This window comes from Artemia sp. Qi Xiang Cuo, chromosome 3 (assembly GCF_049724085.1).
Source record: "Artemia sp. Qi Xiang Cuo chromosome 3, ASM4972408v1, whole genome shotgun sequence".
Lineage (NCBI taxonomy): Eukaryota > Metazoa > Arthropoda > Branchiopoda > Anostraca > Artemiidae > Artemia > Artemia sp. Qi Xiang Cuo.
This window is the reverse complement of record NC_142796.1, coordinates 91349145-91490512: the sequence shown is the minus strand read 5'-3', so window position 1 is coordinate 91490512 and position 141368 is coordinate 91349145. Positions and strand designations below refer to the sequence as shown.

The 141368-nt window shown below is 35.2% G+C and overlaps 1 protein-coding gene across 1 annotated transcript; it reads right to left on the bottom strand.

Annotated features, from left to right (window-relative positions):
• Nucleotides 1–65044: 65044 nt before the first annotated feature.
• On the bottom strand, nucleotides 65045–111781 carry LOC148954741 (glucose dehydrogenase [FAD, quinone]-like). Its single transcript, XM_089087230.1, has 9 exons — nucleotides 111762–111781; nucleotides 95645–95856; nucleotides 91398–91558; nucleotides 86305–86517; nucleotides 83907–84145; nucleotides 77847–78062; nucleotides 75757–76038; nucleotides 69753–69959; nucleotides 65045–65419 (listed from the first exon to the last, which is right to left on the bottom strand). Exons 2-9 carry the CDS (start codon nucleotides 95854–95856, stop codon nucleotides 65045–65047), a joined length of 1905 nt encoding a protein of 634 aa, XP_088943356.1. The 5' UTR covers nucleotides 111762–111781.
• Between the last annotated feature and the right edge of the window lie 29587 nt (nucleotides 111782–141368).

Here is a 141368-nt window from a genome sequence, read left to right as displayed (position 1 = left end):
GGGGATGGCCTTTGGGGGTCTGGGGGGCCGGGTGGGAGCCACTCAAAACCTCTTCTAAAACCCTTTCTAAAATCATCTTTTAAAATGTCTCTAACTGTTTCGCCAAAATAATTCCATAACCTGTCTAAAACCGTTTCGCCCAAATAATCCCCTAAAAGTAATTTCTGTGTGTTCCTTTTGTTTTTTGGCATCTCTGTGCTTTCACATTTCAAATTTCTAGGAAACCCTTTCCTACGTTAATCTCTTCATCTCATAAATGTTGCTAGCTAAACTATTAAGGTTTCGTTAGAATATCAATTTATCTCTCTAACTTAAAGCTCAGTGAAGCCGTATTTAAAAATAGAATTTCTATCTCCTTAGACTCCCACATAATTCCAAGATAACAAGTGATGTCATTTATGATTGCTGACACTAAGGATCAATGAATCCCTATTTAAAAATAGAATTTTAAATTTTCTCTCTGACCTAAAGAACGTTTATCCCTCAGACCTAAGATTAAAGAAGCCATAATGTTTCTTAATTCCCCCTTTCGTAAATCAATACATTCTCCCCCGCCGATTATGTAAATCAAGTTCTCAGGTTAGGTTCGCCTAAAGATTAAAGAAACCATAATGTTTCTTAATTCCCCCTTCGTGAATCAATAATTCCCCCGCCGATTATGTAAATCAAGTTCTCCGGTTAGGTTCGCCTCAAGATCAAAGAAACCATAATGTTTCTTAATTCCCCCTTCGTGAACCAATAATTTCCCCGCCGATTATGTAAATCAAGTTCTCAGGTTAGGTTAGCCAAACAATCTCACGACATTCGCGTCGAGCATGTCCATTCTCACTGACAACGAACAGACATAAAACAGGAACATAAATTTCTGTTGACATCCATAAATGTGAGAAAGTTCCTGTTTTTCCATTCTCACTGACAAAAACCATAAAAACAGACATAGATGTGAGAAAGTTCCTGTTATTCAAATTCTCACTGACAAAAACCATAAATCATCCATAACCATCCATTAAAAACATCAAATAAATCGACCAACACACATAACCATCCATGAAAACAGACATAAATGTGAGAAAATTCCTGTTTTTCCAAGTGAGAAAATTCCTGTTTTTTCATTCTCAGTGAGAAAACCATAAACCACGTGGTGATCGTTGGAGTAGCACCCCCCTTTCTACTCACCCTATTGGATTTATGTTCAAACAAAAAGTTGCAGATATTTACAGTTTCAATTAACATCAGAATGACAGATTTAAGGCGCTTTTATTTATTTTTCTCTAAAATAGGATATTTAATTAAATTCATTTTATCAGGGCAGTGATAATTTCGAGAAGTACTACCGTTGTAGTAACAGTAATAGGCCTATATACACAATGTCTTCCTCCTAAGAACCACAAGACTAAATTCTTTTGCGTAGCTTCTATGATTAATTCATAAGCTAAAAAGTATTGCAATATTTAAAGAAGATGTCCTTATGGGGTATACTTTTGGAAAGTAGTACTCTTAATTCTACTTACTGATGACGATCCAGCTTCATCAAATTATCACTTATGTGACAAAAGTAATACAAGTAAACTTCCGGCAACCATATTTTTCAAGGAATTATGACTTGAATAATACTTATGGTTTACTAAAGGGGTGGCCCAATCTCCACCACAAGGTGTATATTCCAAATTACCACTTTTTACAACACGTATAGTTATATTTTATCATGCCACCCCTCTTCGTACCACAGTTGGTATACTTTCCATCAGGTTTGGCACACCTCTTCCAGGATTTTCGCATGTCCTCTGGTTAAATAGTTTTTAAAAGTTAGCAACAGTGGCGTCAATATGGGGGACTACCTTCTTCTAGATTTTAAAAGAGATGTGCCGCTAAGGTGGAGGCCCCCCCCCCAGGAACATTGCTTATATTTTAGCTTTTGTTTTAGTTAAATTTAGCTTATGTGTCTGCATTTGTCGGCACCCTGGAAGATTTTATTTGCATATTCTTATATCCCCCTCCAAACTCAAAACCCCAGCTGCGCCACTACCCTTTGGTCTATTCATAATCTCTGTCCAAATCAGAGAATCAAGAGGTAAGGTTTTAATCGGGTTTTAAAAAAGGAATAAAATAAACCTAAAATACGCTATTCTATGATAAAAATAAAACATTCTTCACTGGTATGCAGTACGATTCTCATTTCCCTGTTGAGCACAAGCAAGGGCCCCTAAAACAAAATATTATCCTTGACAATAGGGCCCCTCCCTTCCTCATCAGACGTAAAACCACATTACTTATTTGAACTAAATACATTAATAAAAATACAACCAAATTATATTCAAAGAATATAAGAAAATAATAGATACCTTGATACCCTCCTCAATACCTTTCTCTTTACGCTGAAGTTTTACCATTTGTCTCAATTTTTGAACAACGACTCTTGAAACACAAGAGCTGTTTACTTAGAATAGGAAGCTTTTTTTAAAAGAGCTGAAAACTCTAGCGTAAAGCGCAAGGTGTTCAAGAAGGGGTGCAACTGCTTGATATACGAAATAATGCGTGTTCGTTTTGAGTTTTAATATTGCTCCTTACTTTCAGTTGAAAAAACTTTTTTTTTATTTAAATTAAAAAGAAATAGCACTAGTAGGCAATAGCTATATCATAGGCAGCACGCTAGCGCTGCCTAAGTAAAGAACGATGTGGGCACAATGTGTTTTTTTTTTTGTTTTTTTTTTTCTCCATACCCGGGCACTTCGTATCGAAGGAGTCGTCGCATAAACTTCGAAAAGGGCTCATTCGATTGAAAATTGGAGTGGCTAGTGTCTTTTTAATAGTCGAAAGTGATTGGAGGGCAACTAGCCCCCCCCCACGCCCATCATTCCGCCAAAAACATCCAATCAACATTTTTAGATAGCTAGTTCGTTCAGCATAGTTGATTTCCAGATAGAAAATATGTTTTTGAGGAGGACACTCCCCCACAACCCTCAGGGCAAGGGTTTTAAGTTATGCCCTGGGGGCAGATGAGGTTTTTATAGAAGGCGTTGTCGTAGAAACTTCAAAACAGGCTCATTCGATTGGAAATTCAAAGCACTAGTACCCTTTTTAATAGTCGAAAGTGATTGGAGGGCAACTAGCCCCGGCCCCCATAACCAGCATTCCCCCAAACACATCCAATCAAAATTTTGAGATAGCCATTTTGTTCAGCGTAGTTGATTTCCAGATAGAAAATATGTTTTTGAGGAGGAGATCCCCCACAACCCTCAGGGCAAGGGTTTTAAGTTATGCCCTGGAGGCATATGAGGTTTTTATAAAAGGTGTTGTCGTAGTCACTTCACAACAGGCTCATTCGATTGGAAATTCAAAGCGCTAGTAACCTTTTTAATAGTCGAAAGTGATTGGAGGGCAACTATCCCCCTCCCCCATAACCATCATTCCCCCAAACACATCCAATCAAAAGTTTGAGATAGCCATTTTGTTCAGCGTAGTTGATTTCCAGATAGAAAATATTTTTTTGAGGAGGACACCCCCACAACCCTCAGGGCAAGGGTTTTAAGTTATGCCCTGGGGGCATATGAGGTTTTTATAGAAGGTGTTGTCGTAGAAACTTCACAACAGGCTCATTCGATTGGAAATTCAAAGCGCTAGTACCCTTTTTAATAGTCGAAAGTGATTGGAGGGCAACTAGCCCCTCCCCCATAACCATCATTCCCCCAAACACATCCAATCAAAATTTTGAGATAGCCATTTTGTTCAGCGTAGTTGATTTCCAAATAGAAAATATGTTTTTGAGGAGGACACTCCTCCACAACCCTCAGGGCAAGGGTTTTAAGTTATGCCCTGGGGGCATATAAGGTTTTTATAGAAGGCGTTGTCGTATAAACTTCAATAAAAGCTCATTCGACTAGAAATTCAAAGGGCTAGTGCCCTTTTTAAGAGTCGAAAGTGATTGGAGGGCAACTAGACCCCCCCCTCCCACACCCATCATTCCCCCAAACACATCCAATAAAAAATTTGAGCTAGCCATTTGTTCAGGGTAGTTGATTTCCAGATAGAAAACATATTTTTAAGGAGGCACTCACCCACAACCCTCAGGGCAAGGATTAAAAGTTATGCCCTGGGGGCATATGAGGTTTTTATTGAAATCTTTGTCGTAGAAACTTGAAAAGGGCTCATTCGATTTGAAATTCAAAGGACTAGTACCATTTTTAATAGTCAAAAGTGATTTGATGGCAACTAACCCCCCTCTCTCGCCCACCTTTTCCCAAAACACGTCCAATCAAAATTTTTAGATAGCCATTTTATTCAACGTAGTTAAAAGTTTTGAAAATTAGGTCTTTAAGGATGACAACCCCTCCCCCCCACAGCCTTCAGGGCAGGGGTTGTAAGTTATGCCCTGGGTACATATAAAGTTTTTATTGAAAGCGTTGTCGTAGAAACTTCATAAGGGCTCATTCAATTGGAAATTGAAAAGGCTAGTGCATTTGCTAATGGTCTAATGTGAATCGAGAGTGACTAACGCCCCAATCGCACACATCATTTTCCAAAACATGTCCAATCAAAATTTTGAGACATCCATTTTGTTCAACGTAGTTGAAAGTTCTGGAAATTAGGTCCTTTAGGATGATAACCCCCTCAGAGCCCTCAATGCAAGGGTTATAAGGGTTATAAGGTTTATATAAAAAGTTGTTGTATATGATTTATAGAATAGATTTTAGTCTTCCTTAGATCCAATTTTTATATGTCTTAAAACTAAATGTTGACTTAAGGTTAAATCAAACTGCACTGTCATAATGCTAATTTCCAATAAGGCATCTCAGCAGTATCCCAAGAACGACTGAGGGTATTATGTTCAAACGTTCGGGGCTACTTCTGCTCTTAAAATTTAACCAAATCCAAATAGCGTAAGTGTATCCAAGCTATCAAAGAAAGTAAACAGATTGTTTTGCGAATGGTATCACGGTTTTCCATTACAGGTCAACTAGAGGAGTTATGAAACTAAATTAAACACTACTAATTGTGTCCAGATTTTTAAAAGGGTGTATGCTGTTAAAAATTGCTGAAAATTTTTCTCCGGCATACAAATAGTAGGCCAAACTATAAAGTTAAAAAAAACGAAAAGATTTAAAGTATTATCTTTTTCCCTGAAAAGACCATGTCAATATAAAACGAACAGAAATTAATTAAAAAAACTTTTTCCGCAAAATAAGTTTTTCAAAGAATAGTAAAGAACTCCATTAAACCAAATATGAGCAAAACTAAAATCAAATAATCTACCAAGCGTAAAACTACCACTAATCAGCATTGATAAATAAATGAAACCCAAAATGAACACAAATTACAATAATTAACCGAGTCAAAGGGGTTTAAAGGCATAAACCCCTAAAAGCCATAAACTCGAGTCAAAGGCATAGGGGTTTTGTGCCCAACTTATGTTAATTTCTGCTCGTTTTGAGTTTGACTCGGTTAATTATTGTAATTTCTGTTCGTTTTGGGTTTCATTTATTTATCAATGCTGATTTGGGGTAGTTTTACGTTTGGTAGATTATTTGATTTTAGTTTTGCTCATTTTTTGTTTAATGGAGACTTTTCTTTGAAAAACTTATTTTTTGGAAAAAGTTTTTTTAATTAATCAAAGAAAAAGATCATATCAAGCAATTCTTTGCAATGAACTGTAAATAAGAATTGACCTAGCTAGGCTAATAGTGACAAAAAAAAACTAATTTTCGATAAAAATAACTATGGAGTCTGCATTTATACTGGGCCTTCCTAGCCTAGTGGAATAGATTACCACTAGATAATAAATTATATGATTTTATATGATAGTAGGTTTTATGGGCTCTGCTCTTATACAGGGCCGTCCTAGCCTAGGACGCCTAGCCTAATCCCTATGCCTTCCCAAGGCCAGAACATAATTTGCACTTTACTGAAAATATATAAATGATTTTAATTTTATAACTTTAATAAATCAAATAATATTAATATTTGATTAATAAATATCAGTATATGTATATTAAACTGACAATGCACATTCATTTGTATTTTTTTCAGTAAAGTGCAAATTATGTTCTGGCCTTGGGAAGGCATAGGATATTTTGAGCCCTACTCATGTTAATTTCTGCTCGTTTTGAGTTTGACTCGGTTATTTATTTTAATTTCTGTTCGTTTTGGGTTTCATTTATTTATAGATGCTGATTCGTGGTAGTTTCACGCTTGGTAGATTATTTGATTTTATATTTGCCCATTTGTGGTTTAATGGAGTTCTTTACTTGGTTTTGAAAAACTTATTTTGTGAAAAACTTATATTGTTATTGTTTTAAATTGGTTTTGAAAAACTTATATTGATATAGTCTTTTCAGGGAAAAAGAAAATAATACTTTAAATCTTTTCGTTTTTTTAAGACTTTATAGTTTGGCCTGCTATTTGTAAGCTGGAGAAACATTTTCAGCAATTTTTAACAACATACACCCTTTTAGAAATCTGAGCACAAACAGTAGTGTTTAATTTAGTTTCATACCTCCTCTAGTAGACCTGAAATAGAAAACTTGATACTATTCGCAAAAAAAATCTGTTTACTTTCTTTGATAGCTTGGATACACTTACGCTATTTTGATTTGGTTAAAACTTAAGAGCAGAGGTAGCCCCGAAAGTTTGAACATAATACCCTCAGTCGTTCTTGGGATACTGCTGAGATGCCTTACTGGGAGTTAGAATTAACACAGTGCATTTTGATTTAATCTTAAGGATACATTTAGTTTTTAAACATAATGTGCAAACGGGAGAGTGGGCGTGGGAGGGAGACTAGTTGCCCTCCAATGATTTTCGACTATCAAAAAGGGCATTAGCCCTTTTTATTTTCAATCTTATGAGCCCTTTTAGAAGTTCTTAAGACAGTCCCTTCAATACGAAGTGCCCTGGTTTAAAAAAAAAAAAAAAAATAATAATAGTACATTGTACCCACATCGATCTTTACTATAAAAATGTCGAGCCTTCCAATCACTTTCAACTATTTAAAAGGGCACTATCCCTTTCAATTTCCAATCGAATGAGCCCTTTTTGAGTTTCTACGACAACGCTTTCTATAAACACCTTATATGCCCCGTGAGCATAAACTACAACACTTGCCCTGAGCCCTGTGAGGGGGTTGTCATCCTCAAAGACCTAATTTCCAAAACTTTCAACTACGTTAAACAAAATGGCTATCTCAAAATTTTGATTGGATGTGTTTGGGGAAATGGTGGGCCCGAGAGGGGTGTTAGTTGCTCTCCAATCACTTTCAACTATTAAAAAAGGCACTAGCCCTTTCAATTTCCAATCAAATGAGCCCATTTGAAGTTTCTACCACAAAATTTTCAATAAAAACTTTACATGCCCCCAGGGCATAACTTACAACCCTTGCCTGGGGGGGGGGTTGTCATCCTCAAAGAACTAATTTCCTGAACTTTCAACTAGATTGAAGAAAATTATTATCTCAAAATTTTGATTGGGTGTGTTTGGGGAAATAGTGGGTGTGAGAGGAGGGTTAGTAGCCCTCTAATCACTTCCGACTATTTAAAAGGGCACTAATACTTTCAATTTCCAATCGAATCAGCCCTTTTTGAAGTTTCTACTACAACGCTTTCTATAAAAACCTTATGTGCCCCAGGGAATAGAACGACCTCCTCGCCATGAGAAATGTGAAGGGATTGTCATCGTCAAAGACACAATTTTATACCCGTTCATATGCGTTTAACAGCATGGCTATCCAAAAAATTTGAGTTAATGGGTTTGGGGAAATTGTGTGCACAAAGGAGAGGTTACTTGCCCTCGAGACAGTTTTTATTATTAAAAAGGGCACTAGCCGTTTCAATTTCCAGTCGAATGATTCCTTTTTTAAGTTTTCTACGACAGCACTTTTTATAAAAAAAAACCTTATATGCCCCCAGGGCATAAATTACAACCCTTGCCCTGAAGGCTGTGGGGGGAGTGACATCCTCAAAAACATAATTTCCAGACTTTTTAACTACTTTGAACAATAATGGCTATCTTAAAGTTTTGATTGGATGTGTTTGGGGAAACGGTGGGTGTGAGAGGGGTGTTAAGTATCCTCCAGTCGCTTTCGACCATTAAAAAGGGCAAAAGCCCTTCTAATTTCCAATCCAGTGAGCCCTTTTTGAAGTTTTTAAAACCTTACTATCTATAACAACCTTATATGCCCCCAGGACATAACTTACAACCCTTATCCCGAGGGCTCTGCGGGGGTTATCATCCTCGAAGATCTAGTTTCTAAAACTTTTAACTGCGTAGAACAAAATGACTATCTAAAATTTTTGATTGGATGTGTTTGGGGAAAAGGTGGGCCTGAGAGGGGGGCTATTGGCCCTCAAATCACCTTTGACTATTAAAACGGGCACTAGCCCTTTGAATTTCCAATTATGTGAGTCCTTTTTCAAGTTTCTACGAAAAGGCTTTCAATAAAACCTTATATGGCCCCCGGGCATAACTTAAAACCTTTCCCCTGATGACTGTGGGGAGCGTTTCATCTTCAAAGATACAACATCTAGACCTTTCAACTACGTTGATCAGAATGTATATCTCAAAATTTTGATTGGATGTGTTTGGATAAATGGTGGGCGTGGAAGGGGTTAGTTGCCTTCCAATCACTTTCGTCTACTAAAAAGGACACTAGCCATTTCTATTTCCAATCAAATGATCTCCTTTTGAAATTTCTAGGACAACGCTTTCTATAAAAAACCTTATATGCCCCCAGGCCATAACTTACGCACCTTGTCCTGAGGGCTGTGGGGGGGTGTCATCCTCAAATACCTAGTCTCCAGAACTTTCAACTACGTTGAAAAAAATGGCTGACTTAAAATTTTGATTGGATGTGTTAGGAGGAGTGGTGGGCGTGAGAGGGGGCTTAGTTGCCCTCCAATTACTATCGGCCATTAAAAATGGCATTAGCTCTTTGAATTTCCAATCGAACGAGCCTTTTTTGAAGTTTCTACGACAACGCTTTCTATAAAAACCTTATATGCCCCCAGGGCATAACTTATAACCTTTGCCCAGAGGATTGTGGAGGAGTATCCTCCTCAAAAACATAATTTCTATCAGGAAATCAACTACGCTGAACAAAATGGTTTTCTCAAAATTTTGATTGGATGTGTTTGGGGAAATGGTTATTTCCCCATTTAGTTGGGAAATAACCAATAAGGGGTGTTATTTGCCTTCCAATCATTTTTGACTATTAAAAAGGGCACAAGCCAATCCAATTTCCAACTGAATGAGCCCTTTTCGAAGTTTCTAGGACAACTCTTTGGATACGAAGTGCCCTGGTCTAAGACCAAGAAAAAAAAATAATACATTGTGCCAACATCGTTTTTTACTTAGGCAGCGCTATTGCGCTGCCTATGATTATTTTGTTCCCTAGCCCTATAGAATTGGGAGATGACTTATTCAAACTGAACTTTCATTAAAAGTTCTAGTGCCCTATTTAAGTAGCTAAAAAGGTGGTTTCACGGCAAAATGTCGTTTTATACCATTTTGGCACTTTTAATCTAAAGAGGGCAAAGTTACTATCAACTGAAAAATCATAAAAGCCGTACACACTTTTTCAAAGCTTCATTATACCAAGCAGAAAGATGTTATCTTTGTAAAATAAAAAAAAATTATATTCATGTACTTACTGAAACAAAAAAAGGAAAAGTGAGGCATCTGGAGTGTCACGAGGGAACTTCCCTGGAGGAATGACAAGGGCTACCAGTTATTTTAATTGACATCTTTAATTAGTAGAAATAGTCAGTTTTATGTTCAATTCCCACATATTAAATACATATTTGGCCACCCATAAGCGAGGATTACCACACTGCACTTCCATTGCTTCTTTGAAATAGTGATTCTGGGACTATTTAATTTTTTAATTTTAGTTTTAACGGTCGTATTTTGTTGTAAGTCTAATCTTACTTATATATTTGCTTTGCTGAGGACGACCCTTTGATATAGAGCCAAAATATTTATTTTGGTTTAAGGAATTTCACTGTCCTAGATAAACTCCCTATTGTTTTACCTGTTGTTGTTTTTATGTGGCAGCCAACTGTAAGTGAGGAGTGACTCGTGCCTACAGTAACCATAACTAAAAAAGGGTTTTGTAGAAATGCTAATGCCGTATCCAGGGGAAGGGATAGGGGTCTGAACCCCTTTCCTCCCCAGAATGTTTGTTTGTCCGATTAGTAAAAACGTAACAAACATGAATATAAGTTTATTTTGGATTAACCCCCTATCCCAAAAAATACGTCCCACCCGAACAAAATCCTTGATAGGGCCCAGAGCAATGTTTACGTTAAATGAATCGAACATTTATGGTAATTCGAAGGATAAAAAAGTTTTTAAGCTTAAAGTTACCCACAAAAATTACGAGCCTGAGAAAATTTTCTCCACTTACGAAAAAGGGAACAACATTTTTTCTTGAAAATTAGGTCTTTTATTCTGGAACTCAGTTTCAAAATCATTCTCGCTAGTCTTATGCCATTCATTTTTTTCAAATGTAATTTACTACTTCTGTTACTTGTTACTACATAAAGAAATTAAGTGCCAGAGAAATTGTGTTAATCCTCAGGCAAACTTTTACGCTATTAATCTATAACGCTATTAATCCATTCACAAGCATTGATACATACAAATTAAAAGCAAGCAATGAAGGAATATTTGGCGTGGTTCCCCATCATGTCTTGAATAGACATGGGCAAAATTTTAAAAATGATCAAATCTTAAATAAAAAAAAGATAATGATCATTAAACTTGAAACGAACAGAAATTGCTCCCTATATGAGGAGTCGGCCCCCTCCTCAAACCCACCTGTTATAATGGTAAGCTACAATGCCCCCAGTATTGGTGTGGTAAGGTACGGGGTCACCACTTATTGGTGCAAAAATGGCGCTATGCCATTTACTAGAGGGTGGAAGCCCCTTAACGGTCACCAAATTATAATGGGATGCCCGCGTATACCACACCGGTTCTGCAAATATCGGGTATGTCAGTGCCCGATTTACAATATACCCTGCCTTAGGGTACGATAGCGTGATCAAATGGTAAAAGGGGCCACTTTATGGCCAAGGGTACCCGCCCTGGGTCACCGTTAATATTTTTAACTATCTCCTTGGACTCTACCTAGGATAAAAAGTCAAAGATTATACAGTATAAAAATCTTACTGTATTCAGTCACGCTTATAAAAGAACTCAAACGGAACTAAAATCACACTTCTAATTTTCCCCGAGATCGCTCAACCAGCCGCGTGCCTGCGATGGGTGGTGTGTGGATTTTTCCAGCCAATCCAAATGCTTACCAATTACTGTCTTATTTCAAATGAATCGGCTTTATGCCCCTTCTTACGCCCCCCGACAATTCAGACCAAACCTGTTCTCTGAAGTAGCTTTTTAGCTATGGTGAATCATCCCTACTGCGCAATTAATGCATCGTGGTTTGTTTCACAAACTATGTAATTAAAGAAGGAAAGAAAATGGCGCAGCCAAAACTAAGGGAAAATTAATAATTATTACTAGGGGGAAAGAGAATAATTAAGGGACCAAAAGAAAAGAATCTGGGAAGGGCATTTATCTGAAACAAACTGGGACCAACGGTCCTAACACCACCCTTAACACTTTAACACTATAAAACACTAAAATACTTTAAAGTAAAGGGCAAAGTATTAAGGAGGGGCAGGTCCCCTTATGTACGGAATGATTCCTCTTTGTTTTGGGTTTGCGAACCTTACCATCATTAAAAAAATTCTATTTGATTGTTCGTAATTCTTAGCATTTTAGTTGAGAAGCTGTAACTATGGTATTGATTAGACACTAATTAAAGAAGGATTCCACTCTACAGAAAATGATCAGGGGAGGGGGCTGCTTTTATGGTGGTGAAAACCATAAAAGCAGCCAGATTTTATTCAGAACTGTAGCACTTTTACTGACTTCAAGTTGCATTGTGAAAGGCAAGATACTTCTAACTCAGAGAATGTTAAAGAGTTTTCTGTAACTGTAGTTCTAAGAATGATAAGAACGACTCCAAAGCCTATCTAGACCAAAGCCATGAAAGCCATTTCAAAAGACCAAAGCCATTTTCGATAGCATTGCATGGGGGTGTAGTTACAGCTGGCTACCATACCGGCATTTCATTGTGACAAGATATATGCATACATACACTTATTCCTTTTCCTTTTTTTAGGGGAGGGGGGGTGGGATTCAAATTCAAGTTTCAATAAACTATCATAGAAGTATTTTTTAAAGCATAACCCTTACCCCTTCTATAAAAAGAGGGCGTGGGGCGGTCTAGTTGCCCTTCGATGAATTCTGACTCTTAAAAAGGAAAATAGAACTTTCAATTTCAAATCAAATGAGCCCCCTCCAAAGTTTATACTACCCCCCCTTCCATAAAAACCATATACAGGCATTTCAATGTGACAGGATACATACATACATACACTTATTCCTTTTCCTCTTCGTTTTTTTTTTTGGGGGGGGGGGGTGGAGGGGAGCAATTTCAAATTGAAATTTCAGTGAACTATCAAAGAAACATTTTTTAAAGCATAATCCTTACCATAAATTTGTTGTTTAGAGCCCCTTTTAAGATTCAAAATTGAAATTGCAATGTTGCAATTTCAATTCCCCCGGACAACATGGGGATTGAGACAGCCATTTTGTTCAAAATCGTTCGAGGATCAGATAACAAAACCCCCTAGAGCCCAGTGGCACGTATTGAAGGTTATGCCCCGGGGGTATATACGGTTTTTATGGTAGGGGTGGTAGTATAAACTTTGAAGGGGGCTCATTTGATTGGAAATTTAAAGTTCTATTTCCCATGCTATCGGGAAATAGTCTTTCTATATATTTTGACTCAATTTTCATCAGCTTTCCTTTGAATTGGTTTTCTTTAGTTTATTTTTCGTTTTGCACATTTACGCAATAGAAAAGAAAAGTTAATGAGAAGCCATTATTCCAGAAATATATTTGCGGAAAATCAAAAGAGACTTAGGTTTAATAAAACGCCAGATTTTTGCAATTGTTCTAATTATTTTATCAAACAAGAGTCCTTAGGAGGAATAGGGGCCAGAGTTGCTTAATCTAATTTGGATAATTGTCAAACTGTTCATGGTAACGAACTGTAAGTAAGGAGCGACCCGGCTCAATAGAAACCGAGACTCTAAAAATCGGAATTTTGATACCAATAGATACATAAAAGGAATTGTCTTATTGTGTTGAATTCAAATATACAAGTTCCATAAAGTTTAGTTTTACCCATTAAAGGCTACGAGCCTGAGAAAATTAGCCAGATTTTTGAAAAAGGGAGAAATACCCCCTAAAAGTCATAGAATGTTAACAAAAATTTCACCATGAGTTTCAGCGTATCAGAAAACCCTACTGTAGAGGTTTCAAACTCCTAAATGCAAAATGTGGAATTATGTATTTTTTGTCAGAAGAAAGATCACGGATGCGTGTTTTTTTGTTTCTTTGTTGTTGTTTTTTTTTTCCAAGGGTGATCGTATTGACCCAGTGGTTGTAGGATATCGTGAGATGGCTCATTTGAGCGGAAATAAAAAGGTCTAGTCCCCTTTTCAAGTGACCAAAAACATTGGAGGGCCACTTGACCCCTCCTCCACCATTTTTATCCCAAAATCGTCCGATCAAAATTTTGATATAGGCATTTCGTTCATCTTAGTTGAAAGGAGTAGAGGACTAAGTACCATTTTGCATACTTTATGTTCCTTCCTGGCTATTTGCATACTTTACGTTCCTTGGCACCTTTCCAGAGCATGTATCTATGAATTTGCATACTTGATGTTCCTTCCTGTGCTATTCTAAGGGTTTATGTTCCCCCCATGCTATTCCAAGGGTTTATGTTCCCTCCCATGCTATTCTATGGCCTTATGTTCCTTCCAATGTTATTCTATGAGAACTCTACACGTGATTAAACACGTTTTGTTTATGTCCCCTTGGTACCTTTCCAGTGAGCGGGGATTGCCCTCCGGTTCCTACACATTGCAAAAAAGCGAGCAGTATGAGTGGGGATTCCACACACAAGTTTGTTTCAACTCCAAGTTTTTTAACCAGACTGTTTTTGAGCCAAAATCTGTTTTTTAGGGGTCCAATCAGAGACATCGGAGGTTGCTCAATATACGATAACTCGACTGGTGATTGGTTACAAATAAAAGGAGTGATTTTTTATTCGTCCTTGAGATTTTGTATAAAATGCTCATGCCTTACAATTAAATTTTCGTTATGATTTAACATACTATGAATAATATATTAAATATTATTAACTTTGAAGCAACGGATACATAAATTTACAATGTGAATACAGTTTACTAAATTTCTTAATTTATTTCCAAATAAAATCATTTTACCACCCCACTAGTAAATTCAAATTTCAGGGGGACATAGCTCCCCCTCCCCTCCAACAATACAAACCCTACAATATGATGAGTATACTCTCTAGAAAACTTAAAGTGCGCTTTTTTTCACTATGTAAACCTACATCCCCCTTCCTATGTTTACGAGTTTATTTCATTAGTTTTAGTTATTTCGTTCAAAATGTCCCTTTTCCCATTATCAATAATCTTTTTTCTGGTCTAAAACCACATGTGTTTATAATTACAGAAAGGGTCCTTTTTGGAACCAAACTTTGCACGCTCGTGTTATCACAGATTAATAGCACATGTTTATGGATAGCAGCAAGGGTTTTCCTTGACAAAGAAAGAAATTGTATTCTGGTCTAATTAGACGAGAGATATTCTATTTTCAATTTTATTCCATAATTAAGAGGGTTTTATAAAAATAAAAAATCTCGACCGACCTGCACGTAACGGTGTAGAAAATTTCCATAAAATAAATTTTGACTGTTTAAAGGGGAAGTATCCGGTGTCCTTAAAAGAAATAACCATATTTGAAAAAGCAAACTAAAATCTTGGGTTGGAGGTGGCTGTTCTCCAGTACGACACAGAATTTGTAAAGGGGGGAAAGAAAGCGAATAAAAAAGGGATTTTATATTCAGTTAGGACACCGTTGGTAGATAATGTTAAAAATTGGGCATGGGTTGTCTCTGAACCCCCTAAAGATGTAAATTCCTACGGGTATTTTTTCCCCGTTATAGCAATAAGTTGATTCTTATCCCAAGGGGTTCAGAAAGGGGAACGTCACTATTGCCCCATGTGCCTTCCTCCATTTAGATCTGAGCGAACATTGAAAGATCGCATAAGATATTGCAAAATTCATGGCAATCAAAGAATAGAAATGCCGACAGAAGGCAAAGATACTTTACAATTTAAAAAATTCCAAAATTCCCTGCTACAGGTTGATAAAGTATGTTTGGACTGTGATTCAAGACTGGTGGAGGTATCAAACCCATCAAGCCCGAATATAGTCAAGGAACACAAACTAGTTGCGCGTTCCTTTGCGCATCCCCGTCGCGATTCCAATAATGAAATGCAGCTGGAAAAGTTTTTTTGCTATTGATAAGGAGGGTAGCATGGAGAAGTTATTGGTGTCTTTAATAAAAACAGCGAACGGTGCAATTTCACGATTGCGTCACACGAACTACCCAATGTCATTATCAGATAAGGAGCAACGGGCACTAGAAAAGGGGACAATTTGTTGGGTTTGTAGGGGTGCTCTTGCCCCAAAAGACGTAGTCCAGTATCATAATCATCTTATTAATCCCAATTCAACGGGGAAAAGTAACTTTCGGGGGTGGGCTCACAATTCATGTAATTTAAAAATTAAAGAGCAACTCTTTCTTCCGGTTTTTATACATAATTCTAACTACGATCTGAAGTATGTGCTACCAGCAATGGCACATCTTCAAAGAAATGGAACAGTGGATGATGCATGGGTGATAGACAGTATTTCCTACAAAATTATTCCTAAATCATCGGAAAAGTTGCTTGTTTCGGAATTTATGTGGAGATTTGTTGAAGACGACATTGAGTACACGAATAAAATTCTCTTTTTAGATTCCTACAGTTTTTTCTCTTAAACATTGAACGAATTAATTCAAGTGCAGAAAAACGATGACGGCCGCCACGCTCTCCCCCTTCTAAAGCAACAATTTCCAAATGATTTATATTATTTGTTGACGGTCAAGGGCATCTATCCTTATGATTATTATTGTTCATTGTCGAGATTCGCCGAAGAAACTATTCCATCGATCGAATCGTTTTACGACAGTCTACACGGTCGTAGGTGCACCCCTGATGAATACAGTTTTGCTAAAAAAATGTGGGTAGAGGGAGGGTGTAAAAATGGGTTTGACTACTGCAAGCTGTATTTTTCAAGTGATGTGTTAACTTAGTTAGACATTATGTATAAAAATACGGACAAAATCTATGGGGAATTTAATCTTGATTTAGGATATTATTTTCCATCTCCTCATCTGGTATTGGACCTCATCCTAAAAATTAGCAGAGAAAAAATTGGGCTGATCACTAACATCGATCAGCACCTGTTCATCAAGAGTTCAATGATGGGTGGATAGCTTTTTCATGGGGATTGTATCTTTGAAACTGATCCAACTGGAGAGAAGACGGGGACAAAATCGGATGCAGTTTTCCTTGATATGAATTCTCTCTGCCCCTCAGCCATGTCCCATTATGCACTACCCTGCGATGACTATAAATGGCGCAATGACCCTCAAACTCCCCATTTCCCCAACATTGACAGTGTTGAGGAGAATGGACCGGTTGGATGGTTTTTTGAAATTGATGGGGAGACACCAGTTGAGCTTCACGATTCAGTAAAGGATTTTATTTTCCCTTGCATCAATAGACCTGTGACTAAGGACTCATTGAGCCCCCGCAATAGGTGTTTAGTCGAGGTGGACTTTTAGATTCCTACAGTTTTTTCCCCAAATCATTGAGCGAATTAATTCAAGTGCAGGAAAACGATGACGGCTACAAAGCTTTCCCCCTTCTCAAGCAACAATTTCCAAATGATTTATATTATTTGTTGACGGTCAAGGGCATATATCCTTATGATTATTGTTGTTCCATGTCGAGATTTGCCGATGAAACTATTCACTCGATCGAATCGTTTTACGACAGTATACACGATCGTAGGTGCATCCCTGATGAATACAGTTTTGCTAAAAAAGTGTGGGCCGAGGGAGGGTGTAAAAAAGGGTTTGACTACTGCAAGCTGTATTTGTCGAGTGATGTGTTAACTTTGTTAGATATTTTGTGTAAAAATACCGACAAAATCTATGGGGAATTTAATCTTGATTCAGGATATTATTTTTCATCTCCTCATCTGGTAATGGACCTCATCCTAAAAATTAGCAGAGAAAAAATCAGGCTGATCACTGAAATAAATCAGAATTTATTTATCGAACGGTCAATAATGGGTGGGTATGTTTTTCATAGGGATCGTATCTTTGAAACTGATCCAACTGGAGAGACGATGGGGGCACAATTGGATGCAGTTTTCCTTGATCTGAAGTCTATCTACCCCTCAGTCGTGTCCTAATATGCGCTACCTAGAAATGACTATAAATGGCTCAATGAACCTCAAGCTCCCCATTTCCCCAACATTGACAGTGTTGAGGAGAATGGACCGGTTGGATGGTTTTTTTAAATTGATGGGGAGATAACATTTGAGCTTCACGATTCAGTAAAGGATTTTGTTTTCCCGTGCATCAATAGACCTGTGACTAGGGACTCTTTGAGCCCCCGCAATAGGCGTTTAGTCGAGGTGGACGGATTGCATTGGTCACCTTCAAAACATAAACTTATTGCTGACCTTCTGCCGAAAAAAATATTGTTGTACATCATGTGGCTTTAAAATGGATGTGCAACAATGGTTTCAACGTCACAAAGGTTCATAGAGCCCTTCAGTTTAGCTGAAAACCCTATCTGAAACCGTTTGTTGACACCTTTGTCAAGAAACGTTCTGTAGCGAAAACAAAAGCCTAAAAAGAAATTTATAAGCTCATTTTGAATTTGGCTTTTGGTAAAATGTGCGAGAGTGTTCACAACAGGAATCGTTGTACGTCTTGACCGATCCCTAACAATGTGCTCGAATTATTGCCGACCCAAGTTACACTTCCTTCACAATAATTGGCCCGGACATGGTACTATTGAATAGAAAAAAAAGAAGCATTATCCAGAATAAAAATATTGCTGCAGGCAGTGCAATCTTGGAGATCTCTAAAAATCTAATGTTGGGATTCTACTACAATGTGGCTAGGGTACAGTGGCCAGAAAAGGGGCAAGTAGAGGTCTGCTACGGGGACACAGATTCTCTACTGCTAAAAGTAAAAACCCCAAACCTACTTGATGATTTGGAACACGGTGAAATCATCAGCTCGCGGATGGACTACACCAATTGGAGTGGGCTTTACCCAGACCTAGTGAAACGTCGGGCGCCAAATTAGTTTTTATTTTTTTAATCAGAAACGGGAAGCGAAATGATTTCCTGTGGTATGTTTTTAAGTCCGAAGGTGTACTTTATACAGACACACGACGAGGAAATCAAGAAACTTTGCAAAGGAGTACCCACGCGCTATGTGGATAAGAATTTCGACATGGACATCTATAGGAATTGTATTGTTCAAAATACAATTCCACGAGCCAAATTGCTGGCAATTCGTTCACTCAACTACAGGAACTTTACTGTAAATGTAGAAAAAATTGCCATGAGTACCATTTCCGACAAGGTCTATGTTTGTCAAGACGGTATGACTGCCCTCCCCCTGGGACACTATTTAACTTCCGACCGAGCCGAATGTGTTAGCCATAGGGAAAGTCTCGTTTTGAGTAAAGTCCAATAAATTTTTCCCAAAACCTTGGGGGGGGGTCTCGCGGCCCGGGGGGGGGGCGCCAGTGGGGGGCGCACCGCCACTACCAAAGTTATCTTTTTTTACTTAGAGCAGATTTTTTTTTGCTTTTGTAAATATACATGTTGCATTGAGAAAAAATTGATATTATTTTAAGTGCTTTTTCTAGTGTATTTTTTATAAATAAATTTAAAAATTGTATTTTTCTTTGTTTTCTGTAAAGTGCTATTTATAATACAAGAAATACGATTCTTTATTGATTTTGTTCTTTAGCGGACTAGTAGTAATAGGGAAATTATTTAGTCATTAGACAACTATAGTCTACAGTTTGTTGTCCAGGTGAACTTTTGAAGGGAACATGTATCAATTTAAAACACCATTCTGATCATTTCTGTGTGGGCCGTCAATGTCGGGCAAAAGAACACTCTTAACTAAAATAATTAAAAATTGTGATAAGAAGTTTGTGGAAAAGCCGAAAAAAATCTACTATTGTTACAGTATTTGGTAGGAGTCATACGATAAAATAAAACCAATTGCCACGACGGGATTGGTGGAGATACAATTCATACAGGGACTTGATATTTTCAACATTATTGAACCAAACTCTTCGCTGATTATTGACGATCTGGCTGAATCTACTGAGAAATGGTCCCAGGAAATGCTGCAATTGTTCACCGTTCGCTCTCATCATGAACAGGTTTCAATTACTCTGGTTCTACACAATCTCTTTCATCAGAGCAAATGTATGCGAACACTTGCATTGAACTGCACCTACTATATCATCTACAGATTTGTTCGTGATTCTAGCTCGCTAATAACTCTCAATAAACAAATCTATCCAGGTGCCCCCAAATTTCTGCTCTCAGCGTACAATCAAGCAACTAATAAACCCTACGGCTATATCCTATTGGAACTTAATCAAAAGAAATCCGAGGATTTCCGTGTAGTCACAGATATTTTTGACAATGAAATTACAGTATATTTCCCCGTGAACAGTAAAAAGACCTAATAGTTGCTATCATGACACTGAAGAAACAACATGAAAATAGACATTTATTTTCAGTTCTAAGCACTTCAAAAACCCCACTTAGGAAAGCCATACTCAAACATGGTTTTGACAATGATTTCATTAATCTAATGTCTGAACTTTGTTTAAATTTGACCAAGGGCAATGTTCAACTGCCAGAAGTAGTTAAGCAACAGGCAAAGCAACATCATTCAATTGTACGTATATTGGCCTCTACAAACAAAGGAAAGAATTTTAAAAGGAAACGACTTCTTCAAGCGGGTGGTAGCCTTTTCACACTTTTACTACCGATAATTGCAGGACTTGTAAACAGTTTTCTCTAGAGAATGGCAAAACTCTATAATTTGACCCCAATAGAACTCGCTCTCTCACCCGTGGAACACTTTGATGACAATCTGATAAATTTTACTGACAATAAAAATACTAAGGATGATAAAAAACTGTTTTTACTTTAAGAATCACTTCGCCAAGTGGTAAAATATAAGCCCAATCTTGTAAATATTGGGATTATCGACCAAAAAAAAGAACAATCTCCTTAAGATTCTGCTGCTGCTGCTGGAACAAAATTCAAGAAGGAGTGATTGGATTCAATTTTATCGAAAATTGGAAATCTAATGCCCCAATAATATCGTGAACAAAGTAAACGACCCATAACTTATCTCATGGAAAGTGGTCAAGATCATATTCAAGTTGATAGCAATGGGAAAGAGATTATAATTCAAGGCAAGAGCTATAATCTACTTGATTTAATCTATGATATGGTTACAAATCGTAAAGGACTATTATCATTATGACACTCATCTATACAGCTTTATAAATACATTAAAATTCCCCAACGGCCTTTTCATCAATGGACAAAATCTAAAAAAATTAAATGAGCAAGCATCAACAACACAATTAAATTATGAAAATGAAGAAGAAGAAGAAGATATTAAATCTATTTTGGAAAAAAATAACATAACCAGTGGAATATTGACTCTAAGAAGGAGCAGTATACCACTGATAGTTAGACAAAAGTGAAGACGTATCAACTCACCGTCACCACCACCAACCACCAGTATACAAAAGGGTAGCGGACGTTACACTACACATTTACCTTCCAAATGGTTGAAGTTCTGAAACGTGCTTATGAAAATATTGGTGAAGTGGGGAGTTTAAGTTCCCCCACCACTCTTTTCAAAGTCACTGGTGTTCACGCTAAAAGTGTACAAGACTATCTACAAAATGAATCAAGTTACACTCTGCATAGAAATCATACACAACATGGTAATCATTATCGAAAAACTAAAGCCTTTTCCCCCTTGCATATAATGCAAGCAGATTTCCTAACTCTAGATGAGATTCAAAGACGTTACAATACACCGTACAAGTACATTCTACTTGCAATCAGCGTTTTTAGTCGCTATGCATATGCCATTCCATTGCAGTCAAAGAGAGGTGTTGAAGTTGCTCAGGCCATTGAAATTATTCTCGAACAGGATTCGTATAAAAAAATTCAAACGGATCGTGGTAGTGAATTTGTTGATCCTCATGTTACAAAAGTACTAGCGAAATATAATACACTGCTCTATTACAGTCATAGCCCTATAAAGGCTGCATTGGCTGAACGATTGGTAAGAACTATTCGACTTTTAATTTCAAGATATTGTACATTGAAAAATACATCTGCTTTTATTCATGATTTAGATAAAATCATGTTGATTTATAATCAACGACCTCATCGATCGTTGTCCGATTAAACCCCAACGGAGGTTCATCATTATGATCATGATACAATTGACACTTTTCTTAAACAATATTCCAATGAAACGATTGTCAATAAGAAAAAATTCAATGTTGGTGATAGTGTTCGAATCAATAGGAAAACTAATGTTTTTGAAAAAGGTAATTACCATTGGTCCACAGAACTTTTTAAAGTGGCAAAAATCCTAGACACTAAACCCATAACTTATCGTTTGCGTGATACCAAAGATGAAGAAATTCTCGGTGGCTTTTATGACTATGAACTACAATAAGTTAAAAATAATAGTGAAATCTATCAAATTGAAAAGATATTAAAGACTCGTACTCACAGGGGTAAGAAACAGTTACTTGTTCGGTGGCTAGGATACAACTCTGATTTTGATTCTTGGATCAGTGTTGAAGATATTGACAATGCCCAATGATTTCTATTTAACTTTTATGTCCAACGTTTCCGATCCGCTCATCAACAACTTGAATAAGACAAGTGATTTTTGGACGAAAATCTCCCCCACTATCAAATTTGATGGCGCGTATGAAGTCGATTGTCGATTGTATTCTCAAAAATACATATGAAATCCTGAGAAAGGATCGTTGTGTATAATATAAAAGTTATACTATTTTATTGGACACTCTTTGCCAAGTTTGAATGGGTTGAAGCACTTAAATCTTATAAATATTCACATTCCAAATTTAAATATATGTAATTTGGTGATACGACAGATATGTGTCATGCAATGAATAGAAAAATCTCAATTAGTAGGAATGGTACATTCCATTTTAATTATTCAATGGAACACGATAGGATTTACATTACATCATCTGTTGACACTGAAATAATTATTCTCAATGATAATCTGAGAGACGTTCTTGGCTCTAAACAGAATATGATCAATGGGAAAAATGCTGGCACTGTTTACGGGATGGATCAAGTTATTTTTGCTGATTATCCACCTGGTTTTGCCTATGGACTCTTGCATATTTCTCTATGCATCTTTTGTGGAGACATCGAGAGTTGGTAATTCAAATGTCCCACTCCTACGCGTTCTTGAACGAAAACAAAACTCATGAACTTGTTCAACAGTATAATTTAAAATATTTTCGGTATGTTCTTGCAAATCCTTCATATTTAGAACTCTGCAAGTTAACACTAAGAAGTGAGTTGACCGATCTTCTAGTCATAATAAAAGGTTTAGCTGTGATCAAAAGTAATTTTCAGCCCATTATTAGTCACAGCAGCACCTAAAAAGAACAATAGAAGAAGTCCATTTGTCTGTCCCGATATCGATTGCTATGTTGGTGCTTTGAGCCCACAGCAAATAGGCAATGGATTGGACTACTACAAGGGGCGTACTACAATGTCTGGCTATGGTCTTCGTAGCTGGTTTGCTAGAATATTTCGTTCTGCACTACCCCTTGCCAGAAAATATCTTGTACCTACTGCATCAAATTTTACTGCCTCTACACTACAGGACTGGGGGTCGGGCAAGAATTTCATGGAGAGTGTTAAGGAAAATATTAGATCTTCAGCAAGAGCCGTTGGTGAGAAATTAAAATCTTGACAAAATGGGGAGGAATTGAAAAGGATGCGTGCGCATCATTCACTCATCAGTCTCTACTCAGGCAGGAAGCGAAAGACATCAACAAGGACTTTGAGGAATAAAACAAGGCAGACCGATGAGCAGAAGAAGAAGAAAAAGATTGTTAGATCAAAGAAGCATTTCTTCTCTTAAGATGACTTATCTCCCCCACAAGGAATCATATCCATCAATCAGTTCCTCATTGAATCTATTTAATGCTGAAAATGTTGATGTCAGTGTCAAGTATGGTTATTATGAACAATTTCATCCCTAACAACCCCTCTCGGAAAATATACACTTTCAAATATTTTCCAATGAAGACTATTTCATTGATTTGTCATCAACATTTATTGATTTAAATGTTGCGGTGAAGAAAAAGTCAGATGATACAACTCCAAATGCTGGCGATGGTCTCTCCTATGAAAATTGTATTCTACACAACCTATTCAAACAAATTAATGTATTTATTAATGGAACATTGGTGAGCACTAACAATAATTTATCCAACTATGCAAGCTACATACAATTTATGATGATGATACCGAAGGCATATAAGGAGTTGAGAGGATTGGGCTATGAATATCGATCAGGTGTTGATACTGACGGTGAGTTGACTACTGCATTGAGCCAGGATTATCATCTGATTGGAAAATTAAATCATGAGATATCCAACATATCTCAATGGTTACCTCCCAATGTCAAGATTCAAATAAACTTGCAACTGGCCCCATCAAATTTCATTTTGAGAAAAACACTTCCTGCAGCACTCGATGCAAATGTCATTACCACATCGGCAATCCTCCACGTTCAAAAACAAGGTTATGAGCTCTGTTGCATTGGCAGTAGAAAAGCTAAGAGCTAATGGCAACAACATTAAGCTTCTTGTCCCCCATACAATCACCAATCAACGTCACATTGCCGCCGGTTCTCGTAGCTATACCGATTCATCATTTATCAATGGAGAAATCCCATCAAAATTGGCTTTGGCCTTTGTGAAGAGTGGCAGTGCTGTTGGATCCTGGAATGAATCCCCCCATGATTTTATTTTTTTCGGTCTATCTATCCTAGTGTGCAAAGGGAATGGTATTCCACTGTACACTATATCATTTGACAAAAAATCCTATTGAACTCTGTACGAGTTGACCATGCAATCCCTAGATAATTACTCTCAACTATTTGAAAATGGAACAACCGATTCAATATTTTCAAACAATCATGGTGTAATTGTTTTGGACTTGTCGGGGACTCAGGATATGAGCATAATACGAACAGGGACTGTACGTTTAGAATGTACATTTGCCGATGCTTTGACTGAGAGTATCACGCTAATATCATTGAGTCAATTTGAAACCTATTGGGAGATCACACCCGACGGCAGTGTTCTACTAGACCTAGCACCATGAACACAAACCAAATAATCAACGTCTTTAGTATGAATCCATACATGTCCCAGTACAAGTCCTATTGCATACCATCGGACTTCATTGAAAAAATTCCGAGTGTTAACAATACCCTAATCATTGTTAATAGCAGTCAATCGATTTTGAAGACTGGCCATTGGATATGCATCTTTCAAACTGCGAAGAGTATTGAATTTTTTGATCCTCTTGGTCTATCGTATAAATTTTACACTCCATACATCAGTAACTTTATTGAAAGAAGTGGGAAAACTATTATTCAAAATCAACGAAGAGTACAGGATTTAACGACTAAGACAAGTGGCTTTCATGCACTACTCTTTGTCATGTTCAGATGTCGTGGCTATACCTACAAGCAGTTTCTCGACATCTACGTTGACTTATCTCGATTGAACGACTTTCTAGTGGAAAATATACTCACAAACGTGTTAAATATTGATTTTAGTGCCCTACGAATAAAATGTTCTAAAAATGTATGTGAAATTTTTTATTAATAAAAATAATGTATGTACATGATAAAAAACGACTTTTCTACTCTTTAGATTTCATCTTCTACTAGGTATTTGTCGACAACAACTAATGCAGGTAGATTATCCGAATTCACAGTATACTGATCCTGTGTACTGCAATGTCAGGGTCGCATTTTCTACAGTAGAGTGTAACTTCACTCTTGTCATATCTCTTTGTATAGTCAATGATACTATTCTCATTCATTCTATAGAATTCACATGTTTCAATTTGCTTATTTGAAGCAATGTTACAAACAGTGGTCTCAAGTGGCGAATCACATTCCGTCACAGCCAAATAAAAATCAGTGGGCTTATAATTATAGTAGTCATTCTCTTCACAACGATGACGTAGAAACCAAATTCTTTTGCTGTTCCAATAGTTGAATCGCTGACCCGGCTCCTCCTCCCAGAACAATCTAAAACCACGACGATACCAATCTCTTAGCAATAAACTAAAATCACGCTTAGGATTTATTCCAATCATACCGGGATATGTATTCTCCCATTGACTAAATTTATCATAGTGGCAATTGGAGCATAGGTGCCCTCTATGATGAGATCACACACCTCTTCATGACAGGAATTACAACCTTTAATTTGTACAGCATATCCTCTATGTAATTTACATAGAGGATACCGGGTTATGTATTCTCCCATTGACTAAATTTATCATAGTGGCAATTGGAGCATAAGTGCCCTCTAGGATGAGATCACACACCTCTTCATGACAGGAATTACAACCTTTAATTTGTACAGTATATCCTCTATGTAATTTACACGGTTTGCATAATCTACACTTTTAATCATACTCATCAATCATTGTGCAATTCTCACATGATGACCAGCTGCCCAGTGTGTATATACATAGTGTGCATGTATGGAACATTTTTTCATGTGTTGACACTCTCACTACTACAATGATACTGAGCTATAACAACAACCAATTGAGAGAGAGAGAGAGGAGTGAATATCTCTATTGTATCTGATTGGCTCATAAAAACGGTTTTTGGTCAAAAAACAGTCTGGTTGAAAAACGTGGATTTGAAACAAAATTGTATGGGGAATCCCCATTCTTACTGCTCACTTTTTTTGCAATGTGTGGGAACCGGAGAGAAATCCCCGCTCGTTTGGAAAGGTACCAAGGAAAGGCAAGCAAAACATGTTTAATCACGTCTAGAGGTCCCATATAATAATATAAGGCCATAGAATAGCATGGGAGGGAATATAAACCCTTTGAAGAGCATGGGAGGGGACGTAAACCCTTAGAATAGCATAGGAAGGAACATAACCCACCCAAATCCATAAGTACATGCTCTTGAAAGACGCCAAGGAACGTAAGCAAATAGCACAAAAAGGAACATAAAGTATGCAAATCCATAGGTACATGCTATGGAAAGGTCCCAAGGAACGTAAAGTAAGCAAATAGCACAGGAAGGAACATTAAGTATACAAATTCATAGGTACATGCTCTGGAAAGGTGCCAAGGAACGTAAAGTATGCAAATAGCACAGGAAGGAGATTAAAGTATGCAAAATGGTACTTAGTCTTCTACTGAAAGGCCCAATAATTATGCCTTAGGATATGACATGAACCCCCCCCCCACAGCCCCAGGGGAAAGGTCTTTAAGTTATAAAATTTGCCCATTGTTAACGCATAGCATTTATTATTGGAAAGTATGTATACATTTAGGTTGGGGGTGGAGGAATTTTCCGTTGGGGGTTTTCAAGGGATGAATTTTCTATGTGGAAGGAAGTTTCTAGGGAATGAACTTGTCAGGGGAAATTATACAGTAGGAAAATTTGCCAGAATTCCTATACAAAATTATTCTTATATGTCTTGCTTTTTCTTTTCCGTCTCAGTTTTATGCATGGAGTTGTTAAGGGTAATTGTCCCAGGTAAATTTCGTCTCGAGGATATTTTCGTGGGGAGCGGGGATTTCTCCGCGGAGATGGGGCCAAATTTTCTGGCATTATTTAAACAACTATTAGAAATGAAATGAAAAAACAAGTTTTTTCAACTGAAAGTAAGGAGCAACATTAAAACTTAAAACGAGCAAAAATTATTACTTATATGAAGGGGATTGCCCCCTCCTCAGCACCTCGCAGTCTACGCTAAAGTTTGAATTTTGTCCCAATTCTTTAAGAACGACTCCTGAAACACAAAAGTTGTTTAATTAGAACAATAAGAAGCTTTTTTAAAAGTACACAAAACTTTCAATATTTTGAATAAGCATCAAAATTCGTTTCTTTTGATGTATCTATTGTTAGCAAAACTCCTTTCTTAGAGTTTCTTAGAGTTTCGGTTGCTATTAAGTCGCATAGCTCCTTATTTCACAGTTTGTTGCCACGAACTGTTGAGGATATTCCTATTATTTACCTCCATGTCTTCTTGGAGCCTTTAACTGGAATATTCTAAGCATCATTCTTAATCTAAACCTCTTTTCCTGAATTATGATTTAAATTGAACTTCACATCAAGCTTGAGCCAATAGAACCGTCCAATAGTGGGAAATATGGCACATTGACACGGCCCTCAGGAAAAAACAAATGCTCCATCCTTGCCTAATCAAAAGGCATTTTTTGTCATTAGTTTTAGTGCAATAATCAATACCATATTTTGTAATTCATCTCGGTCCCCAGAATGATCTCGTACTTACTTATATTAAATAAAAAAAAAGTTTTTTTAAACTGAAAATAAGGAGCGACATTAAAACTTAAAACGAACAGAAATTATTTCGTATAGGAAAGGGGCTGTCCCCTCCTTGACGCCTCGCTCTTTGTGCTAAAGTTTTTGTTTTAAAAAATAAAGTTGTGAGACAGAGTCAAACTTTAGCGTAAAGAGCGAGGCGTTGAGGAGGGGACAGCCTCTTTCATATACGGAATAAGTTCTATTCGTATTAAGTTTTAATGTCGCTCCTTACTTTCATTTAAAAAAACTTGTTTTTTTTATTTAATTTCTGATCGTTTTTGAATTAATGTAGCTTTGATTTTGGTTCACTGTAAATGAATAATTTAAACGAAATTTGCGTATTAATTTTACTTTTTTTGGCTAAATGGCTATCTCGAAATTTTATTCTGACTTAACTTACGAATTAGCTTACGTAACGAACTTCTATATTCGTATATATTTACTACGTATATTAGGGAGCTTGCCCCCTAGTCAATACCTCGCTCTCTACGCTAAAATTTAAATTTTGTTCGGGTTCTTTAAAAATGACCCCTTAATCACAAAGGTTGTTAATTAGAATAAAAAGCTCTGATGAAAGTACAGAAAAAAACTTTAGCGTAAAGAGCGAACTAATGACTAGGGGGTGAACCCAGTCATATACGTAACAATTTCTGTTCGTTTTAAGTTTTGATGCTGCTCCTTACTTTCAGTTGAAAAAATTGTTGTGTTTAGTTATTTTCTGGTCCAATTTTTATTAATGCTGATAAATCCGGTGCCCCCTTCATAGCAACTTCTTTCCCCCATGAAAACATCCTCCGTGAAAAGATCCTCCCACGCAAAACCCGCCCCCCCCCCCAATACCTTAACAAATCCCCACGAAAACTTATGTATACTTCCCAATAATCAACAATATATGTAAACATTGGGCAAAGTTCATAACTTGCAGACCTTCCCCCAGGGACTGTGGGGGATTAAGTCATCCTCAAAGACATAGTTATTATATTTTTCAGCAATGCTGAACAAAATGGCTATCTAAAAATTTTGATCGGCTGACTTTGGGGAAAACAATAAGCGTGGGAGGGGGCCTAGCTGCCCAACATTTTTTTGTCACTTAAAAAACGCCCTAGAACTTTTGATTTCCGTTTGAATGAGCCCTCCTGCGATATTCTAGGACAACTAGGTCGCTAAGATCACCCCTGGGGGAAAAAATAATAATAAACACGCATCCGTGATCATTCTTCTGCCAAAAAAAAAACAAAACTCCACATTTTTGCAGATAGGAGCTTGAAACCTCTATAGTAGGGTTCTCTCATATGCTGAATGTGATGGTGTGATTTTCATTAAAGTTCTATGATTTTTAGGGGGTGTTTCAGCCTTTTTTCCAAAATAAGACAAATTTTCTCAGGCGCGTAACTATTGATGGGTAAGACTAAACTTGATGAAACTTATTTATTTGAAATAAGCATAAAAATCTGATTCTTTTGAGTTTTTTTTTGTTTTTTAGAATTTCGGTTACTATTAAGCCGGGTCGCTCCTTATTTACAGTTCGTTACCACGAACTGTTTGACTAGTGACGGGAATGAGGCGTTTCCACCTTGCCCGGCATTAAGGATCTTCTCGACCTGTTTGGACCATGTACTGCGTTCTGCTGCCAGCTGCTTTGCAAGTGGGAGCCATTGAGTTGTTCATATTTGACCGAAATTTCTGACCCCCCCCCCCCCCTTCAATAGGTTCAAGATCTGATTTAAACTTTTATGATTTATGACCATAGAAGTTTGTAGTAATTCAGAGTTATGGGAATAAAAAAAAACTAGGAATTTGGAGCAGTTACAGTTTGGGCACTTACAGGAAATTTTCTAGAAGTGTCAGATTACTAAATATGGTAAGGTATTGGGGAAAATGGTATTATCATGTTTTCTGGATGTTTTATTCCTGCTAAGATGCAGATATAGTCTTTCATGTCACACGCAAAAAGATTGCCAGCACAAAGATGGGCGCTGTCACTTCCCAGAATCCGTATTATTGGCAGAGCACAAATAAATTCTTGGGAAGAAAGGGGGCTTAAAAGTAGTAACCTATTAGTTAGCGCAAATTGCACAAAACCTGTCAGACCACTTTTTGCAGCTACACCCATTTCTGGGCCAATCAGAGATGTTTCTACTGAATTTTCTAGTTCTTCATTTTCCAATAGATAAATATAGAAGTAGGTATGAGGGGGGGGATACAGGTCACTCTCAAAAGTAGTAACCTATTAATTAGCGTGAATTGTACAAAACCTGTCAGACTCCTTTCTGCAGCTGCTCCCATTTCTGGGCCAATCAGAGATGTTTCTACTAACGGCACACCATATACGGTGAGTTGAATATCCTAGCCAATAGCCAAGACGGGTTTGGTTAGGAATGCGTCGTGGGTAAATTCAGAACGAGGAATGGTACAGTCAGAATTGTTTTATCTTGTACCGTTACGAAGAATATAGGGATGAAGCCAAGTTTGGAATAATACGAATATTATTTTATTTTGATAGAGTGAGAGTGATAAAAGGGTTAAAAGATTGAATGGTTTTAATTGTGATTTGAATAATAGGATGAAACAGAGGACAATAATAGTTTTGTTTTTTAATTGGATCGTATGAAAGTGATACTTAAAACACTTAAACAAAAAAACAAACTTTTTTTTACTTAAAACAAAAAAATTCAAATTTAATATTTTCAAAATACAAAAATACGAATAGGTACTATTTGAAAGATAAAGATGGCTTTAAACGATTGTTTGCCTCTTATTTCAAGCAAACTTATGGTCCTATGTCAATTCTAAATTCTAGGTCAACCCACTTAAGACCATAGGCGGGCGTACCTTGTTTGCTTCTCATTACACGCAATCTAACAGTCTTTTGTCAATTTTAAATTCTTGGTCAGCATGTCAGCATGCCTCTAGGCAGGCATGTCTTTCCAAAAACTAACAAACAAGTATGTGTCCAATAAGAGAGTCATGCCTACTCTTGCCATTTACCCGTGTCCCAGCCATTTAAACATTTGCCTCTCAAACACTTGGACTATCTGTCTTGGCTTTTCTCTGTCTACAATTGGCCAGGTCTTGATGCAACCTATGCCACCTACTGCAAAATACTTGATAACTTTAATTCAAAATAAAGTCGAAATTAATGAAGTAAAATCTATTCAACATGATGATATGACCGTCTTATGAGAAAAATGATAGAATAATGTCTTTTGAAAAGCATTGCTTAGTATTGGGGTATGTATAAAGTCAAAATTAATAAAGTAATATCTATTCTAAGTGATAATATGATAGTCTTATGAGGGAAACGATATAATAATGTCTTTTGAAAAGCATTGCTTAGTATTGGGGCATACATAAAGTCGAAATTAACAAAGTAATATCTATTCTAAGTGATGATATTACATCCCGATTAGAAAAATGATAGAATAATGTATTTTGAATAGTATTGCTTAGTATTGGGGTATGCAAAAAGCCAAAATTAATAACGTAATATCTATTCTAAGTGATGATATGAGAGTCTTATGACGGAAATGATAGAATAATGGCTTTTGAAAAGTATTGCTTAGTATTGGGGTATGAGTAACGTCGAAATTAATGAAACAATGTTTATTCTAAGTGATGATATGACAGCCCTATGAGGAAAATTATAGAATAATGTCTTTTGAAAAGTATTGCTCAGTATTGGGTTATGCATAAAGTCAAAATTAATAATGTATTGTCTATTCTAAGTGATGATATAACACCCCTGTGATTGAAATGATAGAATAATATTTTTTTGAAAAGTATTGCTTAGTACTAGGATATGCATAAAGTCGAATTTAATAAAATAACATCTATTCTAAGTGATGATATGACAGCCCTATGAGGCAAATGATAGAATATTGTTTTTTGAAAAGCATTGCTTATTATTGGGGCATACATAAAGTCGAAATTATTAAAGTAATATCTATTCTAAGTGAAGATATGACAGCCCTATGAGAGAAATGACAAAATAATGTCTTTTGAATAGTATTATTTAGCATTGGGGTATGCATAAAGTCGAAATTAATAAAGTAATATCTATCCTAAGTGATGACTTGAAAGCCCTATGAGGGAAATGATAAAAAAATATCTTTTGAAAAGTATCGCCTAGTATTGGGGTATGCATAAAGTCGAAATTAACAATATAATGTCTATTCTAAGTGATGATATGACACCCCTATGATTGAAATGATAGAATAATGTCTCTTGAAAAGTATTGATTAATATTAGGGTATGCATAAAGTCGAAATTAATAAAGTAATAACTATTATAAGTGATACTTAGTATTGCTTAGTATTGGGGGATGCATAAAATAGAAATTAATAAAGTAATATTTATTTTAAGTGAGGATATGACACCCCTATGATGGAAGAGATATAGTGACGTATTTTGAATAGCATTTCTTAGTATTAAGGTATGCTAAAAAATCGAAACTAATAAAGTAATGTTTGTTCTAAGTGATGATATGACAGCCCTAAAAGGGAAATTATAGAATAATGTCTTTTGAAAAGTATTGCTTAGTATTGGGGTATGCATAAAGTCAAAACTAATAAAATAATGTCTATTCTAAGTGATGATAAATGACAGCCCTATGAGAAAAATGATAGAAAAACGTCTTTTGAAAAGTATTACTTAGTATTGGGGTATGCTTAATGTCAAAATTAATAGTAATGTCTATTCTAAGTGATGATATGACAGGCCTATGAGGGAAATGATGAGGGAAATGGTAAAAAGTTGAAATTAATAAAGTAATGTCTATTCTAAGTTATGATACCCCTATTATGGAAATGATAGATTAATATCTTTTGAAAAGTATTGCCTAGTATTGTAGTATGCACAAAGTCGAAATTAATAAAGTAATATCTATTATATGTGATGATATGACAGCCCTAGAAGGGAAATGATAGAAAAAAGTCTTTTAGAAAGTATCGCTTAGCATTGGAGTATGCTAAAAAAGATGAAATTAATAAATTAATGTCTATTCTAAGTGATGATATGATAGCCCTGTGAGGGAAATGATAAAATAATGTCTTTTGAAAAGTATTGCTTAGTATTTGTGCATGCATAAATTCGAAATTAATAAAGTAATATCTATTCTAAGTGATGATATGACAGCCCTATGAGGGAAATGATAGAATAATGTGTTTTGAAAAGTATTGTTTAGTATTGGGGTATGCATAAAGTCGATATTAATTAAGTAATATATATTCTAAGTGATGATATGAAAGCCCTGAGAGGAAAATGATAGAATAATATCTTTTGAAAAGTATTGCTTAGTATTTTATTTCTATGGATGAATTGTGAAACCTAAAATAAACAGAAATTACTATCATTGAATAAATGAAACCTAAAAGCAACAAAAATTAAAATAGATCATTATATTAGGCTTTGAAATAGCTGTTATTTCTATGGATGAAGGGGTGAAACCTAAAAAAAAACAGAAAATACTATCATTGAATAAATGAAGATAAAAGGAACAAAAATTAAAATAAATAATTATACTAGCCTTTGAAATAATTTTTATTTCTATAGATAATTGGGTGAAACCTAAAACAGACAGAAATTACTATCATTGAATAAATGGAACCTTAATGGAACGAAAATTAAAATAAATAATTATATTAGGCTTTGAAACAACCTTTGTCTTTTTAGATGAATCGGCGAAACCTAAAACAAACAGAAATCAAAATCATTGTATAAATGAAACCTAACTTGACCAAAAATTGAAACAAATATTTTTATTAGGTCCTGAAATAACCTTTATTTCTATGCATGAATGGGTGAAACCTAAAACAAACAGACATATAAAAAAAAACTTGAAAAAATTTCTATGTTAAAAAATATGTTAAATAATCTTATTTCGAGAATCAATAAATTTTTAAAAATAATAAAAAAAAAGTTGAATAATTTTCCAAGTCCAAGAGATTCCAAGTCCAAAAAAAGAAGTGCTACTAAAAACATTATTTTTCTAATAGTAAAAATCACGACTAAAATATTAATATCATTCCCATTTTGTATTTTGAAAATATTAAATGTGAATTTGTTTGTTTTAAGTACATTTCATGTCATTTTAAGACATGTAAAAAAAGTTGAAAAAAATTTCCATGTTAAAAAAGAATACAAAAGAGCAAAAAGGATTAACTTCAAAAACAGTGTTAAAAAATGGGGGATGGGGCCAAAAAGTTGGGGTGAGGGGGCCCCTTGGACCTTGGGGAGAGAAGGCCCTTGGAGGGTGAGGTCTTTGGTGGTTAGGGTCATTGATGGTTGTGGTCCTAGGTGGTTCCAATCCATAACCATTTCACTAGTTGATTTCTAAGGATTTCTAAGGATTGTTCTGAATTTCTATATTAAGATTCTTTTCTTGGCATCTACAACTTTATTACTTTAAACTTTTTAATATACTCCATTCCTAAATAATAGTATACATTGCCCCCATCCCTCATCTCATATTTGTGTATTATAGCGACCAAGGCCGAGAAGTGAAAGTTAGGTCAAGTCACGATACCTTTTCTTGGCACCTACGACTATTTTAGTTTCAACTGTTTAGCATAATCTAATGCTAAAGAATATTTTATATTGCCAACACTCCTGAATTGGTATTTGTGCATTATAAAGAACACAGCCAAGAAGTAAAGCTAGGTCAAATCACAAGATCATCATGGCCCATACAACACTATTAGTAAACTGTAACTGTTTCAAATTCCTAGTTTTTTTTATTCCCATAACTCTGAATTACTACAAACTTCTATGGTAATAAATCATAAAAGTTTAAATCAGATCTTGAACCTATTGAAGGGGGGGGGGTCAGAAATTTCGGTCATAGATGAACAACCCCATGGCTCCCACTTGCAAGGCAGCTGGCAGCAGAACGCAGTACATGGTCCAAACAGGTCGAGAAAATCCTTAATGCCGGGCAAGGTGGAAACGCCTCATTTGTTTTTTCCTGAGGGCCGTGTCAATGTGCCATATTTCCCACTATTGGACTGTTTTATTGTCCCACGCTTGATGTGAAGTTCAATTTAAATCATAATTCAGGAAAAGAGGTTTAGGTTAAGAATGATGCTTAGAATATTCCAGTTAAAGGCTCCGAGAAGACATGGAGGTAAATAATAGGAATATCCTCAACAGTTCGTGGCAACAAACTGTGAAATAAGGAGCTATGCGGCTTAATAGCAACCGAAACTCTAAGAAACTCTAAGAAAGGAGTTTTCTAACATTAGATACATCATAAGAAACGAATTTTGATGCTTATTCAAAATATTGAAAGTTTTGTGTACTTTTAAAAAAGCTTCTTATTGTTCTAATTAAACAACTTTTGTGTTTCAGGAGTCGTTCTCAAAGAATGAGGGCAAATATCAAACTTTAGCGTAGACTGCGAGGTGCTGAGGAGGGGGCATTCCCCTTCATATAAATAATAATTTTTGCTCGTTTTAAGTTTTAATGTTGCTCCTTACTTTCAGTTGAAAAAACATGTTTTTTAATTTAATTTCTGATAGTTGTTTAAATAATGCCAGAAAAGTTGGCACACCATGTTTCTACTAACGGCACGCCATATATGGTGAGTTGAATTTCTTACCCACTAGCCAAGACGGGTTTGGTTAGGGATGCGTCATGGGTAAATTCAGAACGAGGAATGGAATGGTACAGTCAGAATTGTTTTATCTTGTATCATTACGAAGAATGTAAGTATGAAGCCAAGATGGAAATAATGCGAATATTATTTTATTTGGATGGAATGAGAGTTGGAAAAGGGTTAAATGACTGTATGATCTTAATTGGTGATTTGATTAATAGGATGAAACAGAGGACAATAAACTTCTTATTTTTTTTAATTGGATCACGTGAAAGTGATAAAGGGATTAAAATTGCTTATCAATTAAGATGAGTCTGAAGGATTGGTAAATCATATGCAACCTGACATAAAGGTTAGAATGACATAATATGTATCAGTCTATGGAAACGGTTAGCGATGACAAGAAGATCATGCGACTTGACTTATCTCTACATCTTGGCTGTGTTCTGTATAATATATACGTTCTTTATGGGGGATGGGAGCAATGTATAATGTTCTTTAGCAATGGAGTATGCTAAAAAGATGAAACTAATAGAGTAGTATGGGCCAAGATGATCTTGTGACTTGACTTAGCTATACTTCTTAGCGGTGTTCTGTATAATGCACAAATACAAACTCAGGAGTGCTGGAAATATAAAATTTGCTTTAGTATTGGAGTATGCTAAGCAGTTGAAATTAAAATATTTGTAGATATCAGGAACATGTTTATTGACTTACCCAAGCATTCACTTCTCGGCTTTGGTCGCTACAACACACAAATACATCATGGGGAATGGGGGCAATCCATAATATTCTTTAGCAACGGAGTATACTAAAAAGTTGAAAGTAAATGCCAAGAAAAGAATTTTAATTTAGAAACTCAGAACAATCCTTAGAAACCCTTAGAAATCAACTAGTGAGATGGTAATGGATTTGAACCATCAAGGACCACAAACATCAATGACCTTAACCACCAAAGACCTCACCCTCCAAGGGCCTTCTCTCCCCAAAGTCCAAGGGACCCCCTCACCCCAACTTTTTGGCCCCATCCCCCATTTTTTAACACTGTTTTTGAAGTTAATTCTTTTTGCTCTTTTGTATTCTTTTTTAACATGGAAATTTTTTTCAACTTTTTTTACATGTCTTAAAATGACATGAAATGTACTTAATACAAACAAATTCACATTTAATATTTTCAAAATACAAAATCGGAATGAATTAGATATTTTAGTCGTGACTTTTACTATTATAAAAATAATATTTTTAGTAGCACTTCTTTTTTTTGACTTGGAATCTCTTGGACTTGGAAAATTATTCAACTTTTTTTTTATTATTTTTAAAAATGTATTGATTCTCGAAATAAGATTATTTAACATATTTTTTAACATAGAAATTTTTTCAAGTTTTTTTTTTACATGTCTGTTTGTTTTAGGTTTCACCCATTCATGCATAGAAATAAAGGTTATTTCAAGGCCTAATATAATTATTTATTTTAATTTTTGTTCCTTTTATGTTTCATTTATTCAATGATAGTGATTTCTGTTTGTTTTAGGTTTCACCCATTCATCCATAAAAATAAAGGTTGTTTCAACGCCTAATAAAATTACTTATTTTAATTTTCGTTCCATTAAGGTTACATTTATTCAATGATAGTAATTTCTGTCTGTTTTAGGTTTCACCCAATTATCTATAGAAATAAAAATTATTTCAAAGGCTAATATAATTAATTATTTTAATTTTTGTTCCTTTTATCTTCATTTATTCAATGATAGTGATTTCTGTTTGTTTTAGGCTTCACCCATTCATCCATAGAAATTAAATGTATTTCGAAGCCTAATATAATGATTGATTTTAATTTTTGTTGCTTTTAGATTTCATTTATTCAATGATAGTAATATCTGTTTATTTTAGGTTTCACCATTCATCCATAGAAATAAAATACTATGCAATACTTTTCAAAAGATATTTATCCATCAATTCCCTCATTTGGCTGTCTTAGCATTGCTTAAAATATACATTACCTTATCAGTTTTAACTTTTTAAATACCCCATTACTAAGTAATATTTTTCTTAAGTCCTATTTCTATCGTTCTTTTTTCCTGACTGCCATAGTATAACGTAGAATAGATATTACTTTATTAATTTCAACTTTTTGCATACCCCAATACTAAGCAATACTTTTCAAAAGAAATTATTTTATCATTTCCCTCACAGGGCTATCATATAATCACTTAGAATAGACATTACTTTATTAATTTCATCTTTTTTAGCATACTCCAATGCTAAGCGATACTTTCTAAAAGACTTTTTTCTATCAATTCCCTCCTAGGGCTGTCATATCATCACATATAATAGATATTACTTTATTAATTTCGACTTTGTGCATAGCCTAATACCAGGCAATACCTTTCAAAAGACATTAATCTATCATTTCCATAATAGGGGTATCATATAATGACTTAGAATAGACATTACTTTATTAATTTCAACTTTTTACCATACTCCAATACTGAGCAATACTTTTCAAAAGATATTATTCGATTATTTCCCTCATAGGCCTGTCATATCATCACTTAGAATAGACATTACTATTAATTTTGACATTAAGCATACCCCAATACTAAGCAATACTTTTCAAAAGACATTTTTCTATTTTTTCCCTCATTGGGCTATCATAGCATTAGTTAGAGTGGATATTACTTTATTAATTTCGGTTTTATGCATACCTTAGTACTAAACAATATTTTTGTAAATACATAATTCAGTCATTTCCCTCATAGGACTGGCACATTATCACTTATAATAGATATTAATTTATTAATTTTAACTTTATGCATACCTTACTAATAAGCAATACTTTTCAAAAGACATTATTCTATAATTTCCATCATAGGGGTGTCATATCCTCACTTAGAATACATAATACTTTATTAATTTCTATTTTATGCATCCCCCAATACTAAGCAATACTAAGTATCACTTCTAATAGATTTTAATTTCTTAATTTCGACTTTATGCATACCCTAATACTAAGCAATACTTTTCAAAAGACATTATTCTATCACTTTACTCATACGGGTGGCATATCCTCACTTAGAATAGACATTATATTATTAATTTCGACTTTATGATACCCTAATACTAAGCAATAATTTTCAAAAGATATTTTTTTATCATTTCCTTCATAGGGCTGTCAAGTAATCACTTAGAATAGATATTACTTTATTAATTTCGACTTTATGCTTACCCCAATGCTAAAGAATACTATTCAAAAGACATTATTTTGTCATTTCTCTCATAGGGCTGTCATATCTTCACTTAGAATAGATATTACTTTAATAATTTCGACTTTATGTATGCCCCAATAATAAGCAATGCTTTTCAATAGACAATATTCTATCATTTCCCTCATAGGGCTGTCATATCATCACTTAGAATAGATGTTATTTTATCAAATTCGACTTTATGCATATCTTAATGCTAAGCAATACTTTTCAAAAGACATTATTCTATTATTTTCATCATACGGGTGGCATATCATCACTTAGAATAGACATTACATTATTAATTTCGACTTTATGATACCCCAATACTAAGCAATACTTTTCAAAAGGCATTATTCTATAATTTTCCTCATAGGCTGGCATATCATCACTTAGAATAAGCATTGTTTCATTAATTTCGACGTTACTCATACCCCAATACTAAGCAATACTTTTCAAAAGACATTGTTCTATCATTTCCCTCATAAGACTATCATATCATCACTTAAAATAGATATTACTTTATTAATTTTGTCTTTATGCATACCCCAGTACTAAGCAATACTGTTCAAAAGACATTATTCTATCATTTTTCTAATCGGGCTGTCATATCATCACTTATAATAGATATTACTTTGTTAATTTCGACTTCGTCACTCTTCTGGGAGACCTTTACGCGACGGTAAATGACAGGGAGGGCGTGTGGAGAAGTGTTCTCGGCCCTGTGACTCCAGATTCACTGAATGACAACGGACAAAGACTCCTCCAGCTCTGCAATATGCATAATCTGGTTATTTCAAACACGCTCTTTCAGAGACGAGATATACACAAATACACTTGGTATAGTAATGACGGCCAGACAAAGAAGATGATCGATTATGTTATGATCTCGGGTCGCTGGCGCTCATTGATAAAAAATTGCTGGACTTATAGGTCAGCCGTGTTTGGAAACACAGACCATAGGATGGTAGTCGCCACACTCAGGCTACGCCTGAGAGCACAAGGACAAGAAAGACGGCCTCCCAAGCTCGATCTGAGTAGTCTGGCTACATCTGAGATACAACAGAAGTATACTCCCGATATCTCTAACCGGTTTAGCTGCATCCAAGTTCTGGACGACCCTGAAGTAGCATGGAAGTCTTTCAAAGATAATATACTCGATTCTGCTGGCAGTACCATTGGCCGCAGCAGACACAAGGATAAACCCTGGATATCTCAGGAGACTCTGTCTGTAATCGAGCTGCGCCGGAAGGCCCGTTTAGCAAAGAATATGCCAGAGTACAGACGACTCAATGGCCTGCGCAATAGCCTACTGCACAGTGATAGGAAGACCTTTGTCGACAAGAAAGCCAGCGATCTTGAAGATTCCTCGAGAAAAGAAGACACCTGCTCCCTCTACAAACACCTCCGCCAGCTGACGGAAGGGAAAACTTCCACCGTGAACCGTGTTTTTTCTGCTGACGGAAGCATGCTGGATGACGATGCAGGCCAACTCTCTGCCTGGAGCAGTCACTTCTCAACGCTTCTGAATGCCGAGGCAGTTGCTCATCCCGACCCTGATCTGATTGAAGCAGCAATGACCACACCCGAGGCTACTTCCTACCTCGAATCGCAACCGTTTGCCACCTTTGAGAACCAAAATGCTGTAAAACGGTTAAATAATAATCGAGCACCCGGCGTCTGTGGTATTTCTGCAGAACTCCTCAAGTACGGGGGTGCAGCGATGATTCTGTGGCTCCAGATAATCTTCTCAGCTGTATGGACGACAGAAAGCATACCGAATGACTGGCGTGCTGGCATCATATTGCCGCTCTGGAAACGTAAGGGCAGCCGTCATCTCTGCTCCAACTATCGTGGGATCACGCTTCTCTCCATTCCTGGTAAACTCTTCGCCATGTCACTCCTGGACAGGTGTTCCACCTTTTTGCGTAGAAAGAGAAGAGTCCAGCAAGCCGGATTCATGCCCGGCAGGTCGATGACGGAGCAAATGTTTACTAGGCGCCAGTTGATCGAGAAGACGCAGGAGTTCCACCAAAAAGCGTACATCGCATTCGTGGACTTTAAGGCTGCCTTCGATTCTGTTGATCGCCGTTCACTTTGGCCGATAATAAGAACTACGGGTCTACCCAAGAAATATTGCTCACTTTTTGAAAAGCTGTATGAGGGTACGGAAAGCTGCGTGCAAGTCAATGGAAGACGCAGTCCCACATTCTCGGTGAAGACTGGCGTCCGCCAAGATTGTGCCACCGCTCCCGAGCATTTCAACTGCGTCATAGACCATGTTATGGCCAGCAGGATGAATCACCTTCAACTCGGTCTTCAGTTCGGAGACCTGGTACTCTCTGATGCTGATTTCGCCGACGACATAGCGCTACTTGCGAGCACCGTCGATAAGATGACCAAAGCTCTCCAGGTGCTCTCAGAAGAAGCCTCGAAGGTTGGACTGAAGATCAACTGGCAGAAAACCAAAGTTATGCTCCTTGAGCCCCCAACGTTCCATTCTACTGTAAATGAAGTCAACATCAGAAGCAACCGATTAGATGTGGTTGAAGACTTCACTTACCTGGGATCTATTCTGTCGAAGGATGGCTTGATCACAAAAGAGCTTACATCTCGAAATGCCAAGGCTTCAGCACTTGTTGGGAGGCTTAGCAGCATCTGGCGAAAGCCAAACATAAGCCGATTTACCAAAATGCGCATCTACAATGCGTAAGTCAGCACCGTCCTGCTGTATTGAGAGGAGACGTGGCCAGCTGCCAAATCTATCCTCAGCGCCGTCGATGTCGCTCAGACGAAACATCTCCGAAGAATCGAAAGACTTCACTGGACTGACCTCGTTAGCAACCAGACTCTCCTATCACGTACGGATCAAACTCCTTTCTCAACGCAGCTGGCCCAGCGTAGTTTTCGGTGGTACGGTCACCTCCTTCACATGCCCCGCGACGCCCCAGCATGGGTCGCATTTGACTTCGACCCCACCCTACCCGGATGGAAACGACCCAGAGGACGCCCACACACTAGGTGGAAAGACAAAGCCGATGAATTCCTCACCCAAGCCCACATCCCGGTGGAAGAAGCTGCGATCCTGGCAAGCGATAGGTCAACATGGAGGCGCCTAGTCTCATCGTTCTCTACGCCGAACCCTAGGCAGGAGCCTTAAGTCAAGTAAGTCAAGCTGTCATATCATCACTTAGAATAGATATTACTTTATTAATTTCGACTTTATTTTGAATTAAAGTTATCAAGTATTTTGCAGTAGGTGGCATAGGTTGCATCAAGACATGGCCAATTGTAGACAGAGAAAAGCCAAGACAGATAGTCCAAGTGTTTGAGAGGCAAATGTTTAAATGGCTGGGACACGGGTAAATGGCAAGAGTAGGCATGACTCTCTTATTGGACACATACTTGTTTGTTAGTTTTTGGAAAGACATGCCTGCCTAGAGGCTTGCTGATATGCTGACCAAGAATTTAAAATTGACAAAAGACTGTTAGATTGCGTGTAATGAGAGGCAAACAAGGTACGCCCGCTTATGGTCTTAAGAGGGTTGACCTAGAATTTAGAATTGACGTAGGACCATAATTTTGCTTGAAATAAGAGGCAAACAATCGTTTAAAGCCATCTTTATCTTTCAAATAGTACCTATTCCTATTTTTGTATTTTGAAAATATTAAATTTGATTTTTTTTGTTTTAAGTAAAAAATAGTTTTTTTTTTGTTTAAGTGTTTTAAGTATCACTTTCATACGATCCAATTAAAAAATAAAACTTTTATTGTCCTCTGTTTCATCCTATTATTCAAATCACAATTAAAACCATTCAATCTTTTAACCCTTTTATCACTCTCACTCTATCAAAATAAAATAAAATTCGTATTATTCCAAACTTGGCTTCATCCCTATATTCTTCGTAACGGTACAAGATAAAACAATTCTGACTGTACCATTCCATTCCTCGTTCTGAATTTACCCACGACGCATTCCTAACCAAACCCGTCTTGGCTATTGGCTAGGATATTCAACTCACCGTATATGGTGTGCCGTTAGTAGAAACATCTCTGATTGGCCCAGAAATGAGTGTAGCTGCAGAAAGGAGTCTGACAGGTTTTGTGCAAATCACGCGAATTAATAGGTCACTACTTTTGAGAGTGACCTGTAACCCCGCCCCTCATACCTACTTCTATGTTTATCTATTGAAAAATGAAGAACTAGAAAATTTGGGCGTAAAATTACACTTTTTGAGGTTCAAGCATACTCCCCCCACCTAAACAAGAATCCAGTGGTCATCTCCTTCATAACAGCTGGCGCACAATTAAACATCCAAATAATAATAATAAATCCTAGTATATGAGAATGCCTAATTTAACGTTTTTGTAAAACAAGGCTCTTGCACCTTTTTGGCTAAGTTGAGTATTACATCTTCGGGCAAATGTAAGGAAAAAGAAAACACAAAAAATAAAATTGCGGCATAGAATCGTTTTTTTATTTATTTGTATATCGAAAATAATTTTGAGCCAGATAGAATCAGATGTTGGAAACTAATTCAAACAGAAAAAAAATAAGCTTTAAAGAAATCCAAGATAATTCCTTGCAACACATCGGATAGAACCAACAACTTTTAATCGAGAACCATGGCGACATCCACAACCCTGTCACTAAGTATTTATTTATTTGATTTTCCTAAGAAGCTGTTAAAACTCTTCCGATAAACACTTGTAATGTCAAATTTGTGGTTTTTAGTTTTGGGGAGGGAGTTATTAGGGGGCTGCAAGGAACGGCTTATTTTCTAAAATAAGCATTTGGTCATTTCATTTACTTTTTTACATAATCATAATTATCTTCTTAAAGTATTTCTTTCCTTCTTCAAAATATGCGTCATTTTGCCGCATCATTTTTATTTTGCTCTATATTCCGCTTTTATTCTGCTTTCTGCATTTATAAAGTGTCAGGACGGTGCTCTCCCATTTCACTCAAATTGGTGCCACTCTTTTAATCATGGTTTCTGTCTGCTGCATATCAAGTATATCGTAACATTTCATCTTTATGCCTGAAATTTTCATTGAAATACCATGGAACTAAACTTTAGAAGAAAGAATTTACAGAAGAAAGATCAGCGGATGCGTGTTTATTTGTTTTGTTTTTTGTTTCCAGGGGAGATCGTATCGACCCAGTGGCCCTAGAATATCACGAAAGGGCTCATCTGAACGGAACTTAAAAGTTCTAGTGCTCTTTTTAAGTGACTAAAAAGATTGGAGGGCAACTAGGACTCCTGCCCCGCTCCTTTTTTCCTGAAATCGTCCCATCAAAACTTTGATATATCCATTATATTTATCATATTTGAAAGGCCCAATAACTATGCCTTGGGGTATAACATGACCTCCCCCCCCCACAGCCCCAGGGGAATGGTATTTTAAATTTCGCCCATTGTTTACACATAGTATTTGTTATTGGGATGCATTGCATACATTTTCGGGTGGGAGGGGACATATTTTCTGCTGGGGATTTTTCCATGGGGGAACTCTCCATGAGGAGGATTTTTCCAGGGAGTGAACTTGTTAGGGAAAACAATACACTGGGGGAATTTTCCAGAATTATTGTACATATTATTCTTATATATCTTGCTTTCTCTTTACCGTCTCAATTTTACGCGTGGAGTTGTTCAGAGTAATTGCCCGGGGTAAATTTTCACCGAGATTGAAATGTCTAGAGGATATTTCCCGGGGAGGGGGATTTATCCGTGGAAGTGAGGCCATATTTCCTCGCATTATATAAAAAACAATCAGAAATTAAATAAAAAAAAAAGTTTTTCACCTGAGAGTAAGGAGCATCAATAAAACTTAAAACGAACAGAAATTAGTAGTGCGTATATGAAGGGGATTGCCCCTCCTCAACACCTCGCTCTTCTCGCTAAAGTTTGAATTTTGTCCCAATTTTTTAAGAATGACTCCTGAAACACAAGGGTCAATTAATTAGAACAATAAGACGCTTTTTTAAGAGTATTAAAAACCTTTAGCGTAAAGAGTAAGGTGTTGAGGAGGGGGCAAACCCCTTTATATACATAATAATTCCTTACTTTTGCTCCTTACGCTCCTTACTTTCAGTTGAAAAAACTTATTTTTTATTTAATTATACACAAAATCGGCCAAGCCTTTTTTTAACTCCTTTGTCGTCCTCAGTAAAGAGATTATGAAACTTATAAGAGTCACGTCTTCTGCAATTTACAATGGCAAGATAAGGGTTAGAAAAAAGTAGCACCACTAAAAAGGGGAGGCACAGTGCTAGCACCACTAAAATTGTAATCAGAAACAGAGGCGACGCTATAGCGTTGCCTATAGAAAAAAGGCAACTGCTCATAAGTAGGGAAAAGCGTATCGAAAGATGGCTGGCACATTTCCAAGAAATGCTAAAACCAGGAATTACTAGAAGCAAAAACCAATATCCAATAGCCTCGCCCAACCTGTCAGAAAACCATTCTTATGAAAATGTGTCTACGGAAACACCTACTAGAGAGGCAATTAAACTTCTAAAAAACCACAAAAGTCCTGAAATAGATGGCACCCCTGCTGAGCCGCTGAAAGCTACCTGAGTTGGCCGCAGTTGAGCTCCATAAACTTTTTACGGATGTATGGGATAAAAAATACATTCCCGATGAGTGGAAGACATCGATAGTTGTGCCTATCTTCAAAAAAGGAGACGAATGGAATGTAAAAACTACCGAGACATATCCCTCCTCCCGATTGCTGCAAGGATATATTCGCAATTATACTTCTAAATAGGTTCCAAGACACTAGAAATTCCCGAACGCGACCCAACCAAGCAGGATTTAGACCAGGCATGGGCTGTTGTGATCAGATCTTTAGCTTAAGACAGGTTCTAGAACATCGCTTCAAACACCAGCAGGAGACAATCCAAATTTTTATCGATTTCATCACGGCTTTTGACTCGGTCCATCGGGACGCCATATGGGCCGCAATGAGGGAGGATGGGGTCCCTGAGAAGATTATCAGACTCCTGAAGGTATACTACGATGGAAGCAAATTAGAGCTGATAGTGAGCTTTCGGATCTGGTTCTGATTGAGGAGGGTATACGTCAAGGATGCGTTCTGTCACCAATCTTATTCAACTTCGTCATCGATTGGATTCTCGTGGCCCTCAAGTATAAAGGTGTGAAAGTATGCCCGTCCTTCTCTGTCATGGATCTTGATTACTCTGATGATGTTTATATACTTGCTGAGTCTGTTACAGATGCCCAGGCCATGATTAATGAAGTAGCAAGCAGAGCATTCTTGACTGGCCTCCAAATAAGTCTACCGATTACGAAAACGATGCGGACAGATGGGATGGATGACACCCCTGTGACCCTAAATGGTAGTCAAATCGAGGACGTTTGGTCGAATAAATACCTGGGTCTATGATAATTGCAACTGGGGAATCATCAGAGGAGATCTGGAATCGCATATCCTTAGCATGGAACGTCTTTCTGCAGCTAAAGAACTCGCTTTGGAAGCGTAGCGAAATCTCTCCAAGCACAAAGCTTCTAGTCTATGAAGCCATAGTACTCTCTGCTCTTCTCTATGTGTTTGAAACCTTGTCACTTAAAGCAGCGGAAGCGTCGAACTTGGACGCATTCCATTACAAATGCCCGCGATATATACTAGACATTCGCCTCTCAGACAGAGTCTCGAAGAGGTCACGAAGAGGTCAGGAGAAGAGGTGGGGATCACCCACTTGTCTCTGATGTTGTAAAAATGAGGCGTCTGAGGTGGTTTTGCCACACCATGCAGAGATCAGAAGAGCATATTACCAAAAAATGCCTCAAACTCCTTCCACTACCAGTATGGAAGAAGAAAACAGGAGGACAGAAGAAAACATGGCTTGCGATAGTCAAGGCTGACCTAGAGCCTATTGGGGGTTTCCAAAAATTTGGGTGACGCTGGGATCGTCACTGGCTTGAAATTATGGAGCCTTCCACCCTCGAGCGAAATCTCTGGAAAGAAACATGTTGTCGTCTGTTTGGCGCCACGATACGCCTGGATGGGGCTTGAACGTGCAACAAATACAAGTAAGTAAGTAAAGAAAAGAGCAAAAGTGGCCAACTTCGGAGAATGCTTATTTGATTGGAAATTGAAAGTTCTATTTCCCATTTAAGGATTCAAAAGTGATCGGAGAGCAAAGAGCTCCCTCCGACACCCTTTTTTCCCCAAATGCATCTGATCTGACTTTTGAGAGAGCCATTTTATTTAAAATAGTCCAAATATCATATAAATGTGTCTTCGGGATTGACATGATATCCAGAGCCCGGGGCAAGGGTTGTAAGCTAGGCCTCAGGGGAATATCATGTTTTTATTGAAGTGTTCGTAGCCTTTGGAGGAAACTTATTTGATTGAAAATTCAGAGTTCTAGTTCCTTTTTAACACTCAAAAGTAATCGGAGGGAAACTAGCCCCCCCCCCCTCCACGCCCTCTTTTCTCCAAATGTATCGGAACGGAATTTTTAGATAGCCATTGTGTTCAAAATAGTCCAAGTTTCAAATAACACCGGTTCAGCGTTTGAAACCCCATCCCTCCAGCCCTCGGGGAAAGATCTATAAATTATGCTAATTACCCATTGATAACATATAAAGTTTTTTATGAAAGGGTATGTCGTATGAACTTTGGAGGTTGGCTCATTAGATTGTGAATCGAAATCTCCTTGTCCTTTCTAAGAGTCGGAAATGACCAAAAGGTAAACAGCCCCCCCCCCCGCGATTTTTTCTCAAAATACATATGATTAAAATTTTGAAACAGCCATTTTGTTCAAAATATTCCAAAATTCAAATTGCTATAACTTAGTGGTTGTGAAATATCCCATAGCCCGTGGGCAAGGGTTGTAACTTATACAAGTTGCCCATTGTCAACATATAAGGTTTTTATGGAACGGGTGGTCATATTAACTTTGGAGGAGGGCCGTTCAATTGGAAATTGAAACTTTGTAAATTAAAAATCTTTTAATTGGTGATTGAGTATCAAGAACTAATAAAAAAGCACTTTTGCACAGAACAAACTCAGCTACATGGTAAGTTCCAAGTCTCTTAATTGGTGACTGAATATCAAAAATTAATTTAAAAAAAGCACTTTAGCATAGAAAAAAATGTGCTATATGGTAAATTCCAGGTCTTTTAATTGGTGACTGAGTGACGATGTTTCTCATGCTTCTGACTCCGGCGTACATTCTTGTTTATTGTAGAGTGTGGAGCAACAAAGCCTTGAGCGCTCAGATCTGTGAGGGAAATTCTCATCACACATCATATGAGGATCCTATAAAACATTTGAATGGCAGTTCAATGCCTGCTATTGCATGCATATTCTTGCCTGTTTCTACAACAGCATTGCAATTTATCATTCCTGATAAATGGTTAATTAACCCTTTCTGACGAAGTGGTTCTAACGTGAAACCACCTTTTTTATATTTTTTTACCATGATCCGTATGTGGTGAAAACAAGAAACCACTGGTCTAGCATATGCCTAGCAACGCTATCTGACGGGCAAAATTTTATAGGCAGCCTAATTGAAACAAGCACTTTTGCATAGAAAAAACTCAGCTACTTGGTAAATTCCAAGTCCTTTAATTGGTGACTAACTATCAAAAATTAATAAAGAAAAAGCACTTTTGCATAGAACAAACTCAGCTGCTTTGTAAATTAAAAATCTTTTAATTGGTGATTGAGTATCAAGAAGTAATAAAAAAGCACTTTTGCATAGAACAAACTCAAACGACATGGTAAGTTCCAAGTCTTTTAATTGGTGACTGAATGTCAAAAATTAATTTAAAAAAAGCACTTTAGCATAGAACAAAATGTGCTATATGGTAAATTCCAGGTCTTTTAATTGGTGACTGAGTATAAAAAAATAATAAATAAGCGCGTTTGCATAAAACAAACTGAACTACTTGGTAAATTCCAAGTCTTTATATTGGTGAGAGATTGAGTAATGAAAGGGTATATGTATTTTTTGCTAATTTTTGCGCTTTATTCATTTTAAATTGACTCTCACACTGCTGATTACAAACGAACTAAGACACAAAAAAAATAATCCGTTCGCCTTTAAAAAAGAAAAAATAATGGCCAGCATACATATACCACTTTCATTCCTCATTCAGTCACCAACAAAAAGACTTGAAATTTACCAAGTAGTTTAAACGTATTTCTAAGAACGTAACATCATCAACGACATGTTGGCTCAGTCAAATAACGTGCCATGCTTTAACCGTAGAAAATCCTGGGTCTCACGTTCAATTCATACATCGGGCATAAATTTCATAAAATCAGTGGAAAACCGCGTAGAAGCTAAAAATTTGTCGTTGGAAAAGAAAAAATGTCACCATCTATAACTGTAGTTAACAATAACACCATCTTTGACTTTGGTGGCAGCATTGGGGGAATCACCGTTAATCCTTCTTCATGATCTTGAGCCACTAAGGAAGAAAAGAGTAGGGGGACTGGCCGCTTGTATCTGTGTATCCCATACTACTCTCGGTGCCATACTTGACAAAATTAGGGTTCCCTTTCTACTACCCCAACAATCTTCAGAGTTTTCAGACTCGGAGAAGCAGGTTTGGTTAATATTTACTGTTGTGAAATCACTCATGCAATCGCTCGGCACAGTTGTGCCGAGCACTGTGGCCTTCGTGATTGCAAAATATGTGTGGAGCCAGAATAACCTTTAACTTGCGGCACCAGACATGGAACGATTGTTATTGGCCAAAATCTGCCACCTTTAATGACGTAAGATTACACAGTAAGCGTCGTTGCATCAAGTGTCTCACCAATCACAAAGCTGAAGTTATTGACAACAAGAGTGAGAATCTCTCAAATAACCCAAATGTTATCTGGTGGTTTATAGAAGAGAAAATTGCCCGAACGAATGCCTCAGAGCAACAAAGTGAGAGTTTAGTACCCAATCATTCGTAGGAAGTCATTACGAATCTCTAATGGTAAATAGTCTTCTCAGTGTTGAAATATATATTGGATTTGGCTTCTTAGTGTTGGCCTCTGATATTTACCATGCAATCGGTTACCTGCGAAAAAAAGTTCTTGTGTGGAAATACCTAGTTAACGCGCTTTTCATTTCCTATATGCAACTAAGAAGCTTCTGCAGCATCTACTGTTATTTTACCAAATTATTTTTACTCTAGTATTGTTCCCAAATCTGTCTGTATTGTTACATTGCCTCCTCTTATACACAAAAAAAAGACGGCTGGTGGTGCTGTTCTTACCGGCTGATAGCAATTTCTTCAGCTCTTTGCAAGTTGCTAGACTCATTAGTTTTTAAGGACGTAAATCAGGCTAGCTCAACCCCAAACTACCAGTTTTGTTTTAAGAAAGGTTATAGACGGGAGCATGTGAGTTATATTGCTACCATTTTTCTAATTGTTACAGAGAGGAGTGGAGACTTCCTCCTTCTTAGAGTTCACGATGTTTCTCATGCTTCTGACTCCGGCGTACATTCTTGTTTATTGTACAGTGTGGAAAAACAAAGCCTTGAGCGCTCAGATCTTGGAGGGAAATTCTCATCAAACATCTGATAAGGATCCTATAAAACATTTGGATGGCAGTTCAATGTCAAGCCTTCTATTGCAAGCATATTCTTGCCTGTTTCTACAACAGCATTGTAATTTATCATTCCTGATAAATGGTTAATAAAACTACTGCTAGTGGTTGAGAAGTGCTGGATTCGTTACACATTCAGGGCAACTTCCAAATCCATCCGTCCTGTATATTTTCGTGTTGTGCAGTTTCTCTTGTCTTTACCCCCTACAGACTAAAAAAATGTTTATTCTCTTCTTACGGGCCAATTAAGTCATTGCTATTAGCTGTGTAGTGTCGGGTTTGCTTTTCATTAAAGCTGGATAAGTCGAATAGTCTCCACTCCATCCTGCTATGTATCACTAGACTATTTTTGCGTAATTCATTCGTGTGTTATTGTCTATATGCCATTTGTATCTAGCCAGATAGCCAGATTGTTTATGGAAGCAAGGCTTCAAGCAATAATCCTAGACCCGAGCCGGTGTCAAAAACTTGTCGAGACAAGGGGGCCAACAGCTCAGCCAAAGAAACCCGCCTTTTCGGTTCCCCTCCCCCCAATCGCGCCCACGGCAATTTTTTTCAATGCCGACATCGCGTTACAGGATCCCTTCTTCGCGGTGACTACGGGTCAGACAGGCTCAACATATCTCTCCGGTTCCTCTTGGAGCTCTCCCCCTTCCTCCCTCCCCTCCGACCCGCCCCCAATTCCTAGATCTATCCTTCCTAAAATATCAGCCTCCCGCGTTTCGACTATAAGCCACGCCGTTCCACTTAGTAACAGGTGGTCGTCATTTGAAGAAATTGATCTTGCAGAATCGTTAGAGCACCAGGAAACTTTCTGCCCAAGGACTAAGGGGAAAACAAAGGTAAAAGAATAATCTTCTGACATTTTTTCTGCCTAGTTTTTTTGTATAGTAATGCGGAAAGTTTAAATACGGATAAGATCATTGAGCTGGAGAATTTAGCTCAAGTAATTGGAGCCTCAATAGTAGTAGTAATAGAGGGTCATAGGCAAAATCTGGATCTACTCAGTTTATCCGGTTATAATAAAATGATAAAGTCACGCGCCGATGACCACTGGCTCGGAAAAAAGGGAGGAGGTCTTGCAATTTATATTAATAAGAAAATTCCTGCTTTTCAGATAGAGGTACCTGTGCTCGATGATTATGATGAGATTCTTTGGGTATTTGCAAAGCCAAACGCCTGCCCTCCCATTATAATGGTATAGCTGTTTGTGTTTTTTATTATTCGCCAGGGCAAGATGTCAATTCTCAAAAAGCTTGCCGGGAAGCACTTCAATTAAGCGCTGACTACGTACAGGGTAAATACCCCACGGGTGGTATGTCCCTGCTTGGTGACGCTAACGAACTACGACTTGAGTCTTTGGAAGCAGGATTAGGTCTAAAACAGTTAGTTAATTGCCCAACAACAAAACGTGGTACGGCTCTGGACCGCATAGCCACTAACATGTCTCAATTCTACAGAAAGCCCTCCCCAGACCCCCCAATAGGAGGAAGCTACCACTTCACCCTTGAGCTACACCCCATAAGCAAAGAACAGGTCACGTACACTACAGAAACAACTACAAGTCGCCCAATCAAAAACAGCGGATCGTTTGGTTTCGGTAATTGGCTTACGACTGAAAAATGGGACGGTATTTTTTTTATGACTAATGCTGATGAAATGGCCACTACCTTTCAAGAAAAACTTTTCGGCATGTACCATTTCTATTTTCCTGAAAAAGTTAACAAACGTTTTTCAGCAGATCGTCCATATGTTACAAAAGAAATCAAAGCACTAAGCAGGAAAATGAGACAACTTTTCAGGAACAAAAAACATAAATAAGCTACTAACCTGAAGAATAAAATCAGAGGAATGACTCGCCAGGTAGCAGCGTTGTACTACCAAGAGGAAGCATTTCATTTATTGGATTCTAAGCCTAGACAGTGGTACAAAAGGATAAAACAAATGACAGGTAAAACGCAGACTGGATTGGATTTTGGCTACGATGAGCCGGACAAAGAAATTGCAGATCGCCTAAACACTCACCTGGCAGCGATTGTTCAGTCACTTCCACCACTAAGCTCGGAGGATTTTCCGCATGCTTCTCCAGATCTTATGAATTTCCCAATCATCACAGAATCTCAAGTTCGCCTCACATTGATGAAACTGAAGAGGACCAGTATTACAGCACTCGATATTCCTGTTGGCCTCATTAAGGCTTTTCCTGAATTTGTAGGTGCTCCGTTAACTTTAATATTTAACAAGATTACAATGTCAGGCCAGTATCTGCGAATTTGAAAAAGTGGATTCATAACCCTTATCCCAAAAATAGGAGCCCCCAGTGATTTTACTGGTCATCATCATCATCATCATCATTTTATTAATACTAAAACACTATTAAAAACGAAAAGAAAAGTTATTTGGCCCAAAAAGCTTGGCTTGTTGTGGGCCATACAACACAATAATAAAGCACTAAAAGAACCATAAATATTACCCTATTACGATGACATCGATTTTTAGCAAGATTTATGAAAGTTTCATCGCTGGGTGGCTGAAATCTTTTATTCTGCATAAAATTGACCCTCAGGAATTCGGTAATATTCCCAAGAGTTCAACAAGCCATTACTTAGTTAGTTTGCTTCATAAGATTTTAAAGCATCTAGATGAACCGGAACGATGGGTTAACCTGATCACGATTGACCTAAAGAAAGCATTTGACCTGATCTGCCACAGAACCCTTATCCTCAAGCTATTGACAAATTTTAATGTTGATGTATATTTCATAAGAATAGTTGCAAATTTTTTTTCAGGTAGAAGCAAAATAACTAAGTATAAATCAGCCTATTCTGATCCCCAGCCAATTTACTGTGGAGTTCCCCAGGGAACAATTTTAGGCCCTCTACTTTTTTTGGTTATGGTTAATGAGTTGGCAAATGATGAGTCGGGTCGCTATAAATTCCTTGATTATCTATCTGTACTGGAGCTGAGTGAAAAGAGTGTTTCAAGTGAGGCAGACAAAATAATGGCGATTTTATCACGTCAAGGTGAGGAGGGCAAAATGATCGTCAATTCTGTAAAGCAATCCCTTGCTTTACAGAATGTTTCAGGCATCATGGACATCAAACTCTTGGGAATATATCTCACACATGACCTGAAGTGGGAAAAATAGACACAGGAGATGATCAAACGGGCAAACGTGGGTATCCTTTCTTTAAAACTCCTTGCTCATCATGATGTTCCAACCCCCCACCTATTACCTATTTTTCTTACATTTGTCAGACCACTGGTGGAATATGCTTGTCCCGTTTGGCACTACGGCCTGACTTAGGACCAGAAGAACGGCCTGGAAAGGATCCAGTACCGAGCTCTTCTGGTAGTGTCTAAATCTCCCAAAGTCCCTTATTGCTCCTTTTTGAAACTATTTTCGCTTAAAGCCCTTTTGACACGCCGTGATAAATTGTTATAAATTTGCTGTCGGTATTTTAGAAAATCCACGGCTTCGTGGAATCCTCCCCCCTGAGCATCTCCCTTCGCGCCAAAGGCTCCTGCAAAAATGTAGCTCAACCGTTACCAAAAATTCGGCGGGTACCAGCGCAGCATATGTGGTACGCAAGTAGTTTTGTTCCCTCGTTCGTCAAGATTTCTAATTCTGCATCCGCTCGTCAATAATTGTATATTTTGATTTTCTTTAGTTCATAATTCTTTTTAAACTTGACTCTGTTTGACTCTGTTTAGTTTGAATTTGTGATATTTCGAATCGATGTATATTTTTGCATGACGATGGCTGTGGCTGGGATTTTTATATGTTTTATATGTTTAGTGTCTTATTATGACAAAAACTGCCGCTGATCGGCATGACCGTTTTTATGGCGTTTGAAAATAAAATCGTTATCTCATCTCATCTAATGACATCCGCAATAGTATAATCTTTTTATATATATATATATATATACATATATATATATATATATATATATATATATATATATATATATATATATATATATATATATATATATATATATATATATATATATATATATATATATATATATATATATATATATATATGTGTGTGTGTGTGTGTGTGTGTGTGTGCAGATAAAATGTAAATTTAAGAAAATGTAGGTGGGGAAAAAGCAAAACTTTGCTGCTTTTTCAATTTTTCACTGAAAATACTGAAAATAACTCCTTTTAAGATTTAGGAGAGGGGTTTTAGGGAGGCGTAATATAGATGGGGTAATTTCCCTTCCCTCTACCATCGCCATTTTATGGAGTATTTCAGTGCCTTGAAATATTCCTCCCTTTGCGATGAAAGTGGTATTAATCAAAACTGTATTAATAGTGCTATATTCTGTGAATGAGGCTGCTGCTGAAAACTGGATGGATCAATGCAAAAAAGGTACTTTCATTTCTTTTGCTGTTTTGGCGCCATCTGTCATAGCCACACTCGTCACACTGAGAATTTATAAACATATAGATGAGGTTTCCTTCGTTCGCAAGCGAACAAGAAGAGGACGCAGAAGTGGCAGAAAGAAATTTAAGATTGACGTGTTAGTCACCTACGGACGATTGGCCAGCCAAAAGCCTAAGCGTGAGATTTGTTTAGTCTCAATCCCGCTTGTGAGCATACCGCCCAGGATTGTCCTCCAGAATTATCGCCGCAGGTTCTCTCTTGTAAACACCAACTTCCAAACTTCCTTCTGAGCAACATCCGCTCACTAACAAATAAAGTAGATGAGTTAGATGTCATTCTACGTCAGAATAACATCCATATTGCCGTAATTACCGAAACATGGCAATTCGACGAAACAAGTGGAAGGATGGCTGGTTACAAGGTTTTCTTGAACACTAGAACAGACAGGATTGGCGGAGGTGTTGCCCTGTATGTACGTGATGATATCCCCTGCAAATATTTAGATAACTTCAATGACCCTGACCATGAAGCGATCTGGGCATTATGCAAGCCAAAACATTTACCACGAGATGTCTCTTGCATCATTATCGCAAGTATCTACTATCCTGAAAGCACCAAGAACAGACGGCTGTTGGTATCCTACCTTCAGTCTACGTTAGACACATTACGTCAGCGGTATAGCCGCCCGGGCCTCATAATAGCTGGTGACTTCAACCAAACAAAGAAACAATGGCTTGCTAATACGCTGGGTATGTCACAAGCGGTCAAGATACCCACCCATGTGACCGCGAGCACCCTTGACCTTATTCTTACAAACCTTACTCCATATTACAAAGACGTGTCTTCGAATGGGCCATTGGGCAAATCGGACCATCACACTCTGCTGATGAAGGCAAAAAGTGAAATCAGGAGGCTTAAGAAAATAAAAGTAATCCGAAGATCTATCACGAAGTCTGCTATTAATACGTACGGAATGTGGGTCGGTACTCACTGCTTTAGCGAAGTATACAACGAAAGCGATGTCAACAGGAAAGCAGAAATATTTCAGTCCCTACTCTATGACAAATACTTAGAAGTTTTCCCGGAAAAGCAATTTGTCGTGAGCGAATCTGACAAGCCCTGGATTACTCCAAAAATAAAACAGCTGATTCGCGAAAAAAACACTGTAAGGCAGTCAAGTGGTGACGCAACGTCGTTACGATTATTAAGAAACAAAGTCATTAGCCTTTGTTGCGAGGCAAGAAAGTCCTTCGGAAAATCCCTTTCGGACCCTGAAATAAAAAAGGATCCCCGTAAATGGCACCGTCTAGTAAGGCAGGTTGCTGGAAAAACAGTATCATCCAGTATCCGTATTCTGAACGATGATGGGTCATTCGTAAGTGCAAATGACGTCAACAATTACTTTACTGACATTTGTACATCCTTTCCTGCCCCAACTAACACTGAAATAGAGAATCTACTTTCAATATGCCCTGACGAAGGTGAAATCGAAATAGTTGAGTATCAAGTTTTCAAAAAGCTGAACAAGTTGAGTCCATCCAGTAGCTCTTTTCCTGAAGAGCTGCCTATAAGGTTAATACGAGAGTTCTCTCTTTTCCTGGCCAAGCCACTTGGAAATATCATCAGAGAATGTTTCGCCCAGTCAACTTTCCCGTCGTGCTGGAAACGCGCATTTGTGCGTGTTATACCGAAGACTAAAACACCCAAATCTTGCAACGAGTTACGACCGATATCAATCACATCTACCTTTGCAAAAGTCACCAAGTCATTCATCCTGCGTGAATTGCTCAAGCAACCACGGGAAAACATAGACCGTTACCAGTATGGCGGCCTAAAAGGTTGCAATACCTCGATATACCTCATGCGCCTAGTTGACATTATCTTTAAGTGGCTTGACAAGGGCAGTACCTTCATCGACCTAGCTCTTGCCGATTTCAGGAAGGCATTTGACCTGATTTGTGATCTTATGGCAGCAAAAATATGCAAGCAATGGGCGCACAGAAGCGGTCTCTTGCATTAGTGATGAGCTTCCTTCAGGACAGAATGCAGTGTGTATTTCCATTGTTTGAAGGTGACTTGATCTCATACTGGTCTAAACTTACCTGTGGAGCCCCTCAGGGTACAAGACTTGTTGGTTTCATATTTATCTTCCTCATCAACTTCCTCCTTCAGAATTTCGAAGAGCGTCTCAAATTCGTTGACGATTTATCATTTTTCCTCAAATACCTCGTGAGAGAAGGTGTAATCGAACGTAAGTTCTGCGAGACCCTTCTGGCATCCTTCTCTGACGTCTGTGACCATTACAAGCTGACACTGAATGCAGATAAACCAATGATCCTCAGGTTTTGCCCCTTAAAACGTGATCGGGAATTCCCGCAAGTCCCTTTCCCTGTTGTTCCATCTGCAAAAATCCTCGGAGTCACATTATCGATGGACTGCACATTCACCGAACACGTGGAGAAGGTTATTAAGGCTGGCAATGCATCACTTCAGACCCTAGTCCTGATGCGCAGGTTTGGCTGCGACATTCAAAGCCTAAAAAATGCCTATATTACCTATGTGAGACCTCTACTCGAATACGCCGTCGCTGTCTGGGGACCTTTTGTCCAGAGCACCCACTACCTTTGCGATGACCTTGAATATTTGCAGATACGAGCTGTTAACATAATCTTTGGTAACAGAAGTGATGACTACAACAAACTCTTGCAAGAACTGAACCTTGAATCTATCAGCGACAGACGATTATCACTGATCATGTCCCTCGGCAAGTCACTGCTATCTTTGTCCCATCACAGACTGATCCTCCCACCCGATGCTCCTGTTAACCAAAGAACCAGATACCAGTCGAAGCTACAACCCCCGGTCTGCAGGACCAACCGCTACAAAAACACGTTTGTCCCCTTTTTCGTAGAAGCATACAACAAAACTTAGTGTTATTTGTATTCACGTGTTAGTGTTCTTATAGTTTTATTATAGTGTTATTTGTATTTTTTTTCTTTTTTTCCCCATATCGTTGTAAAGACGACATAAATTAGCCATGGCTACGCTGTTCGATCTTAATAAACCTATGTCTATGTCTATGTCTAAGTAAGTCCATGGACATTGTGCGTATCCAGTTATTCAAAACAGCATGTTTGCAATATTTGGGAAACTACTTAGGGCATACATTTAAAACTTTTAGATAGTGTGGGTTGACTAAGAGGACCTCAAATTTTTGCGTTACAGGAGGAGATGTCTAAGATTTTTGTACCCAATCCAACTTTCGACGATTTTTCGTTATAAAGTCCTTGAGGATCAAGGGTTTCTTAATAACCAAGTAGAGAGGTAAATCTGGAGAACCTACGCAGTGTGAGGTTACCAAAATAGAATATTTGTAATATCTCTAGAATGGCTTAGGGCATGAAGTTCAAAATTGGGGGGGGGGGTGTTTGGGGGCTAATTAGATATCAAGTTTGTCTCGGGGAGGGGTCAAAGCGGGCCAAAAAATGTCTTTTCTCTGATCCCTTTAAGCATTTTAAAACTATAATTCTCATATAGGACATATAGTCTACTCACGGCAAAGCAGCAAAGTATATCAAAAGACACTACGATTTGCAGGCTGCTCAAAACAACGCATATGCAATATCCTGGGAACAACTTTAGGGATCATACTTGAACTTTTTGGGGTTGTGTGGGTGGGAAATTAGACCTCAAATTTTAACTTTGAGGCAGAGAGGATGTTTCTGAGGATTTGGTCTCCAACAATGAATACTATGAACCCCTTTTAGACTTGAATTTGTTCCCGGTAAAGTTACGATGTGAAACGAAAGAAAATGAGTGTGCCCGGATATTAAAAATGGTGTATCCTCAAGAGCTTGGTGAATCGAATTGAAAGTTAAGGGGTGTTGTGGGTTCAGGTAGACCGATAATGTGGACCTGAAGAAGGATTAGAGGTATATCAGAAGAAACTATGGATCCATACAATCAAAACATTACATCCTTGGCATCCCAGGAACGACAGCTGGTGAATGGACTTAAACTTTATGATTGATGGGTGGAGGAGGTTAGGAACTTTCATGTTTTGCGTTTTGGAGAACTTCTGGGACAAAAATTTCAAGTCACCTTATTAGCCCAAGCACAAACTAAAATCTATTAGCGGTGAAGCATGTCTAAATGCTATCCAGATAGCACATCTTTTGTATCCCGGGAACTACTAAAATAGTAGAGCTAAAAGTTTTAAAGAGTATCTTTGGACAGCAAGAGGAAAGCATGTTTGGGGACAAAAAAGTGGATGCAAAGCCCTTTTTCTCCTATTAGTTATTCCGACAAAGGATCAACATTTTTTTCGAAAGCTTGAAACTTACATTCGTAAGTTTCGTAAGTCGTAAGTTTACATTCGTAAGCTATTGATTCATAAGAATCTTCGTGTACAGATAAAAACTCGAAAAGACCTAAAGATCTTTGTTGCGATGACCTGAGACAAGTAATATTTGTATTCAGCCTAGTTACCGGACCTTGATTGTTTCTGATCCTTTAAGAATAAAAGCTCAAAAACTGAAAGCAGAAAAACTTGTCCTTACATTTGTTCTCCCCAATCAGCTTTCACAAGTTTCACAAGGTCCTCGGCCAGGCGGACCTTAATATAGAAAACAGATTTGAAGCTATTTTTGGCAATATTGGTTGGTGGCACCCTAAAATAAGCTCAGTATTTTTGCTAGTCTATGATGGGCTTGTAACTTACAGGACATAGCGTCATTTGTGCTTAACCGAGAAAAAAAGTTTCCTTAAGCATTTCATCTTTTACACATATACCACAGAAAAATCAGAAATTGCTTGAATGTTCATAAATTAATATCATTATATATAATTATATATAAAATATAAATGTTTTTACTTTTATAACTTTAATAAATCAAATAATATTAACATTTTGATTGCTAAATTTCAGTATATGTATATTAAACTGGCAATGCACATTCATTTGTATTTTTTTAGTAAAGTGCAAATTTTTTCTGGCCTTGGGAAAGCATAGGGGTTTTGCGCCCAACTTATGTTAATTTCTGCTCGTTTTGAGTTTTACTTGGTTATTTATTGTAATTTCTGTTCGTTTTGGGTTTCATTTATTTATCTATGCTGACTTGTGGTAGTTTCACGCTTGGTAGATTATTTTATTTTATTTTTGCGAATTTTTGGTTTAATGGAATTCTTGACTTTTATTTGAGAAACTTGTTTCGTGGAAAAAGATTTTTTAATTAATTTCTGTTCATTTTATATTGACATAGTTTTTTCAGGGAAAAAGAAAACAACACTTTAAATTTGTTCGTTTTTTAAGACTTTATAGTTTGGCCTGCTATTTGTATGCTGGAAAAAAATTTCAGCAATTTTTAACAACATACACCCTTTTAAAAATCTGGACACATATAGTACTGTTTAATTTAGTTTCATACCTCCTCTAGTTGACCTGAAATGGAAAACTTGATATCATTCGCAAAAAAATCTGTTTACTTTCTTTGGTAGCATGGATACACTTACGCTATTTTGATTTGGTTAAATTTGAAGAGCAGAAGTAGCCCCGAAAGTATGAACATAATATCCTCAGTCGTTCTTGGGATACTGCTGAGATGCCTTATTGGGAATTAGCATTATCACAATGCATTTTGATTTCATCTTAAATTTAGTTTTTAAACATAATGGGCAAATGGGAGGGTGGGCATGGGAGGGTGGGTGTGGAAGGGGGATTAGTTGCCCTCTAATCACTTTTGACTATTAAAAAGGGCATCAGCCCTTTCTATTTTCAATTGAATGAGCCCCTTCCGAAGTTTCCACGACAAATCCTTAGATACGAAGTGCCCTGGTCTGAAAACAATAACAACAACAAAAAATATCACTAATCACTTTCGACTATTAAAATGGGCACTATACCTTTGAATTTCAAATTGAATGAGCTTTTTTTAAAGTTTCTACGACAACGCTTTCTATAAAAACCTTACATGCCCCCCCCAGGGCATAACTTAAAACCCTTGCACTAAGGGTTGTGGGGGAGTGTCCTCCTCAAAAACATATTTTCTATCTGTAAATCAACTACGCTGAACAAAATGGCTATCTCAAAATTTTGATTGGATGTGTTTGGGGGAATGATGGGCGCGGAGGGGGGGGGGGGGTAGTTGCCCTCCAATCACTTTCCACTATTAAAAAAGGCACTAGCTCTTTGAATTTCCAATCGAATGAGCCCCTCTTGAAGTATTTACGACAACGCCTTCTATAAAAAACATTATATGCCCCCAGGGCATAACTTAAAACCCTTGCCGTGAGGGATGTCGGGGAGTGTCCTCCTCAAAAACATATCTTCTATCTGGAAATCAACTAGACCACGCTGAACAAAATGGCTCTCTCAAAACTTTAATTGGGTGTGTTTGGGGGAATGATGGCCGCGGGGGGAGGGGGGCTAATTGCCCTCAATCACTTTCAACTATTAAAAAGAGCACTAGCCCTTTGAAATTTCCAATCGAATGAGCCTGTTTTGAAGTTTCTTCGACAACACCTTCTATTCAAACCTTATATGCCCCCAGGGCATAACTAAAAATCCTTGCCCTGAGGGTTGTGGGGGAGTGTCCTCCCCAAAAACATATTTTCTTTCTGGAAATCAACTAGCCTACGCTGAACAAAATGGCTATCTCAAAATTTTGATTGGATATGTCTGGGGGAATGATGGGCGTGGGAGGGGGCTAGTTGCCCTCCAATCACTTTCGACTATTAAAAAGGGCACTAGGACTTTGCATTTTCAGTCAAATGAGCCCCTTTTGACGTTTCTACGACAACAAATTCTATGAAAACCTTATATGCCCCAAGGGCATAACTTAAACCCTTGGCCTGAGGGTTGTGGGGGAGTTTCCTCCTCAAAAACATCTTTTCTATCAGAAAATCAATTACGCTGAACAAAATGGCTATGTCAAAATTTTGATTGGATGTGTTTGGGGGAATGATGGGCGTGGGGGGGGGGTAGTTGCCTTTCACTAAAAACCTTATATGCCCCCAGGGCATAATTTATAACCTTTGCCCTGAGGGCTGTGGGGAGGGGTTGTCATCCTTAAAGAACTAATTTCCAAAACTTACAACTACATTGAATAAAATGGCTATCTAAAAATTTTGGTTGGATGTGTTTGGGGAAAAGGGGGGTTAGTGGCTCTCAAATCACTTTCGACGGTTAAAAAGGGCACTAGCCCTTTGAATTTCCAATCGAATGAGCCTTTTTTTGAAGTTTCTACGACAATGCCTTCTATAAAAACCTTATAGGCCCCCAGGGCATAACTTAAAACCCTTGCCCTGAGGTTTTTGGGGGAACGTCCTCCCCAAAAACTTATTTTCTATTTGAAAATCAACTATGCTGAACGAAATGGCTATCTCAAAATTTTGATTGGAAGTGTTTGGGGGAATGATGACCGTGGGGGGGGGGCTAGTTGCCCTCCAATCACTTACGACTATTAAAAAGGGTACTAGCCCTTCGAATTTCCAATCGAATGAGACTGTTTGAAGTTTCTACGACAACGCCTTCTATAAAAACATTATATGCCCCCAGGGCATAACTTAAAACCCATGCCCTAAGGGTTGTGGGGGAGTGTCCTCCTCAAAAACTTATGTTCTATCTGGAAATCAACTACACTGAGCAAAATGGCTATCTCAAAATTTTGATTGGATGTGTTTGGGAGAATGATGGGCGTGGGGGGGGGGCGGCTAGGGGCCCTCCAATCACTTTCGACTATTAAAAAGGGCACTAGAACTGAAATCTCAATTTCCAATCGAATGAGCCCCTTTTGAAGTTTCTACGACGACCACTTCCATATGAAGTGCCCTACTCTAAAGGAAAAAATAATAAACAGTACATCGTTCCTATATGCCCTCAGGGCATAACTTAAAACCCTTGCCCCGAGAGTTGTGGGGGTGTGTCCTCCTAAAAAATATATTTTCTATCTGTAAGTCAACTACGCTTAAAAAATTGGATATCTCAAAATTTTGATTGGATGTGTTTTGGGGATTTCTGGGGTTGGGGGGGGGGCTAGGTGCCCTCCAATCACTTTCGACTATTAAAAAGGGCACTAGCAACTCCAATTTCCAATTGAATGAACCCTTTTCGAAGCTTCTACAACAACTCCTTCGATACGAAGTGCCCGGGTATGGAGAAAAAAAACACATTATGCTCACATCGTTCTTTACTTAGGCAGCGCTAGCGCCTATGATTACAAAAACACTTCCACCGTCTCTACAGCAGTTTTTCTCACGGACAGGCTAAGATAGGCACTCTTCTTCTTTACGTAGTTCTTCTTGCAGATTTATTTTGCCTAAATCATCATCAACAGCAGCTCATAGGTCTCCTGTTTATCAATCAATTCTACTATGGATCTTCATCCCCCTGATGTTCCTATATTTCTTTCTGCAAAGGCAATTTCTGCCTTTGCAGAAAGAAGGCATTTTCTGCTTTATTCTGCCATATATATATATATATATATATATATATATATATATATATATATATATATATATATATATATATATATATATATATATATATATATATATATATATATATATATATATATATATATATATATATATATGTATAAATAATATACATACATCCGTACATAAGAAATATAAAAATAATATTTAAAATAAATGTAGAGATAGCATGAATCGAAAGTAATTTTTCCAAATATAAGATTTTATTCTTTACATTTTATTAAAAACCACAAAAAAAAATCATTCTTAATTATGCGTAGTCTACTTCATCTGCTGTTGGCACACTAGACCTTAAATTCTGTGTCCGTAAGGGTAAGGGTTCGAGTCCAAGTTTCAATGATTATTTGGTTTGGAAAGAAATTCAGCGGTGTGATTCTGTGAGTTCAGTCAGAGTTGACCTAACTCCAAATGGGTACCTAGAGAAATATGGAGGAAAACCCGGAAAGCGTTGGATGATTTGCCAACAACCACATAATGGCTATCTCAAAATTTTGATTGGATGTGTTTGGGGGAATGATGGGCGTGGGGGGATCGGTTCCTGCACTGTGCGGACGATTGGTCAGCATGCTAAAAAAAAATTCGGTTTTCTACTTACTTATTCTTGTGAAATACTGAAAACAGTTTTCATGTTAATATGTCCAAATGTTTCAGACTGTATATCCAAGAATTGTTGATCCTTTGAATACCTTCACTTCACCTTTTCTAACTTATGAAGAAAGGCACATTAATTTCTACACTACAAATATTTCTGCAATAAAAATTGATCCAAAGCCTCCTCATAATATACATTGCATACTTTCCCCAAATATATTATTTTATATGGGAGTAGTTTGGTGAGGTGAGAGGTTGCAACTCTTTATGGATCTGAATACACACCTTCGAAATTGACAGGGACGTTTTTTTTCAAAACTTACAGAAAATACTATATCTAAATCCAGGAACATTGTCATATGTTTTTTTTTTGAAATAAAGGAGCAAAGAATTACCCAGATTGCCCAGAAATTCTGAGACGGCTACAGGAATGGATCTAGAGCAAAATCTTGGGGGGGGAGAGAATGTGACTAGAGTACCATTAATTAACAAGTTTATATAAAAAAAAACGTGAAAACAAGAATAAAAAACATGGAATGACGGCATTAAAAAGTATGGGGGAGGGCAGCGTCCCCACTCTGGATCCACCAGTGAAAGGCTACCAGCTACTTGCTTAAAAAAAAAAATTGCCACAGTGTGTTTTTGAAATAACCTTTTCGATCATTATCGCAAGCGAATTTTCCTAAAGCGGGGTGGCAAATCCATAGATTAAATCTTCAGAAAATTTATTAGTGAGTATTTTAGCTGTTTCCTGTTTGATAAAAAGAAGCTCTAAAATAATTCAATGAAATTTTTGTAATTTATAAATCATTGTTTGATTATAATCAGAACCACTGTGAAAAATATTGAAAACTATAGCAGGCAAGTATGGTTTTAAAATGTGGGTGCTTTGAAAGGTAAAGGAAGATTCGTTAGATGTTTCCCAGAGGAATTGTCGGGGAATAGTTTTAGCTAACCGAGTGACCGTATGTCAAACAACAAACTGTGGGAAAAATGTGGTTCTATTCCACTTTCTAGGGCTATAGTGATAGAAAGCTTGAGAAGGCTAGGACATATTTTTCAGATTAACAATGGTAGATTTCCAAAAAAAATCTTTTTGGCCATCTGTCAGGGTCCAACCGAAAAGCAAGTCATCCCTCAATAGGGCAGGAAGAGTCCATGAAGAAATATTAAAAGTAAATTGAAACTTCATGGGAGGGAGTAAAGGGTGAAGTTTTGAAAAGATCAGGGTGGTGGAAGAGAGTGTGCAGCTGTGTTGGCCTCAGAAGGCATGACCCTGCAGCGTAGTACTAGCAGTGATAGCATTGCAAAAATTACGCTAAAAACATGAAGACAAAATAAAATAAAAAAGTTTTTTATTAACAAAATACTCCTGACGTAAACAATATACTTATCACTATTAAACAATGAGATAATCATATTTTTACGATTTTCTTTTTTAATATTTCTTTCTTGATCGACCCTTCGAGTGGTAACCAATACCCCTTAATAAGATCTGATCCTTTCTCTGCCACCATTATAGTTGGTGCATTTGTATTACCACTTGGAATAGTTGGCATAATTGATGCATCGATCACTCTTAAGCCACTGATGCCGTACACTCTTAGCTGTGGATCTACAACCGCAGTTTTATCCCAGAGTGGTCCCATTTTGCATGTACCCACAGGATGGTAGATGGTTGCAGAGTAGTGACGATTGCAGCAGGCGATGTAGTCATCTGTCCAAAGGGGTAGGTGTTCACATCCGGGAAATGGTTGGGCATAGAATTTCGTTCCAAACTTTGCAAACGCCTGAAATGTAATCCAATGTTTGTTGGAACTTTATTTTTTTTGTAATTAAGATCAAAGACAAAAAGACTGTCCTATAATAACGTGTTCAAAAGTTTGCTTTGGTTTCATTGGTTTATTTTTCCAAGTCAATCATATCTTATTTCTGAAGAGAAAAATTACCTCACCCCTTAAAAACCAAGTCTGATAATGCTTGGAGGTAACCAGTGCTGAGCAGGGGCGTCCCGATGGGGGAACGGGGGGAGGGGGAGGGGGTGCGCCACTCCTCCAACGTTTTTGGCATTCGGCAGAAATTTTGCAAAATTGCCCGAAATTTAGTAAAATTTTTGATTTCTGCAGAAAATTTGGCATAAATAAGGTAACAATCGGTAAAATTTAAGAAGATCGCCCCCCCCCCATGAAATGACTCTTGGGACGCCCCTGGTGCTGAGTTACAAATCTAAATTAACAATTAAATGCGAAAATAACTGCGACTTTTTAAACCTAATTGGTTCTTTGGTGAGGACTTGAAAAGAAACTTAAAGTCACAAAATTAAGCCAGCCATTAAAAAGAACGATAGGTTTTTTAAAGGTATGCTTTCTGTTTCTATGTCTTAGGAGTTACTGAATTTCAGTTCAATCATGGTTGCAGCGACAGCTGCAACCTAGTAAAGAATGAACTTCGGCCCAGAGTAACCGAAACTACATATTAAAAAAAAATCTGAGTAGTAAGAACAATTACCATTTGTAGATGATTCAGATTAGTAGCTGTTATCTTGATGAGTCTTAATAGTAAAATTTTATTTTGAAAACAACTTCTGAAAACTTTTCCCGAATAAATCGTTATACTTTTACCAAATAAACACAAATTATGCAATTTGTAAACATTTTCAGTGTTACGGAGCGGGAGGGTCTGAAGCCTTTCCAAGATTTTTTTCAATCACTTTGTTCTTTCTAAGCAAGTAAGTTTTTTCTTGGAAAAGATACTCATGGATTTTATTTAATAAAATTTTCAAGTGCCTTTCCTAATACTAAAAAAAAGATGGTGATTCAGTGGTAATTTTTAGAATTATACGAATATTCCATATATAAGTAATAAATTAGGCACAAATTATCTGATATAAATCATCATATCCCAGTAATCGCTCACTATAACTCCTTTGCGATGAGAAATGTGTAAATAAAATGATTTAAATCTACATGTAAGTACTATCAAGAAACTGAAAATGCAAATATCGGGCGCACTCTAACTCGATAGACAATTTAGTAGCTTTAATCTGGCATCAATGGAAATATACACGTGTAAAACGGAAATTCAAAAAGTAACGAAAAGAACATAATTAAAAAACAGCACCGTATGGCTAATAATTCTGATAATGAAATTTTATAAGGCACTATTATAGGAATCAAGAACTTTTCATACTACGTACTACGTTAAGCGATTAAGCTGAGCTAAGTACTACCTTTCACGCTTAAACCAGTCTTTTCATGCTTGGATAACGTAAAAACCTATTACATCTTCATAATCATTTTCCAAAATCACCACAATCATCATAAGCAAAATATTCAAAAATTAAAAGTGGTATCGAGATGGGATTCAAGCTCTGGTGAATAATGAAAGGCTTTCTATGAAAGATTTATTAATATAGTTTCACTACTTATTGATTCGTCACTCAGAAATTGCGCCTGTTGCTGCTATGTTGACTTTTCTATAACATAGCATAAACTTACCTTAAGCTAATTTCTATGTAGAGCTCAAGTCTACTTGGCACTGCCCCCGTTACGGACAAAATTTGACCCGTAAGACTGTATAACGTAACATAAAGTCTAAAGCTATGCTAGTGTGTAAGGTTCTGCGACGCAGCATAAAATCACCTTAAAAGTAGATTAAGTTACTTCCTCTTACAGACAAAGCCATGCTGTCATAAAGAACAACAAGAAGTAAATTAATTGATTATCTCACATATTCACCATGAAGAAGCAATATTGAATGAAAAATTACGTAGTTATGTTCGCCTACCTAGGTAGTAAGTATTAGTAACGATGATAAATGTAGTGAAAGTGGGAGAAACAGGGTAGTCAAAGTGTAAAGCTTTTTTTTTGTTTTTGAGCAATAGAAAATACGTCTGTCAATTAATACTAGAATATTGGAAGCCACGATAATGACAGAGGCAAAGTATGGCTCCGAAACAGGGAAACCTCAAAAAGCTGAGGAGGAACGTTAAACAATTTACATTTAAACGTTAAAACGTTGAACGTTTTCCGAAGGCATTATCCAAGAATAGTCTTAGTTACTCGTTCGACTGACCGTACATTAGACAGTTATCTCCCGGTGATGCAACCAGGCTCATACTAACATGAATTTAATCCTATTCTGCATACTGACACGTAGGAAAAAAAAACTAGACATTACCTCACCAAATGGTTGATACATTAAAATAAAGATCTTAAATTATTTGAAATAAATGATAATTAAATGAAAAATTAATAAATGATAATGATAATTAAAATGAAAGTCACCAAGCGATCTCAATTGCAAAAATCGTCCGTTATTTGTTTTTAGGCTTCGGCTCTCAATCGATTTGACTTCTCACAGCTGATATTAAAAAAAGATAACTGTACATTACAACAAAATTCACAATAGAGACAAAACGACAATTGTGCATATTATCACAGCATTCATAATGAAAAAACATTAAGATAGGTACAGATAAACATGCTATAGATAATCAAGATACAGATATTCAGGCTACAGACTACAGATATACAAGCTATAGATATACATATAATCAAGTTTTAAATCTAGTCATTCGTGCCAAACCACCCTATATCAACTTAGGACGTTTTTGGTGAAACACGGTCTATATGGTTAATAAACAGTTAGATCTACGAAAAATATTATTTGTTCTCACGTTCTACGTTTATATTAAAAAAAAATGTTAAGGTTGCTAGGCCACATTTTAGAAGTGAACGATAACACATTGAAATTGTGCTTTTTGGCCATACTTGGGCTGCTTTTGCCTGCTTCGAAAAGAAAAGTAGGTTGTCCCCAAACGGTTTAGAAGGAGGTTATCAGAAAGGATTAAAGGAAATTGAAATTTCATTGGAGGGGTATGTTGACTTCATTTGGCTTGGTGATGTAGTTTTATCTTTGTATTACTGGTTATATTGCAAATCATTAGTTTATTGATATTGGTTTTTAATTATTTTGGAAGCTAAAGAAATATTTTTATTTTGCTTTTCATCCTAGTCTGCCCTTTTTAATGCAAAAACTGTCGTTAATTAGCGAAAAATAGTTCTTTACTGTAATATGATTTTTTTAAATGATTTTTTTTTATAATGACTTTTGAAAGCACCTTGTTTAAATGTATATTTATACAATATTTGTTTCCAAATCTTGTTTGATATAAGATAGCCCTCTTCTGTTTAAGATGAATAGTTGGCAAGGCATTATCCAGGGGGGAGGCTACAGGTTTAACCCCCCCCCCCATTTATGTCTGTCTCGTATGAGTGTAAAAATAAGACATGTAAACAAATTTTTAACGCATTTTGTAAAGTTTTTGTACCTCTCCCCCCCCCAAGCAAAAATTATGAATACACCCTTTTGGTTGGATCTTGTTGCCTTTGGTAAGACGAAGAAGTGGAAAATCAAAATGGTATTGAGACTATTTAGAGTGATCATCAAAGAGGAACAACATGGAAGGTTTTATCGTTACAAAGGGGAAGTAAAATTATGATGAAGTCTCCAATATTGCTAAAATATGTCTGACTAATTTTTCTGGGTTCCCTCATTTGGTAAAATCAAGCAGGTCTTCTTTATTTTTGCTTTTTCTTATAAATTTTAATTTACTACTTTTCTGCCTACTGTGATGCCGATAAAACTAAAACACATTTTCTGTCTTTGAACTCTGCAGACATGTATTTTCTTAGAATATTTAAAGTTTTGTTTGTTAAAAGAATGAAAATATTATAAATAAATGGGTATTGCACCTCTAATCACAAAACTGTTCCGTATCATGGGTTTAAGTATCTATGCATTGACTGCTTTAAGTGTTCTTCGTTCTTAAAGTTGTTATATTTTATTTATTTTTCTTATTTTCTTGTTAATCCAATTTTAAAAATTAAGACAAAATTATTTTCGGTTAATGAATAGAAATTTATGACCATTAGAATTATCTTGTTATGGAATCCGACTGTTGGGAATTTGGCAACAATATAATTATTCGTAAGACTATATAGATTATTAGATTTTATTAGAGGAAATAAATCAATAATAAAACCATAAAAGTATCCTATAAAATTTATAATGTTGGGAATAAATAATACAAAATATTGAAGAAAAGAAAGTTCTACTTACGTCAGTTGCACCAACTGCCATTGCGATTTTAACACCATCTACAAGAACTTTAGAATCTTGTTCGTCAACCAGATAATTTGGATATATCAATGGTTTTTTGTCGTGTGGATTCGGTGAACGAAGTCGAATATAGCCATTTGAACGCGGGCGTAATAGCATTACGGCAATAGAGATTGTTTCTTTGAATGTGAGTGGTTCATAGTATTTCTGAAAAAGATAAATCTGTGAATCAACATATTGTAATTATCACATTACAATTTCACAACCAAAAACAAAAAGTACGCAAGTATCTAGAAACAAATAAACAACTGTTAAGATACAAGTAGTATCAACAATTTTTTTTCACGTATAGGTATTTCACAAGCAAAGAGGGTCATACTGGCAGATTAGACAGGTGATTTGATCCACTTAGCCTAGATAAATCTATTTAATAAATTTTAAAACATTTAAAATAAAAATCTAAAAATATGTACCGTACTAAGGAAAAATTTAATTAATTTCAGCTTTTATACATTGACATGAAAGGTTTAGAGGATCGAAATTCTCTTGTTTTAGGCAGTGTTTCACTTTAGTCAGTGCCACGAAACTAATTACTTATCTTTTACAATGCTTTTTGTCCGTCAAAATTCAAACATAAACAACGTGTTCTTGTTTTTTTTTTTTATTAAATTTTATCCATGCTTCTCTTTTTGTAAAATTGGCACCCACTGCCACCAAAAACAGCTTAACTGCGTATCACGGTTATTCCATTAATAATTGAATTCAAATTGTTTCTTTTTTTTCAAATATATATCATGGCTTGAGCTTCCACTCACTCAGAAAATTGAGTATCATTGTCACTGTCCTTGGTATTTAAGGTTCAATCCTTGTGTCTGTAAAATTGAATTTTGGGTAATTGTGCTATGAGAGCAACACTTTGATTTTACTATGTTTCTTTTTTCCTATACTGCCGATTTTAGCTTATTGATAGAAAGAGATAATGGTCCAATCTTTGGGGGGTTTTACTGAAAGTATAGATCTCAGAAAAAAATATGACATAGCATTTCCATGATTCTGCTTCCGGGTAGAAAGCTCTGTTCAATAAGGTACCAGTTGAAATTGAAGTTAAGGTTTAATTGAAAGTCTAAAAGTTCTCAAAATATTTAAAGCTTCGTAGTCCCACCTACAAAATAATTTCTTTGAAATAATAAATAGGTATTTGAGATCTAACAGGAATAGAGATTAGAAAGAAATATTTTCCGAAGGGTCTGACAGCTCTGCCATCTTCTTTTAGAAGCCCTTTTATTTTTTATAAGTATGCATAAATATGCTAATTGTTTTATGGTATAGTTTTTCAAATAAAATTTAGGCTAGAAAAATTTCTACTGACGAGACGATTATAAATAGTAAAAAAAATGAGGTAGGTTGTGTTCTTAAACTGTTCTTCGGAAACAAATAATAGTTCGATTTCCTATTCTATTTTCGATTTCCTAAGACATAACAATATCTGCGAGTAGTTCACATAGATGGTAGCAAGGCTTATTCCTGACCCATCATCCCCTGTGGATTGAAATCGTCATGAAGCCAAAAGGAGACCGAAGTGGACTCCAGAAGGCTTGGCATTTAAAAAAAGAATAGGTGCTGTATTTTGAAAGAATTTAACCTAGTCTGAGTTTTCACGTGTTGAGTTTTAGAAAAACGACAAAGATTTGGTTAAGTATTGCACTTATGGGTAAAGTATTAAAGATATGGTGCAAACACATGGTGAACTATAAAGGTTCCCAACATAAACTTGGTTTTGGGAAATATATAATGCTAGCTTGAAGTTTCAGCTTTTTCCGAGAACAATTTATTCTTTATGCAAGCCATTTTAGAAGTGCTGAGTTGTCGACAACTGTAGCGTTCAATCAATAGTGAGCAACTGCAATAACAGTTCTGTTCCAGCCAAGGCCGTACCCAGGGGGGCTTAGGGAAGTTTGAACTCCTCCGGAAATGTTATTGTGACTCGTAAAAACGTAACAAAAATGGATATAAACAAATTTAGTATGCATTTTTTGAGTTTTTTTGTGTACCCCCCCCCCACCGAAAAAAACCTTTGAGTAAAACCCCCTCCGAAAAAAAACACTGGGACAGCCTTGGTTCCAGCAGCACTTTGGTCGAAAAATAAACCAAAGATTGTTGAAAAGCTTGCCCAAGCAATGTAAATAGGTGTTTTATTTTATTTATTATCACATTAATGGCCAATCCATAGTGTAGTCATACCTGTGGATAAAAAAAAACTTAGTACTACAGCGCTAACTATGTATCCCGTTTGTAATCTATTGAATTGAACATAGATCAGCTTTCAAGCATAAAATTTATTAATGATAATCAGAATAAAGATTTTAGCTATCATTTTGAATTAGAAAATATGTTGAAACAATAAAAAGATGAAATTCGAAATTGAGAATGAAAAGATGGAATTATAAATACAGAAGCCTGGAACGGTAGTTGCCATGAATCTGGGGAAAGGTCCAGAGACGTGGTATTAGTAGACAATGCTTGGGGATAAATTATCGTCGACACTGGCTTTTCAAACCAATTATTTTACAGCAAGGTTGTCTATGATGGGGCTAGTGCATTCTGCTCTCTGTATGGAAAAAGATCTGCTATCAGCTACTAACAAATAGCTGTTAATAAGAATATATGATAAGAGAATTAACCAAACTTAATTACTTCCTAAGTTGAAGCTTACTTTCAGTTGAAAAACTTGTTTTTTTGTTTAATTGCTGATCGTTTTTTTAGATAATGGTGGGAAATCTTGCGCCCCCTTCATAGCATTGTCCCTTTCCCAATGAAAATTCCTCCCACATAACCCCCGACCCCCCCCCCCCATTACCAGAAAAAAATACCCCCTGAAAACGTCTGTATGCTTCCCAATAACCAATACTATATGTCAACATTGGGTAAAGTTCATAACTTTCAGGATCAAGTCATACTAAAAGACACATTTATTATATTTTCAATCATGCTGAACAAAATGGCTATCTCAAAATTTTGATCGGGGTGAGTTTGGGAAAAAAATGAGCGTGGGAGGGGGCCTAGGTGCCCTCCATTTTTTTTGGTCACTTAAAAAGGGCACTAGAACTTTTAATTACCGTTAGAATGAGCCCTCCCACGATATTCTAGGACCACTGGGTCGATACGATTACCCATTAAAAAAAAATAAAAAAAAAACAGACAAATAAACATCCGTGATCTTTCTTCTGGCAAAAAAAATACAAAATTCAAAATTTTTGCAGATAGGAGCTTGAAACCTCTACAGTAGAGTTTTCTGATACGCTGAATCTGATGGTGTGAATTTCATTAAGATTCTATGAATTTTAGGGGGTGTTTCCCCCTATTTTCGAAAATCAGACAAATTTTCTCAGGCGCGTAAATTTTGATGGGTTAGACTAAACTTGATGAAACTTATATATTTGAAATCAGCGTTAAAATCTGATTCTTTTGACACCAGATTGCTAAACCAATTTACTGAGATTTTGAAGACGATGGAAACATTATGATGGTGAAGATAGTGAAGACGGTGAAGACGAAGAAGGTGAAGACGTTATGATGGTGAAGACGATGGAAAGTTATTCCTCAATAACTTGCTTCTTCGGTCAGTGTTTTCAATAGCTTTTACTAGCTAGTCTTATAAGCCATCATTGTTTTCCATTTGAAATCCGCGACTGGCACTTTTTTGCCATCAAGACATACCTTGTCTGGGATATCCACTCGCAGTCTCTACAAAAACTATCCCAGCTTTGTGCTTATGGCAAATCACCAATTACCAACAACAAGACCGTGCCCAGGAATCTTTTTCAGAAGGGGTTTTACTCAAAGATTTTTTAGGGGGGGGTACACAAAAAAAAACTCAAAAAACGCATACAAAATTTGTTCATATCCATTTTGTTACATTTTTAAGAGTAAAAAAAAACATTTCGGGGAGGGGGGTTCAAATCCCCCCTAAACCTCCCTCTGGGTACGGCCTCGACCAACAACTTCAAAATGTAAACTTTCTGTATATCCCCAGACCTAAGATAGCTCAATTCAGACATGAAACCCAATTTTTCTTGGTTTTTATTTTGTCGTTTAAAAATGTTAAAGGTTTCAGGGCAGCAAAATATTTTCACTAGTGTTACCAAGCTGAATTGTGAATATAAATTAGCAAAACTAGTTAGTTGAATTTGAAAACGATGCTTGTTCCTAAAAATTTTACATTAACAATCTGTTAAATTCCAAAGAAAATTGCACCTTCAAAGTAAAGCTTCCTTCAGCTGCTTTGACTATCGGGTACCGCATGTTCTTAGTTTACTTTCTGCAGATTTTTCCTCCACGTACCTTGTTTTTGAATTTGGCTGCAGCTGCGACCCTAAACAGCATAACTACATGCGGAAGTCTTTTTCATTCAAAGTTGACTTCCTAATTTCTTAAAATATATGTGGCTGTGTAATTTTTCAACTGGCCCATTCAAAATAAACGAAAATTGAATAAAATTGATTGATTGAAAAATCAATGAAATGAAAACTGATCACAGTATGGATAGAAGCATTTTTTTTTTGTTTTTTTTTTTAATCCCACCTCCTCTCCTCTCGGTGACATAATAACCTTTTTCACATAATTTCAAAACTTTAATGTCACCTGCACTAAATTAAAAACGACATTTATTTTAAAAACTTTTATCCAAACAATATTGATGAAACCACACTCTGCTACTATAAATTTAACATGATCAAATTTTTAAAAAGGATTATTAGCCTTCATTATCCTTTTCTGTATTTTTATCCTATATTTTCATTTTCCCCCTTCCTTTTTTCCATTTTTTTCCCTTTTTCCCTTTTACCCCTCAACTTCATTTTATACCTTTTAAAAAATAAATTCAACAAAATTACAAACTTCAACCAAACTACAACCACCAAAAAACTTCTCTTCCTCTAATTTCTCCTTCTTTATATCTCTGAAATTAAAAAAAAACTAAATTAACCCAATATAACCTTTTCCTCATCCTAACTATAGACTCCCTTTTTCAAAACAGAAAAAAATAATAATAATAATAATAATTTCCCATATATATACCAACTAAAAATGAATTAAGGCAATCAAATACAACAGGTTACTCTCCGGGGCATACTACAACACAAATAAAAACAAAACAAAATACAACGCACGTCCCACTTGTAGGATGCTCCCCCTCCTTAGAAGAATCCTTTGGCGGTGGCTTCAACTACATAGAAGAGATAGAAGCAGAATTAGGGAGCAGACATTTAGGGAACTTATCCCGGGTGCAGAGACTTTACGGATGTAAAACTTTAAATGAATAATCTAGCGGTTAAAATCATTTTTAATTTTGTAGAGTGCACAGTTGGCAAAATTTTGTTATTAAATGAAAATTGTATTAAAATTTGGCTTGAAAATTTTTAGGAGACAGGGGGGGGGGGGCCAAAAAAGATTTTGCTCCAGGCACAAGAAAGCCAGAAGCCACTGATTACGAGTTCATCAAATACAACAGGTTACTCTCCGGGGCATACTACAACACAAATAAAAACAAAACAAAATACAACGCACGTCCCGCTTGTAGGAAGCTCCCCCTCCTTAGGAGAATCCTTTGGCGGTGGCTTCAACTACATAGAAGAGATAGAAGCAGATTTAGGGAGCAGACATTTGGGGAACTTACCCCGGGTGCAGAGACTTTACGGATGTAAAACTTTAAATGAATAATCTAGCGGTTAAAATCATTTTTAATTTTGTAGAGTGCACAGTTGGCAAAATTTTGTTATTAAATGAAAATTGTATTAAAATTTGGCTTGAAAATTTTTAGGAGACAGGGGGGGGGGGGGGGGCTAAAAAAGATTTTGCTCCAGGCACAAGAAAGCCAGAAGCCACTGATTACGAGTTCAGCTATTATTTTGAAACATACAGTTGACTCTCATTTAAATACCGAGTGGCAAAAACAAACAGTCGAAAGAAAGCAAACGATGTTAGCATAAAACGCCAATTTTCTTACACTCCAGGTCTCGTAAGTTAGGCCACTTGCACGTCTAACTTGAATACCACCATCAGATGCTGCTGATCCAGACACGAAATGGAACTCAATGTCAGGAAAATCATCTGTTTGATTTGCGTGTTTTGTTTTCACCCACGCCATTCCTTCAACTCCTCCCATAACAGTGCCTGGTCCTTTCCCTAGATACCATCCGATAGCTGAACTTAGTCCTACTACCCTAGGGTAGTTGAGAGACACTGGCTTTTCAAGAACAAAAGTTGGCCATCCACTGGCTATATGGTCCTGAAAAATATGATTCATTTTTATTTGAATTTACGGTAACAAAAAAAAACTCATTACAAAATAGTCCAGATGAAACCTTGCTTCTACTTTATAAAGAGAACATAGCTAGTTAACACGTAAGATAAGGGAATTTCCCCTATACACGTAAACGAAGAAAGAGGAAGAAAGAAATAATAGAAAAAGAGGAAGAAAGAAGGAAGAGGAAGAAATAATAACCATCCACGCACCTACCAAGGCCGTATCTAGTGAGGAAGCGGAAGGGATTCTAATGGGGTTCACTTCCCCCCCATAAACGAGAAAAACTGGACAAATTTATTTACTTTTAGGGTACACAGTTAGGGTCTAGCTCTCTATAGATGGATCATCTTGCATATCAAATTCTAGATGCGGCCCTTCGACCTTATCCGTGCTTGATAATAAAAGTTTTGAAAGCAAATACTGTTTTACCGTTCTGTTTTTTACAAGATATCTAAATTAGTTTTTTACTTAATAAAAGTTTTTTAATCTTATTTATTAATTAAATTGATTATTATTCTCAATTAAAGTTTTTTTCATTCACTAATGGGCATACAAAAAACAGCACCACAAATTAATTATAGCTGGAGTGAAAGCTTGTATATAATTCCATTATATATAAATAAAAACATATATAAATAAAAGATTTATAGTTCTAGTTATGTTTATGCGTAAATATAAAAGGAGGGGGTCGACAAGAAAACGCATCAGTTTTTTTTATATTCATTTACGTTATTACGACTCGGAAAAACATTTGGAGGGGGGGGGTAAAAACCTCCTACCTCCCTGGATAAACAAAATTTTTATGCGCAAAAGAGGGATTTAAATATATATGGGGCTTAAGGGGGCAGTAATCCTACCTTGGTTGTGGTGAAATCTCTTCAGTTTAGCCTTGATATATTATGGGATATCATTTCTACTCGTTCTAAATTTAAAACTCCTCATTTTCACTGAAATAAAATACATGAAATGAAATGAAATTCAATTGAAAACTTGAAAACAATTTTAACGTTATCATTAATGCCAGATTAGACTAACTTGCGTAATTTTGGCCTTAAAATTTCAATTTGGTGTACAGGATTTGCAAATATTTAAAAGGCAAAATTAAACAAGCAAAAACTATGTTGTATTTAGGGAAACTTTCAAAAAGTGAATAATGAGATAGTAATTTACTGGAGCTCTAGATTAAAAAAATGATAAGAATTATCCGAATTTAAAATCAGATTGACATCGCCAACTTGCTAAGGCTTATGGAATGCAGACAACTATGAAAAAAACTTACCCATGACCATCATTTCTGTAGAAAATACAAATATTCGTAGTTTTGCAAATATTGATTGAAAATTTTCGATTTATGGTTCTCAGATAAATTTAATTTCACGGTGCGATTTTCATCAACTCAAACAAGGCTTTTATATTTGCGTTTATTTTCAGCATCAATATATTCAGCTCAATTCACAGAAATGATATGGGTAAAGAAAACACTTACCAGCCTGTTATATTTGTTGGATTCTAGAATGCTTTCAGGAAAACACTAGTCAAACCTTAGTGTAAAGAATGGGGTAGCTGCTCCCATCTCCGTCTCCGTCTTTATTTTCACCTTTTTTGGTATTTACTGGCTCTGTCTGCATGATTGTTTGCTTTTTTTTATTTTATTTTTTTTTTCCGGTTCACACAATCTATGCTTTTGAGTCTAAGCTAAGTAACTGATCATGTCTTTTTATCAATAAATTGAACTAGATTAAAATTATGACAAATCATTTTATAGAATAGTTTATAAGTTGAAGCCTTACCTGCAAGTTAGAGCCAACAGCAAGATCAGCATACACCGGAATACCGTGCTTCAATAAATGTTCTTTTGGTCCAACACCACTAACCATAAGCAACTGGGGGGAACCAATTGCACCAGAAGAGACAATAATTTCTTTCCTCGCATATTTAGTTATCACTTGTCCATTCCTTTCAAAAACTACACCGTATGCATGTTTCGTCAGAGGATTAATTAAAATCTAAAGAAAAAATACAACTAGATATATTCAACAGGAATTAAATAGAGAAATAGGCAGCCATTCAAGGCGTATGTCCCCTGCCCAATTTCCGATGAGGAGGTGAAAGATAATGCGAAGTTTCTTCGACAAGAAAAAAAAACTGTAAATGCATCTATACACATGAGGAAATCCATACAAGGTATGTACCGCTACTTCCATGGAAATAATTAGAAGGAACTGAAACAAGAAATTAAAATGCATGAAATGCCTAAGATTTGGGCTTGAAATACCCTTTTCTGTTCTTAATATAGCTTAGAAAAAATCCTTGATCCCTCTTTTATTTATGTCTTGTCTGGGTGAGCCTATAGTAGTAAATTGACTGTAAATCTCAAAAAACGCTATACGGAACCCAGATCGTATCCAGGAGCAGGGGGAGAGGGTTACCCGTTTTGACCCCCCCTGATAATTTTTGTCTGACTCGTAAAAACGTAACAAAAATGTATATAAACATATTTTCAATGCGTCTTTTAAAGTTTTTTGCTCCCCATCCCCCAGAACAAAATCTTAGACACACACTTGTACAAAACATCCTAAGAGACAAATATTTACGCCCCTGTGGTTCATAATAAGTGTAAAATACATGCTGTACAACACACTCTCTTATAATTACTGCAGTCAAAATGTTGTCAAGCAGTTCGTGGTAACGAACTGTAAGTAAGGAGTGACCCGGCTTAATAAACCGAAACTCTAAAAAACGGAATTTATGATACCAATAGATGCATCAAAAGAATCAGATTTTTATGCTGGTTTCAAATATATAAGTTTCATCAAGTTTAGTCTTACCCATCAAAAGTTACAAGCCTGAGAAAATTTACCTTATTTTTGAAAAAGGAAAAAACACCCCCTAAAAGTCATATAACTATAATGAAAATCACACCATCCGATTCAGCGTATCAGAGAACCCTACTATAGAAATTTCAAGCTCGTATCTGCAAAATTTGAAATTTTGTATTTTTTGCCAGAAGAAACATCACGGATTTTTTTGTTGTTTTTTTCTGGGGGTGATAGTATTGACCCAGTGGTCCTAGAACATCGCAAGACGGCTCATTCAAACGGAAATTAAAAGTTCTAATACCCTTATTAAGTGACAAACAAAAATGGAGGGCAAATAGGCCCCCTCTCTTTTTTCCCAAAGTCATCCGATCAAAATTTTGAGATAGCCATTTTGTTCAGCATGGTCGAAAAATACAATAACTATGTCTTTGAGGATGACTTAATCCCCCACAGTCCCTGGGGGAAGGTCTGCAAGTTATGAACTTATGACCAAAAAAGGACCAAAATTATGGCAAAAAAACGAATATTTTGACCAAAGTTATCACCAAAAAAAGTTTTGGCAAGTTATGAACAAAAAAAGAATATTTTAGCAAAAGTAGGCCCCTGAAAGTTACACTATGTAAATGTAAAACTAAACACAAATGCTGGGCCAATGATGTCTCCTATGCGTAATTTAATGAATTGGCATATATTTAAGCCAAAGAGAAAATAAACAAGATTATTTTCCTACAATTACATGATAAAAAGTGTGATTTAATGTCATTGATTTACATCTACGACATTATTTTGTAGACCAATAATATTATTTGGTATTACCGTAGAGAAAAACAGTAGCTATCTTTTTCAAAACTTGATGGTATTTAAAACATCAAATTCGAAATTACCCCACTCTGTGCATGAATTTGAGCCAGTACAAATAAAAGAACTATTTGAATCACAAGATAGTTTGTAAATAGTCGATCTGTTTCTCTGTTATTGAGATATGTACGAAATTCAAGCATTTTTTTATGATTGACCGATCAGAAAGAAGATCGATCAGAACTGATCGATTTTTATGATAGGGAGATCGGAATGAATATTTTAGGCACATTCTTTTTTTTCAAATCAGAAAAGATAGAAACTTGTAACAGTGGTTGTAAAATGAGTCTAGTTAAAGATACAAATACCAAACAATAGTAGAAATACGTGGGATTAATTCAGCGCTATTGTAGATTTTCCAAATAAGTTAACTACAATTTGAATTGTCCGCTTCTGTGGCCAAGAGTGAAATTTAGATCAACAAAGAAAGTTCATTATTAAGGTTAATCTACATTGCTTTGTATAAAATCTCGAAAATAGTTTTGAGATGATTCTACACAAGCTGCACAAGTATTTTGCAGACCAATGGGAAAATTGTCTTGTCATTTTTACAATGGGAAAAACCAAAACAAGCTTGGTATTGTAAACAGACTACCGAAAGGAGATTTGATTTCTGGTTAGTAATATTATTGTTTTTGGGCTCTTCTGAAGGCTATAATAAGAAAAAAAAGTAGTGCCAGTCAAATCCACAATCATCACGTTTTCCAAATATAAAGGAGACTATGCCAGAGGCTATGTACAAAACTACAAGAAAAAAACAATAGTAATAGGACTCTTCATAGGTAACATGTTGATTAAACAAGTTGCCTCTGATACAACAAAACTGAATATGATGATAAATAAATATTAAATGTTCAGTAATAACATATTCACTTCTTACAGAAAACCTACCTGAATTTGAGCTACCTATAGACCCAAAGCTCTTTAGAAACAGCACCACTCTGCTAGAGTCAGTTATGTCTTCTGGTCTAATCTGGTCAGTTATGTCTTCTGGTCAGTTATGTCTTCTGGTCTCTGGTCTTCTGGAGCTATCACAGGAGGCTGTGGACGTCATCACATTCTGAAGGCAGGCCTAACTTCGGGTGGACATGAAGACCTATCGACAACTCAACGGCGTCAGGAATAACCTGATACATAGAGAAATCAAGTCATTTGTTGATGCCAAAGCAGATGAGCTACAAGAGGCAGCCATGAGGAAGGATGTTGGAGCAGTGTACAAACATTTTCTTGCGGTGTGCTCCTTGAAGATATGTATCCCACCTTTTAAGGTTGACTGAAAATTTCTCGTCTCTGCTGAAATCAATCCCTCTATCTATCTGTAAGGACTTGTGACGTCTCCCAACTTGTGATCTATAATGACCTCGTTATGTTGGATATAATCATTCTCAGTCATAAAAATTTGAAATACAATTAAGAAGTTGAAAGACCACAAAGCTTCTGGGATCTGCGGAACCCCAATGGAGCTGCTCAAGAGGGGAGGTGACACTATGCTGCTATGAATTCAAATGCTATTCACTGCAATATGGGACCCGGAATTTCTCCTGAGGACTGGTGTACAGGAGTGATCCTACTACTGTGGTAGAGAACGGGTTCCAAGAAGAAGTGCTTCAACTTTAGAGGGATAATACTCCTCTCAGCACCAGACAAGCTCTTTTCTATTGTACCGTTGCAGTGATATTTTGCGGAATCCCGACGAAAACGCAGAGTAGAGCAGACTGGTTTAATTCCTGGCCGATCAACGACATAGCAGATATTCATCCTGAGGTAAATCTTTGAGAAGGGGAATGAGTTCCATCAAAAGGCTTTAATTGTTTATTTCGATTTCAAGGCATCTGTTGATCGATATTCTCAATGGAATATTCTTTTAAATACTAGCCTCCCTTCAAAATATGTCCAACTACCTAGGTTCATGCATTTAGAGACTGAGAGCTGTGTGCAAGCAAAAGGTAGACGCAGCAAGTTCATTCTAATATGAAAGGGAGTCTGGCAAGGTTGCTCAGATGCTCCTGAACTACTCAATTGTGTTACACAACTCCAAGTCACAGCTATTCATGGCTTTGAACACAATTCAGAAAGAAGCTGTCAGGATCAGACGATCCTTCAACTGAAAGAATACAAAATTCATTACAGTGAGTTAAAGTCTGACACCGACAAATCAAATTACTCAACCATTGTAAAACAAATCAAAGTGATCTCCCCTTTCACTTATCTTGGTTCTATAATATTTAAAGATGGCTTCATCGACCAAGAAGTTGTTGCCCGCTCGGCGAAAGCTTGGCCAAAGCCAACTAAGCCTACAACGGCAGCTGTCCAGTGCCATCGGGAAATTCCTTGACCAGCCTGGAATTCTGCTGTCAAATACAGCGGCTCATGCTGCTGACTGTCCCACATGGAGAAGGCTGAAGACTCTCTCAACGTCACTCCGGTATGAGAATTAAGCAAGTAAGTAATCTTCTACCATGCCAAATTCTAAAATCTCTTTTCCTACCCAACTGTTCTTGGAAAGTGCCTCTCAAATTTATCGTCGTGTAATTTATCAACGTCCTAACTTCCCAAAGGGTATAACAGCTTTAATTATATTATTTTTAACATAGCTGTAAATGAACTATATAGCTTCCTTTACATGTAAAATTAATAACATCACTCCCGGGCTATATGCCCTAGTATCTTTCTTTTCGGTCGCCGATTTTAAATAAAATAATCAATGAGGTTAGCCGTCTTGTCATCCTGTGTTAACGTATGGACTATTTGACCATCAGATACCGCATTGCTTATAAACATACTATTGCACCTGCAAATTGTTGCAGTCTGTTATAATTGCTTCTCACTCCTTCCTTACACCAAATGTTTAGAAGCTAGCAAACCATCTATTCCAAGTTTTATCTACTTTAGGCCCTAAATCCCCTCATAAAGTCTCCTAATAAAAAGGCCACATTACTACCCAAGACCTTGTCTATTTGTCTAATTTAACTGTATGTAAAAATCATCTGAGTAACTGCTGTTTTAATTAGGCGTTTCTACAGGAATATATGCCGTGATGTCTGATACTTTGCATTTTCTGGTCTTAAATCGTGCAACTACAATTTTATTATGAATACCTTTTCGACCTAAATCAGATATCCTTATTCATATGGAGCGCAAAGCCCTACCTATAAATCCCATCCTTTCTAAATTATAACCAATTTATAATTTTTGCCAAATTTATATTTTATATATTCTCTAAATATTATATAAAAATAGTTGATATTTTTTATGGTTTCTAACCAATGGAGATGATTTTCTGGAACTCCCAGCAAGTCTAGTAAAATTGCCTGATTTTACCATTCCAAATAGCTATATTTTAACGTTTTTATCTTCCATGATTTAATTGTCATAATTTTTAAACCTTTGAAATTTGAAGCAGATAAGGTAATATATTACTACTGCTACTAAAAACTCACTGCACCGCCAAGAAGCCTGATGCCTGCCCAGCTCTACTTCTGCGTCCCAATCAATTCAAAGCCCTCCCCTTTACAACTTCCCAAGAAGTTCCATTTTTTTTCTTGAATTATTTCTTAAAACCTCTTCCTATCCTATTCAGGGACTACCTGTTCTTGTTTGGCCCTACAATTATGGCTTAAAAGGACAAGCTTACGCAACGCAATGCTATTCTTCACCAAAAATGTGTCCCAGCCTTCTCAACCTTTCTCTCATTATAGTCCTAGAAAACGAGATAGTCATATTTTTCGCCCAGCTTACTCTCAGCCATTTGGGTACCCAAAACAATGCGAATACAATGTCTGTGAAAAACATCAACAATTCCTCCTCCGTCTTCCGAAGAACCCACGTTTCAGAACCATAATTGAGCTAAATTTTAAAACTATACTTGACCACTGTTATTACTGTAGCTTCCAATATTTTAATCATGGTTCGCAGGCTTATCTTCTTATTCTTCCATTTTTTTACCTATCAAAAGGCACCCTGGTCGTTGGTCATTCTACTTTTAACAACTTCACTGCATCCACGATCTTTCCTAGTAATACCACCTAGATAAGTGAAGAGTTCCATTTAATCTATTTTCTCGTTACCCAGCATCTTTTTTAATTTTACGCCTGCAATTTCTAACTCAAAAATATGCTTTTACTAAAAAAAATATAAAAAAAAAAAAAAAAAAAAAAAACAGGAAAAGTGTACCTTAGTGACGTGCGAATCTGTGGAAATGTGCAGATTTTTTCGTGTTTTAACAGGCCGCAAAAAGGCCGTAGCTGTGGATTGTCTCCAACCTTTCTTTATTGTTCCTTGTGGAATCATAAAACCGGTCTGAAACTCTGCATTACAATCTCGGTTTTCATAACCGAGTTCTACTCCCGCTTCTACAAAGGCATCTGCTAGTTCAGTTTTGTAAGGCGCCTCCTCGACATTAAGCATACCACCTATAAAGAATAAAATGAAATATATATCGTCAAACAAATATATATAATAAATATAATGAAATATATAATCAGGACTTGTGATATCTCGCAATAGGATACAATTCTTAAATTACCATCAATTATGCCTTGAAATTAAATTTTTTTTTAGTTTATATTATATTATTTTTTATATTTTTTATTATGTTATATTTTATATTTATATTAGCTATATTCCATAGGCACCTCTAAGACACTAAGTATATCACAAATAAAAATCGAATAACTGTGTATCTAATTGGGACATTTCATATCTCGTAACTAGCAGTGGAGACAAAAAAACTATATATATATACAAAAAAGAGGACACGTCAGCGCTACCCTTGCAAAAAAGTGATTTGCCTTATGTTCAAGCCAGGACATTGTAAGTTTCTTTTAAAAAGTTTTTGGTCATGACAATTTTAACTGTGTCCTTTTTTCAATCCGATACCTTTTTTATATGTTTCGGGCTATATTTCAAAATACCCATAAATTTATTTTCAAAATAACATTTCACCATTAATACTAATTTGGATAATGGTTACCATCTCTGAATCAGCTAGAAATGACAATTTTTTCTTACTTGCTAGTTCTCTTTCAAAACGCGTTTTTTTTTTTGGTTATTATGGGCTGAGGGTTGTCCTTTACTAGTTGCGAATACCACTGCAACGACGATTAGATGCACAATTCTGCATGATAGACCCCTTTGCCATAAAAGTACTTGCTTGTAGTTGCCTTTAAGCTAGCCATATTTAATCTATGCCTCCTAGAAATTAAGCAAACCCCTAAAAGAGTTAAATTAAAGATATATCCTGCCAGGTTATCTGATATCTCGTGACACAACAAATAATTTTGTAAATTTATATCAAGTTCGTCTCGAAAACAATTGTTCTAGTTACCCTAATGCTAGCTATGTAATGAAGAATAATTAACCCCACTCCGTAAATCTAAATCCCATTGCATTACATGGAAGTACATTTTATCGTTTCACGTCAGCTTTTTAGCTGGATGCACCAGCATTTCTGAATTGACGTCAATGAAACAGTTCGTGGTAACGAACTGTAAGTAAGGAGCGACCCGGCTCATTAGTAATCGAAAAACTAAAAAAAGGAATTTTGATACCAATAGATACATCAAAAGAATCAGATTATTATGCTGATTTCAAGCATATAAGTTTTGGACTGTAAAATTTTGACTCTTTCTCACAACTCTATTTTTAAAGACAATAAAGAAACTTTAGTGTAAAGAGTGCGGCGCTGAGGAGGGGACAGCCCCTTTCATATGCGGAATAATTTCTGTTCGTTTTAAGTTTTAATATCGCTCTTTACTTTCAGTTAAAAAAAACTTGTTTTTTTATTTAATAATATGTAAAGGATAGATACTATAGGTGTGTGATGGTGTCAAAAACATGTATAAGGATGTTAAAACAGGAATTATATGCTGAAAGTGCGCCCCGTTGAAAAATTTTTAAATGTGAAAGAATTTTCCGACAACACTGACTAAGCAAGACGTACCGATAAGAAAAAAAGGAGATGAAAACAACAACAAAAAAGTGTAGGTGATCAGAAACCTCTTTTAATCTTTTTTATTATTGCCTTTTTGTCTCGCTTCACGCATTTCATTCTTTTTCATATTTCTCTTCTTTGTGGACTGAGGAAGGTTGATCGGATATATCGACCAAGATATTAGGCAAATTTTCTAGATTTTGCTGGCTAAAGACATATCCTTGTTTATAAGATCTACGCTTCTTTGTGTTTAATCACATAAAAGCCCCGTAGTTACACCGACGGTAAGAATGAATTTATATACGGTAAGAATGAAGGTATTAAATTAAATGTAAGCCTAGTAAAGAAATATTAAAACCACATCTTTTATTTGTTAAATATTAATTTTACTCCTTCATCATCCATTAAAAGAGATGTGTATATTTTAAGAAGGTAGGTAAGTAGAGCAAAATATATAAATATAAATAAATGTAAATCTAACAGACAATTAACATATAAATACACAAATATAAAAAATATATAAACCTTTGTTTAGCTGTTTAAATAAATGATGCACCAAGTATTTTTTGTAGTTTTATTAGTTCTGGATTAGTTTTATTATTATTTTTAAAAATTTTGATTTAAGAAACCAAGCCTTACCTGTTCCATGATAGCGTTTGTCCGCAGCATATTTAGGATTTTTGTTATCTTCGGGTTTCTTGAAATAGGGTAGAATACTTTCGTAATCCCATCCATAGTTTCCTAAAGAGGCCCAAGTATCGTAGTCACGGCGGTTCCCTCTGACATATAGCATGTAATTTAGAACTGAAGAGCCCCCAAGAACCTTACCTCGTGGCCAACTGCATCGATTACCTGAAAGAAAATCAGACAAATCGGAAAAAAGAGAAAATTGTGAAAAATGTGACTTACAATACATACAACAACTATATACCAGACTCTTTCAAGCCCCTTTCGCGTGAAATTCAAAGTTTTACATTTTCCTCAGAAGAGAGGTAATGAATATACTTTTTAAATGAAATAAATAAAATTAATATTAATTTTTTTTATTGAATTTAAATTAATATATAAAATGAGCATAAATAAAATAAAAGCGAGCAAACCAGAATATCTAAAGGTGGGTATATTTCCGGAGTTTCCTAACTAATTAATATCTGACTTTTTTTGGGTTACCTATGGGGGCTTTTTTCTCTCCTTTATTGGCAAATTTTTTCATAGATGCTATTGAAACCTCCGTTATACACAGTTTTGGAATTTCCCCTTGTTTCTGGGGTAGGTTCATGGATGATGTCGTGTGCGTTTGGAAATATGGATTGGACTCCTTAGACCTATTTTTTAAGCATTTAAATAGTTTTGATAATAATATTAAATTTACTGTTGAGTTGAGGAAAATAATAAATTACCTTTTCTGGATATTTTATTAATTAAAAAGGGATCTCCATTTACTTTCATCGGTTTATAGAAAACCGACGCACAATGATAGGCATTTGAATTTTCATTCTTACCAGCCAATGTCGGTGAAACGGGGGGTTGTAATTTCACTAGTGGATAGAGCCTTTAGAATTTGTTCCCAGGAATTTCTGGATTCGGAATTGTTGCACTTGAAGGATATTTTGTTTTGTAGTAATTACCTAATTAAGTTCTTTGACAAAATAATTGAAAATAGACGTGTTAAACATGATAGTAGGGTTATTGGGGTTTCTCAGTCTTTAGATTTAGATGTATCAAAAAGTTTCATTTCATTGCCATATGTACCTGGTTTGGGTGAGAAACTTTCACGGGTTTTGCATAAATTTGGTATTGATACATGTTTCCAATCGTTGAGGCCAATGGGTAGTTTCTTTAGTTCTGGTAAGGATTTAACCTGGGGAAATTTAGTAAGTGGGGTGTATAAAATTCCGTGTTCTTGTGGGAAGTTATATATTGGCAGGACTCACCAACAATTTGTTGAAAGGTTTATTGAACACCGAAATTCAGTAGAAAAAACCCTACAATTTAGCAAGCCTCCAGAAACTTTCGTTTCAGCTTTAGCAGAACATATTTGGTTTCAACCAGATCACTTTGTAAAATTTGATGAGGCCTTAGCTATTTCAAATGATAAGGGGTATACACAGTGGGCAAGAGAAGCCATTGAAATTAAAAACATATGTTTGCTAACCTTTCAATAAATAGGGACACAGGTAGTTTAAATACTGAGTTAATTTATGATATTCTTCTAAAGAGAAAATCAACAGTCAATAAGGTAATTAAGATTATAAATAATCAACAGGGGACTGTTTTTCCTGCTAGACCAAAAGGATTTGCTTCAATAATAGCCAATAAAATGTCTATTTCGAAATAGAATAGTTAAAGTGATCTTCATTTTTTTAATTTTTCCTTAGTTGCTCTGGTGTTATCACTGAAGTAACTCCATATTAGCATCTTTTCCCTACTTGGATCAGTTTGCGCCAATTGTATATTTTTTGTTTTGGTGGTGGTCTTATTGGTTTTTTAGTTTTAACTTTTTTTTTATCTTGTTCTTCTTCTGTCTTTCGTGCTGAAGACGCCTTGTATATCCGCGTTGTTTTGCATTTGTCTTTTCTTTCCTCTCCACTGGCCGCAGTCTCGTTTGTTGTTTTTGTTTAATTGAGATTTTTCTCTTTGTTGGTTTTTGTCATGGTTGGCCAGTTCGGCTTAAGATCTTTCAATAGTTTCAAGTGTCAGTTTTCTTCGAAGTGACCACAGCGTAAATACTATACAGTATGGGAAATTTCTATATTTTCTATAAAAAGGTTTTTGGGACGCATCAGACACACACCTTTCGTCATGACTCCGCCTTCGCGCCTGCGCAATGACAGATTTTAGCATTGCGATGGGAATATAGGATACCTGTTGAAGCTATTGCTGTGACGCTTTGGGGAACTTCCGAAACTGTTCCCTGTGATGTATCCTATTTCTTAACCAAATTTTCCATACTGTTCAATATTTAGAACCCACCGCAGCGCCAATCCCCATGAAGCAGACACAGTTGTACAAACTCCATCTCCCTCCAAATTATTCGAAGCTTCTCTCTGAAAGTGGGATCAAGCCACTTTTTTGCATGGCTTATCATTTGATTTACGGTAATCTAAACTTGTACCCAAAGCTATCCTTTGACAATTCCAATGGGAGATATCTAACATATCTTCCTCAGGTTTCAAAGCGCCTACATTGCAGAGCCATTTTTGAGCGCTTTCATGACCGTGGCCTTAGATATTCTATATCCTAATCTTACTTTGTAGATTTACCTACCTCTTTTTCCAAATTTTTTTCAAACGCAAAAAAATATTCTTTGCCTTAAATATTCTACTTTCTTCATATTCAAGTATCTTGTCTAATAATTGTATAAAAAAAAATTCAACAGGCTTTTTTCAACCAAAAGCAAAGAGTGGTATTAAAACATAAAACAAGAAGAAAATAATTTGCATGTTAGGGGGGTGCCAATTCCTCAACCCCTAAAGGACCTGCATTAAAAAGACAAGACACTTATATAATTGGATTCATTAGTCTCTGATCTGTTCATTCAAAGAGCCAGAATTACGATATTACTTATATTTTTTAATAGAGAAGGGTACAAACTTGCATAAGAAAATAAGAAAAGTATCCTTTTTTTAAAATTCCCTTTTTTCAAAAATGTTATTGGATTCATTAGTGTCTTATCTATCCATTAACAGAGCCAGAATTACGATACTATTTATACTTTTTCATAGAGAAAAATAGGAAATTATTATGCTTAAATAATAGGAAAGACATTATTTTTTCAAAAATTCCCAAGCAATGCTGAACTTATTCTCAATTTAAAAACCAAGTACACCAAATTTCAAAAATCTAGCTTGGTAGATAGACAGAACTAAATCTCAGGTATGGATTGATAGCAAAATTGTTGTATTTCGCTGATAAACCATAGGGGAGCAGAAAAATATCCTTTTTTCAAAAATTTCCTTTTTTCAAAAATGCGATTGGATTCATTAGTGTCTTATCTATTCATTAACAGAGCGAGAATTACGATATTACTTATACTTTTTCATAGAGAAAAATAGGAAATTATACTTGCTTAAAAAATAGGAAAAGTATTCTTTTTTTTTAATTCCCAAGCAATACTGATCTTATTTTCAATTAAAAAAATCAAGTACACCCAATTTTAAAAATCTAACTTGGTAGATAGATAGAACTAAATATCAGATATGGATTGATAGCAAAATTGTTGTATTTCGGTGATAAATAGTAGGGGAGCAGAAAAAGAACATACCAGAATTTACAAAGGTAACATAATCTTAAAGTATTGTGATAAAATGTAAAGTTTTATTGTAAGTTGCAGGGGATTGAGGAGAGGATACTCATATACGGAATACTCTCTGTTGGTTTTAAGTTTTAATGTGGCCTCTTACTTTAAGTTGAAAAAAAAAGTTTTTATAATTAAATTTCTGATGAAATATTTTCTACAATAAAAAAGAAGCTATCATCCTGCAGTACTTCCATTCAGGCATAATCCGAATGAAGGGAGGTTTGAGATTAATTTTTCTTCCTTCCTCCTTAGACATTTTATATATGTATATACCAGAATGCTCACAAATAGATACATAATCCGAATCAACTTGGTTAAATCAAGCTTTGAAATAAGTCTGTGTACTAAAGTTTGAAGAACAACAAAATAAAAATCATAGAGAATCACGGTTTTCAGGTATAAATATACCTAAGATGGGACCAGAGGGAAAATATTTTTTTTTGTGTCGAAGTCCTTTGTACTTCGTCGGTCTATGTAATTTTCTTTTTTTTATTTTTTTCTGGTAATCCAAGCCTTTTTCTGTTCCAGTTATAAATCCACCAGCCATAATGTCAGACTTCAACACATCATGGGCCTTTACAAGATCTAGCATTAAAACAGGTTTATCATTTATTTTTTGTACAGTTCACTTTTGTACTCTTTATTATCACTTTATTAAGTTCAATGGACGTTATATGCAGTCTACATCTCGTCGTCACTCTCTTTTCCCCTTTCGTACTCTTTTTCCCTTTAGTTTTACTATACGCCTATATTACTGCTCTAACACAAGAATTTCTATCTATCTACTGCTAATACTACCAGCAAATCCTTGCAACACTAAGCCAACTGAGGCCAAAACAGCTACGAGCACTCCTCCTTCACTCTAATCAATTCAAAGCCCACATCTTGACACCCTCCCAGGAATTTCCTATTCCTCTTAATTATTCCCTACGACATCCTTCCACCCCATTTGGGAACGATATCCCTTTTTTGACCCAAGGACCAATTTTGACAATCTGTCATCTTTCGCCCGCAGAACGTGTCCTAGCCATCTCAGCCTTTCTCTCATTATAGAAATAGATAGCGGGATTGAACCACAATTTTCATGCAGCCTACTGTTTGAGTTGCGACGGTCAGTCAGTCGGTACCCAAAATAATCCATAGGCAATTTTTCTGGAAAACATCAAGCAAATCCTCCTTCGTTAGCAAATTTACGACAAAGCCAACTCATTTCTCTTTTCCCTGAGATGGTACGCCTATTTTTATAGTTTGTCCATGAAAGAGTGTGTTTCATTGGGTTGCGCTCTTAGTGAGGCAGATTTGTACAATCTTGTGACTCTAACTATGCCTTCGTATCCACACTCATACTTTCAGTCTTACCTCTATTGCACAGGATGCAACTAAGCATTTAACCTATAGGTCTATACATTTACCGTTTTATAACTTTTCTTACCTTGGAAAGCAAGACATGCTGTCGGCTGTGGCTCAGTTTTGTATTTCCAGTCAAGGTCGGTAAGTTGCATATAAGCTGCCAGAGCAGGTACTCTGCCAAATTGAATTTCATCCCCTCCAGCTTCCAAGAGTAGAATATTCCAATGACTAATTTCGGACAACCTGAAAAATTGGTTTATTTTCGATAAATTTCGGGTGTTATTCAAAAGGTGACCCGAATCTGCACATGTTTCAAGTCTACTTAGGAACATATAGAAATAAAATATATGTGCAAGTAATTTTTGTGTAAAACTTTTTCACTGATTCGGTAAGTTTGAAATTTCTACCCAAAAGGAGGAAGAGCGGGTAATCTGAACTTTTTAAAAACTTGTGGTGGTATTCATGAACTTTTATGCACATCAAGGCTTTTTGGGACATGAATGAATGAATGAATAATCTTTATTACCCATCTATAACAAAAAAAAACACGACAGAGTAGAATAAAAGAAAGGAAAACAAAACAAATATGTCATAAAGATATACACAAATTACTAATAATACCAAATGTAAAATAGTGCACCCTTCCACCGGTGAGTAGAGGCCTGGTTACTTAGTTTATGAGACTGCTCATCCCCTGCCTGAACCTGTTCCACCACACCAAAACGGTTAACGATGTACCTGTTCTTTAACCACCGAACCCCCGAGGGGCCCGAAGCAAAAACTTCGTGCACTTAAAATAGCACTTTCGCAACACTCGCCTATCAGACCCAGTAAAAATGTCCCAAAATAGGGTCAAATATAAAATATTAATTTTTAGCTCATCTCCTATGCAGACGGAATTCTGAATTTGAGTCTATCCAGCCCATAGGGTAGGTTTTTACATCGCTACAATATGCGTATCATGCTAAAAATTCAAAAGCCATTTTAATCAACTGAAAGCAAGAGCCACTGGCGGACATACCTCTCAGGAACAACAGGATCAAGCCAGATGACCATATTACTTGTCTTGGTCTCCCGGTTGGCTCTTCCATAAAGCCATTTGACAACTCCTAATTGCTTACTATTAACTCCGAGTCGGACTATCGTATGCATATTGTAGGCCTACCTTCTTTTAAATTATTTTTAAACTCTGACAAGCCGAAACTTCGATTAGTTAATTTTATTTCGTGAAATATTTTTTCATTTCCCGGTATGGAACCGCAGTTCTTATCGTGTAAGGAATTTTAAAGTTGTTTACCTGGTCACTTCCATGGAAAAGCAAGTTTTCTTATAAGGCAATCTTGTTAAAAGCGATCAAATAGTTCGTGGTAACGAACTGTAAGTAAGGAGCAACCCAGCTCAGTAGTAACCGAATCTTTAAAAAACTAAATTTTGTTGTTTGTTTTTTTAATCTTGTTATAAGGTCATTTTAAATCAGTGTATGTAAGTCTTGACAATGACTATCTTCTACAGGTGCACTCGGTGACCTCCTTTTGAGAAACTGTCCCTTTGCTGCTATTATGGCACTGCCTACTCTCCAATACCTGGTGTACATGGACATCCTCAAGTACCACTTGGTCAGCCATGCGGTGAAATGTTTCTTCTACGTCATACGAAGCATAAAATATCTCGTCCCACGCACAGCAAAATCTCGAAACACGCATGACATTCTACTACTAAACAGGGTTGCCACTCAGCCGGTTATTTGGTGCCACTCTGGGTGGCAAAATAGTGTCAATTTGTATAAAAAGTGTCATTTTCCAAAAATTTGCCACTCAAGACGCTTCGCGTCGCTCGCGCTCATATCAACAAGCTTTTGAAATTGAAAATATTGGTCAATCCGCTTGGGATCACCCCCGCGTGGTTTCCCGCATCTTTAAATTCTCCAACATGAAATGTCGGATCTAATGACATCTATCAACTATAAAAAAGAAATTTTGATTTTACTTAGTCAGTGCTGATTTCCGGCTTTGCGCAGCCCTTCCACTCTTGTCAACTTCCCAGACCCCCTCTTAAAAACCCGCCAAAACACAAATGGTGCTTACTGTATAAAATGGGTACCCGTCCCACAGAGTACTTTCTTCTCTTTTTTTATGAGCAGTCTTTGTTCATAGTGTGAAAAAGGAACGGAAAAATAAAAGAGGAAAAACCGTCGATTTTTTTTCTTTTGTGAAAACGGAAAAAAAGGGACAGTAATACTCGTCTACATAGAGAGTTTTTCATCCAGTTTTTCCATAAAATGGACTATCTGGATTATTACAGTGCATTCAGGTGCTTGAAACTTTCCTTTGCTCCGAAAATGCTGAAGAGAATCGATGAAAAGACGCGTAAAGTTAAACAGTCACTGGCCCAGTAAATGGTTAACATAGTAACAGCCACTAACATAGTGGTGCAAAAATACACTCTTAGCTTTTCTTGCTCTTTTCTTCTTTGAATTGTAGTCAGCCCTCAACTAATAAAACATAAAAATTGATTTCGGACCCACTCAAGAATTTCAAACTGCTTGACTGACTTATCGTCCATGAGCCTACAAATTATTGCAACAGCACAAAATAGTTGAACTAAACAACTGAAAACAATTGAAGGCTTCTCCACCACATTGCAGTTAAATGTCTGTCAGTGTCCTCTTCATTGCCAAGTATTTCGTACCGAAGATCACTGGGTGATCTTCGCTTATCAGTGATATATATACATATACATATACATATATATATATATATATATATATATATATATATATATATATATATATATATATATATATATATATATATATATATATATATATATATATATATATATATATATATATATATATATATATATATATATATATATATATATATATATATATATATATATAACGTTACATTTCTACTTACTTTTAATTTCTCTTACCAGGCTCCTTTTTTCTCAATAAGAATTTTCCAACTGAGGAGATTCACCTGATCACCTTGGGTGGTTTGCTTTTGTTTTGATTCCAATAGATTCCCAATCATCACAAACCCAAGCGTCATTATAGCTTCATTTTTAGTTGGTAAGATTTGATACACAGAAAGCTGATTTTGTCAACCTTTCGACAACGGATGTGAAGTATCTGCTTATGAAAATAGGTGAGTGCTTGTCTGTCTCTCAGACAGACAAGCAAAATTGTAAATTGTAAAACAGACAAGCAAAAATTATAAATTTTCATATGTTTACGATAATTTTTTCCCCTGAACTCATGGAAAATAAAAGAAAGTTTTGTTTACTATAAATCATGACTTTTTAGTAGTTTTTACTAGATTTCGGGAAGTTTACTAGATCCTATAAATTTACTAGATTTTTTTTTCTAGATCTAGTAAAATCCTACTGACGGTGGCAACCCTGCCGCACAGAAAGATTCTTGCATCCAATAATTGCCGCGCGCGGAGTTAAGATAAGAATCTTAACTGACAGAAAAAGGATCGATGCCTATCTGCATTGACAGTTTTCCTTCCGTTTTTTTTGTCTGAAAAAATTCTTTTTTTGTAAAATAGTGCTTCTTAGCAAAAAAAGTGCCACTTTTGCTAAAAAGTGTTCTAATAGTGTCAGGTGTCCCAAAAAGTGTCAATAAAAAAAGTGTCAAAAGTGACACTAAAGTGTCACCGGTGGCAACCCTGCTGCTAAATGGTAAGCACCAACTGCTGTGAACGACTTTTGAAACAGGTGTAACCTCACCAAATCTTTGCCAAGAAAAAAAAACTTTTTCGCATGCTGTCCAAAGGTCTGCATTGCGCAGGTACTGATCTCCTGATTCAATGTCTTTGGCCGGGAGTGAAATGCGTGGTTAAATCTTTGCCAAGGCTACAGGACAAACGCAGAGACCTAATAGTCAGGTTTATTATTATTCTGGAGGCAAAGCCATAGAAAATACCAACCTATTTGACGCTCGAGTCAAGCGTTGACGGTGATTGATAAAAAGTTTGAATGACCCAATTGGTTCCTGGACGGTCAATCATGCTTCAATCAATTGGTTGACGGAATTTTTTGGTCAAAAGGATTGACCGTCTAGGATGTTCTTAATGATTTGTGGTGATTTAGTGGTATTTGTTTTTTGCCAATATAAAAAAAAATCACTAGAAATAGTGATAAATCACTAGGGGTGGCAACCTTGGGCTCTAAAAATGCAAAAGCTTTTGTGATTGGGTTGCGTAAAATGGCCAACGTAAGAGCGGAAAGCAAGCTTGGTTTTGCACGGTGGTGCTACATGCTCCTACAAAATACGCGGTAAGAAAAATACAGAGAAATTGTTAAAAAAAAACAACTTACCTGCTTGCTATGACCGATCCAGCAGAGCCCGATCCGACAATTATAAAATCGTAAGTTTTGTGCATTTCATCAATCGGAATACTTTTGATCTTCCATTGATCTTCAAAAAAAGGAGACATCGAAATGATAAATGGGACCATCCATAGACCCATTGATGTTATAGCTGTTGCCAGTCCAGCAAGATTAACAATTGGCAACGAAAGTGTTGACATCTAAGAAATTGTCATTTAGATTAATATATAATTAAAGTTACTAATTTATGTTAATCCAGAGACTTAGAGACATATGTTTTGCTTGGGGGCCGACGGGGCGATTGCCTCGCTGTAGGTTTTGAATAATACCTTATTTTCTATTTTCATTGAAAAAAAAAAACAATCATCATAAAAGATGAAGAAAAGATGATACCTTTCCTATATCTTTGTAGATCTGTACCACTTCGTAGGGACATGTGCATGCGATATCGACCATTTCTATTAAGAGGAAAAGGTTCTATTAAGAGAAAAAGAGAGATTAAGGTATTGTAATTCTGCGGTGAAAAGTATGCTGTAAATTCATTAGTTTACATCTGCGGCGATTTTTGTAAACCATAAAATTATTTTTTAAGCGTATGCCGGAAAAAGGAAGCCTTTTTAGAGACTGATTTGCTTATGTGAAAATATTCAAGCAAGTAAAACAAGTAAATCAAAAATTATGCGGTTAACTCTTCTATGAGAAACTGAAAGCCATCAAAAAGAACAAATATTTTCCGAGTTTCAAACCCTTTGTTTTTCTGTTGCTTTGACGAAGGGGCATGCTTAGATTTGAAAAACGGCCAGAAATTAGTTTTTCAGAAAAAAATGCGTATAAACAATTTTTTTATCCATTTTCTTCTTGTTTTAAAATATGTACCCCCAAAACAATTCTGGATATGGCCCTGGGAGCCACATTAAAAGTTAAAACGAGGAGAAATTACTCCGTATATGAGGGGGGATGCCCATTTCTCAACCCTCGCTCCTTATGCTGAAGTTTGACTTTTTGTCATAATTTTTTAAAGAAAGACTCCTTAACCACAAGGGCATTTGAATTTGCATTAGAAGTATTTTTACAGAATTGTAACACTTTGGCCTAAAGAAGGAGGGTTGAGGAAAGAGCCCCCCTCATACATAGAATAATGTCGGTTCGGCATAGGTTTTAATGTTGCTCCTTACTTTCAGTTTATTTATTTTTTCGTTTCAGGAAAAGGAAGGAATTAACCACCAAAATGATTTAACAAAAACAAAGATTGAATTATTAAGTGTTGGGCTCTTAAGAGTAATCTCCAAGAATTTTCAAGTCTACAACTCCTAGTTACTAAACATTGTATCTTAAGAGTGAGAGGTGTATGTTTTTTCGTGTCTTTTTTGTTTGCCTACACAAACAAAACATTTGCCAAACAAAAAATTAGACGATTTCTTTTTTAAAACTTTAATAAATCCATAATTATAAAGAACGTCAGGAATTAATGCCAGTAAATATTAAACATTCAATCCACATTTATTAGATCTTTTCAATGATTTTAGTTATGATGGGGTTTTTTCTTCTTTTTTTGATGTTATTAGAAATAAAAAACATATAGTTCAAAATAAAGATCGTTTTAAATAGACTACGGTATAAATCGTGTTTTGGTCGTTAGAAAGCATAGAGGCTTCATCCCTTCTCCACTGCTCTTTGTGGTTGTTTTTGCTTGCCTCGAGTTTGACTTTGTAGTTTACTGCTAATTCTGTTTACTTTTGGTTTCATTTATTCATTGATATTGATTTATGGTAGCTTTGTACCTTAAAATTATTTGACTTGATTAAAATTGTTCATTCTTTTCATTGTAAAAATTTCTTTTTGGAAAATAATTTAAAAAAACTAATTACCAAATAAAATTCAAAATAATTTTGAATGAAATTTAAACTTTTCGAAGTCAGAGCAAGGAATTTTTTTTATTAAATCTCAAGAATTCAAACTTTGACTTCCTTGAAGAACTAAAAGAAAAAGGATGTAGAATTTATTTAAAATGAATCCGTTTTTATCATAGGCAGCACAATAGCACTGCCTAAGTAAAGAATGATGTTGGCACAGTGTATTATTTTTTTTTTCTTGGTCTTAGACCAGGGCACTTCGTATCGAAGGAGTTGTCGAAGGAACTTCAAAAAGGGCTCATTCGATTGAAAATTACTACTACTAGTAAAAACTCACCACAGCACCAAGCCGTCTGAGGCCAACACAGTTACGCACGCTCCTCCTCCACCCCAATCCATTCAAAGCCTCCCTTTTTACACCCGCCCACGAAGTTCCCATTTCCTTTAAATCTTTCTTTATGACGTCCTCCCACCCCAGACGAGGATGACCTGCTTTCCGTTTAGCCCTTGACGGTTGGCCGAAAAGAAAAATCTTCGGCAATCTGGCATCCTTCATCCACACAACGTGCCCTAGCCACATCGACCTTTCTTTCATTATAGCCCTAGAGAGCGGTATTGAACCACATTTTTCGTACAGCCTATTGTTTGAAATACGTCAGTCAGCTGGGTACCCAGAACAATCCTTAAGCAATTTCTCTGGATAACATCTAGCAAATCTTCGTCCGCTTTTCGGAGCGTCTATGCTTCAGAGCCATATTTGACCACTGTCATCACTGTCGCTTCTAATATTCTAATCTTGGTTTTCAGACTTATCTTCCTATTCTTCCATACTTTTTTTAACTGTGAAAAAACACCCTGAGCCTTGGCTATTCTATATTTATTATCTTCACTGCTCCCACCATTTTACCAATAATGCTACCAAGGTAAGTGACGCTGCCCACCTGATCATCCTTTCATTACCCAACATCAACTTTTCATCCTCACTTATTCCTAGCCTTAGCGACTTAGTCTTCTTAAGATTGATTTCTAAACCTATTCTAGCATCCTGAACTCACCAAACCTATAAAAATTCATTCATTTTGCTCACACTGTCATCTAGGATGATTAAATCATCAGCATAATCCAAGTTCAGGAAACTTTTTCCTCCCCATTTGATTCCGTGTTCTCTCATTGCCTTTCCTGTGTTCCTTAAGACAAAGTCCATCAAAATGATCCATACAAAGAGGGATAGAACACAACCCTGCTTAACTCCTGATTTAATACAAAACCAGCTGCTAACCTCATTTCCTACCTTAACCGCAGCAGTGTTATTCTCATACATAGCACTAATCACTTTAATGTATTTGAATGGTATACCATGCAAGGATTAAATCTTTACTAAAGCTCTTCTATCAACAGAATCGAACGATTGCTCATAATCTATAAAACTGAGGACCAAAGGTGTTTGGAAACTCAGGCACTTTTCAATTAATAACCTAAGAATGAAAATTTGGTTGATACATCCTTTACCTTTTCTATAACCGCACTGCTCTTCTCTTAAAACTTTGCCTACGGCATCTCTCAGTCTAAAAAGTATCATATTACTAAGTAATTTACTCCTACAGAGACCAGACTAATGCCTCGATAATTACCACACTCACTTTTATCACCTTTCTTATAAAGTGGCATAATTATGGTTTTCCTAAAATCGTTAGGTACTTCCCCTTTTTCAAAAATCATATTCATAATCTTCAGTAACTTATTTCTAACCTCAGAGCCACCATATTTAAGAAACTCATTTACCACCCTTCCACCACCTGGAGCCTTATTATTCTTTAATCCTTTTAGTACTGTTGCTAATAACACCCTTTCCACGCCCACTATTTCCCCAAACACATCCAATTAACATTTTGAGACAGCCATTTTGTTCAGCGTAGTTGATTTCCAGATAGAAATTATGTTTTTGAGGAGGAAACTCCCCACAGCCCTCAGGGCAAGTGTTGTATGTTATGCCCTGGGGGCATACAAGGTTTTTCTTATAGAAAACGTTGTCGTAGAAACTTAAAAAAAGGCTCATTCGATTGGAAATTAAAGAGCTAGTGTCCTTTTTAATAGTCGAAGGTGATTGGATTGCAACTATCTCCCCCTCTCACACCCACCTTTTCCCCAAACACATCCAATCAAAATTTTGAGATAGCCATTTTGTTCAACGTAGTTGAAGGTTCTGGAAATTAGGTATTTGAGGATGATAACCCCCTTAGAGCCTTCAGGGCAAGGGTTGTAAGTTATGCCCTGGGGGCATATAAGGTTCTTATAGAAAGTTTTGTCGTAGAAACTTCAAAAAGGCCTTATTTGATTGGAAATTGAAAGGGTTCGTGCCCTTTTTAATAGTCGAAAGTGAATGTAGAGCAACGGACCCCCCTCTCACGCCCACCATTTCCCCGAAAACTTTCAATCAAAGTTTAAAGATAGCCATTTTGTTCAACGTAGTTGAAAGTTCTGAAAATTGCGTATTTGAGGATGACAAACCCCCAGAGCCCCCTGGGCAAAGGTTGTAAGTTATGTTCTTTGGGCATATGAGGTTTTTTCATAGATAGCGTTTTCGTAGAAACTTCAAAAAGGGATCATTCAATTGGAAATTGAGGACTAGTGCCCTTTTTAACAGTCGAATGTGATTGGAGGGTAAATAACCCCCCTTTCACTTCCGCCATTTCCTAAAACACACCCAATCAAAATTTTCAGATGGCTGTTTTGTTCAACGTAGTTGAAAGTTCTGGAAAATAGAACTGGAATCGAAGGACGAATACCCCCCCCCCAAGTAGTTTCCCAACTACCTTCAAGGTAGTTGAAGGATCCGAAAATTATATCTTTGAGTATAACGAACCCCCCCCCCCAACTCTCAGTGCTAAGGTTGTAAGTTATTCCCGGGGGGCATAAAAGGTTTTTATAAGAAGTGTTGTCGTAAAAAACTTCAAAAAGGGCTAATTTTTGGGGGAATTGAGAGGCCTATTGTCCTTTTTAATAGTCGAAAGTAAACGGAGGGAGAATCCCCCCCCCCTCGGACGCCCTTCATTTCCCCAAACATTTCCGATCAACATTTTGATATATTCATGCTGTTCAACGTAGTTGAAAGATCTGGAAATTTGAGGATGACACCCTCCCCCCGATAGCCCTCAGGACAAGGGTCTTAAGTTATAAGGTTTTATAGAAAGTTTTTTCGTAGAAACTTCAAAATGGCTCGTTCGAATGGAAATTTGTATTTCCATACAATTTGTGTCATAATTTTGAAAAGAGTTTATGTTGTTAAAAATTTTCTGAAAAAGTTTCTCCAGCATATAAATAGCAGGCCAAACTATAAATTCTTAAAGGAACACCGGAAAGATTCAAACTTTTTTTTTCCTGAAAAAGACTATGTCAATATAACACGAACAGAAATTAATTTTTAAAAAAAATTTCCACAAAAAGTAAAGGACTCCATCAAACCAAAAATGAACGAAAATAGAATCAAACCATCTACCAAGCATACAACTACCACAAATCAGTATCAATAAATAAATGAAACCCAAAACGAATAGGAAATTAAAATAGATAATAGAGTCAAACTCAAAAAGAGCAGAAACTAATATGAGTAGGGTTCAAAACCCCTATGCTTTCTAAAAGCCAGAATATAATTTGTGCTTTACTGAAAAAATTCTTTCAAATTTTGTCACTTTTATAACTTTAAGAAATCATTTTTTAAGGAATAAATATCAGCATATGTATATTAAGCAGACAATGCACATTTTATTCAGTAAATTCGTCTGATTTTTTTTTCAGGTTAATATAAAACACACTCGAGAAGTGAAGTTTGGTGAATGGTAATGAAATAAAACAAAATATGATGAAAATACAATGCTTTAGACCACAAAGAATTATGGAAGGGGGCCGCCCAGATCGTATAACCTAAAATAACCTAGGCTAAAAAAAATACCAACCAAATATTTAATTAAAAAAAAGCTATAATGGGATTTCTCAATGAGCCGAAGGTTATTGTCTGGTATAAACAGTGTGAATAAACGGGTATTCGCAGTACAAGTTCTCGAGTGTGTTTTATATTTTAGACAAATACCTATATATTTAAGTACATCAACATCTTTATTAAATATAATTCATGCCGGCTTAACGACCGGTTATAAACAAAGCACAAATATGCTTGAAAAACACAACCAGTACACAATTACTAAATTATATAACTAACCGAATCATCACTGAAATAAACACAAATAAAGAAAAAAAGTAGAGATGTTAGCAATAATTACAGAACAATAAATTAAAAAAAACTTAAATTGTCCTCTCTCACAATCCAGTCCCACACTCACCAACTGCCCGCAAGGAGATGCTACTTTAATCGATTTTTAAATTGATAATATGTTTAGTTATATGTTATTCTATTTGTTGCAATGATTTAGAGTATTTTTTATTTACTGTCGAGCACAGTTTATATAATATACATAATTATATATATTATATAAACTGTGCTGTCGAGATACAGAGAAAGGGGGATACCCCCGAGGAGCAACTATGTTTCCGGTGATTTCCCCCTCAAAAAACTTATTATTGCGGTCGGAAAGATTATTTAGGGATTTCTGGTTCATCTCTGAAAAATCTCAAATGCTTGTGTATTTGAGGTGTAATTTTCATTTTAAAAGCAACCTTGCGCAAATATTTTGAGATGTAATTTTCATTTTGAAAGTATTTTTGTGTAAGATTGGGAGTCAAGAGTTGAGCCAGGACTTTTTTTAGGGGAGGGGGCGCAAAATAGGTTGATCCGATAAACTTGCATTAGGATTAAGTTTAATTAACGCAAACTTGCGTTATAATTAAGTATATTACACTACTTTAGACCAGGGGCGGACCCAGGATTTTTTTTAGGGGAGGGGACAAAATAGATTGATCCGAAAAAATTTTTAGGGGGGGGGAATCAAAATAGGTTGATCCAATAAACTTTTGTTAGGAGCAAGTTTAATTAACACAAACTTGAGTTAATTAAGTAAATTACACTACTTTAGACTATGCTAGGGGGTGCGCGCCCCTATCACCCCCCTCTGGATCAGCCACTGCTTTAGACGACGTGAAGGGGTGCACGCCTCCCTGGATCTGCCACTATTGGGAGTTCCCCTAATATTTAGATTATACGGAATCTCATATTAAAAACTCACATTAAAGGAATCTCATATTAAAAGAGGATCATGTATTTTTCTCAAATGAAAGTACAGAGCGACATAAAGATTTAAGCCCAACAGGAAATATCCTGCATGAGGGCTGTCACTCCCTCTTTACGCTCCCAGTGCCCCTTTTGCAGTCTCTTTTTTTTCAAATATACTTCTTGCGATCGGCCTATGCCTTTTCTTCAGTCCCAATTGGCCTACACATTATCGTATGGTACTAGGTGTTCATGGGTGAATGTAAAGTTGATGAATCAGTATTTTGTTCAAGACTATCAGAAGCGTCAAGTGGGAACGGGTGAGGGATTATGAAACATACTTTGTTTGGGTATTTTCATTGAGGAATATCATTTTCACTGAAACAATCAACCCCTATGTTTAGATTTTGCAAAACACATTTCACATATCCCTAGTGTTTTTTTTTTTTTTTTACGCCGCCTTCATTTTTTTACCTTCAAGTAAGCTTATTCCTATTTGCGCCTGTCACAGTCAACTCGCAACTGAAGTTACTGAACACAATTCGTTTTAACGCCTAATTGTCTTATTATAATTAACAATAATGAGACAAGTCTCTATCACTTAATGAATAAATTCATGATTTTCTTATTCGTTAATAAGATCAGTAAAAAAGATTTAGAATAGAATAAATTTATTTGGTATAAATCTAAAGATTAACAAAGAGGTCAATTCCTTAAAAATATTTGCAAATTAAATTAAAAAACAAGTTTTTTTAACTGAAAGTAAGGAGCAACATTAAAACTTAAAACGAACAGAAATTATTTCGTATATGAAAAGGGCTGTCCCCTCCTCAACGCCTTGCTCTTTACGCTAAAGTTTTTTATTGTTTAAAAAATGAAGTTGTGAGACAGGGTCAAACTTATGCGTAAAGAGCGAGGCTTTGAGGAGGGGACAGCCCCTTTCATATACGGAATAATTTCTGTTCGTTTTAAGTTTTAATGTGGCTCCTTACTTCCAGTTAATTTTTTTTTTTTTTTTTATTTAATTTTGAACGTTTTTGAATTGATACAGGTTTTGATTTCGACTCACTGTACATGAATAATTAAAACAAAATTTACATATTAATTTTACTTTTATTTGGTTAAATGGCTTTCTCGAAAGTTGCTCAATTTTATTTACGAAGGTTTTTATTAGTAATAAATATTTGTAACTTACGAATTAACTTACGAAACGAGCTTCTATATTAATATATTTTTAATATGTATATTAGGGGTTTCGCCTTCTAGTCAATACCTCGCTCTTTACGCTAAAGTTTCAATTTTATCCAATTTTCTAAAAATCACCCCTTAATCAAAGTGGCCGTTAATTAGAGTAAATAGCTCTTATAAAATTACTAAAAGCTAAAATTCGAATTTTGTTCCACTTCTTTAAAAATGACCCTTAATCACAAAGGCCGTTATTTAGAATAAATAGCTCTTATGAAAGTACTAAAAAATCTTTGGCTTAAAGAGCGAGGTATTGACTAGGGGTTGAACCAAATCATATACGTAATATTTTCTGTTCGTTTTAAGTTTTGATGTTGCTCCTTACTTTCAGTTGAAAAACGTCGTTTTTTTATTTAATTTCTGATCGTTTTTTGAACAATGCTGGGAAATCCGGCTCCCCCTTCATAGCAATGTCTCTTCCCCCATGAAAACTTCTTCCGTGGAAAGATCCTCCCACATAACCCCCGACCCCCCAACGACCAGAAAAAATTCCCCCTGAAAACATTGTATACTTCCCAATAACCAATACTATACGTAAAAATTGGGTAAAGTTCATAACTTTCAGCCCTCCCCCCGGGGACTTTGGGGATTCAGTCATCTTAAAAGACAAATTTATTATATTTTCGACTATACTGAATAAAATGGCTATCTCAAAATTTTGATTGGGCGACTTTGGGAAAAATGAGCGTGGGAGGGGGCCTAGTTGCTCTCCATTTTTTTTGTCACTTAAAAAGGGCACTAGAACTTTTAATTCCCGTTCGAATGAGCCCTTTTACGATATTCTAGGACCACTGGGTGAATACGATCACCCTCGGAAAAAAAGCAAAAAAACACACATGCGTGATCTTTCTTCTGGCAAAAAATACAAAATTCCACATTTTTGCAGATAGGAGCTTGAAACCTCTACAGTTGGGGTCTCTGATATGCTGAATCTGATGGTATGATTTTTATTAAGGTTTTTTATCATTTAGGGGGTTTTCCCCCTTTTTTTCGAAAATCAGGCAAATATTCTCAGGCGCGTAACTTTTTATGGGTAAGATTAAACTTGTTAAAACTTATATATTTGAAATCAGAATTAAAATTTGATTCTTTTGATGTATCTATTGGCATCAAAACTCCACTTTTTAGAGTTTCGGTTACTATTGAGCCGGGTCGCTCCTTACTTAAAGTAAGTTACCACGAACTGTTTGATTACATTCTCCACTGAAACAAGCCCCCCCCCCCCGACATGTTTTTCAGGCTCATAAAAATTTAACAAAATTTGAATAAAAACACATTTTTGATGCATTAGAAAAATTCCTTAACCCCCTCCCCCAAAAAATCACATTTTCTACCCCCCTCTCCAAAAAAAAATCCCGGATACGACCCTCCCGTGTATGCTTCCTAATTGGCCAAATTGAGAATTACGCGGATATAGCCTATTCAGTTTATTTTTGTCTTGCTTATTTTTATATATAGGCCTATATATATATTTTTTTTTTTTTTTGTAGGCCTACGCATTAAAAATCAGTGTAACAGCTTATTTAGGGAAAGGAACTGTAAGTAAAAGTGATTTGTGCCAATTGTAACTGAAACTCCAAAAAATGAATTTTGAAAACACTGTACGCATCCGAAGAAATACCGTTTTATGTGATAAATTAAAAAAAAAAACTTTTCCACATAATAAGTTTTTTAAGAAAAGTAAAGAACTCCATTCAACCAAAAATGAACAAAAATAGAATCCAAGAATCTACCAGGCATACAACTGCCACAAATCAGTTATCAAAAAATAAATAAAACCGAAAACGAACAGAAATTAAAATAAGTAACAGAGTCAAACTAAAAAAAAGCAGAAATTAATATGAGTAGGGCTCTAACCCCTAAGCTTTCTAAAAGCCAGAATATAATTTGCACTTTACTGAAAAAATTCAAATGAATGGGTATTGCCAGTTTAATATGCATATGCTGATATTTATTCCTTAAAACATTAATTAATTAATTTTGATTTCTTAAAGTTATAAAAGTTAAAACATTTAAAAGAATTTTTTTTTGTGTGAAATTAAAACTTACAGCGCTTGTTGTGGGAAATGTTGCACTAACCAAAGACAATATTTGCATCATAATACTAATACTTCTATCCCTACAACTACTGCTACTATTACTCCTACTACTACTACTGCTACTAAAGCTAAGAGTGCTGCTATTAACTGAACTCCTACTGCTGCTACTATATTCACTGGTACTACTACTACAACTAATAAACCTAAGGGTATTATGGCAAAAGTTTTGAGCATAATTGTAAATAGACCCCGGCGCCGCGCTGATGAGGGAAAACTGGCGGTGGCGGGGCCAAAAACAGCACGCCGCGCCGCCGGTAAGATGTTGGCGGCGCGCCGCCGGCGCGATCAATGGTGACGGCAAACAGTCATGTTTTCATCAGTCTTTCTCAAATCCCAGCTTAAATTTACAACAGATTTGAGCCTATTCATGAGTTAAAAAATTCACAAGTCGCTGGCTGGAAAATGGTCTTCTTCGTTATTCATCAAGAGAAGTAGAAAAGTGGTAGAAACGAAATGGCTGTGGCGTTTCAGAACCCTTGCATAATACGAGAATTTGAAGTATCTATTAGTTATGTATTCTTAACATAAACAATTATCAAAATTAATAGTTTTTTCATCGAGCATTACTGCATACAAAATTTCAAATACCGTATCACAAAATTCGTCAGTTATCTTGGTAAAAATTTGAATATAACTTTGAACTTAGAAGCTTAATTTTTTCATAATGCCCTTTGCCTATATCTGTTTTGTCGCCTTAAAAACAGTTGAAATGGGTGACTTTGATATTGATTGCTTGTTTTTTTGCTCTTTTGGATTCTTAAAAAGACTTCTTGTATTAAAAACTGGTTTTTAATTACAATTTAAAAAAAATGCCTTTTAAAGTTTTTTGGCTTCTCTATAGAATATATGTAGGCTAAGGCTGAACTGCTGCTTTTTTATTGCTTTTGGCTGCTCTTTTGGATATTATTCGTTTTTTTTCTTTTGGGGATTCATTCCAAATTATAAATTGATAAATACCTAATATCAGTCAAATTATAAACTGCATCTAAAAGGAGTAAATATATCAAATAGAAAAATAAATGATGAACACTTCACATGAGAACACTTCAATTACAATGAAACAAAAAACACTTAAAAGTTTATTGGGTATGAAAAAAAAATTAAATGCCAGCTATTTTCTGGTAAAAAACGAAAAGCTCAACCGTTTTAAATGTAATTAAATGAAATAATATGCAGACTGAAGTAGCTCCAGGAAGATGTTGAGATTTCCATCCTAGTTCGTCACTTTTAAACCAAACAAAATGTTGGGACACTTAGTATCAATTATTGAGTTTAAGCTTTGATTTCCAAATGCTCACAAAAATTACCAAATTTAAGAAAGTCGCAACAATAAGTCGCCTGTGGTCAAAATACTCACAGACTCCTCTTAGAGTCCCACCCAGGCTCAAAGCTTCTGCTATGGTCATTTCCATGGAAATCTCCAAAGAGTTTCTTTTTAAAATAGCTTTCAAGCGGAGTTAGGGGTATTTAGCCTGTTTTGCTTTTCTTCAAAGCTTTGAAAAAAGTGTTATAATATTACAAATGTTACATTTGTTATATTTGTGCATATTTTTGGTCATCATTTGTGCGGGGATCGAATTTCTTAAACCGCCTTGGACACGTAAGAACGTTTCAACATTTAGTAACCTTAGGTCATAAGACTGCCAAAGATTCTTCCTTGATCCTCCCAAAGTGAAAGCTTTTATTTCGACTTAGCATTTCGTTTCGATTTGGGTTCTGAAACAAGGGCGCCATTGTCACTCGGCGCAACGTTAGGTGGGGATGTCGATATCGCTTTCGTCACACCCATTCGTTTTAGTGTGAATCTGCCTGATACTTACGAATGAATGTTTTCAAGTTAAACCCGTTTCATCAATAAGAAAAATTGAATATTTGATGTATAATGATATTATCTGTTGAAAGATCCATCAGTTCAAGAATTTGTTCCACTGTAATTTTAGTTTTATTTTCAATACTGCAAGAACTGGAAAAGAAAATATTTGTAATTAATCCGTTTTCAGTTAAGCGCCAATGACGCAGTAAGCTTTTGGTTTTTATTTACAGTTAGGAAAGGAGGCAATATCCAAACACTTGTTTGTAGGGAAACTATATTCGCCTTTATCAATTTTTAAAAGAGCTAATAAATTAAACTAAATATTTGATGTATAATGATATTAATTGCTGAAAGCTCATCAGTTCAAAATGTTACTATAATTTTAATGTTTATTTTCAATATTAAGTACAAAAGAAAATATTTGTCATAATGTTGGTTTTCAGTAAAGCGCCAGTGACGCGGTAGGTTTAGACTTTTACAGTGAGAGAAGGAGGTCATACCCAAACTATTGTTTGTGGTGATTTTTGTTCGTTTCAAGCTTGATTTGCATATTCAATTTAAGTTTCACTCGTTTTAAGGTTTATTTATTTATTTAGATTAATATCTATTGTATGTTTGTTTGCATTGATTTTTTATTTAATTAAATAAAAAAAAACAAGTTTTTTAAACTGAAAGTAAGGAGCGACATTAAAACTTAAAACGAACAGAAATTATTCCGTATATGAAAGGGACTGTCCCCTCCTCAAAGCCTCGCTCTTTACGCTAAAGTTTTTTATTGTTTTAAAGAAAAAGTTGTGAGACAGAGTCAAACTTTAGCGTAAAGAGCGATGCGTTGAGGAGGGGACAGCCCCTTTCATATACGGAATAATTTCTGTTCGTTTTAAGTTTTAATGTCGCTCCTTACTTTCAGTTTAAAAAACTCGTTTTTTTAAAATTTAATTTCTGATCGTTTTTTAGTTAATGCAGCTTTTATTTTGGCTAACCGTCATTGAATAAGTAAACAAAATTTGCATAAAAATTTTACTTTTCTTTTGCTAAATGGATGTCTTTTACAAATTAACTTACGTAACGAACTTCTATATTCGTATATTTTTCTTCTGGCAAAAAATACAAAATTGCAGATTTTTGCAGATATGAGCTTGACACCTATGTAATAGGGTTTTCTGATACGCTGAATCTGACGGTGTGATTTTCATTAAAATTCTTTCACTTGTAGGGAATGTTTCCCCCCTCGTTAAAAATCAGGTAAATTTTCTCAGGCTCGTAGCCTTTGATGATAAATACTAAACTTAAATAAAAATTATATATTTAGAATTAGCATTATAAACCCATTCTTGTGATACATTTATTGACATCAAAATTCTGTTTTTAAAAGTTTCGATTACTATTGAGCCGAATCGATTGTTTTTTTATTGTTTTTTTTTTTTATTACGTATATGTTATTACGTATATGAGGGGGTTGTCGCCATAGTCAATACAACGCTCTTTACGTTAAAAGTGAAAAAAAATTTGATTAACAAACCCCTGAATCACAAAGGCCGTTTAATTAGAATAGATAGCTCTTTTGAAAGCTCTAAAAAAAACTGTAGCGTAAAGAGCGAGGTATTGACTTGAGGGAGAACCCCCTCATAAACGTTATAATTTCTGTTCGTTTTAATTTCTAATGTTGCATCTTACTTTCAGTTGAAAAAACTAGCTTTTTTTAATTTAATTTCTGATCGTTTTTTAAATTATGCTTGGAAATCCGGCGCCCCCTTCATAGACCGGTCCCTTACCCCAAAGAAACATCCTCCACAGAAATATTCTCCAGAGTAAACCCCTCATCTAGCCCCCCCCCTCCAGAAAAAAACCCTTCCTGAAAATGTCTGTTTACTTCCCAATAACCAATAAATAATGCTGGAAAGTCCGGCACCCCCTTCATGGCAATTTTCCTTCCCCCATGAAAACTTCCTTCATGGACAGATCCTCCAACATAACCCCCGACCCACCCTTCCCTCCCACTACCAGAAAAAACCCCCCTGAAAACTTCTGTATACTTCCCAATAACCAATACTATTTGTTAACATTGGGTAAAGTTCATAACTTTTAGCCCTCCCCCTGGGGACTTCGGGGGATTAAGTCATCCTAAAAGACATATTTATCATATTTTAAACCATGCTGAACAAAATGGCTATCTCAAAATTTTGATCAAGTGACCCTGGGAAAAAAAAAGCGTGGGAGGGGGCTTAGTTATCCTCCATATTTTGGGTCACTCAAAAAGGGAACTAAAACTTTTAATTTCCGTTCCAATAATCCGTCCCACGATATTTTAGGACCACTGGTTCGATACGATCACCCCTGGGAAAAAAAAAACAAACAAACAAAAACAAAGAAACAAGCATCCGTGATCTTTTTTTCTGGCAAAAAATACAAAATTCCACATTTTTGCAGATAGGAGCTTGAAACCTCTACAGTTGGGTTCTCTGATACGCTGAATATGATGGTGTGATTTTCATTAAGGTTCTGTAACTTTTAGGGGGTCATTCCCCCTTTTCTCGAAAATCAGCCAAATTTTCTCAGGAACATAACTTTTGATGGGTAGCACTAAACTTGATGAAAATTATATATTTAATAGCTGCATTGATATCTGATTCTTTTGACGTATCTATTGGTATCAAAAACCAATTTTCTAGAGTTTCAGTTACCATTGAGCCGGGTCGCTCCTTACTTACAGTTCGTTACCACGAACTGTTTGATTTCTGTTTGTTTTAAGTTTCATTTATACTTCAATAAGAAAATATTGTTTTTCGTTTCTAAGCTTGATATTCATATTCAATCTAAGCATTACTCGCTTTAAGATCTATTTATTCATTTATATCATTACTTGTTGTATGTTTTTGCTATGATTGTTTATTTAATTTATGTTCGCTTTGGGTTTCGTTTATTCTTTAATAGTAATTTCTGGTCGTTTTTAGTTTGAAATTTAAAATGTATTTGTATCTGCTGAGCTGAAGTTTAAAATGGCCTTTATTTTTTTTTGAAAAACTTATTTTTCGGAAAGTTTTTTAATTAATTTGAGACAAAGCATAGACAATTAGTCTGAGTGAGAGGCAAAGCTGGTATAAGCCGTTCCAGGATTGTATAAAAATGATTTCATTTTGACTTGTTGTTAGATATTGTCTATTATCCATCCACCCACCTAGGGTAGAATTAAGGTACATAGCGCAACATAGAACTGTATATGCATGTCACTACTACCGCTGCTACTTTTGCTAATGCTACTACTGCTACTAAACCACTCCAACTACTACTTCAATTGCAACAACTTATAAGGCTTAGAGTACTAAGATGGAAAGGGCGTCAAAAAAGGTCAAAAGCGCACATCAGCAATATTTTTGGAACGGCTTACCGTTTCAAGGAAAAACCTCAGGGGCATCATAAAAGAGATGTTCAACTTATCAAAAGACAAGATGTACATGCTACTACCACTATTAATACGCTGCTGCTACTGTTACTACTACAATATTAACATTGCAACTGCTTCTCCTGCTACCACCGCTACTACTGTAATACTAGTACAATTAAGGTAAATTTTGAGAGAATATTGATGGCAAATTCAAACTAACGAAAAACACTACGTGTATTTAGAATTGATTTGCACGTGCAAACGCGCAAAAGAGCGTATATTAGGAATTGATTTGTGTATTAAGTTGGAACTCTCAGAGAATGCTGAAAGGGAAAGATCAATAGACGAAAGGGCAATATTGTTATTATTTATTAGAAAACCCGTCATACAAAAAAAGGAAAATACGGAACAATAAGCGAAAAAAAAGATGAAATACACATAAACATAGCAGTTTTACACGACAGTTTTTAGTGACGAACGCTGGAGCTAAGATCTAAATCATCACTTAGAACAAATTACAAAAACGAGAAAAAAAACTCAATTACATACTGCACTGTAGGTACGCGACATGTTTTTTTTATGCTCCCAAATACTGAACAAACATAAGCAATATGAACTTCATTGCATCAAGCCGCAATTGGTAAAAAAGTAACCCAAATACACAGTTAAAATAAACAGTTAAATTAATAGTAATATACGCAATACATTATCAGAGAAAAATTGATACCAAGATTGAAAATAACGAGCGTCACTTAAATTGGACACGTAGGAAAAGAGACTAAATCATCAATCAGTTTAAAAACTGCAATATTTACATTAAGCGCGAAAACAAACACTTAAAAAAACACAACAAATGCATCTTAACTACTGGGCCAGTGCCGACGACTAAGGATGGTCCAACGTCATTAAACGGGAATTATAAGCACGAATTTGCTTTTCCACAGCTATAATTGGGTCAGCAATGCTGAATTTTCTAATTAGATAGGAATTGCGGGTCCAAGAGGGAAAGCGTAAAAGATATTTTGCGAACCGGAAGAAAACTGAACAAATTTTGACTTTTCAGATTTTGTGAGCATTTTCCAAAACGGCAATATGTACAGATAATGTGGTAGAGCGACAGAGTTAAAATGTTTCGAAGAAGACTACTAATACTACTAACACTGCTATAATTACTAGTTCTACTACTACTGTTAGTATTGCTCCAACTACTACTTCTATCGCAACTACTTGTAAGGCTGAAAGAATCAAGATGAAAATTTCAAGCAGTATATGAATATACAGGTTATCAAAAGGACATATCGGCAATGTCATAGCAATGGCTAATTGTATTAAGTTGAGTACTAATACTAATGCTGTTACTACTATTGCAACTACACCTAAGGGTATAAAGGGGATATTTTCAGAAAAATTTTAGGGGAGAAGTTAAACTGAATCACAAAATGCCATCCGTATAAAGGTTGTCAAAAAGGCCTATCAGTAATATCTTAGAAACAATTTTTTATGTGAAACTAAAACTTACAAGGCTTGTCGTGGGAATGTTGAACTAACCAAAATACAATATTTGCATCATAATAATACTGCCTCAACTCCTACAACTACTACTTCTTTTACTTTTGTTATTACTGCTACTACTACTGCTGATACTAAAGCTAAGACTATTAATTTTAATTCTCCTGCTACTACTATAACTACTGGTGCTACTACTACTGCCACTAAAGCTAAGGATATGAAGGCAGAATTTTGGGCAATATTAAAACTGTATTGAACAAAATCGAAACACATTATACCCAATTAGGTTGGTAAGAGGACGTATCAGCAATGCTTCGGGAACGGTTGACGGTATTAAGTTGAAACTTTCATCGCGTGTTGTAGGGTGTGTTGAAAAAAAACCAAAGGTGTTATGTACATACTGCTACTAATGCTGCTACTGCAACTATTACTACCACACAAACTATAGGTTATTAGGGCAAAGCTTTCAAGGGTTATTTAGGCAGTTGTTGAACTAAATCAAAACGAACTGTAATTATGTAGATTGTCAAAAGGGTGACAAAGCAATATCACAATAACGGCTTTCATTATTAAATCAGACCTTTCAGTGTAAGTTGTGTCAGATTTTGAACTAGTCAGAAGACTAGAGGTGCCATTTAGGGGGACAGGGGGGGGGGCGGCATGGATCCCCCTTTCCTAGAGTTTGAAAATTATCTTTTATTTATATTTCACAGCCACTTTCTATCTTAGTTATTTGCTATAATAAACCATCGAGACTGGATAACTGGTCGTTTTTATCTTTGCCCCCTTTTCATCGTTTTGCTCAGCAAAGTATAGTATTTCCCACACTTGTACCACCCTAATTCTACCATTAAGAGATCATCTTGTTTTGAAATGTCTAAGAGCGTTTCTACGCTATTTTATTACCCAATCTTCGACCGAAAAATGTGATTTCTGAATAGGGTTTATTCAAATTCAAATGTCAGCTGGTCAGTCTTTCTTTATTGTTTCTTGTGAAGAATTCGTAATCAAAGTATGAGTAAAAAGCGACCACAAGCTTTGGATTTTTTTTACGGTGAAAATGGGGAAGAAAAATAAAGAAACTGGCAATAGTGTCAGTGCTCAAAGTGTCGGGTTTGGTTAGTGGAGATAAATTCCCCCGCCTGCGACAGTCCATCAGAAACAAGCTGAACAACAACTTGCTCAGGTCAACATGAAAGTTTGGTTTGCATCTCCAAACCCTTGGCAAGTTCCAGTAGCGGTCAAGAACCTCTCTCAAATAATAATAATAATAATCTGTATTTAAAATTTGTATGACGCGTCACGACAAACCAGATCAACCTATTCTTGAGAGATATCCGGCTTCCACTTATAACGGTAGGAAATTCGGTGCAAATTACTCTAAGACTTATTAAATAAAAAAAACAAGTTTTTTTTAACTGAAAGTAAGGAATGACGTTAAAACTTAAAACGAACAGAAATTATTCCGTATATGAAAGGGGCTGTCCCCTCCTCAACGCCTCGCTCTTTACGCCAAAGTTTTTCATTATTTAAAAAAAAATAAAGTTGTGAGAAAGTCAAGCTTTAGCGTAAAGAGCGAGGCGTTGAGGAGGAGACAGCCCCTTTCATATACGAAATGTTTTTTTTATTTAATTTTTGAACGTTTTTGAATTAATGCAGGTTTTGATTTTGGCTCACCGTACATGAATAATTAAACAAAAATTGAATATTAATTTTACTTTTATTTGGTTAAATGGCTTTCTCGAAACCTGTTTAATTTCATTTACGAACGTTTTTATTAGTAATAAATATACGTAACTTACGAATTAACTTACGTACCGAACTTCTATATTCATATATTTTTAATACGTATATGAGAGGGTTCGCCCCCTAGTCAATACCTTGCTAAATAATCTTTAACCTTGCTACCTTGCTAAGTACTAAATAATCTTTGGCTTAAAGAGCGAGGTATTGACAAGGGGGTGAGCCCAATCATATACGTAATGGTTTCTGTCGTTTTGAGTTTTGATGTTACTCCTTACTTTCAGTTAAAAAACTTGTTTTTTTATATATATATAATTTCTGATTTTTTCTTGAATAATGCTGGGAAATCCGGCACCCTGTTCATAGCAATGTCCCTTCCCTCATGAAAACTTCCTTCATGGAAATATCCTCCAGCATAACCCCCGACCCACTCCCCCCCCACTACCGGAAAAAAAACCTGAAAACGTCTGTTTACTTCCCAATAACCAATACTATATGTTAACATTGGATAAAGTTCATAACTTTCAGCCCTCCCCCCGCGGACTTTGGGGGAATAAGTCATCCTAAAAGATATAGTTATCCTATTTTCGACCATGTTGAACAAAATGGCTATCTAAAAATTTTGATCGGGTGACAACATTTTGGGAAAAAAATGAGCGTGGGATGGGGCCTAGTTGCCCTCCATTTTTCTTTTGGTCACTTAAAAAGGGCACTAGAACTTCTAATTTCCGCTCAAATGAGCCTTCCTACGATATTCTAGGACCACTGGGTCGATACGATCACCCCTGGGGTAAAAAAAAAACAAACAAACAAACAAATAAAGACGCATCCGTCATCTTTCTTCTGGCCAAAAATAAAAAATTCCACATTTTTTTAGATAAGAGCTTGAAACTTCTGCAGTCGGGTTATCTGATACGCTGAATATGATGGTGTGATATTCATTAAGGTTTTATAACTTTTAAGGGGTCTTTGCCCATTTTTTACAAAATAACTTTTGATAGGCAGGATTTAACTTATGAAACTTATATATTTGAAATCAGCTATAAAATCTGATTCTTTTGATGTATCTATTGGTATCAAAATTCCGTTTTCTACAGTTTCGGTTACCATTGAGCCTGGTCGCTCCTAATTTACAGTTCGTTACCACGAACTGTTTGATGAATGGATTGAATACTCGGAAAACTTGAATTCCGTGTTTTGTTTTGCTTCCCGCCATTTTTCTATGGGGACTCTAAGGACTAGAGAAACTGCTGGAAAAAGGGCTTTTATTGAGTCAGGATTTCGCAAGTGGAAAAACAATTCTGCTCTATTAAAGCAACATGATGGTTCGAAAGACAAAGGCATTGTATATCAGCATAGAAGGGATTTAAGACAAATAGTACTGATACCTCGAGACCTATAGCAAATACCTTAATTCAAGCCAGATCTCAAGAGGTTCAGGAAAATAGAGATCATGAGAAGTACATTTTTTGCGCTATTTGCTTTCTTGGCCGCCAGGATCTTGCTTTGAGGTGTGTACCATGATATATTTAAAATAAAGGAGTCTTTCCTTCTAAAGATGATTCGGGCAGAAATTAAACGTCCCCTAATTGAGTTCAAATACCGCTTCCAAGAGTCTAAATTCTTAATCAGCAAAAAGAGAAATTGCATTTCTAGCTTCAGTCAAACAATTTCGCTAAGATAATTAGTAGCAAAAAAAATGCTGTGCACAATATTTCTAAGGAAGTTTAAATGGCAAAAAACTGTGTGAACGCCTGAATCATCTGAAATATCTTAAAGAGATTATTGGACGAGGATTCGCGTCCTTGGGCCACGTGAGCCAATGGCAAGCCAGTCCTTACAGCGCAGGACGAAAGAACTGCGTTTGGTAGTGGGGTAGATGTGCTTTTTAAAATGATTCGTAAATGAGATTTGGAAGGAATCGTAAGTCAGACTTGAGAAGAGCCATTGAGATAGAAGTTTTAACTCTTTCATCTCGGTCACCATTATTGTCATTGAAGTGACCTGTTGCTGTGCAACTAAGTATGTAAGTTCAATAAATCTATTGTCTTTTTTATTTGTATTTATTTCATTTTATATGTCTGCATCTAGTCTAATAATAGGTAATTAGTTCGTAAGTCTCCAAGGTAAATGCTCCCAAAGGAATCGGATCCCCAGATAGCTCGAGAAAAAGAGGTCACGTTTTTTCATCCCTACAAACACCAAAAGTTGTCATCGCCACAGCTTAGAAGAATGTTTCTAACCCCTGCTAGCCTATAAGAATTCGTATCTCTTAAGTTAGACCTGATCGTGCTGCTAATTATTGTTAGACCTATTAAACAATCTAATTACGGAAAGAACCCAACAATAATAAGGTGCCATAATTGTAATCGTGTTGGCCATATCGCAAGAGAGTGCCACTATATCAACAATCCTATACTAAGAATTGCTGTCGGTAATACACAAAATTACGGCAACCATTTGTTCAGAAAAACAAATTTTAGCACCGGTCGTGCAATAGGCTATAACCAATGAGGGTTTGCGCCAATCAGTACCTTATAATGCATACCAGCAAAATTTGTATAACCCTCTCCCCAACAGGCAAATTAATTACCGGTTTGAAAACCCAAATACTCGCCAAGGCCAATATAATGCGAGAATGCAATATAGAAATCATGAAAATTTGCCGATGAGAAATGAAGAAAACCACGACACGAGAAATCCACGTTACCATAATAATACATGGAGAAGACAGACAGACCTAAATCATTTAAATATGCCTACGGAACCTAATACGTCCGAATATCTATTACAGGCACCGACAAATGAAATAAATCCTCAGGGAAACGCTTCAGGCCCCTAAAAAATAGAATTGTCAGTGAAAATCTCACAAATATCTCGAATCATATAGCTTTTATTAGTTTTTTCAAACGAAAATACGCAAAATAAGATGAAAATACGTTCCCATGGTTCTAATTCATATCCTTCAATTAGGGAGGTCAAGGCTTGGCTAAAAAAATGGAGTTTTCAGTGAAGAACTCACAAATATAGCACTTAATATGGCTTTTCTGTGTTTTTTACAACGAAAATACGCAAAAAACGATGAAAATACTTTCCCATGGTTCTAATTCATATCCTTCCTGTAGGGAGGTCAAGGCTTGGCAACAAAAAGGAATTTTCATTGAAAAACTAACAAATATAGCTCTTAATATTGTATTTCAGTTTTTTTTTCCAACGTAAATACGCAAATTTATATGAAAATACGTTCACTTTTTTCTAATTAATATCCTTCAATTAGGGATGTCATGGCTTTGCTAAAAATATGGAATTGTCAGTGAAAAACTCACAAAAATTGAGATTATTATGGACTTTCTGTGTTTTTTCTAAATAATATATGTAAAAATAGATGACAATACGTTCCCATGGTTCTAATCTATATTATTCAATTATGGACTTCAAAACTTGGCTACAAAAATGTAATCTCAAGTTAAAATTAAACTAATATTGAAAAACTCACAAATAAATCTCTTTATATGGCTATTCATTGTTTTTTTCTAACTGAAATACGAAAAATATGATGAAAATTCTTTCGTAGGGCTCTAATTAATGTAAATCAATAACGTAGGGAAAGTATGGTCTAAAAAAAGGAATTTGCATTTAACAGATCACACATATAGTACTTTAGATGCACTTTAATCGTTTTTTCCTAGATATAAAATCAAAATACTAAGAAAATTCTTACTCATTGTACTATTAATAAACATTCCCTTATTAATGTACAGTATGTTATAAAAAAATAGAATTGTTCATAGAATCTTAAACAAAGATAGCAATCTATTTTACTTGTCAGTGTTTTTTTTCCAACGGATCAACGCTCTTTATTAGGAAAATACGCTCCTAGGTTACAAATTCATATCCTTCCATTCGTGAGGTTCATGTCTTGCCGAAGCAATAGGGAATTGTCAGTGAAAAACTCACAAATATAACTCTTAATATGGCTTTTCAGTGTTTTTCCCAACGGAAATACTCAAAATATGATGATAATACGTTCCAAAGGTTCTAATTAATATCCTTGAATGAGTGAGGTAAGGGCGTGGATAAAAACATGGAGTTGTCAGTTAAACTCACACTCATATAGCACTTAATCTGTCTTCGCAGTGTTTTTTCCAGAGAAAATTCTCAAAAGCCTAATATAATACGGTCCCATGGGTCTCCTTCATATCTTTCCAGCAGGGAAGTCAATGCTTGGCGCAAAACTGGAATAGTAAGTTAAAAAATAACAAATATATATTTTAATATGGCTTTTCAGTTTATTTTCAAACGAAAATACGTAAAATAAGATGAAAATAAGTTACCAATTATCTAATTCACCTTCCATTATGAATTTCAAGGTTTGTCTAAACAATGGGAAGATACATAGAAATACTCAAGATTAACTCACAAAATATTTCATTTCTGTGTTTTTTCCTAATCATTAAAGCAAATAAAGATTAAAATAATTACCCATGGTTTTAATTCATATCATTCAATTAGGGAGGTCAAGGCTTGGCTAAAAAAATGTAATTTTCAGTGAAAAACTCACAAATATAGCACTTTATATGGATTTTCAGAGTTTTTTCCTAAGAAAATACGAAATATTCTATTAAATAACGTTAACATGGGTCTAATTAATATCTTTAAAATTGTGATATCTAAATTTGGCTAAAAAAATGGAATTTTTAGTGAAAAACTAACAAATATCGCTCTTAATATGCCTTTTCAGTGTTTTTTTTTTCCAACGAAAAAACGCAAAATAAGATGAAAATACTTTCCCAGGGTTATAATTCATATCCTTCAGGTAGGGAGGTCCAGGCTTGTTTAAAAAAATGGAATTGAAAGTGAAAAACTAAAAAGGATGTCACCTTATAGTTCTTTTCAGGGTTTTTTTTTCAAAGTATATTCGATAAAACTTATTAAAATGCGGAATTCGTGTACTAATTCATAACCAGCACTTATGTCGGTCAAGTATTGTCTAAAAAAATTGTAGTTACTTTATAATAATCACACTAATCGAACTTAAAAATGAATTAAAGAGCTATATCCTAGGAAAGAGAGGACATAAATGTGAAATTACTTTTCCATGGTTTTAATTCATATCCTTCAATTAGGGAGGTCAAGGCTTGGCTAAAAAATGGACAGGTCAGTGAAAAGCTCACAAATATAGCTATTCATATGTCTTTCAGTTTATTTTATAACTAAGTTTCTAAAAATAAGCGTATAAAACTTTACCAAAACTTTATTTAATTTCTATCTACTAAGTTGGCAAAGGCAAGGCTAAAAAAATTGTATGTAATTTTAACATCTCCAAATACAATAACTACATATTGACTTTTCGTGTTTTTTCCACCGTTATTTAGCAAAATAAGATGATCAAAAGTTCACAAGGTTATAATTTATATCCTTCAATGAGGGAGTTGAAGGCTTGTCTAAAAAACTGAATTTTAAGTGAAAAACTCACAAATATAGCTCTTAATATGTCTTTTCATTTTTTTTTTCAAACGAAAATACGCAAAATACGATGAAAATACGTTCCAATGGTTTTAATTCATATCCTTCAATTAGTGAGGTAAAGTATTGGATAAAAAACGGAATTGTCAGTGAAAAACTCACAAATAAAGCTCTTAATATGGCTTTTCAGTTTTTTTCAAAAGAAAATACTCAAAATACGATTATAAAAAGTTCCCAAGGTTTTAATTCATATCCTTCAATTAGGAAGGTCAAGGCTTGGATAAAAAATGGTAAAGTAATTGAAAACCACAAAAATTGATCTCTCGATAATTATATTCATTGTTTTTTCAAAAGAAAAAACGCAAACTCATTTTTTACTTCGTTCACATTGGTCCTCTACATTAACTGCTATGAGTTATTCATCGTCGTTTAAGTAAAAACTTTAGCTTCATTGTCCAAATAACTAATTTCTATATTTATATGTCTTGTAAGTTTTTAGAATAGAAGAAATACGGAACATAAGAGGAAATTACGTTACCAGGGTTTTATTTAATATCTGTCCAGTAAGGAGGTCAAGGCTTGGCTAAAAAATTGATTATTCAGTGAAAAGCTTACGAATATATCTTTTTATTTGTCTTTTCAGTTTTTTTTCAAACGAAAGTTCGCATAATAATATGTAAAGAAGGTTACAAGGTTCTAATTAATATCCTTAACGTAGGGATTAATATGATGGTCTTAAATATGGAATTGGAATTGTAAACCTAACAAATATATCAATTAGTCGTTATTTTAGTGTTATTTACTAGAAAAGTTATCATAAAACGGTTAAATAGCGTTCATATGGGTTTATTTAATTTTCTTTAATTTGGAAGGTCAAGGCTTGGGTTAAAAAAAAGGAATTGTCAATTAACAACTCACAAAAATAGCTCATAATTTGGATTTTCTATTTTTTTCAAATTAAAATACTCAATCTACGATGTAACTACGTTCACAATTGTATTTTTACTTGAATTCAATGAGTGATTTAAATTGTTTTATGAAAAATCTTTATTTTCAGTGTATAAATAAATATTATCCAAATTACTTTTGCTTTTCCTTGTTTTGTCCAACAAATGTAAGAAAAATACGATGAAATTAATTTACAAAGTTTTTAATTAATATCTTTCAATAAGGGAGCTCAAGGCTAGGCAAAAAAATGGATTGTCAGTGAAAAACTCAAAAATATATCACCTAATCGGGATTTTTTTTTTTATTGTCATAGAAAAGTCTAAATCGAATCTGCATATTCTTTCATATATTTCTAATTAATTTCAAGCTTGTCCGGAGGTCATAGCTTGTCACAAAAATTGGTATGTTCAGTGAAACACTCACAAATACAGCTCTTAATGTTGCCTATCATGTTTTTTCCACCGAAAATACGAACAATAAAATGAAAATACGTTACTATGACGCTAATTCATATTCTTCAATTAGGCAGGTCAAGGCTTGGCTAAAAAATTAGAATTTAAATTGAAAAATACACAAATATAGAAAAACTCACAAATATAGCACTTAATATGGCTTTTCAGTGTTTTTTTCAAACGAAAATACGCAATATATTATAAAAATACTTTCCCATGGGTATCCGATATGTAAGACACTAACGGATTGCAATTACTTTATAAAAAATGGCATTGTAATATACATAATAACACCAAATGAAATTATTATTGATGTTCAGTGTTTTTTACAACGGCATAAAGAACTATAAGATTAAAATAATATAACTGTGTTTTCTGTAATAACCTTCAATTATGGAGGTCAAATCTTTGCTAAAAAAATTGAATTTAAAGTTAAAAATTAACAAATATAGCACTTAATATGGACTTTCATTGTTTTTTTCCAGCGGAAATACGCAATAATCGATAAAAACACGTTCCAATGGTTCTAATTCATATCCTTCAATTAGGGAGGTTAAGGCTTGTCGAAAAAAAGTGAAGTGTAAGTGAAAAACTCACAAATATAGCTCTTAATATGTATTGTCAGTGCATTTTAAAACGAAAATACACAAAATACAATGAAAATACGGACCCATTGTGCTAAGTCATATCATTCAAGTAGGTTTGTCACGTCTCGGCAAGAGATAATTAATCGTTGCTGAAAAAGTCTTAGATATCGCACTTAATATGGACTTTACGTGTTTTTTCCGGCTAAAATAGACAAAATATGATGAAAAATGGCTCCAAAGGGTTTAATTCATATCTTTCAATTAGGGAGGTCAAGGCTTGGCTAAAAAATTGAATTGTCAGTGAAAAACTCACAAATATAGCTTTTAATATGGCTTTTAAGTGTTTTTTTTTTCCAACAAAAATACGCAAAATTAAGAGGAAAACACGTCTCCATGTCTAGAATTCCGATCCTTCATGTAGGGAGGTATTGTCTGGTATAAAAAAATGGAATTTTATGGGGCCATCTCACTAAAATATCATGAATAATGGCTTTTTATTGTTTTTTCCAACGAAATTACGCAAAAAAAGAATAAAATAAGTAACCGGTGCTATAATAATTATCATTGTGTAAGGTATTGATATTCTTTGATAAAAAAATGGTATCTTAATTGAAAAATTAAAAATAATTCACTGTTGATTGATTTTCCTTGTTTTTTCCAACGACAAAAATAACAATACTAGTAAAATTCTTTCATTTGGGTTAATTCTGATCCGTAAATTAGGGAGGTCAAAGCTTGGCTAAAAAAAAGGAATTGTCAGTGAAAAAAACACGAAGATAGATCTTAATATGGCTTTTCCGATTTTTTTCCAACTAAAATTCACAAAAAAAAATGAAAATAAATACCCATGTGGATTAGTATTATCATTCATAGATTTAGTTCCTGGCTTGGCAAATATTTTGAATCTACAGTCCATTACTGATGATAATTTCTATTAATATGGCCTTTGCGTGTTTTTTCCAAATAAAATAGGCAAAATATGATTAAAAATCATTCAAAAGGTTCTATTTTATATCCTTCAATCAGGGAGGTCAAGGCTTGGCTAGAAAAATGGAATTGTCAGTGAAAAACTCACAAATAGAGCTTTTAATATGGCTTTTCAGTGTTTTTTCAAACAAAAATACACAAAATACGATGAAAAAACGTTCACATGTTTTTAATTCATATCCTTCAATTAGGGAGGTCAATGCTTGGCTAAAAAAATGGAATTTTCAGTGAAAAACTCACAAATATAGATATTGATATGGCTTTTAAGTGTTTTTTTAAACTAAAATACTCAGAATACGTTGAAAATACTTTCCCATGGTTTTAATTCATATCCTTCAATTAGGGTGGTCAAGGCTTGGCTAAGAAAAAAGGAATTTTCAGTGAAAAACTAACAAAAATAGCTCTTCAGGTGTATTTTCAGTGTTTTTTCCAATGAAAATACGTCATTTAATATTAAAATACTTGCACTTTGTTTATTAACATATCTTACATTTTGTGAGGTATAAACTTGTATAAAAAAAATGGACATTACTGAATCTTTCTACCACTAAAAGAACTGATGATGGCTTTACTGTGTTTTTTTTTTCCAAAAAAAATAAGCAAAATAAGATGAAAATACTTTCCCAAGGTTTTAATTCATATCCCTCAACTAGGGAGGTCAAGGCTTGGCTAAAAAAATGGAATTGTCAGTGAAAAATTCATAATTATGTCTCTTAATATGGCTTTTCGGGGTATTTGTCAACGAATATACGCAAAATACGATGAAAAGACTTTCCTAGGGTTTTAATTAATATCCTTCAATTAGGGAGGTCAAGACTAGGCTAAAAAATGGAACTGTCAGTTAAAAACTCACGAATATAGATTTTAATATGTATTTTCAGTTTTTTTTACAACTAAAATACATAAAATAATATGAAAATACGTTCCCATGGTTCTAATTCATATCATGCAATTAGGGAGGTCAAAGCTTGGCTAAAAAATGGAATTGTCAGTGAAAAACTCACAAATATAGCTCTTAATATGGATTTTCAGTGTTTTTCCAAACGGAAATACGCAAAATACGATGAAAAGACGTTAATCTGGTTCTAATTTATATCCTTGAATTGGGGACATCAAGGCTTGGCTAGAAAAATGGTAAATTCCGTGAAAAACTCACAAATATAGATTTTAATATGTATTTTATGTTTATTTTCCAACAAAAATACGCACAATAATATGAAAACACAGTCACAATGTTCTAATTCATATCCTTCAATGAGGGAGGTCAAGGTTTGGCGAGAAAAATGGACTTTTTAGTGAAAAAATCACAAATATAGATCTTAATATGGCTTTTCAGTGTTTTTTCCAACGAAAATACTCAAAATAAGTTGAAAATACTTTCCCAGGGTTCTAATTCATATCCTTCAATTAGGGTGGTCAAGGCTTGGCGAAAAAAAAGGAATTTTCAGTGAAAATCTCACAAATATATCTCATCATTGTTCTTTAATTTGTTTTTCCATCGTAACCCTGCAAAATAATAGTAAATAACTTGAACCTGGGTCCTTTACATTTCTTTAATTAATGGATTACAAGGCTTTGATAAAAAAAATGGAGGATTAGGTGAAAAACTCGACCTATTTTAATTTAATCTGGCTTTTCAGTGTTTTTTTTTCCAACAAAAATACGCAAAATACGATGAAAATACTTTCCCAAGGTTTTAATTCATATCCTTCAACTAGGGAGGTCAAGGCTTGGCTAAAAAAATGGAATTGTCAATTAAAAACTCATAAATATGTCTCTTAATATTGATTTTTAGTGTTTTTTTCAACGAATATAAGCAAAATAAGATTAAAAGACGTTCCTATGGTTCTATTTAATATCAATCAATTAGGGAGGTCAAGTCTAGGCTAAAAAATGGAACTGTAAGTAAAAAACTAAAAAATATAGCTTTTTATCTTGATTTTAAATTTATTTTCCAGCTATAATGCTCAAAATCCAATTAAAACACGGTACTAATGTTTTAATTCATACCATTCAGAGAGAGATTTCAATGTATGACGAAAAAGAGGTACTTTTCACAGATAATCTCACACTTATAGAATTTATTATGACTTTTAAGTGTTTATTCAAAACAAATTACTCAAAATATGATGAAAATACGTTCCCTGGTTTCTTATTCATATAATTCAATTGGGAAGGTCAATTCTTTGGTTAAAAAAAAGGAATGTAAAGTTAAAAAATCACAAATAGAGAACTTAATCGTGCTTTTAATTTTATTTTCCACCGAAAATACGAAAAATTTCAAGAAAATACGTTCCAATGATTCTACTTCATATCTTTCAATTATGTAGGTCAAGGCGTGACTAAAAAAATTAAATTTTCAGTTGATAAATCACAAATCTAGCTCATAATATGGCTTTTCTGTGTCTTTTCCAAAGAAAATACGAAAAACACGATGAAAATAAGGTCCAAAGTATTTAAATCATATACTTCAATTAGGGAGGTCAAGTCTTGGCGAAAAAATGGGAATGTCAGTATAAAAATCACAAATGTAGCTTATAAAATGATTTTTCAGTGTTTTTTCCAAAGAAAATAAGAAAAATAATTATAATATAAGTTCAAAAGTTTCAAATTCATATCCTTAAATTTTATAGGTCAAGGATTGTCTAAAAAATTTAAATATAAGTTAACAAAGAAAAAATAAATCACTTTCTCATTCCTTTAAGTTTATTTTCTAACTAAAATACGCAAAATAAGATGAAAATAAGTTCACAAGGTTTTAATTCATATACTTAAATTAGGGAGGTCAAAGCTTGGCGAGAAAAAGGGAGTTTTCAGTGAAGAACTCACAAATATAGCTCTTAATATGGCTTTTCAGTGTTTTTACCAAAGAAAATACTAAAAATAAGATGAATCTTCTGTACTAAGGATATAATTAAAAAACTTAAATTAAGATCGTTAACGATGTGCGAAAGCCAGGAGTTGTCAGTGCATAACTATCACAAATTTTACTTAATATTGCATTTAAGTGTTTTTTCCAACTACTATACTCAAATTTAGCATAATATACTTACACTTTGTACAATGACCAATCATTCCATTTGTGAGGACGTGTCTATGATAAAAAAATGGTAATTACAGTCATACAATAAATATTTTATATATTAAGAATTCTTTTATTTTTATTTTCCAAAGATAATGATTTAAATAAGATGAAAATACGTTCACATTGTTCTAATTCATATCCTTCAATTAGGGAGGTCAAGGCTTGGCTAAAAAAATGGAATTTAAATTGAAAAATTCACAAATATAGAAAAATTCACAAATATATGACTTAATTTGGATTTTAAGTGTTTTTTCCAACGAAAATAAGAAAAAAACTATTAAAATAAGATACCAGGGTTTTACTTCAAAACCTTCAACTACGGAGGTCAAAGCTTGGCTAAAAAAATGTAATTTTCAGTGAAAAACTCACAAATATAGCTCTTAATATGGCTTTTCAGGGTTTTTTCCAACGAAAATACGCAATATACGATGAAAAAACGATCACAGGGTTCTAATTCATATCCTTCAATTAGGGAGGTCAAGTCTTTTCTAAAAGAATAGAATCTACATTGAAAAATTCACAAATATAGCAATTCATATGGCTTTTTATTTTTTTTTTAAAGCAAAATTTCTAAAAATAAGATGTAAACACTTTCCCAGGGTTATCATTCATATCTTAACTTTTGGAGTTCAAGGCTTGGCTAAAAAAAAAGTAATTTTCAGTGAAAAAATAACAAATATACATCTTAATATGGCTTTTCAGTGTTTTTTCCAACGAAAATACGCAAAATAAGATAAAAATACGTTCCCAGGGTTCTAATACATATCATCCAATTAAGGAGGTCACGGCTTGCCAAAAAAAAAGAATTTTCAGTAAAAAACTCACAAGTATAGCAGTTAATATAGCTTTTCAGTGTTTTTTCCAACGGAAATACGCAAAAAATGATTAAAATGAATTCCTATGGTTCTGATTCATATCCTTCAATTAGGGAAATCAAGGCTTGGCTAAAAAATGGAATTGTCAGTGAAAAACTCACAAATATAGCTTTTAATATGGCTTTTCAGTGTTTTTTCAAACAAAAATGCGCAAAATACGATGAAAATACGTTCTCATGGTTCTAATTTATATCCTACAATTAGGGAGGTCAAGGCTTGGCTAGAAACAATGTAATTTTTAGTGAAAAACTCACAAATATAGCTCTTGATATGGCTTTTCAGTGTTTTTACCAACGAAAACATGCAAAATACGATGAATATACTCTTCCAAGGTTATAATTAATATCTTTTACGTAAGATCGTTAAGGCCTTGAAAAAAACAGTAATTTTCAATGAAAATTTTACAAAAATATCTCTTAATATGGCTTTTCTTAGTTTTTTCCAAATGTAAAAAACAAAAAACGATAAAAAAGAGTTCCTTTTAGTGTAATACATATCCTTCAATTCTGGAGGTCAAGGCTTGGCAAAAAAAATGGAATTTACAGTTAAAAAAAAAAAAATATAGAAAAACTCACAAATATATCTCTTTATATGTCTTTTCATTGTTTTTTTCCAACGGAAAAACTCAAAATATGATTAAAATACTTGTCTAGTGCTATAATTCAAAACATACAATAACTGAGGTAAAAGTTGGTCTAAAAAACTGAATTGTAAGAGAACACCTCACAAATATATGTCTTAATATGGCTTTTCAGTGTATTTTCAAATGAAAATTAGCAAAATACGATGAAAATACGTTCCAATGGCTCTATTTCATATCCTTCAATTAGGGAGGTCAAAGCTTGGCTTAAAAATTGAATTGTAAGTTAAAAAATCACCAATATAGCTCTAAATATTGCTCTTCAGTGTTTTTTCCAACGAAAATATGCAAAATACGATGAAAATACGTTCCCATGGTTCTACTTCATATCCTTCAATTAGGGAGGTAAAGGATTTTATAAAAGAATATTATTTACAGTTAAAAAAACACACATATATCAACTTATATTGCTTTTCATTTTTTTTTTCCAGCTAAAATACGCAAAATACGATAAGAACACGTTACCAGGGTTCTCATTCATATCTTAAATTAGGTAGGTCATGGCTAGCATATAATAAATGGAATTTTTAGTGAAAAACTCACAAATATAGCTTTTAATATGGATTTTCAGTTTTTTTTACAACGAAAATACGCAAAATACATTTGAAATACGTTACAATGGTTTTAATTCATATACTTAAATTAAGGTTGTAAATTACTTTCTAAAAAACAGTAATGTTCAGTTAATAACTCACAAAAAGATCTATTAACATGGCCTTTGATTTTTTTGTCTTAAGGAAAGTAGCAAAAAACCATGAATATAACTAAATTATGTTATCAGTTATATCATAAAATATGAGAGGTCAACGCTTGGCTAAAAAATTGAATTGTCAGATAAAAATTCACAAATATATCTTTTAATATGGCTTTTCAGTGTTTTTTCCAACAAAAATACGCAAAATACGATGAAAACACGTTCCCATGGTTTTAATTCATATCTTTCCATTTGAGAGGTCAAAGCTTGGCTAGAAAAATGGAATTTGCAGTGAAATACTCACAAATATAGAACTTAATATGGCTTTTCAGTGTTTTTTCAAACGAAAATAAGCAAAATACGATGAAACTACTTTCCTATGGTTTTAATTCATATCCTTTACTTAAGATTATTAAGGCTTTTATAAAACCAGGAATTTTTAATCTAAAATTTACAGAAATACCTCTTAATATGGCTTTTCATTGTTTTTTCCGACGGTAATACGCAAAATACGATGAAAATAAGTTCCCATGATTCTAATTAATATCCATCACTGATTAAGGTAAAGTCTATTATAAAAAAATTGATGTTACATTGAAAAATTCACAAATATAGCAAAACTAAAACCACTCTATATATAGATGGAAGTACAGTGTTTATTTACTACGAAAAAACGCAAAATATGATGATATTTAGTGCATATTTTTCTAGTTCATATCCTTCTGTTAGGGAGGACAAAGCGTTGATAAAAAATTGGAATTGACAGTGGAAAACTCGAACATATAGCTCTTAAAATTGCTTTTTTGTGTTTTTTCCAACGCAAAAAAGAACTTAAATATTTAATAACGTACCCAATTTTTAAAGAAAACTCCTTCCATTAAGGAGGTCTAGGCTTCGCTCAAAAAAAAGTATATCTTATTGAAAAACTAAAACAAATAGCACGTAATATGACCTTTGATTGTTATTTTCAACAAAATTTCGAAAAATACGATTAAAAAACGTTACCAGGGTTCTAATTCATATACTTCAATTAGGTAGGTAAATTCTTGGCTAAAAAATTAGAATTTTCATTGAAAAAAAAAAAAATAAAGATCAAAATATGTCTTTGAAGTTTTTTTTCATACTAAAATTATCAAAATAAGATGAGAATATGTTACCAGGATTCTCATTTATATCTTTCAATTAGGGAGGTCAAGGCTTGGCTAAAATAAAGGGAATTGTCAGTGAAAACTCATAAATATAGCTCTTAATAAGGCTTTTCAGTGTTTTTTACAACGTAAATACGAAAAATACATTTGAAATACGTTCCCATGGTTTTAATTCATATACTTAAATGAAGTAGTTAAATTATTTGATAAAAAAAAGGAATTGTCAGTTAAAAACTAACAAAAATATTACTGAACAGGGCTTTTCCGTTTTTTTTACTACAAAAACTCGGGAAATACGATTAAAAGGCTTTCACAATTCTCTAAATTCAATACTTAACGACTAAAGGTCAAGGGTTGGCTAAAAAATGGAATAGTCAATAGAAATTTTACAAATATAGCTTTTAATATGGCTTTTCAGTGTTTTTTCAAACAAAAATACGCAAAATACGATGAAAATACGTTCTCATGGTTATACTTCATATCTTACCATTTTGGAGGTCAAGGCTTGGTTAGAAACAATGGAATTTTCAGTGAAATACTCACGAATATCAGACTTAAGATGGCTTTTCAGTGTTTTTTCCAAAGAAAATAAGAAAAAAACGATGAAAATACGTTCCCATGGTTCTAATTAAAAACCTTTAATTAAGATGGTTAAGGCTTTGCGAAAAACAGGAATTTTTAATTAAAAACATACAAAAAAACCTCTTAATAGGACTTTTCAGTGTTTTTTCCGAATATAATACAAGAAATACGATAAAAATAACTTATTTTTAATCTACTTCATATCCTTCAATTCGTGAAGTGAAGGCTTGGATAAAAAAATGGAATTTACAGTTAAAAATCCAAAATTGTTGAACCTCACTCACATATAGCTAATAATATGGATTTTCATTGTTTTTTTTCCAGCGGAAATACGCGAAATATGATAATATTCCGTTCCCAGTGTTCTAATTCATATCCTTCAATAACGGAGTTCAAGGCTGTCCTAAAAAATGGAAAAGACAGTTAACAACTAAAACAAAAATCATGTAATATTGCTTTAATGTTTTTTTTCAATATAAAATAATCAAAAAAAGATTAAAATTTGTTCCTATGTCTCTAAGTAAAACCATACCAGTAGGGACTTCAATGCGGGTCGAAAAAATGGAAGTTGAAGTTAAACAATCACCAGAATCTCACTTAATAAGGCTTGTAAGTTTTTTTTCAAAAGGAAATACGCACATTAGGATGAAACTACGTTCCAAGGGTTCTAATTCATATACTTAAATTAGGGAGGTCAAGGCTTGGCTAAAAAAATGGAATTGTCAGTGAAAAACTCGCAAATATAGCTCTTAATATGGCTTTTCAGTGTTTTTTCCAACGAAAATATGCAAAATGCGATGAAAATAAGTTCCCATGGTTCTAATTCATATCCTTCAATTAGGGAGGTCAAAGCTTGGAGAAAAAAAAGAAATTTTAAGTGAACAACTCACCAATATAGCTCTTAATATGGCTTTTTATTGTTTTTTCGAACGATAATACGCAAAAAAAGATAAAAATAAGTTCCCTTGTTTCTCATTCATATCCTTCAATTAGGGAGGTCAAGGCTTGGCTAAAAAAATGGAATTTACAGTGAAACATTCACAAATATAGAAGAATTCACAAATATAGCACTTAATATGGCTTTTCAGTGTTTTTTTCCAACTAAAATACGCAAAAAACGATGAAAATACTTTCACAGGGTTCTAATTCATATCCTTCAATTAGGGAGGTCAAGGCTTGTCTAAAAAACGGAATTTTCAGTGAAAAAATCACAAATATAGGTCTTAATATGGCTTTTTCGTTTTTTCTCCAAAGAACATAATAAAAATAAGATAAAAAAACGTTTCTATGGTTCTAATTAATGTCTTTTCATTAGGGATGTCAATGCTTGGATAAAAAAATGTACTTTTCAGATAAAAATCCAAAAGTATAGCTCGTAATAAGAAATTTAAGTGTTCTTTATCAACGAAAATACGCAAAATATGATGAAAATACGTTTCATTGGTAATAATTAATATAATTCAATGAGGGTGGTAACGACTTTGATAGAAGAATAGAATTTACATATTAATACTAACAATTAAATAAATTTATATGGCTTTTTAGTGTTTTTTTCCAGCGGAAATACGAAAAATATGATAAAAATACGTTCCCAGGGTTCTCATGAATATCTTAAATTCTGGAGGTCAAGGCTTGGCTAAAAAAAAATTGAATTTTCAGTTAAAAACTCACAAATATAGCTCTTAATATGGCTTTTCAGTGTTTTTTCCAACGAAAATACGCAAAATACGATAAAAAATACGTTCCCATGGTTCTAATTCATATCCTTCAATTATAGAGGTAAATGACTGTCAAAAAAATAAATAATTTTACTGAAACAATAAAAAGAAAATTTCTTATTTTGGTTTTTCATTGCTTTTCCATACGAAAAGTCGCAAACTACGATGATTATGTGTTCATAAGGCTATAATTCAAATCCGAACAGTAGAGTGTTCAATTCATGGCTAAAAAAAATGGAGTTGTACGCGAAAAAATCAATAAAGTACAACGAATATTGTATGTTCAGCTTTTTTTCCAACTAAAAAACGAAAAATATGATTAAAAATCGGTGCCATGATTATATTTCATATCCTTCAATTAGTGAGGTCAAATCTTTTATTAGAAATGTAATACTCTTTGGAAACTTAACTAATATATCTTTTGACATGTCTTTTCAGCGTTTTTTTTCACACGAAAGTACGCACTATAATAATTAAATAAGTTATACTTGATTACATTCATCTCCGACAAGTAGGGAGGTCAGGGCGGGGCTAGAAAAAGGGAATTTAATGTGAAAAACTCACGAATATCGATTTTAATTGGTCATTTCTGTGTTTTTTCCAACGAAAATACGCAAATAGAGATCACAATCCGATCACATGGTTAAGTTTCATATCATGAAATTAATAAGGTCAATGCTTGGCGAAAAAAAGGGAATTTTAAGTGAAAAACTCACAAATATAGCTCTTAATGTGGCTTTTCACTGTTTTTTACAAAGAAAATACTCAAAAAACCCTTAAACTACCTTCCCACGGCTCTAATTCATATACTTGCATGATGGAAGTCAAGGCTTGGCTAGAAAAATTGAATTGTCATCGAAAAACTCACTAATATATATATTGATATGGCTGTTAAGAGTTTTTTCCATCAAAAGAACGAAAAATACGATGTAAAAACGTTTCCATGGTTCTAATTCATATCTTTCCATTAGGGAGGTCAAAGCTTGGCGAAAAAAGGAATTTTCAGATAAAAACTCACACAAATCTATCATATTATTAAATTTCATGGTTTTTTTCCAGCTTTAATACTCAATCAAAGTTGAAATTTCGGGCACTGTTTTCTTTGTCATTCAATGAATTTAGTTATGTCATTGATATTCTAACATATTTTATAGAACGTTAAAAACTCCCACGTTTCGATCTTAATCTTGATTTTAGGTATTTTTCCCAAAGAAAATACGCAAAATACTATGATAATATGTTCTCAATATTCTATTCCTTATCAATCATTGTGTGATTTAACGTCGTGGCTAAAAAAATTAAATTTAAATTGAAAAAATTCAAAAATGTTGCAAAATTCACAAATATAGCACTTAATATGGCTTTTAATATGGCTTTTCATATGGCACTTAATATGGCATATGCATACATATGTACACACATGTGTGTACATGTTTGTACATGAGTGTACATGTGTGTACACACATGTACACTGATGTACACACATATACACACATGTACACACATGTATACACATGTTTGTACATGTGTGTACATGTTTGTATATGAGTGTACATGTGTGTACACACATGTACACACATGTACACACATGTATACACATGTATACACATGTACACACAAGTACACTCATGTACAAACATGTACACACATGTACACACATATGTATACATATGTGTACATGTGTGTATATGTGTGTACATCAGTGTATATGTGTGTACTCACATGTACACACATGTACACACATATGTATACATATGTACACACATGTGTGTATATGTGTGTACATGTGTGTACATGTGTGTACATGTGTATACATGTGTGTAAATGTGTGTACATCAGTGTACATGTGTGTACTCACATGTACACACATGTACACACAGGTAAACACATGTACACACATGTGTGTACATGTTTGTACATGAGTGTACATGTGTGTACACACATATACATGTGTGTACTCACATGTAAACACATGTACAAACAGGTACACACATGTACACACATGTACAAACATGTACACATGTGTGTACATGTGTGTACATGAGTGTACATGTGTGTACACACATGTACACACCTGTACACACATGTGTGTACTTGTGTATACATGTGTGTACATGTGTGTACATGAGTGTACATGTGTGTACACACATGTACACACATGTACACTCATGTACAAAAATGTACACACATGTACACACATGTGTATACATGTGTGTACATGTGTGTATATGTTTGTACATCAGTGTATATGTTTGTACTCACATGTACACACATGTACACACAGGTATACACATGTACACACATGTGTGTACATGTTTTTACATGAGTGTACATGTGTGTACACACATGTACACACATGTACACACATGTACACACATGTACACACATGTACACACATGTACACGCATGTACACACATGGCCACACATGTACACATGTGTGTAAATGTGTGTACATGTGTGTACATGTGTGTACATGAGTGTACATGTGTGTACATACATTTACACTCATGTACAAACATATACACACATGTGTGTACATGTGTATACCTGTGTGTACATGTGAGTACACACATGTACACTGATGTACACACATATACACACATGTACATACATCAACTCTATCTCGGTTAAGCAAGTTCTCAAAATGTTCGGCCCATCTCGCTTTAGTTTTTTCCTTATCGTTAATTGCGACCCCATTCCTATCTTTAACTGGGACAAGTCCGGATTGACGACTCCCTCTCAATTTGTTAACGTGCCAGTACAATATTTTACTATTATGCCGTCTAGCTGCATCTTCCAGATCCTCGGCAATTTTATCCATGGCCTCCACTTCACACCTCCTTAGTTCATATTTTAATACTTTCTCCACTTTCTTTTCATTCCTTTTGTTTTCATATGATCTATCACTCAGATAATTCTTGTACAAGTCCTTTCTCCTTTCTATTAAACATAAAGCTTTTTCACTAAAATTCTTAGCTGCAGTTCTAGCTTTCTTCCCTAATACACCTTCAGCAACTTCACAAATTATTTTTCAAAAATTATTCCAACCATCTTCCACATTATCAAATTTTAAACTCTTAAGTTTAGTATTCAACTGCTCCTGGAAAATTTCTCTCAAATTCTCATCCTGGAGTCTACCAACATCATAACATTTCCCGGGAGGTAGTTACCCTTCCGATACTTCAGCTTTAAATTAACCCTTGACACTACTAGATGGTGATCTTTACTTTTAACATCAATAACAGCACTCTTATATACCCTAGTATCTTGTATTTATCCTGCAAGTCTTCTGTTTACTATGAAATAATCAATAAGGTTTGCTGTCTTACCATTACGTGAATACTATGTTAACTTATGGGCCATTTGGTGACCAAACAACGTATTGGTTATAGCTATATTGTTATACTTACGCAATTGCAGAAGTCTATATTCATTGATGTTTTCTTTTCCTATGCTAGAATGATCTAAGTTGGTGTGCAGTAGATTTCAATTTTGGGAGGCCTAGGTGATAAAATCACCCAATAATAAAAACATTATTCTAACCGGACCCTAGTTTTCACGCTTCTGCAACTAAGTAAAATTCTCCCTAGTACCCTAAGTCTGCCCCACTTAGCTTCCCAGGGGCATTTACAATAATAACTAACACCATGATCTTTTTAGTCGTACAAGAATCAATTAAAATTCTATTAATAATACCTTCCCAGCCTTAACAAGACTTAGCAGCTTACTTATTCATCATAAGCCCTACTCCCTGTCTATGTACCCCATCCTTCCTGTCTGAGTAAACAAATTCTATATCCCCTAATTTCATGCTTCCTACCCCTGGGATATGAGTTTCTGAAACGCTTAATATATCCAGTTCGAATCATCTGAATTCGTAAGTCTAAATTTCGATACGATAGACATTTTTTAATGTCGTAACATTCCAATTTTCATGTTCTTCAAATCATTGAAATTATATTCGCCTCAGAAAAAGCAATGATCCCGGATACCATTGCAGGACGGGGACCACATCTTTACTCAAGCCTACACCGAAGGGCCTAAGCCGGCTTAGAACCAGGCAGCAAGAAGTCCCTGGAACCTCCATCAATGGGGGCTTTGTGCAATCCTGGGCCCATCTTGGTCACAACATGGCTTTCAGCACTTGGCGAAGCTCTTCCATCAACAAGAGTTGAAATCCTGCACAGACAGTCTCAACTATATTACCTCCGACTTATTGTATATTCATGCCTACAAATATTAGGCTACTACGGGGAGGCAACCCATAATGAGTAAATTAGCTAGGAAGAGGTTTTTCAGCCCAAAGACGCACATCAAAACAAACCAAGCCCAGAAGAATTGTCCATTAGTCAGAATCCCGTGCGAATGTTGTGTCGTTTACAAGGCTATAATTTCCTCGAGGGGTGCCACTCCTCAAGTGGGACTAGAGTTGACCGCAAGGTCCCAAGTCTTGCAGGTACCCTAAAAAGGTCAAGGCAGCCCTTTGCAGAGGCCGTTGTCCATAGATCTGGATCTTACGCCCTGCCACAGTTGTCCTCCTATAGAGGATCGTCCTGCGATGGTGTTCTGCATCACCATGCAATTTAACCCATTACTGGGAGAAGGTTTGTAACTCATGAGACTTGTGGACAAACCAGTGGGCCCTGTTGAGTGTACATTTGAGGGGCCTTCTTCCTCCTCCGCCTGTATTTATGACCCAGGGCGAGGGTGTCCCAGTTTAGTTTTTGGACCCCCAGAGACAAGGTCCCCCCTTGATTCGTGCCTCCTATGGAGTTACTCTATATATCTGTAGAGCGGTCCCGTTTTACATCCGTGGGATACACTGACTGGCGTGGGGGAGGCAAGATAAACTGACAAGTCTCCTAAAACTTATTCTACATTTTTCAACATTAGTGTTTGTGTATGTTGTTTTTCCTTATTTTAATCGTTTTGTATAATTATTCTTGTATGCTGTTGTCTTTTTTTCCTTTTGTCTTTTATGGCCATGGTCCTGTGGTTTCTTTTGTGTAGAATATGTCACACTATACTTTACTATAGTTAAGCAATATTATACCTTCCGTATAACAATTTCATAAAATTATCTACATCAGTTTTCGAAGCATGTCGGATAATACCGCATCAGTGGATTAGATTATTAAGAGGGTGAAAAAAAGTGTACCAGAGAGTTTTAATATTTGCAAAATAGAAACTGAAAAACAGTACACGCATATAGGCAATATTTTTACTCTTTATTGTGAAGTTTGGCTTTTGTCCAAATTTTTAAAGAAAATTTGCAATTGAATACAAAAAAGATTTTTCAAAGCACCAAAAAACTTTCGTTTAATGTGCAGGGTGTTGAAAAGGGGGCAGTTCACCTTATATACAAAGTAACTTCAATCTGTTTTGAGTTTTAACTACATTTCATGAGACTGTAAAGAATTATGAAAGCAATACTTTTGGTAACGCAGAAAAAAGATCAACATTTCAATGATCTCTGTTTGGATTTTGATGCTAATCAAATAGTTCATGATAACTGACGGTGAGTAAGGAGAAATTATAACGTATATGAGGGGATGTGCCCCCTCCTCAACACCTCGCTCTTTAAATTGTGTCCCAATTCTTTAAAAACCACTTCTGGAAGACAAAGGTCGTATAATTGGAGCATTACATAATTTTTTTTAAATGCCGAAAAACTTTAGCGTAAAGATTGAGATGTTGAAGAGGGGGCAACTCCACTCATATACATAATAATTTCTGTTCGTTTTAAGTTTTAATGTTGCTCCTTACTTTCAGTTGAAAAATCTTTTTTTTATTTAATGATACTTAGAGACAAATTAAAGTAAAAGTACATAAAATTGAAAAAAGTAAGTAATTACAAACAAGAGACGAAAAACTAGCCTACTTATAAAAACTAAGATATATACTCCCAGATGTCTGTTCTGTTGAGCAATGTCGAAGCACTGGACGGATATTTTTTAACAATATCGACAGTTTTGAATTTGGTTATAAAAAACCAGAATATATAACCACTTCAGACTACCCAATATTTTTAAGAATTGACGCTTTACCAAAGTAGATTGTTCGAAGAAAAACGTTGAAACTAAGATTAAGAAAATCAAATAAAAATGTTTATTAAATATTTGCGATTTAATTTTGAATACCAGAAACCAATATATTTGACACCTTTATACTTCATAACCGTAGAAAATTAAATCTTGTTCAAAGTGGCAACTAGGTAAATACAGTCACTCCTGGAAAAGACAAAAAACGTATCCGTTCAGGGGGAAAAATTCCCAGCATTCCGTTTAGGGGAAACATTTCTGATTATGGTGGCTTTATGTATCAAACAGTTCGTGGTAACAAACTGTAAGTAAGGAGCGACCCGGCTCAATGGTAACCGAAACTCTAGAAAACTGGTTTTTGATACCAATAGATACATCAAAGGAATCAGATTTCAATGCTGATTTCAAATATATAACTTTCATCAAGTTTAGTGCTACCCATCAAAAGTTACGCACCTGAGAAAATTTGCCTGATTTTCGAAAACAGGAGGAAACACCCCCTAAATATTATAGAACCTTAATGAAAATCACATCATCAGATTCAGCATATCACAGAACCCTATTGTCGTGGTTTCAAGAACTTGTCTACAAAAATGTAGAATTTTGCATTTTTTGCCAGAATAAAGATCACGGATGAGTTTTTATTTGTTTTTTTGTTTTTTTGTTTTTTTTTCCAGTGGTGATCGTATTGACCCAGTGGTCCTAGAATATCGTAGGAGGGCTCATTGGAACGGAAATTAAAAGTTCTAGTGCCCTTTTTAAGTGACCAATTAATGGAGGGCAACTAGGTCCCCTCCCACGCTTATTTTTTTCCCAAAGTCACCCGATCAAAATTTTGAGATAGCCATTTTGTTCAGCATGGTCGAAAATATGATAAATAGGTCTTTTAGGATGACTTAACCCCCCAAAGTCACCGGGGGGAGGGCTAAAAGTTATGAACTTTACCCAATGTTAACATATAGTATTGGTTATTAGGAAATATACAGAAGTTTTCAGGAGGGTTTATTTCTGGTAGTGGGGGGGGGGGTCGGTGGTTATGATGGAGGATCTGTCCATGAAGGAAGTTTTCATGGGGAAGGGAAATTGCCATGAAGGGGGCGCCGAACTTGCCAGCATTATTTATTGGTTATTGGGAAATATACAGACATTTTCAGGAAGGATTTTTTTCTGGAGGGGGGATAGAGGAGGGGGTTACTCTGGATAATCTTTCCTTGGAGGATGTTTCTTTGGGGTAAGGGACATTTCTATGAAGGGGCGCCAGATTTCCAAGCATTATTTAAAAAACGATCAGAAATTAAATAAAAAAAACAAGTTTTTTTAAACTGAAAGTAAGAAGCAACATTAGAACTTAAAACGAACAGAAATTATAACGTATGTGAGGGGGTTTTCCCCCAAGTCAATATCTTGCTCTTTACGCTACATTTTTTTTAGTGCTTTCAAAAGAGCTATCTATTCTAATTAAACGGCCTTTGTGATTCAGAGGTTTGTGAATCAATTTTTTTTAACTTTTAACGTAAAGAGCGTGGTATTGACCAAGGGGAGAACCCCCTCATATACGTAATAACATATACGTAAAAAAAAAACAAAAAAACAAGCGATACGGCTCAATAGTAATCAAAACTTTTAAAAACGGAATTTTGATGTCAAAAAATGTATCAAAAGAATGTATTTATAATGCTGATTCTAAATATATAAATTTTATTAAGTTTAGTATTACTCATCAAAGGCTACGAGCCTGAGAAAATTTATCCGATTTTTTAAAGAGAGGGGAAACATCCCTTACAAGTGAATGAATTTTAATGAAAATCATACCGTCAGATTCAACGTATCACAAATCCCTATTGCATAGGTTTCAAGCCCGTATCTGCAAAAATCTGCAACTTTGTATTTTTTGCCAGAAGAAAAATATACGAATATAGAAGTTAGTTACGTAAGTTAATTTGTAAATTACGTCAGAACCAAATTTAGAGATATCCATTTAGCAAAAGAACAGTAAAATTTTTATGCAAATTTTGTTTACTTATTCAATGACGGTGAGCCAAATAAAAGCTGCATTAACTAAAAAACGATCAGAAATTAAATAAAAAAAACAAGTTTTTTAAACTGAAAGTAGGAAACGATATTAGATACTTAAAACGACCAGAAATTATTCCGTATATGAAAGGGGTTGTCCCATCTTCCACGCCTCGCTTTTTACGGTAAAGTTTGACTCTTTTTCGCAACTTATTTTTTAAAACAATAAAAAAAACTTTAGCGTAAAGAGTGAGGCGTTGAGGAGGGGACAGCCCCTTTCATATACGGACTAATTTCTATTCATTTTAAGCTTTAATGTCGCTCCTTACTTTCAGTTTAAAAAACTTGTTTTTTTTTTATTTAATCAGGTCAAGGACTTTTGCGATGCAAACAAAAGTTAACGGCATATTTTTACCGAAATTACCCCTGATTAAGTTGTTTACTATAATCATATAAACTTTCTTGTGTACTAATAACTGCACTAATTACTAATTAACAAATACATATTTAGGATCACCATAAGAAGCTGATTTTTTTATTTAATGTTATCAATAGTTAGGCTCTTATACTTTCGTTATTGACAAGGATCGTTATTTACTTGCCATTCGTTACTATGAAGTATTTGATTGTTTTTTGTTGTTGTTGCTCGAACCAAATCATATAGAAACATAACATAACAGAAACATAACAGAAGAGCTCTTGGGCGCTTATTCTCGACTTTTTCTGATCATTCTGTGCTTTATTTTTCGGGTGTTCATTCTGTTCTTAAGCTAAAGGATTTAAAAAAGATTAAAGTTACTTATTTCAAATTTTGCAAATTTCTTCTTTCTCTGCCGCCTTGGACTAGAAATCGGTATCTAGTTAAAAATTTTTATGTTACGGATGTAACTCAAAAGCTCGGTGACCTACACAAAAAGCTTTCTGCAGATGCATTTTGTAAATTTGGCCCTGACCACGGTCTTTTACAGTTCTTTTCGTAGTTTAATTTAATTGCTAGTGTTTGTTGAGTTTTTTTTGTTTCTTTTTTTTATTATTATGTACTCCACTTGTACTAATTTTTGTTAATTGTGGGTAATAAATGATTGATTGATTGATTGATAGCAAAAATGTTTCTTGAAAACTAGAAAAGGGTCACTCAGTCACAAATTAGAACTTGTATTTTCCTTATTAAGGGTCAAAATCTATGGGCAAGCATCCAACAATGGAGCAACACATATTTTTTCCATGGTGTTGCTCTATTCTGCTCTCTTTCCTTTGGTTTCCTTACAATTACTTTATAGTAACAACTATCCAGGGGGGCCATGGCCACCCTGCCGGTGCCCATGTTATTTAAGGTAAATTATTTGACAATTTATAGATTATGTAATTTTTTTATTGTTTACACAGGATTTGTCATTGGGACAGGGAAAAATGTTCGAACCTGGTTGTGTCACAAAATAGTAAGGGTCTAAATGTGAAACTTCATTGGATGCTAGAGGCATTTCCAACTAAATAAAAATCCACTGTCTGTATTCTGGTTATGGGGAAGGAGGAATAAAATTTGAAAAATAATTATATGGAGAAAAAACGTAATGATGATTGATAAAATATTGACAATAAAGAATACGGTTATTTTGGGGCAAATTATTTGGCAATTTAAAATTATGCAATTTTTCGACTGTTTACAC

What these genes read in the sequence shown, in the direction of transcription:
- LOC148954741 (XM_089087230.1), bottom strand. Translation starts at nt 95,856, where the DNA reads ATGTCAACACTTTCGTTGCCAATTGTTAATCTTGCTGGACTGGCAACA. An exon ending in AGCATGTCTTGCTTTCCAAG is followed by an intron (nt 86,518 to 91,397) that starts GTAAGAAAAGTT and finishes ATTTTCTTTCAG; the next exon opens with GTAATCGATGCAGTTGGCCA. An exon ending in TGGCAGTTGGTGCAACTGAC is followed by an intron (nt 65,420 to 69,752) that starts GTAAGTAGAACT and finishes ATTACATTTCAG; the next exon opens with GCGTTTGCAAAGTTTGGAAC.